Raw genomic sequence first — 142,308 nt, 5'->3', positions numbered from 1 at the left:
CGTGGGGGAGGGGGCTGGGAAATCTGAGGACCTTGGGGTGGCGCAGTTGGAAGTTTCCATTTGCTTGTCTGCATTCTGGGCCCCGCGGTGGCATCTCACGCCCTTGCTGTGTGGCGAGGAAGTGGGGCGTGAGCTCAGCGTTTGAGGGGAGACGACCAGGGCGAGATGCCCCTCTCTGCACCGTGGGCAAGGGTCATTTCAAGGACCGTGCTCTCTTTGCCCCAGGCCTTGCAAGGTGCAGCTGGTTCCGCTCTGCGTGTGTGTGAGGGGGGAGGGGGCTCCTGCTGTCTGGGGAGGACACGCAGCAGGCCCTTGCCCCCTGCATCTCTAGCTGCTTCTGAGCGCTGGAGCTGCTGGATATTTACAGGGAGGCTGCCTGCCTCTTGGGAGCCACCTGGGGGCTGAGATGTGGTGGTGGCCGGGCACCCTGGTTCCCTGCTTGGATCTGTGAGCCCCATCTGGTTCACCCTCCCCACTGCTGTCATTTTTCTCCCATCCTCTGGAGCAAGGGCAGGGCCCAGACGGCCACCAGGACATATAGAGTCAGGTTGGTATTCAGGGGAGCCTCAAAGAGGCAGTGATCTACTCTGCCCCTCAGGGGTCTTCCACCTGCCTCTGGACACAGTTTTGCCCAGTGCAGCCGAGCTTGGGTCCAGGCCCTTCCCTCCCCAGTAGGAGGCCTAGAGTGCAAAGCAGCAGCTCTTGTTATGAGTAGGGAGCTAGGGAGTCGGGAGGCCACAGGTCTTGACTTCTGAACTGAGGACAGACTGCGGGCCTCTCAGGGACTCAGCTTCCCCATCTGTAAATGGTTTCAGTGACTTTTAGGGATATTTCTGCCCTGACATCCAGGGACACTTTGTATTGGAACCTCAGGATCCCAGCCCAGAATAGGAGGAGGGCCTCCAGAGTGGGAGGAAGTGGAAGACCTTGGCTCTGGGCCCGTGGATGGGTTTTGTGCCCCTCTAGCTTTTATTTGTTGTTAGGGACATGAGTCATAGTGACCAGCAGCCTTCTGGGGGGTCATGGCTGGGTAAGGGGTGGCAGTAGAACCCTGAGAAGGGAAGGAGCGGTAGAGACCCACATGCTGACACCCTCCCAGGGCAGCTGTGTACTCTTGCACATGGCTCCTGGGTTTGGGAGCACAAGCAGGTGGCCCCAGGTATGCCATGGGGGCCTGAAAGCCAGCCAGCAAGTTTGTTTTTCTCTGGGAGGCATCCTTGAACTGCCAGCCTGATGGCTCCCTTCCACCTGGCAAATTGTGGAAATGGAACAGTTCACACAGAGCAGAGGGTTTTTTGGTGTAACTTAGCAACTGCAGGCGGAGGAGGAGGGTGGGGGAGAAATACCAGCGCCGCCTGCATTTGTGCTGGGCTGACCTGAGTGAGGCCGGGGGCTGGTGGGCCTGGCCAAGTGGGGAGGGCAGCCCAACACAAGGGGCCCCCTTAGGCTGACCGGGTGAGGAACAGATCCACTCGTCCATCCCCTGGGTCCTTCAGGGGAGAGTAGTGGGGGGCGGGGATGCTCAGGTATGGCCTGAGAACCCCCGAGTACACCTGTCTCCCCAGCTGCAGAATGATGGGCTGAATGGGCTGTATTGGAATAGCTCTAGTTGATTTTTGTTTTTTAACCACCGAACCCTGTTCTCTAGCCACATGTTTCACAGAAGCCAAATTTGTCAAATAGGCCAAGTGAGGTGCAGGGCTCAGGGCATCCAACCACAGTCCTCAGAAGTGGGGGCAGTGACATAGGTGCACCTCTGCATCACCCTACCCCAGAAGAGGGGCTCCGGACCTCCCCAACAGGGCCTGCTGGTCCCAGGGCCATGGTGGGAGAGAGGACTGGGGATGCAGATCAGGGCCTGTCCTGCTGATCATAGCAGTGTTTCTCTGGGTCCAGAGCACCCTGCCCCGGCTGCCCCCTGCTGGGACTCCTCCTCCCTCCCTCTTTCCCTCCTGAGGCCGTCTGCTTCAGCCCTGGTCTGCTCTGGCTGTTTTTCCCTCAGAGCTTCCAAATGTTGAGCAGAAATCTGCCTCCTATAACTCCCACCCACTCCAGGCTGCCTCTCAGTTCCTTTGCCCTCGCTTGCCCACCTCCCTCCTGTGGATGAGTGTTTACTTAGCAACTTGTCTTCCAGGCAGAATCTGAGGAGGAAGCAGGGTAGGAGGGAGGGAGGCCTGTGATCCTGGGGTGCTGAAGTGACATCAGGTGGGGAAGCTCCCAGGCCCATGGCCATGAGGGGAGGGCCTCTGACACCCACTGGTCACATGTCAGGCAGGGTGCCCTGACCTGCAGGGGTCTGGGGAGGATGCTCTGCCCTTTCTTCAGTATGTGCCCTTCTCACCTCTTCCTGGGCCCAGAGCCTGGGGCAGTGGGACTGTGTGTTTATGTGTCAGAGAGTGAACAGAGGGGGTGTCTGGCTGGCACAGAGAGGGGGGGCTATGATCCTTTCAGAATGTCCCTGGACTGGGGACACCAGGCAGTCCTAATCTGACAACCTTGGAGCAGGGTTTGGGAAGGTCAGCTGATGTCAGCTCGGCAGTGGCATGGCAGGAACCATGGAAGGGAAAACCTGAAAGCCCCATTATGTCCTGGCCTGTTCAGAGCTTGGGAGGGACAGGGACCAGGTACGGAGGAGCAGGGCTCATCCTGGGGAATGGAGGGCCTTGGGGATTCACCTCCTGGGACAGGCTTCAGAAAGGCTTGTGAGGGGTGTCTGGCCAAAGTATGAAAGTGTTAGGATCCACACGGATCCACCCCAAGGGGGTGGCGGGATGACTGCCGCCTGCTACCTGCCCACCCTGCCTGAGGGGGGGACCGTAGCATGGCCTCAGGTGTCTGAATAGTCTCGTCTGCAGAAGCATTTCCGAAGAACCATGTAGGTGCCTTTGAATATGGTTCAGAGCATCCCCCAGTGATCCTGTCTGGGGAAGCTTCTACCCTCCTCACTTATTTGCTAGGGAAACTTCTCAGGATCCATGAGTGGTGTCGGGATGTGGACATAGCGCAGGAGAAAAGAGCCTTTCACCCCACTTTCCCACCATGAGCGCCTATGCTGGGTCTGGGGGGACAGGCTGCGGGACTTTGCTGCCCTGCGTGGTGGGTGGTGGTGGGAGCTCGGAGCCTGCCATATCCCTTCTGAGCAGCTGTGGGGTTCTCTGTCATGCAGGGTGAGTTCAGGGAGCTGTGGGCAAGCACCAGCTCAAGGAGAGCCTTGGCGCTGGGCCTCACGGAGTCTCCCTGACTCTTTAGAGGAAAACACCCCATTTTGCCCGTGGACCACACACTGTGAGCCCCCTGAGTCAGGGAGACAGCCCCGGGGGCAAGACATTAGGCACTCAGGGGGCACTTCATTCCATTTGTCCAGCTCTTGTATCACTTCCTCACAGGGGAGGGGTTGCTGCCCTAGTTGACAGGTGATGTCATCAAAGGTGATATTACTTTCTTTTTAAAAAATTTTTTTAAAAATTTTAAAAGGTTTTATTTATTCATTTATTGAGTGAGAGAGAGAGCACACGAGCAGGGAGAGAGGCAGCGGGCGAGGGAGAGAGAGACTCTCCAGCAGCCTCCACGCTGAGTGTGGAGCCCTACCTGGGGCTCCATCCCACGACCCTGAGATCACAACCTGAGCTGAAATCAAGAGTCTGACACTCAACCGCTCAGCCAGCTGACTGAGCCACCCAGGCGCCCCTACTTTCATAAAGCTTCTTCAGCTTAAATACAACAACAAACTGCTCTCTGCCCTCTCCCCCTCCAGCTATTTTCCCCCTTCTCTCCTCCCCTGCAAGTAGGCTGACTCTGAAGCCGTGTTCTCTGCTTGCTCACTCCACATCCTCACTTCCCACTCGCTCCCAGCCCACTCCAATCTGGCGCGCCCTCGTCACTCCAGGGAAATGGTCTTCAGGTGCCTGTGGACATCGATGGCCCTCTTGGTGTTCACGCCTCCTGCTCCCAGGCATTTGTCCCCTGGGGCTCTGCAGCCCCCGCCCCCCGCCCCCGTGTGCCTCCAAGTCCTCTGGCCACCCTGCAGACCTCTCTGCAGGCTCCCCCTCCTCTCCTGGGCCCACTCACGATTCCTGTTCCTCAGGACCTGGACCTACGCCCTCTCCTCCCCAGCCACGGCTCCTGTTCCCTCCTCGGTGCTGATCCCATTCTAAGTCCTTTCAGCGTGGCCTGTTCTCTGGGCTCCGTCAGCGGTGCAGCCTGGGCCGGCTAGATGCCGTTCAGATGACCATGGGCGGCCTGTCTGCTGTGCCCCCGAACCTCACCTGCTCCAGGCTCCCCACTTGAGCAGTCGGTATGGCCAAGGCCTCCCTCTTGCCTCTGCCAGGTCTGCCCTCACAGTGACTGCGTGGTCAGCCTGTCACCCCAGGCCTCTCTTCCACTCCCTTCCCCTGCCCGCTGCTCTCTCCACAGGCCGGGCTGCCCCTCTGGCCTGCACACCTGCAGCGGCCTCCTTCCCCTGCAGTTCCTTCCCCACACCACAGCCAGGTGACCTTTTTAACCTTCTCTTTGTCAAAATGCTCGGAACCTCCTGTTCCCAGGCAGGACTCCCTATCCCCACCTAGTTGGCTCCCAGCCTTCCTGGGGGGTGCCTTCCCAGAGTGCCTGGGCCTCTGCAGCATGTCACCCCTACGTAACTGTGATTTCTTGGAGTCAGGTGTACACTTGGCCTGTTTTCCCCTCAGCTCAGACGGTGGCTGGGCTGGTAGACTCGGCAAGCCTTCCTGGAATATGTGCGAAAGCATGAGCCTGTGTGTGTGATGGGGCAGAGACATGCAGATCTGTGTGGAAACATGGGCCGGGGGCGCCTGGCCTGGACCGTGTTGCTGTCCCCGCTCAGGGAGAGGAGAGGGGAGCAGACCCAAAGCTCTGGGACCGGCAAGGGGCAGTCTCCGGGGAGCTGGAGTAGTTCAGGAAGGAGTAGTGGGGGTAGGGCTGGGAGGCCAGGCTCCTGCCTGTTGTCACCACCACTTCCGTTTCTCCAAGTGTCACCCTCAGACTCTACCTTGAAGAGAGAGTTCTCCCTGGATCTGGTTGCCATGGCAACACTGTTAACAAAGAGTAGCTTTCGTGGAGGAGGCTGGCTCACCCAGAAGCTGAGGGGGCTGGGAGAGGGTGTGCCCGTTCTGATGGGTTTGTTAGCTGAGCTGGTTTCCCCACCCCCAAGGCTGCCTGACCGGCAAGGACCCCTCCCCAGACCCTCTCTCCCTGTGGGGCTCTCTGGGCCTCTGGTACTCAGACCCTTCCCATGTGCATGTCATGAAGTCTCTGGATTCCGTCTGGGTGTGGCCTGAATCCCAGCCACTGCTGGGTCACTGGGGCAGACCCAGGGAGGCTTCTGACTTGGGACGTGGGGGGATGTGCCCAGCCCCAGCCCAGGCACTTCCTGGGGTGAGGAACCCTATTTTGTTGCTGTAGAAACCCAGGCTCAGAGGCCCAAACTTCTCCTGCCTAGGATTTCCTGAAGACTGGTTCTGTGTCCAAGCCCCTTCCAGCTGTGAACTGTGAACATTTGGGTTCCCTTCCTCCTCTGAGGCTATGGTCTTGATCGCATGAGGTAATGACATGCAGCGCTGGGTGGGAGCCTGGAGCTTCACAGCCCTGGCTGTGGTGACTGGGGAGGGTTGGTCCCCCTTGCTGGGACCCAGGTCTCTGCCTTCAGAGCTGAAGGAGAGGGATGCAGAGGGGAGGCTGGCCTGTGAACCAGCGGGGGGGGGGGGGGGGGGGCGGTGGTTAGAGTTGGATGGGGTTGGAAGCTCACATAGAAGGAGCTCATGGAGTTCCTAGGGGGAGCCTCTGCAGCTTTCATGAGTTAATCACTGAGAGCAAGCAGGAGGCTGTCAATTATTCATTTTATTATTGTTGGTATTAGTAGTGGGTGGCCCCTACTGGGTGGATGAGGCCAGGAGCAGAACATCAGGGCTGCCCTCGGGAGAGCCCACCTCATTTCCACCCTGCCCGTGGACACCACCCCATGAAGGGGCCTCCCATACCCAGCAACCCCTCCCTCCTCTGGCCTGGGAGCCCAGCTGACCTCCATCAAGGTGAGCGTGTCTGTGAGTGTTCCTGTGAGTGATCGCTGGAGTGGGTGACCTGGGAGCATCTGGTCCCCAGGTCCCCTACTGCTGGGTCAGCAAGTGAGGTTTCTCAAGGATTTAGGAGGGGGGATTGACAGTGAGCAGGGTTGGCCAGAGTCCAAGCTGTTGCTCTGACAAAGGCCAGCGCGGCCAGATCACTTCCAAGAATGTGGGGAAGGGGGCGTTTGGGGTAGGGCCTGGAGGGGAGCCACCCACAAGGCATGAGTCACCACCTGGACCACGCCCCCAGCGATGCAGTGGCTGGGGTGCTCACAGGTACTTGCCGAACCACGAGGTCAGCTATCTGCAAACTGGCTGTAAAAACACCTCAAGGATTACCAAAAAAACACTGTGATACAGGCAATGTTTTCTACCTACAATGCAATAATGATAGAAATTAATAACAAAACATAACTTTAAAAAGTCTAATATTTGGAAAATTTAAAACACGTGTAAATATGCAGTGGATCAAAGAAGAGATAATAGAAATTAGATTATAATGTATTAAATGATAAAAACATAAAGAGGGATACTTGTGGGACACAGCCATGGTGGCCCTGCAAATGTGTCACTTGCCACCACCAGCTGACCCTGTCTGGAAAGCCCTCGGTCTTTGAGAAATCCACACACAGTTGCCTCCTCCTTGGCCCCGGAGATGGGAAAGAGGCTAGGAAGCGGCGCCTAGGAGAGGGGTTGGAGGCAGGGTGCTGGTGACCAGAACCCCCGCGGACTGCAGGGGTCCCTGAGGGAGGTGCCAAATCTCCCAGCTTGTCCTTGTGGTGGGGCAGCCTGGGGCCAGGGGAGCTGCCCTGCCTGTGAGCCTGCAGAGACTGGGGGGGGGGCGTTTAAAGCCCACTGTCTGGCCGAGGTGGCCCCCAGAGTGCAGCTCCAGGTCACAGCAGGTCATATCCCTGGAGGGGGGATGCCAGGCATGTCTACAGTTGGGCTGAGATTTTGAAGAGCTGTTGTTTTGTGGGGTGACCGTGGCGCTGTGAGGGGAGGAAAAGGAAGTCGTAGTGCCAGAACAGCCCTGGGTTCCAAGTGCGGAGAGCAAAGGACAGCAGGCAGTGTGGTGGAGGTCGGGGAGTCAGTGGACCCCCTGTCTGTGCTCAGACCTTGGTACGCGGGGCGCGTGTGTGGGCTCTGTGTACGCGTGCATGCGTGTGCATGTGTGTATGTGTGTGTATGTATACATGCATTCACGTGCACACACCAGGAAGCGGTCCTTGACCAGCTCTCTGTCCCAAGGGCTCTGCTGTGTGTTTCACTAATAAGTGACTTAATTTAATGTCCTAAATATTTTTTTTATGCTGGCATCGTTATACCCATTTTGTGGATGAGCTTCCTCTCTGGAGAGAAGGGCAGAGGCAGAATTTGAACCCAGGTCTGTCCTCTGTGCCAAGGAGCACTTTGGAGAGTGGGTAATGTGCTCCTGCTTCTGCCCGTGGTGTCCTGTGGCCTGGCTCACAGCACTGGCCACCTTGCCATGAGGTCTCATCTTCCTGAGGTGTATCCTCATGTGTCTGAGTCTTCTGCCTTGTACTGCTTACTGCTGGGCCCCAGGACCCAGTGCTGTGCTGATGCATGCGGGGCGGGGGGAAGCTGTGTGCTCTGTCAGTTTGTCCAGGGAAGGACTGACAACATGGTCATCAGCCCTGGGCCTGATGCTAGGAGGCTGGGCAGGCCAGGGATGGGAGAACCTGAGACTGAGGGCTGTCCAGGGCCCACCAGACTTGAGAGGGGCACATCGGCCTGGGCCAGTAGGATAGTATGGGGTGAGGATCCCTGGCCTGGGGATGTGGGGCCTGCATTCCAGCTCCAGCCACTGTTTTCCTGCCTTGCTCCCAGCTGTCCTGCCTGGGGCTAGTTGGCTCCCTGGGGTCCCCACTCAGGCATGTCCTGCAGCAGGAGGGCCCATGAACCCTCCCAGGCTTCTTGCAGCCCAATTCAGGGGTGGGGGCACCTGGGACTGCCTGGAGAGAGGTGTGGAGAGGCTGAGCAAGTGGGCAGACAATGAGGGCCAGTGTGGGTGTGGTTGGCACAAGGATGGGCTATGGGCCTGGCCCATGAGACGCCCGGTGCAGCTGGCCTGCTAGCTTGGCAGCCCACCCCACACTGGCCGGGCCCCTCTGTGGCTCCCTGCCATCTAAACCACTTGGCCTGCCCTAACCACATATGGCATCACACACAGGGTAGCAGGTGGCTCCGTGGGCAGCGCCCTGAGGAGCTGAGGGCACCAGGCACCAGGTTGGCCATGAGGATGAGGCAGGGCAGGGGCAGGGAGAACTCTTTACCCTGCCCTTGCCTTTCACCTCAGGCCTCCTGACAGGGCGGGCTCATTTGGCAGTGCCAGCAGTGGGCACCTCCACCCATGAGTCTCCCACCGCAGAGTTAGACACCCCCATGCCCACCTACTCAGGTGATGCTGAGTTAAATTAAACTGACTTGCACCTCAGTTAACCCATCTTTCCGTGGCGGGTTGACTGGGGCCGGGTTTCTGGAGCCCCAGGGCCCTGGGTAGCTCAGGGGCAGGCAGGCCTCTATGAGAAGGCTTCCATGCACGCGTGCCCGCCTGTCCGCTGCGCACCCCCGGCAGCTCTGAGCTTACCTGTAATGCACGTGGCTTTTGCCTAGGGGCGTAAATGTTTTCCCACAGGGAACCACTGCGCCTCTACAGCTCTGATGTTGGAGGCTCTCGTGTCCTGGCCCTAGCCTGCCACCCTCACCAGGCTGTGGCCATGTGCCTTGGCCAGAAGTGCTGACTGCCCAGTTTGCCAGGCCCTGGACAGCGGGAGGAGGGCAGGCTGTCAGGCCTGACGGGGCACACCATTCCCCAGGCCCGCAGGGATGGCCAGAGCAAGGCCCCCGAGTTCCCCAAGGGAACCCAGTGAAGAGGAATCCCGGCTGCAAACAAGGCATTTTATTGCAGGGATAACAGTGATAAACACCGCCTAATGTGGCAGACGCCAGGCCCGGCATTGGAGAATGATAATGTGTCTCAGGCCTGCTTTAGAATGGGGAAGGTGCCCTGGCCTTGGGAACCTGTTGTGGCCCAGTGCTCTGTGCGCCCACAGCCAGGGCAAGGGAGGTGGTGGGGGGCTTGGCAGAAGACCGTCGCTTCATAGGACACTGGAGCTGGATGGGTCTGCAGGCCAAATAGGACGGAGGTGGAGACTGCGGCTGGGAGGGGGGGTGGGGCCCAGGTGCCAGGAGGCGAGGTGGGTGTGGAGGGGCGCTTAGACACAAGCGGGCCCAAGGAGAGCATGGACATTGTCATGGGTGTAGCAGCAAGACTCCGAGGGGCTAAGAACCCTGCCCGAGGCTGGATAGCCCAGGCCTGCCCCTCCTCACTACCTCACTGTGACTTCTGGGGCCGAGAGAAACCCATGCTCTGAGGTGCTGCCTGCCCTTCACCCCTCGCTTGAGAGGGACTTGGGGAAAGGTGGTGAAGAGCCAAAACAATGTGGGGAGATGTCTGATCTTCGTCCCATCCACCGAGCGCGTGTGGAGAAGCAGCGTGCCAGGCCCTGCTCAGGTTCTGGGAGTGCAGACAAAATCCAGAAATAGGGAGGGAATGAGCAGAACAGGTAATTAGAAGGTGCTTGGGGGAGGAGGGAGGGAGTGTGGGGAGCTTCCGTTTAGAACAGGGTGGTTAGAGCGGCCTCACTGGAAGGTAGAGCTTGAGCCCCTTGGACATCTGGAGGCAGGGAGCTCCTTGCAGAGGGAGCAGCTGGTCCCAGGCCCCAAGGTGGACATGGGTTGCCATGTCCAGGAAGCCAAGAAAGCCAGGGGACACAGTCCATGGCAGGTGGTGCCTGGGGGCCACTGATGACATGTCACTTTGGGGTGAGCCGTGGACTTGTGACTTTACTGGGGTCTCATGTCTCCTCTGCAGCTTAGCTGTGTGCACATGTGGATGGTTCCAACAGAGGGGCAACTGACCCGCCACACCAGCTGTGTCCTCAGCCCTGTGCTTCCCCCAGGAGAGAGCCTAGTTGGGGAGCCTGCTTGGGGGATGTTGTTACATCGAACTTGAGGTGCCCTGGGAAGCTGAGAGAGACATGGTCTGTGTGCGGCCATGTGGGCGGGGACTCTGGAAAGGTCACCCTGGGTTCCTGACCCGCAATGCCTCACCTTCTTTCTCCCCACTCTGCCTTTCCTCCTCTCCCACTCTTCCTTCCCTGGGATTCCCGCCTGCCTCCTCATAGGGCTGCCCTTCCCCCTCCTCAGTTTATAAAGTTTGGCATATTGTATTTATTTCACTAGGCATTCAACAAGTAAAAACGGTCCATGTGCAGCATGTCTCCTCCCTCATCCCTGCCAGCTCCTAAAGGCTGAGGGAGCCCTGATGCAGGGCTTGATTCCAGGACCCCAAGATCATGACCTGAGCTGAAGGCAGACACTTAACTGACTGAGCCACCCAGGCGCCCCCAATTTTATTCTTATTTATTTATTTTTAAAGATTTATTTATTTATTTGAGAGAGAGTGAGAGAGTGCACTTGAGCCCATGCACACAAACAGGGGGAGGGGCAGAGGGAGAGGGGGAGAGAATCTGAAGCAGACTCTGTGCTGAGCACGGATCCCGAGTTGTGGCTCCATCTCACGACCCTGAGATCGTGATCTGAGCCGAAATCAAGAGTCGGGCGCTTAACCAACTGAGCCACCCAGGCACCCCATGCATTGCTGGTTTTAACATCTGCGTGGCTTTCCGCCGGTGGATGCGTGGTAACTCATTCCTCCAGGCCCTGAAAAGTAGCCATTCAGATGGTGTCCACTCTCCTTTATAAGCAGTGACTGCAGCAAGCATCCTTGCCGAGATATCATTTTACTCCAGGTGTGAGCATATTTGTAGGATAAATCCCTCAGAATAGCACAGTAGGGTGAAATGGAGGTGCATTTGTAATTTTGATAGATTTTGCTAAGCTGTCCTCCTCAGCCATAGGAATTTATACTTCTGTTGGTGATAGATGTAAACACCTGTTTCTCCATCCCCTTATCTTTGCCGATCTAATAGGTGAAAAATGGTATCTCATTGCAATGTTAGCGTTTCTCTATGAATGAGATTTGAACATATTTTCATATGTATAAGATTTACCTGTATTCTCTCTAGTGAACTAATGTCGGAATTGGCTGATGGTATTTTTCTTTTTCTTATTGATTCATAGAAGCTTTCTATATATTAAGGAAACTGACTCTTGGAGAATGAGTTGCAAATCCTTTCCTCAACTTATTGTATTTTCATTTTGTTTGTTCTGGTTTTTGCCATGCAGAATCTAAAAAATTTATGTAGTCAGTATTGTACATATTACATTTGAACCTTGTGAAATTACTGTTTCTATAGGTCAAAAATTGTTGCCCATCAGTAATTTCATGAAGTTCAAACTAACAGAAAAACTTCTGTACCATGAAACTATAAAGAAATACTCTCTTGTGTTCCTCTTATAGGCGTATGGTTTTGTTTTTCAAATGTGAGTATTTGATTTATCTGGTAGGACTCCAATTTTATTTTTTTCCAGATGGCCACCCATTTGCCCAACACCACTTATTAAACAATTACCTTTCCTTCACTGACTTGAAATATCACCTTTATTCATATACTAAGCTGTTATATGTGTTTGGGGTTATTTCAAGACTTTCTTGTTTGTTTCATTGCTCTGACTCTATATTCATGTGCTGATACCATGTTTTAAGTTTAACTGTTATGAAATTTGCAAACACACCAAAAGGTAAAGAGAACAGAATAATGAACCTCCATATTCTCATTGCCCAGATTCAGCAGTTAAGATTTTACCAGCTTGCTTCACTTACTCATTTTTCCTGCTTCCTTCCTTCCTTCACTCCCTCCCTCCCTTTCTTTTCTTTTTCTCTTACTCGTTTTCCTTTGGGCTGAAGTATTTAAATCAAATCCCTGCCCTCCATAATTCGCCCCTATTTACTCCAGCGTGGATCTCAAAGGAGGCTATCTGCAAACAGAACCAGGCGGTCATTATCACACTTAACAGAATTAATAGCAATTTCTTGCTGTCATCCAATGCCCAGCACATCTTCAGTTTTCCTTAATTGTCTTAAAAATGCTCTTCTACAGTTGACTCTTAAAATTAGTAACCAAATTGACTCCACGTGTGGCGTGTGGCATGTGGCTTTTATTTGTCACAAGCCTCCGTAATGTGAAGCAGCCCTTCCTTTCCCAGTCACCTTTCTTTAAGCCATTGGCTTGTTGCAGAACCATGGTGAGTCTGTGTCCCTAGAATGTCCTGTTTTTGAGCCTTGTCTGTTTGCTTCCTCGCAGTGTCATTTCACGAGTTCCCCCGCTCCTAGTATTCTCTCCAAACCGGAGTTTACCTCAAACAACTTCGTTTTACGGGGCTCCACGTTATTTGGCAAGAATGCTTCGTGGCACAGGCCCGGACGCCGCAGGAGTCTGCCATGGCAGGTCTGGTGGCAGTGGGCGTGAGCGTGGGGCCGATGGGCCCTCATCCCCCTGCATCCGTTCCATCCTCTGGAGGTCTCAACTCTTGACAACCCCTGTCTGAGTCAAGTATCCCATCAAGGGCTGCAACGCGGCACCTTTCTAATTGTTCCTTCCCAGTGCATTCGGGATTCTTCTGTAAGGAACGTTCTCTCATCAACCAGGGCTATCTGGTTACCCCAAAATGATTTCAGTAAAAAAAAGGCAGGGTAAGTGCTAAATTCTCTCCTTTGCCAACAAATGGCTCCTTCTGATTTTGCAATCTGTGCTTGTCTCCATAACTCAGCAGCCTCAGCCCGCCACACCCTTTTTCATCAAATTGCTTTTGCCATGTTTTTCAGGCACAACCCTATATTCCCGCTAGTGCTTCTGTGTCTGGTAGGACTGAGTTTGCCCCGTTAACCGTGCTCGTGTTTCCCGCGGCCGGCACTGCAGCTGCCCGGTTGCCGCTTGTGACGTCACAGCCCGGGGGTGGTCGGCCCGACCTGGTTTTCCCATCTGTCCTGCTATGTGGAGGGGCAGCCTTCCAGCAGGTGAGGTTCCCCCCCCACCAAGATTGCTAGATCTTAGTGTAGCAGAGATGACTGCACGTCTGGGAGGCTGGTGAAGAGGATGTGTGGATGAGCCTCCCTGGATCGTGGGGAGAAGTGCCTCCTAGCTGTCTCGTCCTCTCTCCGTCCACTGACATGAGCCATCTCTGCGTCAGGAAGGAGGCTGAGAGGGAAAGCTGAAGGCCCTGACAGGCCCAGATCTATTGTAACCGAAGAGGTGCTTTTGCAGGGTTGAGAACATTCAGGAACATCAGACAAGTGGCACCCTCATGACATGGCAGAGGTCCCAGCTTGAGGAGATGCCGTACCCAGAGCCCTGGGGAGGCAGGGCACATGCAGAGTACAGAGGAGAGAGCTGGGTGATGAAGAAGGACCTCAGGAGCCGGTCCATAGCAGCCCCTTGAGGCATAGGCCTGGGCCCGCGGGAGAGCAGGGCCACCTGGAAGGGCCAGTCCTGCAAGTCCCTGGGCTCCCCTCTCTAGCTCAGTGCCCTGAGGCATCCTTGCTGACTTTTGGGGGTCTGAGCTCTGCTCCTGAGCTGCTGTGCTTGCATTTGGGGTCCGATAAGGGCCCCTGCAGGTGGGTTGATGCTGGGGTGGACCAGGGACAATAGGTAGAGGGTGTCTGACTTCACTGGCCAGAAGAACCCACTAGGAGCAGAATCCACTCCTCCTAAAGCCCTTCTTTGCCCTCTCTTGCCCAAGGCCCTTCCCAGCCTGGCCTTGCTGCCTGGCTACGCCTGGCTTAGAGCAGGGACTCCAGCAGCAAGGGTATAGTTGTGCATGGATTAAGGGGTCAGAGTGTTTAGGTGGCCTCCTCTCCCGTCCCCTCCCTGCAGAGCCAGTGCTCCCAGGTGGAGCCCCCCGCCCCCAGCTGATGTGGGCTGAATGAATGAACCCGCAGAAGCTGCCTCCCAAGGATGCAGAGCTGGTGCCACGGAGGTGGCCGCCCTGTCAGCGGCCTGGCCTGCTGCATGGACACTGTGGTGGGCATTAGGAGGTATGCCCCCCATAACAGTGGCTCTGCTCAGTTGAGGGCTAGAGAGTCCTCCCCCGTAGAAGTGATGAGGAATTCTGCAGGCCGTGAACAAGGGCTCAGAGGCAGGGGCAGAAACACTGGGAGGAAGCAAGTTTCTGGAAGCTCCTAGGACCCCCCTCGCGCCCCGGTGTGTGGGGCAGTGCTGGGCAAGGGTACGGCAAGCCTAGGGTGGCCTTCATCTTGAGCTACCTGCTTCTTGGCCCTGCCTCGCCTGGCCTGGGCTCCGGCTGATCCCGCAGGTGGGGCACCAGGCTCAGAGTGCCTTCTTGCTTCTGCTTCCCAGGCCCTCTCCCAGCTCTAATTTTAGATCATTGGTTCTCAAAGTGGGATCCTAGGACCAGCAGCATCAACATCCCCTTGGACTGGTTTTTAGAAATGCAGGTTCTCAAGCCCTATCCCAGACCTCCTGAATCAGATACTCTAGGGGAGGAGGCTGCAATGTGTGTTTTGATAAGCCTCTGGGGGATTCTGATGCCCACTAAAGCCTGAGAACCACTTCTTAATAGCGAACAGCTCAGCCCAAGGGGTTCAGGCCTGGACAAGAATAAGACCCTCCCTCTTGGTTCTGAAAACTTCCCAGGCTACAGCCTGTGGTTCTGAGCCCACTGAACCTTACTGAGTGCCAAGCCTGCTCCCAGATGCTGACCCACCAGGGTCAGCCCAGAATGTTCTGTCCACTTGGGCCCCAGATGCTCACCATGCTGGGTATGTATCTGACTACCAAAGGCACTACAGTGCAGGGAACTTTGAGTTCAACACAAAATGGGAGCTTTTCTGTTCATCATATTTGCTTTGGTCTCTAGAGAGCTGCCCATGGCATTCAGCTGACTCAGCCTCGGTCACAGCAGAAAGCTTCCCCAGCCCAGGCTGACTGGACTTTTGGGATGGCTCAGGGGCTGTGGTCCGTGCCTTGATCAAAAACCCTCTAGGGGAGGTTAGTGGCTGGCCCAGAGCCAGGACGTGGGGGAGCTCCCTTCCCGGGGCAGCCCTGCCTGTCACCCCCACACACATTCAGCTCAGACAATCACTCGGGAGTAACTGGACCCAGTTACTCAGAGCACAGATGAATCAGACTTCCCGTAATTGGCATTCAGGAACTTGGGAGCTTGGAAGGGTTTCCAGGACACTCGGGGTGCTGACGTCTCTTGGCATCTCTCTCCCAGCCCGGGACAAACAACATCCAGGTTAAAGAGCCACTGCCATTAGAGAGAGTTTGTACCTGGCGGAGCCCCTCTTTAAATGGATCATTTGACAAAGGATCCCTGACGTTGGGTGATGGAGGGGGTGGGACGGGAGGGAAGGGCATCATATCTGGGGACCCTTTCAGATGAGATCTTTTCACTCCCACAGAGCTCCAGGATAGCGGTTTGCCCCAGGTCTACAGAAGCACAAAATACAGTCAGAGAGGCTGAGAAACCCAACAAAAGTCACGCAGCAGGAAGGCTCAGAACTGGGACTCGGACCCTGCCTGGCTGTCCCCACAGCTCCAGGCCCTCCCATCGTGCAAAACCCAGGGTGTGGCCTCCAGGAGCAAGTGTCTGGCCTGGGCTTTCCTCCCCCTCCTTGCTTCTGCAGAAGGGCAGGGAAAAACGTTTAGTCATTAAATAAATCAAATTCAGGTCCTTAACCATGCGATTTGCTGGCACTGTAATGTGTTTGTACGGTTTCTGAAGCTTCTGGAGGAGAACAGAGTGGACAGAATCTGTACAGCCCCTGGGGGGCAGGGGAGAGACACCGTGCTCCGGGATGGTGTATGGGGGCCCCTGGGCAGGGCAGCCACAGAAGCAGCTATGGGCCACGGCTCCAGGAGTGGTGTCGGAGAGGCTGAGACCCCACCGGCAGTGTGGTCCTTCTGGTCTGCCTGCTGGGGAGCAGTCCGGGCCCAGGGTACTGGACATGTTTAGGGGAGGGGCAGGTTCCATGGTGGCCCATGTGGCCCCAGCGCCCACAGCCTGGCTGCCCTCCTTCTACTGGGCAGAGGGTCAAGGCTGCGTCAGACCTGGTGGATGGGGAGCCAGTTGTGAGGAGTGGACAGCACCCCATGAAGTCCAGGGAGGTCACTGGGGAGACCACGCATCCAGAGACTGTCTACCCATGAGGCCCAGGCTGCAGCACCTGCCTTTCCCTCAGCTGGTCCAGAGCACAGCGCCAGGGGCTAGTGAGTGGAAGAAGTGTCCCCAGGACGGGTGTCACCAAGAGAGCTCAGAGGGTGGATCTTAGCCGCCCAGCCCCTGCCCTCCCACCGGGCCTCCAAGCTCTCGGCCTCCCCAGGGTCCTGGGTAGATGTGGGCCAGGGAGACTGAACCCAGGGAGAGTGGGGGACATGAGCCTCTGACCCTTCATAATCCGGGGGGAGTCCCGGGTGGGGGAGGGTACAACCGATTCCGTGAAGCCCCGTTCCATTCATTCTCCCCTGTAGCTGGGCTCGCTGTCTCTGGAGCCCGCAGCCTGCTGCCCACCCGGCCTTTTCCCTTCACCACTCTCTCCTGTCACCCACAGTGCCCCTTCCAGTGCTTTCCACTCTACCACAAATGGTTTCCCCCTTCTCTACCTCTGCCCACCCTCAGCCTCACTCCTGTGGGCCTTTGTTTACCCACTGACCGATGGCAGGCCAATGCATGCCCTTCCCATCTCCAGCTAGGCTGTTGCCCTTCCTCTGTACATAAGCCCCCAGCTCCTCCTTGCCCTCTGGTCCACTCCCCAAGCCGAATTCCTGGGAGCCTGGGCCCGGGGCCACTGTGGGTCCTGGGCCTGGAGCTGATGTTCTGGCATGACTCTGTGTCTCTGGGCTAAGGCCCTCCTGGACCTCCCTGAGCCCCTGCCCAGGCCCTGCCCTGACTCTGGCTGGGGGTGGGGGGTAGCCTGTTTCTGCACTGCCTCCCTCCCACCCTGCAGCTGTGTCCTAGCCTGGCTCCTACCCCCTGCTGGTCCCCACACCCTGGACTGCCCCTGTCCTGACTTCCACCTTCTTCCTCTGCAGCTGAGACACCTGTCCCTGCCCCGTCCCCCTTGGGGCGGGGGGAACAGAACCCCAAGCCAAAGTTGAGGAAGCTCAAGCCCAGACCAGGGTGACCTCTAGGGCCTTTGTGAGACAGAGGAAGGAGGAGAGGGAGTGTCCACAGGGCCCCTGCAGCCACTCTCCCTCCCTCAGCCCTGCCTATAGCCCAGAGACCCCGGAGACATGCCTGCAGGCCCGCCCTCCCATTCTGGGGCTGCGGGCACAGGGGGCTCAGGTACACTCCGTGGGCACGGGCACTTGAGGGTGCAGGCGGGGGGCATTATGCTGGTGATGCCTGTCCCTCACGATGCTCTGTTAGGGGCTCTGTGGGCCTCTCACCTGCATCAACTCCTCTAGTCCCATCAACCCTGAGGAACAGGGCAGTTCCTGCCACCATCTTACAGGGGAGGGAACTGAGAGGTTAAGGGAGGTACGAGCTGGCTCCGGGCCGTGCTACTGCCCCAGAAAAGGGGTGCTGCAGGGGAGGGCAGGCCCAGGTGTGGGGCCTCGCATGGGAACTCACTTCAGGAGTCAGGGGGCCCCTTGGTGGGCCTTGGACCCTCGGTGCTGCATTCAGAGATGCCTGTGGTGACATTATTGCAGGTGGCAGAGGCCTGTCCTCCTCCTTCCTCCAGGGCCTGTGAGGCCCAGGGGCCAGAGGAGGGCAGGGGCCTTCCTGGTCAGATGCAGTGAGAGGGCCCAGGAAAGCTCCCTAAGGGGTGCCCATAGGTTCTCTGAAGGCTGGGGATCGTCAAATATCCAGGCTTGTTGCCAGGGCTGTTGGGTTCCATTGTGGTTTCCTGGCTTTGTTACCTGGCCTAGCAGATAGCAACTCTGTGTGCACGCTCCTGTGGTTCACAGGCCTATGGCCACGCCTGGCAGATTTGGCTTCTGAGTTTGCCCACAGCACCCCAGGAGAGCTGCCCTAGGAAGCAGCGTCTCAGGCACTTTCTCTGGCTGCCTCCGCTGGGTGGGGTAAGGCGGCCAGACGTTCCTTTCCTTTTCCTGTTCCCACAACGCAGTGGGACCCACACTCTAGGCTGCCAGGGTTAGCCCAGAGCCAAGGTCCCTAGCCTGGCTGGGCCCAGGACAAGCAGTGTGGCACCTCCAGCCTCAGTTTCCCCATCTGTGAGGCAGACAGCCAGGTCGAGGCTGTCCCAGCTCTCTCAAGGGTGAACAGAAGCTCAGCACACACTGCCTCGCTAGACCCCAAAGACTGTTTCCCTGAGTGCCCCATGCCGGTGGACTGGCTACCTTCCCTTGCTACCCTTTTCCCTTGGCCTGCTCAGCTCTGCTGCCTCTTGCTGACAAGGGGCCCCATGGGCCTTTGGTAGTTTGGGGGCCTCCTCAGGACACAGGTGGTGGGAGATGTTAGCGACGCCAGGTGGAGACCCTGTTCACAGATGCCTTGAAGTCAGAGATGCTTCCTGCCTGGGGGTTGTTGGGCTGTAGGTCTGGCCCTTATTACAGCTCTCCCCCAGATGCCCGTATGCCCGAGCCTGACTCCCCAGCACTGAGCACTTACTCAGGACTGGGCTCTCTTCCCTCTCCCTCATGTCCAAAGCTGAGAGGGGGGCCAGGAATCAGGGAGACCACCTTCCCCCATGACCCCCACAGCGGAGAGCAGGTGGTGAGGGTGCAGCTCTGTCACCCACCTCCCCCTTGCACACGTTGCTGCTCCCTCTGGGGCTCAGATGCCTTCTCTGCAAAAGGAGGTGACCCATAAGCTGTGTTCCAGGGCAAGGTGACGCTGCACATTGCTGGGGACCTGGGTGTTCTCTGGCCTGTCTCCGTCTCCAATTCTCCCACCTGGCAAGGGGCCCCCAGGGCTCCCAGCTCCAGGCCCACCTGGGCTCCACCCAACTCAATCTCTCGGGGTCCAGGTCCAGGAGTGGGGGAGCCCCGGCCACCACCCAGCACAGAGAGTCAGCAGCCCAGCCCTGAGCTCCCTGCGGTCAGGTGCACTGCGGGCCGCCTCTGGGCCCCTTTCTGCAGTGCTCCCCCCAGGCAGGAGACCAGCACACAGCCTCTACTGGAAATCTGATGGGGGAGGGCGGGGGTGAGGAAGGGGAGAGAGGGAGGGAAGGCCAGAAGGACCTCCCTAATTCACATTCATGAGGTAGCTTTTAGTGTTGCCTGGCAGCCAGAGGAGAAAGGAGGGTGTCCAGAGCCCAGACCATACCGATGCCCCAGCCCCACTCCGGGCTAACCTTCAGTGGACAGACAGAGCTGGGAATCAGGCCCCAGGTGGCTCCAGGTTCTCCCTCCAGGGCTGTCTTCCCAGAGGAGCTAAGGGTGATGGGGCTCCCAGGACTGGCCACACCCCTACCACCTGATGGTCCCGAGTCAGAAACTAGGTGTCCCCCTCCCCCAGCACTGGGCTCCAGGGCGCCCCTGATGTGAGGGTCTGGGCTTTGTTTCTACTTTGACCCTGACTAGTGTCTGTGTCCTTGGACAGACTTTCACATCTCTGACCTCAGTCTGCACTCCTGTAAAATGGGCCAGTAGCACTCATAGGAGTTACTGTGAGGAGTAAGTGACAAAGATGTGATGTTTAAATCCTAGGGGCCTTTCTGTCCTCAAGGGCACACTGAGCCCCCGTAAGTGGGGCTGCAGGACACAAGAGGTCCCACGAGGGGCCACCCCTGCCCCCAGGAGCTTGCAGGCTAAGAGAAGATGAGGGTGACAGGACCCCCCTAGACTCTCCCAGGCCTTTAGACAAATTGGACAAAAGTGCAGATGTGAGACTGGAATAGGACCGGGGTCAGCTTTGCACACCTCAGCCTGCACGACTGTCCAGGACATCCTTAGAGGGGTCCAGACCCAGAGTGGCCATCGAGGCAAGGGTGGTGGTAGTAGGTGGAGCGAGAAAGAGCAACACTGAGCAGGTGGCCAGCAGAGAAGTGAGGACATCAAAGTCAGCTGAGGCAGTGGGGAGCGGGGAGGGAGGGTGGCAGTGGATGTTGGCTCCTGGGAGAGGCCTGTGGCAGGACAGTGACTTTGGGAGGGTTTTCCTGCATCCCCATGCATTTCCCTCCCTGGCATTTCCACCTCAGCCAAGCCAGAGGGCCTGGGCTGAGCTGGGTGCGGCTCCAGTCTGCCGGGCAGTGACCAGGCGGTGGTGGAGGGGACTTCCCAGGAAGGTGCTGGAAACCCCAGAGCCTCCCGGTTTCCTCTCCAAATGCCTGGGAATTCAGTGGCCTCTGCCCAAGAGGAAAATCCCCAAATTTCCCTGCTGTGTTCTGTGGCCAGGGCTGCTGAGACACAGAAGCCTGCCGTGGGTGTGGGGTCCCATGTGGTCAGACCCCAACAGGACATGTCGAGTGTCACTCCTGTCATTGCTCGCATGCTATGAAGAGGCTGCCTCCTTTGGTCCCTCCTGTTAGCCATGACTCTGGGGACTCCAGGGAGAAGCGCTGCCTGAAGCTCACCCCACGGTGACCTTGAGCTACAGCAGTGGTTTCCGACTTGTTTTGGCAACACTCTGCTCAGTAAACACAGCCTTCTGGAGGGGCACTGCCAGAGCGACGGCTAGCAGGGTGCCCGCGGGACCTCCAGGCCCCCCGTCCTGCACCGTGGGGACCCTGTGAGGCGGTGGTGTGGTGTGCACGTGAACGTGTCAGTTCCAGGCCCTCCAGGCCAGTGGGACTGGACTGGACACACGAGAGAGGGAGGGAACCGGGGGCTGGGGTGGCGGCGGCAGCACGTGAGCCAGGAGCTGGAGAGGAGGGGGAGGAAGGCCCAGGCGGGAAGATCCGCAGACCACAGTGGGCACCGTGCAGGTCCAGAGAGGCAGCTGCGGGGCCGGGGGGTGGGCAGGAGGTCTTCGACTCCTTCTAGCTATTGTGGTACCATTGTCCCATTGAGGGGCTCGGGAGGCCCTGAGGGCTCCCTCCTCTGTCCCCCGCTGTGCTCTCCGTGTCCCCTCCAGCTCCTGGGCTTCCCACATCGGCTGTTTGGTCCAGCCAGGTTCCCCCTCTGCCCCTCACGCCGGGATCGCAGGAGGCGTTTCTGGATGGAGGCCTGTTTGCTAGATGCCAGTGTGTGACCACACGTGCCGGGCCCCGTGTGCCTGTCTCCCTCAGTCCTCACGGCAGCCTTGTGGCGTGGGGGAGAATGTGCCAGACCCAGGCCCCACTCCTGAGTGCATCAGGGGCAGGCAGAGCCGTCAGCTGGGTGTGGTGGCCTCCAGAGCCCCCGTCAGATGGCCTGGAGCCGTGGAGCCCAGGAGGTGGGCGAGGCCCCTTCCAGGGGCCACCCCAGCCACATTCCGGTGCTCTGAAGCAGAGATGGTTGCCATGGCCCTGGGGCCTGTGCAGAGTGGCTGCCCTAACAAATTGCCACCAACTTCGTGGTTTTGGGAACTCACACTTGCCATCTTACGGTTCCGTAGGTCAGAAGCCAGTGCAGTCTCAGGGGGCTAAGGCTAAGGTGTCCCCGCTGTTCTTCCTCCCTGGAGGCTCTGGAGGAGGGTCGGTTCCTGCTCCCCTGGGTGTTTGTTCTTTGTGCTGTAGAGCTGAGCTCCCCGTTCCCTGCTGGCTGGCGGCTGGGGGTCCCTCAGCCCCAAAGCCTTGCCCATGGCTCCCTGCGTCTCAGAGCCAGCAGTGGGGTGTTGGACCCAGCCCTCTGACCCTGCCCCATGGTTAAACCTCTTTCTCTCACCACAGCTGGGAAGGCCCCCCGATTTTACAGACTTGTGGGATTAGATGAGGCCCACCTGGATGATCCAGGATGAGCTCCCCAACTCAAGAGCCTTACTTTAATCACATCTGCAAAGTCAAGTTGTCAGTGTAGTCCCTTTGCCGGAAGTCCCTTTTTCATATTCACAGTTACAGGGATTAGGTTACGGGCATCTTTGGGGACCATACCCACTGTCGGGGCCTTACATGGGCATCAGAGAAGCCTCTCTAAGCGGGGCCTTCAGTAATCACAGCCCAGGGCAGACCCTGTTGGGGCTCCCCTGCAGCCCAGCCTCCCCCGTTTGGGAGTAACAGGTCCCAGCGCCCTCCCCAGGCCACACATAAGAGTGTGTGGGAACGACAGTCCACCATAGTGGGGCTTTCCCTGTCTAGGGGTGGACCCTAGAGAAGATGAGGTGGTCTTTCCCATGAGCCGGCTCCTGGTGAGCTCTTGAGGTCCTGGGGGAGGGGTGCATGCTCTGTGAGGGGAGTTTGGGGCCAGGCATTTGCCTGCACTGGGGAAGCTCTGGCAGGGTTTTGAGGATGAGTGGTCAGCGTGCAGAGGGAGCACCTGCTCAGAGCAGGGCACCTGTGATGGGGGCAGAAAGGGTCCCCAGGGCCTCTGTCAGGGTGCTGGCAGCCAGAGAGCCGCAACCCAGCCACCTCTGCCACAGGCAGGAAGGGCAGAGTCCCTGCCTCCGCTGGGAAGGCCAGCCCCAGTTGGGGGAGGGGGCAGGCCCGAGAGAGTGTGGCCACAGAGGTGCTCGCCAGCCACCTACTCGATTCTGGCAGCCCAGCCCAGCCCAGAAATGGCCTGCTCTAGTGCTACTGGAGGCCCCAAGCTTAGGATGGGAAAGGGGAGAACAGATCTAGAAAGAGCATGGTGGGTGCTCACCGTGTGCTGTGAGGGGTCTGAGTCCGGTGAACCCCTGTCTCCCTCCCACCCATCATTTGTTTGTCTGTGTGCACTTGCTGCCTCCCCAATGCCCCCCAATCCCACCCTCTGATGGATGTTCTGTCTGGCCCAGCACCCCTGCCTGGTGGCCTTCTAGCCACAGCCTGCATACGTTCCCTCCTACCCCGGCTAGAAAGGGCTGCTGGATGTTGAGCCCGAACCTGTGTCCAGGCCCAACCCACTCTACCCCACCCCACTGTCAAGACTCCCGGGGTTGAATTTCTCTGCCTTCACCAGGCCTGGCTTGGGGAGGGTCAGCTCTGCTCTATCTGGGGTGCCGGCTCCACCTGAGGACACCTTTTGATCTGGCTGGTGGGGAGAATGTGTGTGGGGGTTGGGCAGCACCATGCACATGTGTGGGAGGGATGCGCTGGTTGGCCTACCCAGGGCTCCAGGCCCTGTCTGTTCTTGGGGGTCTGACCTGGGCAGGTCTCCATCCTGGCTTCTCCCAGCATTGGTGGGGGGACAGGTGCCCCCTGTGTCCTCATTTAGAACTCTGGCACCACACCCCATGGCCGGGGTCAGGTGGGAGTTCGGTGCCACGCCTGTGTGTCCTCAGGGGTGCTGGCACCCCCCAAGGTAGGGGCTCCTTTCCTGCCTGTTCCCACATTACCAGTGATCACACATGTTGTGGGGACTCCTGGGGCGTAGCCCCTTCACTTTTCTTCCCGTGAACCTGGTGATAATAGAGCAAACGGTGCTCAGGAGGGTCGGGGGCCAGTCCAGGCCACCTGCCAGAGGCAGAGCTGAGCCACAGCACAGCTTGGGTCCTTGCCCAGCTGCGCCCTGCCCACCTTCCGGGTCTAGTCCTGGGGGAGCAGTCCGAGGTTAGGGGCAGCTCACGGGCGCCCGTGTGGCTGAGCGAGGCTGCGGAGCCTGGCATGCTGAGGCACCCACCCAGATTTCTGACAGTGCCGATGGGACGGCGGGCTCTCCAGCCACCATAGCCCGCACACCTCACGGTCTGGTCAGGGGCGGCGCAGGGAACAGGCCCCATTTGGAGGGGAGACGGCAGGGCCGTGCGCTCTGGGCTGACATCTCAGTTTTCACAGTGGCTCGTGCCTGTCACACACACCAAAGCCTCCCGCTCTGCTGCAAATGAGGAACAGCAAATCAATCGATGTGGCTTTTTCTTTTCTATTCAGTACCTGTGTGGGTATGTTCCTGCTCCAGCATTTGTGCCTCCTGGGGAGCTCCTAGTAAAGCTCCAAGTCACAGAATGGCGAGGGGGTGGCCTGGGGGGCAGGCAGGCGGCATGCAGCGCCACACGCTGGGGAGTGACCCTGCGGCCCGGCTCCCTGGGCTGCCGCTCACGAGCACGCGAGGTGGCTGCTCCCAGCTGATCTGCTGGGCCTGGGGTGGGAACGGAAACTGAGTCTCAGAAATGGGCTCACAGAACAAGTGAAGCCAGGCTCCAATCCCCAGAGTAGCCTCTTTCCACAGCCCTTCCTGTTGGATGTCTGGGTTTCTGGCACCTCCCCAGCCCTCGCCGTGTGGGTCAGGGGGGTTACTACTGCCTTCTGTGCCTTGTGGCCCTAGAGGTGCCCTCATTATGCAATTTGCACTGCCCCGTGTGATGGCCGAGCCCTGACAACTCTTATTTTGTGAATTGGGGCAGAGGCCTCCTCACACCAGTCCCTCCAGCTGCTCAGCAGGCTGCAGGAGCGCCTGCCTGGCCCAGGACAGATCCTGGTGGCAAGGACCCAGGTGTCTCAGTGCCTTGAGGACTGTCCTGCCTGAGCCTCTGGCTCTCTATCCCCTGCCCTATGGGAAGCTGCGCTTGGCCAGGGGGCAGGTAGGCAGACAGCTGAGTCATGATGCCCCTCAGGTGCCTTTAACATTTTGGGGGTTGGGTGAGAGGCAGACAGCAAAGGGACTGGCCTGGGGTATCTGGCCCACCTCCCCTGCTGCATGTACACCCACACCCAGTGGTTCTCAAACCTGGCTGCACATTAGAATCCCCCTCAAGCTGGCAAGAAGCATAAATTCCCAGGCCACATCCCCAGAGACTCGTTCAGTCAGTCTGGGGGTGGGGCCCAGGGATCCATTTTTAGCCCCATTGTTGGGTGAGGATGGGGGACACTTTTTGAGAGTGAATTATGTCAGACAACCGGCAGAAGCAGGACTGTCCTTTGTCCACTGGGGCAATTGTCTCCTGGTGGTTGGTGACAGAGTGCACTGAACTGGGAGCCAATCTCTGCATCACCCAGCATAGAGTCGGCAAAGTGGCTTGGTGCTGTGGTGCGCCCTCTGGCCCCAGGTCACCCCACCAGTGCCGGGAGAGGCTGCTGGGCTGGGAGCTGTGCCCTCCCTCCCCGGTGTACATCACAGGCTGCATTTCCTAGAAGAGGAGACTGAGGTTCAGAGCGGTGAAAGGCTTGTGCCAGCGCCCTCAGTGGGGGATGCAGAGCTGGGGACTCACCAGGCTGCCTGGCTCTGCTGTGCGTGCTGGGCCGCCTCCCTCGGGGGCTGTACCTGAAGAAGGCAGTGAATAATCTTGCTTTAAAAATAAACTTGAACCACACAAATTGAAACATCTGCAGGAGCATTGCCCTGATTAAGGAACTCTCAGACCCTGGAGCTGAATGCCTCAATAGCTTAGGACCCAGGCAAGGCCCCTCACTCGGGATGCAGTCTCTTGTCCCGTCTGCACCTGACCAGGGACCTCTGTCCAAGGTCCTTGGCCTCAGTGCTCACTTGGGAGTGTTGAGCCCAGATTCCTGGGGATGGAGAGTGAATTGTTAATGTGCCTTGTAAAGAAGGTTTATTCACAGCAAAAATCTGCAACAGTCTGAAGGAGGGCTGAGCCCACACCGGGAGCCTGCTACACTTCTGTTCTCAGGCCCTGTGTCCTTCCTTCCCGCTGAGAAGGGGTGCTTGCTGTCTCCTGCTCCACAGGGCGCCCCTAGGCCCCCACCCTGCCAGAGACAGGACTCAGGCCAGGGGCTCCCTGCAGGCTCAGCCTGTTGCTCTAAGGGCCCCTTCCACATTGGAGGTGACATGGTGTGTGGTAGGTGGTTTCAAACTTTCTTTAGCAGTGAAAGAAACTCAAGATAATGCAGAATAGATCCTAGGGAACCAGGCTGTATTTGAAAGGAGGTGGGGAAGATGACTGAGAGTCTGGTAGGGGAGACAGTCTTAGGGTGGTCCCAGGAAGAGCCAGGCAGCGGAGGCTCCTCCTCTGTGAGCCCCGGCAGGGAGGAGATGCGGGGGGCCAGGCAGGAAGAGCATTCTGAGCAGACCGAACAGCCTGTGCAGAGTTCTGTGGGGGAGGGAGCAGAGCCACCCAGCAGCCATGGGGATAGGGTCAAGGGGCATCTGCAGCTTGCCAGCCAAGTCACCAGGTTTTGTCTTTCTGGAAGCAGTGGGAAGCCATTGGAATGTTTTAAGAAGTTGGGGCAGGCCAAAGCCACACACGTGATCCTATCTGTGGAGTGGTTAGCAGCTGGGGAGGGGCTGGAATGGGGGGCTAGCAGTGACACAGGGACCCCTGGGCGGAGGTTCCCGGGGGGAGAGAGATGGCCACTTGGCCTAAGCTGCCAATGGGGATGGACAGAGAAACGCCGGACATGGGAAATACAGGGCAGGCAAAACTGCTGGGGCCGGGGATTGGATCTGTGGCAGGGGTGGGGGAGGGGTCTTTGTAGCTCTTTTGCAATTGCTTCTTTTAAGACTTGTTGGCCTAAAGTATGTGTTTCCTCTGGGATCAGTTCTTCCCTTGGCCCTTTGGCATTTTGCTTTCATGCTCTTCATCCTTCTCTTGTGCCTGTTTGTGCCTGCTGAACTTGGGGCTGTCTGTTTTAAGGCAGGGGTCTGGGGGCTGGCTGAGCACTTCCTCTGCTGTCTTGGGGTCAGACTGTATCCCACAGAGTCTCGTCTGCTGCGTGGAATCCCCAGGCAGACACTGAGCGGTGGGGCCGGGTGAGTCAGCACTTGGTTCTCAGGCCAGTTTGGGTGCTAGGGGCCGGCTGTCGGCAGCACCACCCCTCCCCTCGGTGCCTGAGCTGTGAGCGCTTCACTGGGGACACCTGGCTCCACACTGGACATCTACTTAGAAGACGGTTTTCTGGGGCGCCTGGCTGGCTCAGTCAGTGGAGCGTGCGACTCTTGATCTCAGGCTTGTAAGTTCAAGCCCCATGTTGGATGTAGAGTACTTAAAAAAATAAAATCTTTAAAAAAAAAAAAGAAGACAGTTTTCTATGTGGGGGTCTGCCCCTGCCCCTCAGCCTGGTAATGACCTGTCCCTGTCCTGTGGTGGGAGGGTGGGCAGAGCCCTCCCTGCGGCAGACCTCTGCATGGTCTCTTGTCTGTAGGCCCAACCTCTCCCCTGAAAGGTGGGGTTTCCTGTTCTGGCTTTTCTGTGACTTGGTTCATCCACCCACCCCCACCTGCCTTCCGTTTTCCGGAGGTGTGAGTCATTCTTGTCCACCAACGACCCACCCTCTTCCACCACTTTTCCTCTGTGTTCTTTTATCTCATGGAGGTTGGGAAGGGTGAAAAGCAAGTACATGTGCTCCGTTCACCGTCTTGAAGTCAGAAGAATTTCTTCCTGTAAAAAGTGCTCTTCCAAATCCATAGTTGTGTTACCATTTCTCAGGCCTAAAGTTGGGTTGGCATCTTTGTTTTCTCTTTCTCTCAGAACCCACATCTGATCGATGAGCAAATCCCATCCTTGATCAAGTTCACAATCTGCCACTTCCCATCCCCTGCTCTGCTACCTCCCCAGTGCAGGCCACCCTCCTACGTATGTAGACTTTGCAAGAGCTTCTACCTGATCTCTTACCTTGACCTTGCCCCTTTGTCTGGTCTCCATAAATCAACCAGAGTGGCTAAAAGAGATTGTGTCATTCTCCACTCAAAGCCTCCAGTGGGAAGTAAAGAGAGTATATGGGTGGGTGAAAGAGGCAGGGGACACCACAGAGAGGCATAGACTCCAGGGGTCTAAAGAGAAGCCCTCTACTGGGGTGAACAGTATCCATGTCCATCTGGAATCTGTGATGTGACGTTATTTGGAAATAGGGTCTTTGCAGTTGTAATCAAGTTTAAACGAGGCCAATGACTGGGTGTCCTTGTAAGGAGAGGGAGATATAGAGACATGGAGGGAAGAAGGCCGTATTATGATGAAAGCAAAGATTGAGGAGATGCATTTATAAGCCAAAGAATGCCGGGCCTTGCTGGCATCCACCAGAAGCCGGGAAGATGCAAGGAGGACTCTTCCTTGGAACCTCGGAGGGAATGCTGGGCTGCTGACACCTTGATTTCAGATTTCTAGCTTCCCAGACTGTGAGAGGATAAATTTCTGTTGTTTTAAGCCACCCAGTTTGTGGCAATTTGTATGGCAACCCTAGGAAACTAATCCAAGCCCTTTTCCTGGCCCACAGGGGTCAAGGTTCGAGGCCTAGCAGGATCTGTTCTTACCTCTTACCACCCTCACTCTACCCCCAGTAACACTGGCCTTGAACAGGCTGTGCCTTGAACAGGCCATGGATGCCCCTGCCCCAGGGCCTTTGTACTTGATGTCCCCTTAGATCCAGATGAATTACTTCATTCAGGTCTTGCTGAGAAGTCATCTTATCAGAAGGGCCTTCCCTGACTGCCTGATGGAAACAGCAAAGCCCCCAGCTCCCCGCTCCCCCCAACCTCCACGTACCCCGGGCCCTCCCTGCTTGCTCTGGTTCTCTCCACAGCACTTCCTGCCAGCTGGTCTGTGCTCACATGTTTACTCTTGGTGTCTTCCCTCTACCGTGCGAGCCTCACGAGGGCCAGGACTTTGTCGGTTGTATTTACGACTCTATCACCAGTACCTAGAACAGTGTAAGGCCTATGCTCGGTATGTAATCACCGAATGAATAAAAAAAAAAATCCAGGAGCCAGTTGAATAAAAGGGAACACCCCCAAACAGGCAGTTCAAGACAAAAATGCCTCAGTCTCACTCATAATTAAAGAAATACAAATTAAGTCTGCAATGGGCTCCTTCTCACCTATTACTAGATTGTAGTGAACGGAAGGGAATGGGGTGCTGTCCCAGTATTCCAGGGCAGTGAACTTGGACCAGCTCTTTCCTCCTTTTTTAAAAAGTTGAAATATATAATTCATATAAAATTCACCCCTTCAGAGTGAAAAATTCAGTGGTTTTTAGTATAGTCACAGGGTGTAGAACCATCCCCACTGCCTAGTTCCGCTACCTTTTCTTTATCCCAGAAAGCATCCCCCACCCCCATTAGCAGCTGCTTCCCATCCCCTACCTGGCAGCCCCCCGGGGCAGGCACTATCTATTGTGTGGCCTGGAACTGGCCTATTCTGGACATTTCACCCTTATCATATATGGTACGGCATACAAATATTTTCTCCCATTCTGGAGGCTGTCACTTTGGTATCTTTATAGTATCCTTTGAAGCACAAAAAAATTGAAATTGTGATGAAGTCTAGTTCATGTCTTTGTTATTTGGTTGCTTATGCTTTCAGTGTCATATCTAAGAAACTGTTGCCTAATTCGAGGTCACAAACTTTTCCCATCTGTGTTTTCTTCTAAGAGTTCTATGGTTTTAGCTCTTATAGTTAGTCTTGGATCCATTTGGAGGAGGTAGGGTAGGGGTTTAACTTCATTCTTTTGCAGAAGGTTATTCGGTTGTCTCAGCACCGTTTGTTGAAAAGACTATTCTCTCAGCCCAATGAATTGCCTTGCTACCCTTGTTGAAAATCAATTGAACATAGATAGATAGGTTTGTTTCTGGATTCTCAACCTGTTCCCTTGGTCTAGATGTCTGTCCTTGTGCCAATATCTCACAGACTTGATTACTATAGCTTTGTACTAGGTTTTTAAATGGGAGAAGTGTGAGTCTTCCAACCTTTTTCTTCTTTTTATTTTTATTTATTCTTTTTATTTTGTTGTTTATTTTTTTTAAAGTTTTTTTTTTATTCATTTGCAAGAGAGACAGAGAGAGAACAAGCAGGGGGAGAGGCAGAGGGAGAGGGAGAAGCAGACTCCCTGCTGAGCAAGGAGCCCGATGTGGGATTCCATCCCAGGACCCTGGGATCATGACCTGAGCCGAAGGCAGAGGCTTAACCATCTGAGCCACCCAGGCGCCCTTCTTTTTAAAGATTGCTTTAGCTGTTCTAGGTCCCTTACATTTCCATGTGAATTTTAAGAACAAGTTGTCAATTTCTTCAAAACCCTCCAAAAAACAACCCCTCTCAACACAGCGAAAATTGTGACACGGATCACATTGACTCTGAAGATCGATTTGGGGAGCATTGTCATCTTAACAATATTGTCTTCCAGTTCATGAACGTGGGATGTCCTTCCATTTATTTAAGACTAAATTAATTTTTTCCAAATATGTTTTGTAGTTTTCAGTGTATAAGCCTTACACTTCTTTTGTTAAATTTATTCCTAAGTATTTTATTCTTTTTGATGCTGTCATGAATGGAATTATTATCAGTATATAGAATTATAACTGATTTTTGTAAATTGATTTTGTATCCTGCAACCTTGTGGAACTTATTAGTTCTAATAATGTGTGTGCGTGTGTGTGTGTGTGTGTGTGTGTGTGTGTGTGTGTAGTCCTTAGGATTTTCTATCTACAAGATCATGTCACTTGCAAGTAGAGATCATTTTACTTTTTCCTTCCAGTGTGTATTTCTTTTATATGTATGTCCTTACCTAATTGCCCTCGTTAGAACTTCCGGTACAATATTGAAGAGAAATTGAGGTCTTCTTTTAAAATACAGACATTTATGGCTGTAAATTTTCATCTAAGCATTGTTTTAGCTGCATTCTGTGAGTTTTGATATGTTGTGTCTTCGTTTACATTTATCTCAAGGCATTTAAAAATTTTCCTTGTGATTTCTTCTTTTCCCTGTTGTTATTAGGAACATGTTGTGTAATTTCCACATATTTGTGAATTTCTCAGGGTTTTTTTTTTGTTATTGACTTCTACTATTCCATTATGGTTATAGAACATACTTTGTATGATTTTATTTCTCTTTTTTCAAAAAGACTTTTATTTATTTATTTGAAAGAGAGTGAGAATATGAGAGATCACAGAGGGAGAGGGAGAGGGAGAAGACTCACCACTGAGCAGGGAGCCTGACGCAGGGCTGGATCCCAAGATTCTGAGATCATGACCTGAGGTGAAGGTGGACACCTAACCGATTGAGGCACCCAGGCTCCCCAATTTTATTTCTTTTAAATTTATTAAGACTTGTTTTATGGCCTAACATAGGTTTGCTTGAGAGAATGTTCCATGTGTATTTGAGTAGAATATATATTCTTCTGTCTAGTTGGTGTACAGTATTGTTCAAGTCTATTTCCTTACTGATCTACTGTTTAGTTGTTTTATTCATTATTGAAAGTGGGCTTTGAGGTTTAATACTATTTTTGTTGAATTGTCTTTCTCCCCCCTCAGTTCTATTAGTTTTTGCTTCTTAAATTTTGGGGCTCTGTTTTTAGGTTCATATGTTTATAATTGTTAAACTCTTGTTGGATTACCCCTTGTTTCATCATTTTTTAGCAGTCTTAAAAACATCTATTTTTAAAAAAAAGATTATATTTATTTATTTGAGAAAGGGAGGGAGAGAGAGAGAGAGCATGAACAGAGGGAGGGGCAGAGAGAGAGGGATAAGCCGACTCCCCCCTGAGTGGGGAGCCCGACTTGGGGCTCAATCCCAGGACCCTAAGGTCATGACCTGAGCTGAAGTCAGATGCTTAACTGACTGAGCTACCCAGGCATCCCAGAAGCACCTATTTTTATATGTCTTCATACACAGCTGTACATTATTACAGAATTACTCTCACATCCAATAACTGACATAACACAGTTCAACATAATGAGTAAGTAGCAATCTTAGAAATAGCTTTTTTTTTTTTTTTTAAAGTAGACTCCCTGCCCAGCATGGAGCCCAACACAGGGCTTGCACTTAGAACCCTGAGATCAAGACCTGAGTTGAGATCAAGAGTTGGATGCTAAACTGACTGAGCCACCCAGGTGCCCCTTAGAAATAGGTTTTTAACATGAGTCTTTTTTTTTTTCACGAGTCTTTAAACAATGCTGTAATTGGTTAGAGATTGGAATCATATCCATATACCAAAATAACAGTTTTCTCAACCTTCTGAGTAAGTGGCACTCTAGAAACCTCTTTTATATTTGTCTCTTTTAACATGTCTCTACATGCATTATAGACGTTTAAGCACATCTGTTCACAGAAATAAAACTGTTCTCATCTTGACAAGCCTGGCGTGTACATAGAAATGTGTGGGTTTTTTTTTACATGTGTGTTTAGTCAGTTTTTCTGTATACAATACCAGTTGGTCAATACACACACCTAATTAAATTACACCTTTCTCAATTTTCTGAGAGGATGGCATTCTTAGAAACATTTTTTTGTATACGCATTTAAATACTTTTCTAACATGTATTACACAAACACATTTATTGAAATACTATTCTCAACCTGACAACCACAAAAGAATCATACAAACATCTTTTTTTCACATATCTAGTAACAATTTTTTTCTTAAGTCTATTTTGTCTGATAAATTCTATGTTGTCTGATATTAATGTCTATTTTGTCTGATATAAGCCATTCCAGCTTTCCTTTGGTTATTATTTACACAGAATATCTTTTCCTATTTCAACCTATTTGCCTTTGACTCTAAAGTGTGTCTCTTGTAGAAAACACATCATTGGATCATGTTCTTAAATCCATTTTGCCAATCTCTGACTTTTAATTGAAGTGTTTAATTCATTTGCATTTGATGTAATTACTGGTATGATAGAGTTTGCTATTTGTTTTTCATATGTCATGTCATTTTTGTTCTTCTGTTCCCCCCTTGTTGCCTTCTTTTGTGTTAAACAGATATTTTGTAGTACCATTTTAATTCCCTTGTCATTTCTTTTACTATATATTTTTGAGTTTTTACCTTAGTTGTTGCTTGGCAGATTGCCATTATCATCTTAATTTATAACAATGTCGTTCAGATTAATACTAACTTAATGTCGGTAACATACAAAAACTTTGCCCCTCTGCAGCTCTGTTACCTTTCTTCTCATTTGTGCTCTTGTCATCATAAAATTTACAGCCTTATACATTGTGTACTCATCAGTACATACTTATAATTAGTGATTTATGCAGTTGTCTTTTAATTCAGATAGGAGAAAAAAGTTATAAGCACCAAATACATTTGAACTGTCTTTTATATTTACCTACATAGTTACTTTTACTACATAGTGCTCTTTATTTTTGCGTGTGGATTTGAGTTTCTGGCTGAAGGACTCTCTGTAGTAGTTATCCTAGGTTAATTGTTCTCATGATGAGTTCTCTGTTTTATTTATCTGGGCAATTTCTCCTTCATTTTTGAAGGATAGTTTTTCTGCATAAAGATTTGTTGGTTGACATTTCTTTTTTTCTTTCTTTTTTTAAAAAAGATTTTATTTATTTGAGAGAGAGAGAGAGTGTGTGCAGGAGCAGGGGTCGGGACAGAGGGAGAGGGAGAAGCAAATGCCCTGGATGCTGAGTGGGAAACCTGACGTGGGGCTCAATCCCAGGACCCTTAGATCGTGGCTTTAGCCGAAGTCAGACGCTTAACCAACCGAGCCACCCAGGAGCCCTGACATCTCTTTTTTCTTTCAGTTTTTTGTATATGTTATCCCACTGCTTTCTGCCATCCGTGGTTTCTGATGGGAAATCTACTTGGAGTTTGTTGAGGCTTTTGGATGTGTAGATTAATTTTTTAAATCAAATTTGGGAAGTTTCAGCCATTGACACTTTGGTTATTCTTACTGCTCCTTCCCCCACCTTCCCTCTTTTTCTGAAATTCCCATTATACATATGTTGGCATGTATGATGGTATTTGAGGCTCTGTTTATTTTTCTTCATTATTTTTAGTTTCTCTTCCTCAGGCCGGTTGATAGCAGTTGACCTACCTTCAGGTTCACTGATTATTTTTTTTAATCTGTTCAAATCTGCCATTGAGCCCCTCTAGTTAAATTTTTTATTTAGTTATTAGTTATTATAGTTTCCAATACCAGAATTTCTCTCTCTCTCTCTATATATATTTGAACCCCTTTATTGATATTCTCCATTTGGTGAAACAGCTTCCATACTTTAATTATTGAGACATGATTTCCGTAATTTTTTAAGTCTTTTTCCCCCCAGTTTTATTGAGATATAATTGACATATAAAATTGTATAATTTTAAGGTGTACAACATAATGATTCGGTATATATATATATTTCAAAGTGATTATGCAATAAGTTAGTCAACATCTATCACTTCACATAATTAGAAATTATTTTCCTTGCGATAACTTTAAAGATTTACTCTCTTAGCAGCTTTCAAATATGCTATACAGTATTGTTAACTCTAGTCATCATGTTGTACAGTACATCCTCAGAACTTATTTATCTTACTGGGAATGTGTACCTTTTGACCACTTTCACCTAATTCCCCTACCCCTGCCCCCCACCTCCTGCCTCTGGCAACCCTAGATCTAATCTCTGTTTCTAGGAGTTTGGTTGTTTTAAATTTCACATAAAAGCAAGATCATACGCCATTTTTCTTTCTTTGTATGACTTATTTCACTTAGCATAATGCCCTTCAAATTCCACCCATGTTGTTGCAAATGTCCGGATTTCTTTCTTTTTTATGGCTGCATAGTATTCTATTCCCATTTTCTTTATTCATTCAGTGATGGACATTTAAGTTGTTTCCATGTCTTGGCTGTTGTAAATAATGCTGCAGTATGTACATGGGTACAGATGTCTCTTTGGCATAGTGTTTTTCTTTCCTTTGAATATCCAGAAGTGCAATTGCTGGATCATATGGTAGCTCTATTTTTAATTGCTTGAGGAACCTCCATACTGGCCGCACCAATTTACATTTCTACCAACAGTGCACAAGGGTCCTCTTTTCTCCACCTCTTCACCAACATTTGTGACTGCTTGTCTTTTTGATGATAACCCTTCTAACAGGTGGGAGGTGATCTCTCATTGTGAATTTGATTTGCATTTTCCTAATGATTAGTGATATTGAGTACCTTTTCACATACCTTTTGGCCATTCGAATATCTTCTTTGGGAAAATGTCTATTCTGGTCCTTTACCCATTTTAAATGGGATTATTTGTGTCCTATATCTATCTGTCTATCTAGCTAGCTAGCTAGCTCTTGAGTAGTATAAGTTTCTTATATATTTTGGATATTAACCCCTTGTCAGATGTATGCTTTGCAAATATAACTTACATTCTGTAAGTTGCCTTACTTAATTTCTTTGAATACATTTTAAAAGGCTGATTTAAACTTTTTGTTTAATAAGTCAAATGTCTGGAGCACCTGGCTGGCTCAGGTCTCATGGAAGAACATGAGACTCTTCATCTTGGGGTCATGAATTTGAGTCCCACATTGCGGGTAGAGATTACTTTAAAAAAATGTCAAATGTCTGGACTTCCCCAGGGACGGTTGTTAGTGGTTGCTTTTTTGCTCGTGGACCATATTTTCTTGCACGTCTTGTAATTTTGTGTTGAAAACTGGATATTCTAAATAATTGATGTGGCTACTGTGGAAGTCCGATTCTCACTCTTCAGGGTTTGTTGTTATTGCTGTTTGTTGAAGTCATTGTGGTTTCTTTGTATAGTGACTTTTCTGAATCATTCTGTGGAGTGGCCACTATAGTTTCTTTTTGGTTATCTTAGTTGTCATTTAGTAATTGGACAGAGATCTCCTTAAATGCCTGGAACCAGTAAGTCTCACGGTGTCTGCCCAGGGGCTCTGTGTGCATATGGGGGGGCACACCTTCAACTCTCAGCCAGGCAGTGGACAGTTCTGCCTTAGCCTTCACTTCCTGTGCACACGCCTGAGCATGCATGTGGCCTTCTGGATTCCCAGGAATACACTGCAACTTCTTTTTTTTTTTTTTTTAAAGATTTTATTTATTTATTTGACAGAGACAGAGACAGCGAGAGCAGGAACACAAGCAGGGGGAGTGGGAGAAGGAGAAGCAGGCTTCCCACGGAGCAGGGAGCCCGATGCGGGGCTCCAACCCCTACCCTGGGATCATGACCTGAGCCACCCAGGCTCCCTACATTGCAACTTCTTAAAGCCCCTGTGGACCTCTCATTACTGAGCTTTGTCTTTTAAGCTTTTTGGTTAGTCTACTCTTTGCTCCAACTATTATTCACTGCCTCAGGCAACTGTGAAGTTAAATGCCTGTAATTGTTTCTGCCAATCAACCCAGGGGAATAGGCTTTTCCTACTGGATGAGCTCTGAGTTAGGTCAAATACAGACATCCTTACAAATAGGATCTTCCAGGGAACCACCATTATTTGCACCACACATCAAATAATGAATTTTCTGAGAATGAGGCCTTGAAAGAGTTTCAGCCCTGTTCTGCACTCTGCAGTGGCTTCCAGGCTGCTGATTTTCATGACAAGTATGGGGTCTTGATTTTCAAGGCATGGGGAGCTAATGGGTGGAGGATGGGACTTCAGCAAGTTAAATGGCACAAAGCCTACAATTCTTAGTGAGACTCAGTTGGTTTTTTTTTTTTTTTTGAGACTAAATGCTTCCTGGTTTGCTCCAAGTCCCTAATTAATTTCTAAAGTTCTCAAAAAGTTGATTCTGATCATTTTTGCTAGTTTTCTTGGGGAGAAAGATTTTATGGGGAGAGGATTTTCAGAGGTGCTTCCTCTACCATTTCACTGACACCTGACCATCCTTTTTGGAGAGCACTTCTGTGATGTCTCTTTAAATTTATAATGCATTTGTAATCTTTGATCTGAACCATCCAATTTTAGGAGTTTATCCTTCAGATATGATCATGTTTGAATAAAAAGACCCTTGGCCAAGGATGTTAAGTGTAGGAATGTTTGTGGTGACCACATCCCACCTGAGTGCCTTTTGCTAAGGGATCTGTCATGCATGCGACACTCCAGCTACCTAGCAGAACGTCCTACAGCTATTATAGAACCTGAGGAGTTGCTCAGAAAAAAGAGCAAGTTGAAAATAGTGTGTGTGGTGGGAGCCCTTTAGTTCAGAAAAAGAACCATGTATGCCTATGTAAATAATTTCATGAACACAGAATGATTCTGGAAGGTTCCACACAAGGTACTGTTAATAGTGGGTCTCTGTCGGGGGGCTCGAGCCTGGGGTGAGAGGGGACTTACTTTTTCTCATATAATCTTTTGAACTGTTGGTGCTGGCTGGGGGAATGAAGAACACTTCTCTGCAGGCCATGCTCACCACTCTCCCTCCTACAGGGTCCTCAGGACAGGGGTGGGTCCCCAGAGGGGAAAGAGCATGTGCTCTGGTCTCAGCTCTGTGACTTCACTGGGTATCCTCCGGATAGCCCCGTCCAGTCCTGGCCCTGGGCTGCCACTCAGAGAGTGAGGACCAGGAACTGGGGGCACTGGCCCGGGGACCACAGCTGTCTGGGGCAAGAGAAGAGGGTACAGCAGCATCCTTCGAGAACCAGTGATCCTGAGAAAGAGAAAGAGCCCTACAAGGAATGTTTGTGTCTGCTCAGGACTAGACACGTGTACAGCACACAGGTTTGTGCACACAGAGGTCACCTCATGTCCAGTTGGCAACGAGCCCCCTTCCACCAGCCCCTTCCACTAGCCCCCTTCCACCAGCTCAAGATAGACTCTGGCTGTGCACAGACGCTCACGGCAGGCAGCTTCAGACCCTCCCCAGGGGCGAGGGCACAACTCTCAGAGGCCTGGTGCCTGCTCACACACCTGTCAGTCCGACAAGCCTCCCCTGTGATGCTCCTTCGGAGTCCTCCGGTGCTCCTCCCTTGCTCAGAGGCCCGAGGGGCTGGCAGGCCCTCCCTGTCCATCATAGGCAGCTTCTCCCCACTGGAAGGGAGAGGGCGAGGGGAGGGTGCACAGGACCCTTACGGTGACCCTGGGGCCTTTTCAGGGTTTCAGGACCTTTGAAGGATTACTTGTGACCATATCTGAAGGTGTGGGGGCAGAACAATCAACAAGGAAATCAGAGGAGGGACCCAAACTCTTCCTCAAACCTATAATAAAGTATAAGTACACTGTCAAGAAATGTAATGACTTCAAATGAAATGACTTCAAAATATTTGAAGTCAGTGAAGTAAATAGAGAAGCTCAAGCATAGGAGACCATATGTTCTTCTGTGGTTCAAAACTTTTCTGAAGGTGGAGCTCAGACGTACCTGTATCAGGCCCCGGCACCCTCTGCCCGTTCGGCCCCTTCTCCCCTGCTGGCTCAGGGACTGTACTAGGTCCCGATGGGCCCCACAACGTGCCTGTGCCCTTAGTTCAGTGCTGGGTGGGGGAGGGGTGGCGCGGTTTACTCCCTGGGCCACACAACCGCCTGTCCCGGGGTCTGTTGCTGGGCTGGCCCCCCGTCCCTTCATCTGTGCCAGGAGGAACTTTTTATGGATTCCGGCCTGTTTATTCTTCTTGAAAAAACATTTTTGAAATATTGAGATAACCGAAGTCCACAAGAGCCATGCTTGCATTTCCGAGGTGTTACTGCCAGCGTTTGAACTCAGTCCAAGAAGAAAATGCCAACAGCCAAGAGGCTAGCCCCTCTGGGTGCAGGAAGGGTCCAGGGGACACGCAGCCTCTGGCTTGGGGTCCAGAGGAAAGAGGCAAGGACCCTAGGTAATCTTGGGACATCGTTCTGGGAGGGGGGGATGACACGGACATGGGAAGACAGTGGTTCCCTTGATTCCAAGAGGAAGAGGGAATATGTATTCCCAAGCTCTCCTCCTGCCACTGTGGCTGTGGAGTTGGAGATGTGGGCAAGAAGCGAGGGTTCCCAACCCACCCTAATGGCTTCTGCCTCCTTTCCCCCTTTTAAGAAACAAAGGCTTGACCTGAAAAGTCAGCCGTCCACTGCAGGGAATCCTCATGAGCCCCAGAGGAGGGCAGGTGCCATGTCTGTCCTCAGCCCTGGAGGAGAGGCAGAGTGGGGTCTGGCCAGCCCAGTGACAAGCAGCCCTGAGGCCGCACACAGATGGCTAGCCTGGGTCTAAAACAGTGAAGCTTCCACCCACATCCTGCTGAAAAGTAGCCATTGCCAGGTCAGCCCCAAATGGGTTCATGCTGGCACCGCAGCTGTACTGGTGCTGCTCAGGGCCTCACGTGGGGGTGCCAGAACCCTGAAAGGCTTTCCATAACAGAAGAGATGAGAGCCTCCCAGGTAGTGCACCTCCCCTCCCACCCCCCAGCCCCAGCCCCAAACTCAGCCATTCTGCTGAGCTTCTGGGGAATTTCCAGGACAGCCATAAGTGGCCAGCTATCTCTCACTGCAGGCTCCCACATTGGTTTTTCTGTGCCTTGAAAGCACCCAGCTCTTTCCAGCTTTGGGGCTTTTGCACTTGCTGTGCCCTCTGCCTGGCATGCCCACTGGTGGCTTTACCGGATGGCTCCAACCCAGCAGGCCCATCTCTGCTCCAGGCCCATCTCCCAGGGAGGCCTCCTGTGACCCACAGCCTCGATGTTATTGCCTTTCTCATCACCAGCTCTATTTTGTTCACTGGCTTACTTGTTTGCCATGCCCTGCTCCCGTGATCCTGAGAGTAAACCCTGAGGGCAGTGACTGTGTCTTGGAGAACTTGGCACATTGTGAACATTCATTAACTTCTAAAAATGAGTAAGTGAATAGTCTCGTTAGGAATGCAAATTCCCAGCCAGTGGTTGAAGAACCCACCCATGAGGAGCTAGGGGAAAGGATGCAGATCCAGTGAGGTGCTCCCCTCCTAACCCTCACCTGAGGCAGACATCACGAATGTAGCCCAAGGCGTTTGATTCCTTGGAGCCCAGACATGAACTCTGATCCTCACAGCGACAGAGCCGCTGGCTGAGAGGGGGTGAGAGGAAGACTGGACTATAAGGTGCATGCTTTGAGCGGGCTGGCAGTCCATGGGCGAGGACCTTGAGGATGTCCCAAGTCAGGAAGGCTTTCTGGAGGAAGTGACAGGGTGGGCACTGGGGGCAGAGGGGGAAGGATGGTTTGGAGGTTCGGTAATACCACAAGTCTTAGAGGTAAGAATCCAGTGAGCACGTCCCGAAGACAGTCCAAAGCCCCCTGTGTGGAGACGGGGGCACTTGTTAGGCTGGCTCGGGGGCCCACTTGCCTGCCCCCAAGCAGCTCCCACAGCATGTCACTGCCTGCCATCGAGTAGAGCCTTCTGGTTGGCCAGCCGGAGGGAGAAGCTGGTGGGGTGTGTGGCGAGGGGTGACGACGACTGCTGAGCACATGCACCCATCACTGAGGCAGTGCGTCAGCCTCTCCCAGGTGCTTTATGACAGAGAGGAGAGACTGCCCCCCGAGGACACACGTGTCAGCCCTGTGCAGCTGTGCTCCCTGATGCAGCCTTTCCTGACACCCAGCCAGGATGGTTCCCAGCCTTTCTGACCTCCCATACTCCCTATTCCCGTCTGCCCTGGGCACCCTCCATGCGCTGGTTACACCTCGGCCAGTGGGAACAAGTCTCCCTTCGCCAGGAGTCTGTCAGCGAGCTCGAGCCTCAAGTCTTGGTTTTAGAAAAAGAACATACATTGTTTTAGGGCTGATGACAGAGCCATTCACGTTCTTTAGGGAAAATTTGGGAAGTGCTTGACAAGGATAAATGAAGGGCAAAGGAGGGTGTGAGGAGAGGCCATCCAGGGCCTGCACCCTGATTAACCTTTCAGTGTGTCTGTGCCGGTCAGTTTTCTGAGCACATGCACACACACGTGCACACAAATGCACACACAGGCACATGCATGCACACACACCCACACACCCACAGATGGGTGTGCACACAACAGAGCACACACATGCACTTACATGCACACACGTGTGCACACAAATGCACATGCACGCACACACACCCACACACCCACAGATGGGTGTGCACACAACAGAGCACACGTGTACTTACATGCACACACGCACACAAATGCACATGCATGCACACACAGACAGGTGTGCCCACAACACAACAGAGCACACAGTGCACTTACATGCACACACGCGTGCACACAAATACACATGCATGCACACACACCCACACACCCACAGACAGGTGTGCACACAACAGAGCACACAGTGCATTTACATGCACACACGCATGCACACAAATGCACATGCATGCACACACCCACAGATGGGTCTGCACACAATAGAGCACACACGTGCACTTACACTCATGCACACGTGCTCATGAAAAGTCACATGTGCACTTGTGCACACAAACACACACATGGATTGTTGTGCTTTAAACCAGGCCTGCCATCAAGAAGTGGCTTTTCTCCCGTGAGGTGCCTTGTGGGGACCCATCTCTGTCACCCACTTCTGGCCTTCTCCTACCCTGGCCTTCCCCGACGCGTACGCTAACACTCTGTATTACCTTGAACATTAATTTTGCAGATTTCACAGGGGAAAATTGATTACTCGGGGCTTTTTGTTGCCATGAAGCCATTTGCTCCTTGTTGATGGGTTTTCTGCTTCTTCATTTGCACAAGCCTGAGTTCCTCCCCCTCTTTTGGGCTCAGAGGTGGTAGCTCTGCAGGAGGCACAAGGACCTTCTTGCCGTGTCATTGTCTCCCTGGGTGTGGGCCTGTTCTCAAGGCTGTGCGGGTGAGGCGGTGGGTGTTGAGAGCTTTGGGGGGGAAGGGGCTCCCTCTATCTTCCCCTTGATACCCTGTGCCTTCACCACCCCCACAGAGACTTCATCGGGCCCCTTATGAGTGCCTAGTTTCTGTCATGACCTGTTTCATCTGGGGAAGTCACCTGCCCCAGCCCCTGCCTGGGTGGCCCTGGCCCCTCCTACTACACCTCCTCCACCCCAGCCCCCGCCCCCTGAGTTTCAAAGGGTCCCACTACTCTGTGCTCCTGCACCCCTCTCCCTGAATGGCTTCTGACCGTTCCCTCAGTCCCATGGCCCTGCTCTCCAATCTGGGTCCTGATGCCGCCTCCAGGAGCAACAAATCCCCACACACCCATGGAGGCAGGATCTCTGGGGACTGGGCCTGGCAGGTGCCTTTTCTGCAGGTTCTGGGAGGATTTGTTCAGCTTGAAGAGCCTCGTCTGGAGGAACCCCCCTAGCCCAGCATGCTGGCCTTTTCTCCCGCCCCTGTGCCTGTGGCCGCTGCACCTTGCCGCTGAGTCCTGGATGGGGGGCCTGGGGTGGACCCCCGGCCTGCAGAGCCGGCGGAGGGGCCAGCACACCACGCCGGGAGGAACTTCAGGAGAGGTCTCGTCCCCTTGGCCTCCAGGAGACAGAAGCAAATGGATGGATTCTTGGAAGCCTTGTGTGAAAAGACATCAGGAATCCTCTGTGGCCCTTTAAGGCATTTCCCAAAGGCGCGCATTTGTGCAGGTGGAGGGTCTCATTCTCCGATGACGGGGGAGACATGCATATTTACAGTTTCCTGCCAGGCAGGGGCCTCTGCGGGGCAGCCCTGAGCCTGGATGCTGGACTTGGGTGTGGCAGGGCCACGGGCAGGGCCAGGGCTGCAGACCCACAGTGGCCCTGGGGCCGGGTGACCCGCCAGCATGGGGGGACTGCAGAAGGGTCTTCCTCAGCTGCTGCAGGGTCTCCTGGAACGTTTGGGAGGAAGCAACTCTGGTCAAATACATTTGAAAAATGCTCTATCCAGCGCTCCCTCCAGTACACAGCTGTCACAGAAGGGCGACAGGCTAAGGGGTGAATGGGCTGAGAGCCAGCTTGCCTTCTGCTTGTGACCAGGCCCTCCTGGAGCGAGGGGGGCTTTTTTCTAATTCTCACAAAGGCAGGGCAAAGACTAGAATTTCCCACCCCCCTAGGATCTACAAGACACTGAGAAGCTCTGGGCAGAGAGAGCCCTGTGTCCGCCCAGCGTCTATCCCGAAACGCTGCCCCCTTGTAGCCCATCAGGGGGCGCTGGCCAGAGGCCACGAGAGAGTCTCGGGAGCCCGGCTGGCCCCATGTGTGCCCCACCCTGCTTTGCAGCCTCAAGCAGGTTCAAGCTCTGCCCTGGGCCCCATCTCCTCACCTAAGAGTCGCATCTTCTCACCTAAGAGTCGTGTGAGGTTGGGTCCAAGCTGCGTTGGTTTCTGGGCGGATGCAAACCCGGACAGCAGCTCCGCCAAGGGCCCCCCTGCTCGGTGCTTGTCATCACAGTGACCGACTTGTCATCATGGTGACCGACAGGCCTGCGGCCATGTGCGATGAGGTCAGATGAAGTGGGGGGGAATGACACTCTGTGACAGAAACAGAGGACAGTGGTCTGGGCTGTCCTCACTCCCCCTCCTGCCCTGGAACCAGGCCCATCTCTGGGCCTCTGCCCCATCCCTGTAGGATGGCATCAGGGGAAATGCTAGACCAAGCGGTCCTTCCCTCTGCCCTTGCACCCCCGCCCCAGGTCGGCCCTGATTTGGTGCTCGCCTCCCTGCCAGACAAGGCCAACTGTGTCGCCTCCCTGTCCTGCCGGGGTACTTGCTCAGCTCCCACTGCCCTCCTGGGGGCCCCCTTACAACCCTCTTTGCTGAAAGGCTGCATAAGAAGTGGGCCCACCCAAACAGGATTTGGCTCTCAGCACCATCTTGTGAGAAAGCCTGTCACGAGTGTCGTTTTCATTTGGGGTTGGGGAGGAGGGACTGAGGCTTACAGAAGCTGTGAACTGCTCCAGGGCTGTCTGCTGATGACATCACAGCCCACGTGCAGCTGACTTCCTACTTCCCCACCGCCCAGACACCAGCCACTCTCCTGGACGCTGTGGCCTGCTGTCCCCCAAGGCCGGAGGACTGCCCAGCCCGAGGTCATGCACTTCGGGGGGCCCAGCCTCAGGGTTTCTGTCCCTCCAGCCCTGGGACCCTGCAGAACCCAGAAGTCTCACCCCAGACCTGATGTCCCTGTGACCATTCCAGGGTCAGCTTCCTGGCAGCATGGCTTCCAAACCCAGAGGCTGTATTCCCTTGGCAAAGGAAATGTTCTCTGAAGACAACCACTGCTGATCATACAACCAGGCCCCTCAGTGCCCGGCCAGCCTTTCGGTGGGGCCAGCATCCATGTCAGAGGAATGGGAACTCTCGGGGTGCCGCGGCGGGTCGGGCCTTGCCGCTCTGGTCTGGTGGGAATCTGACAGCAGTGAGCAACCAGCGCTTCCTCTGCAATGTCCGTCCGTCCGTCCGTCACTGGCACTTGTCAGGGAGGCATGTCTGGACTTCCTTCTGGGTGCTTCTCTTCTCACCTTTCCTCAGTAGAGCGTTCTCTCTCCTTCTCTGTTCTCAGAAGATAAATGCTGGCTGCTGGTGTCACACAGAGGCCGGAAAACAACCTCACTCCATAAGCTGGCCCGGCCCAGGGCTGTCACCCAAAGGGAAGTCTCGCTTGTGAGAAAGTAATTTATTTCTTCATGAGCAGGAATCTTGAGTGTGGCCTCTCAGAGGCCTTTTGTGGGGCGGTGGAGAGGGCCAGAGTGTGGCCTCAAGCAGCCCTGGTGGTAGTCACTTGCCCACCCCACACTGGTTCCTGGGCCAGCTTGCCCACTGGTGGACACCAGGGCCGTGTCCTGTGGCAGGTCACCGCATCTCTGCCTGGCAGTCCAGCCTGTACAGCGCACGACGGTCCACGCTCTGCCCGCCTCTGCCAGCCAGGACGGGGGGAGACTCCGTGCGAAGGGGCAACAGGACCCAGGGGAGCACGCCCAGGTCGGGGGCCCTGCTAGGATCTGACCCCCCACAGGTGCTCACGGCCAGGCCTGGGTCTTTTCTTCGCTCCTTCCTCAGGTGGCCTGGGTCTCACGGAGGGACTTCACCGGGTTGGAGGAAGGACCCTCCTCCTACCTATGTTTCCTCCCTCCTCAGAAGCAGAGGCCAGGCTGGGCGCACGAATGTTCTCCTCACACACCCCCGAGTGTCTCTCTAACAGTCTGGCACCTGCTGGCACCCTTTACGGGAGCAGGGTACCCCTCCAGAGAACCGGAATCTCTGTGTCCTCCCAGCCTCCACCCGACGTACCCCCAGGCTCTTCCCCAGTACCCAGGGCCCCTGGGGAATTGGGCTCTCCTGGTGCAAACCCAGGATGCCTGCAGAGTGGACAGAGGGTGAGCCAGGGCCAGGCCAGGTGGAAGGGCCCCAGGACCTCTAGCCTTTGGGGACCTTTCGGTGGCAAGGGCTCTCCAGAGCATTCCAGGGAACATCCTGTTTTCCCAAAGTGGGTGTTGAGGTATAGAGGTGTACAGAGGTGAGGTAGCCTCCAGGGACCCCAGCACCAGCCCCGAGGGTGATGCCCATCCCTGGCATTGGGTCCCCACGTAGCCCACCTCCACCCCCCTGTACTCCTGCCACCCACGGATCCCTGTGCTCAGGGAGGAGGAGGGGAGGGGCAGGGGAGGGGTGCCCTTAGGCCGGTAATGGGGCAGTCTGTGCAGTTAGTTAGGATTAGTTACATGCTGCGTTACACCTGTGTGGTTAGTTACTCACCCTGGGGGCAGGTGAGCAGCTCTCTCTGAATCTGTTATCACGTCAGGACGAAGGGGAGGGCCTTGGTTCAAGGACAAGTGCAGGCTGTAGGGAGAGGCCTGGGAGGTTCCTGCCTCAGGGTGGTGGTGGGGTCATTTATTTAGGAAGAGCCAAGTTACCTCTGTGGTATGAGGAGGGAGGCATCAGAAGGTTAACTGTCCTCCCCAACTCTGCCCGCCCCACCCTTTCCTTCAGTGATGCCTAAAACCGTTAGTGATTTGTTTGCTTAGAATGTTCTTCAACAGAAGGGAGTGTTCATGGGACAGTTGTAGGGAGATGTGGAGGCCTGGGTGGCTTCCCCAGTGGACATTAAATAGTGCCTGCTTGGCCCTGGTCCCCTGGGGAGAGCATCAGCACCTGAGGAGAACTGGCACTCCTCGCCGCTCCCCGGGTCCGGCCACAGCTGCCGTGGAGCTCATGGGCGTGCTTGGGTATGAGCTCCACAGGGGACAGAGCCGCTCTGAGAGAGCTGACCGGCCCACAGACCGCGCTGTGTCACACGGCTTCCTAGTAAATGCTCTTAGCAAGGGCTTCTGAGTAGACTGTTGCTGAGTGTAGACAGCCCAAGCCATCTCCCAGGGGAGGCCATAGCCTCTGGACAGCGTGAACCCTTGGAACTAGAAGTTTCTAGAAGTGCTTGGTTTGTTTTGCTTCGTGTTTTGCCAGCCACCCTGACAGTTGTGTGTCATGAATCCTGCTTTCTACCCGGAAACAGTAAGTGAGAGAGTCCCAGGCTTGCCCGTGACGCTGAGGGGTTGGAGATGGAGCTCTGCCTGCACAGCTGCTCTGGGTGACGAAGGGCCCAGGGGGCAGGGAGTCAGTGCAGGAAGCAGAGCCCCACTGTCATCTGCTCCTCGCCCTCAGTGCCCCCTTCCTGTGCGGTCCCACAGGTGCCACACAGACTTTCAACCATGCCTCTGGGCAGCCGGGCCTCCCGCCTGCAGCTCAGGCCTCTGCGGTCTTAGCCTCTGCAAGGTCCTTGCTGTCCTTGTCAGCAGCCCCTGTGGGGGCACTTGGGTTCCTGCTTCCTCTGTTCTGTGAGGTCAGTCAACCCAATTTAGGCCACCTTCCATCTTCCAACCAACACCTTGCAGGCTGCACCTTTTAAAAGAAGGGAGCAGGTGTTTTCACCAGAGGGGCCTTTGGTCTTGGGCAGACGAGGAGAGGGAGGCCAAGGCCCCAGTGTCCCTGAAATGCTCCTTCTCCCGAGTCAGCTTCTCTCAGGTGTGGCCCACAGCAGACTCAGAAGGTCCCTGAGCTCAGGTGGCTTCTGCCTGACCTGCATCATTATCTTTTTCTTTCTCAACTTTTAAAACATAAACTGTTTTGAAGTGTGCTGTACATCCAGAAAAGTGCGTAAGTCATCAGTGTAAAGCCTTGGTGTTTTTTCATGGGATGAACACATGGGTGACGGGCACCAGCCCCAGCAGCCACCTCGGAGCTTGATGTGCATGAGGTCCTGATTAGATGTTCTTTTGCGCCTGGCTTTTTTAGCTGCACACGGTTTGGTGAGATGGGTCCTCGGGGGTGGTTGACTTCGTCCAGTCTCATGGCCGTGGGGCTCCCCTGGGTGGGTACACCGCAGGGCAGGTGGAGGGCAGCTGGCTGCTTCCCAGTTAGGAGCCGTGGAGAATATTGCTGCTATAAACGCTCCTGGGTGTGACTTTTGGGGTGAGTCTGTAAGCATGTCTGGGAGGGGCTGCACCCCAGGAGGAATTCCTGGGCGGGGGGCATGCTCCACTTTCCCATGCCTACGGGGACCCGCTTCCCATGTGGCTCACTGAGTCTCGCTGCCACTGCCCGCCGCTCGGAGTTTCCCCTGGGTCACAGCCTCACCGGCACTTGGCATTTTCTGCCTTTTCATTTTAGCCATTCTGGTAGGTGTTCGGCAGTGTCACACTGTGGTTTTAATTTCCCTTCCCCAATGACGAATGAAGTTGAGTGTTATTTCCTTTTTCTTACATTTATCACCATTTTGGAGATCCTTTTTTGTGAAATGCCTCTTCAACACTCTTGCCCATTTTTTCAAAATTGGGTCTTTTGACACTTTTGATTTGTAGGAGTTCTTTATATATTCTGGATATGAGGCCCGTGCTGGATACCTCCATCTATCTCTGTATCTGCACGTAACTGCACGCGCACACACACACACACACACACACACACACATTTATTCAACAGATCGGTGCCGAGTGCCCCCATGCACGAATGTCACAGTCACAGGGGGACAGGAGGGAGCCTGAATTCTCCCTAGAGGAGACTACCGAGGAGGTAGAGGGAGTGTGTGGATTGCAGAACAGTGAAGAGAAAAGTTCAGTGGGGGAGGAAGTGCCGCAGTGGAGGTTAAACACTGTAGATCTGTCACCGAGCAGGTGACAAGTCGGTCAGGACCTCCGGGGAGAGCAGAGTAGGCGGAGGGAGGACGGGCAGGCCTGCGGGGGCTGGCACAGAGTGAGCGAGCGCTGAGTGGAAGGTGGCAGGCCTCCGATGGGGGCAGGTGGCCAGGTCACTGGGACTCTGGCTGTCATTTCACTGGGGGTTCTGGGCAGGGGCGGATGGGGCGTGATTCAGGACTTGAACAAGGCCCTTGGCCCGGCCGCTGTCTTGAGCAGGCATGGGTGGAAGCAGGGACACTGGTTAGGAGCTTGTTGCAGTAGGTCCAGCCTCCTGTCCCAGGGTCCCATCTGTCCTAGGTGTACGCACTGGTGAGGATGTCCAGGGTCACCATCACCCCAGACTCAGGCTTCCCTGCTCTTTGCCATCCTCGGTGTGTCCTCTCAGGGTCATGGGATGGACACACTGTTCTTGGCCTCATGTGCAGCTCCCATCATCTGGGCATCTCTTCCTGTGTGCCTTGTCTTTCCAGGAGCCCCCAGTAGATGTCTACTGCCCACACCGCACCTGGCTCATTCTCCACTTTCTAAAGCCAAATCTGGCAAGGTAACAAGATTCTTCTGTCAGTCCCCACGAGTCCTCCCTACAAGCTCTTACTCCCTGCACCCAGCTCCCCCCACCCCCAGCTTCAAGCAAGGGAACAGCCCAGCAGGGATCAGCCCCGGCATGCCCATCTCCCTGCCTCTTCGGGCACTGGGAGGGGTATACACACACAAATGCTGCGGTCACACCTGTGAGCAAAGGAGAGCATGCTATCTGCATCTGCAAGGACATTCCCACTGTGGCGACAACGGGCAGAGAGGCCCTCCTTCCTCCTGGCGAAACACCTACCTTATTGCGGTCCTTGGGGACGCTGGTGAAATCTGTGGGTGAGCACCTAGGGAAAAGTCTCTGTGTCTGTACAGGAAGGTGCCGTGGGGCAGCTCAGCCACCTCCTCAGGGCTGGACCATCTAGAGCAGCAGAGGAGAAGGCTTGCTCTGGGCATAGGTGGCAGCAGGGGTGGTAACTGCCCACACGGACTCCCTGAGACCACACTGTGGCCACCTTAGGGCCCAGGTGTCATGCAGGGTTGTGGGCCAGAGCTGAGGACCACACAGAGCCTGGCAGGCTTCCCCAGGGCAAGAAGCCAGGCCTCACACTTCCTGGTACTCTGGGGCCATCTGAAGGGGTAGGGTGGACAGGCCCAGGACTCAAAAGCCAGGCTAGTCCCAGTGCCACAAGTCACCTGCCAAATCCACCATGAGCTTTGTATCCTCCAGCTGGCCTGAAACGAGACGCAGAAGCAGCAGGGGCAAAGGACAGTGCGAAAGCTTGGAAGGCTGATGCGCCAGTGGTCTGTGGCCCTGGCCATTTCTGCCTGATGCTCCTCCCTGCCCCCACTGCCCACCCACAGGAGCCGCCCGAGGCTGCAGTTAACGGTGCAGGTGCTGGAGCAGTGAGAGCTGGGCTCCAGTCCTAGCAGAGAGAGTGAGGGGTGGTGGACAGAGCTCCAAGAGAAAGACACCTGTTTCTAAACTCCTGCATCCTCTAGGGGGAGGCGGGTGAGTGGACCCTGCACAGCCCCTAATTACACAAGACAGGAATAACCGTCCACGGGACTCAGCCTGGTGGCCAATCTTGGGACAGTTAAGAGAGCAGGCAAACAAGAAGGGGTAGCTGGGAGGAGAGATGGCTGTCTCACCAGGCTGCTGGGCATAGGATGGGCATCCTGGGACTGGTGTAGACACAGAGTCACCTCTGCCCAATCTTGCCCCAGGGCTTGCTCATGAGCTCTCTTGGGCTTGTCTCAGCCTCTCTGGGCATCCCCTCCTCCTCTCTATTATGTGTAAGCTGAGAATGTCCCTAATCCTCTCTAGTGGTGACTTGCCCAGAGTCCCACCCCAGCTTGGTCTCCCAACTCAGCCTCTGGGCTCTCCAGTTCCAGATCTCCCAGGGAGGGTGCTCTTGGCTCAGTCCATCTTTTCTATCCAAATTCTCAGCGCCTGGGTTGGGGCCCACCGCAGGCACACGATGGAGGGGGTGACCTGTCACCTGACAGGATTCCTTCCGTGTGCTGGGGCTTCTGAGGGTGGAATATTGCCTCATTGTGCCATGTGTGCCAGGACAGCCCCACGCCATGTCTCAGATTAGTCCTCCCACAAAAGCAGCTGCCGTATCCCCAGTGTTCACTCAAGGAAATGGAAGAACAATGATCGGTGTGACGCTTGAGACCAGAGTGAGCTCCCCGTCAAGAGAAGCGTTCAAGCCAAATGCTGGCCAAGCACCTGCTCTGTAGTGGCTATCTACGATGAGGTGAGGTCGCAAAGGTGGAAGAGATGCTCAAAGGGAGGAGATGGGGTCACAGAGGGGCTCTCCGCGAGCGGGATCTCACCAACACATGTGCTGGCATCCCTCACTAAGTCCCGACCGACAGAGCACCCCTTCGCCCGGTGGCACATAGGCGCCCCCAGCATCGACGGCTGGTGCGGCCGCCCGACTGACGCCACGGCCCCCCCGCGCCCTGTACTCCCAGCGCTCCGAAACCCAGCACCAGGCCCGTGCGCCCTGCCCTCCCCGCGCCCCTCGCCGAGCCCCACCCCGTCCCTTCCCCACCGCCCTCCGAGCGGCGCCCCGCCCCTAGGGCCCCCCCCTGCCCCGCTCCGCCCCGCCCCGCCGCGGGATGCCCCACTCCGTCGCCCGCCCGCCCCCGCCCCCGCCCCCGCCCCCGGCCCCGCCCCGTTTCTGGCTTGACCCAGCGGTCCCTCGGCCCCACGCGACCCTGCGTTCCCCCGGCCTAGCCCCGCCCCGGGCCCCGCCCCGCCCCGCCCCGCCCCGCGAAAGGCTGTGAGCTAGCCGGAGGGCAGCGGGCATGGGGAAGCCCTCGGGCGGGGTCAGGGGGCGGGAGCTTCCACCGCGCTCGGGGAGAGGAGCGGCCGCACGCCGGGCGCCCGCAGCGCAGGGATACAGCGCGGGGAGCCGGCAGCCAGGATGTTTCTGGAGCCCCAGGTAGGGCTGCGGCACGAGGCAGGTGCAGGGGGACGGGTCGCGAGGCGGCGACGTGGGTGCGCACGCAGAGCAACCCCTCGGCTGCGGCAAGACAGCGGGCAGGGGGTTCTTGCACCGCGGAGATCTCGGGAAGAGGTGCTGGCCATCCGGAACATCTCTGGCCCCTCTCGGCTCCGAAGGAGCCTACCCTGGGGAACCACTCCCTCTGCGTGTCCCCACTCGGGCACCTGCTGCCAGGTGGGCGGCTCCAGGGCTCAGAATAGGTGGATGGCTCAGGCTGCCACTGCCCTCCCTGGCCTGGCTTGCTGATGCCAGTGATCATCTATGGCTGGAGGGCACCTGCAAACCTAGTAGGGGCCCCTGTGGGGTGAACGGGGCCAGGGAGGCAGGAGACAGCAGCCCCAACAGCAGGGCCAGGAGGAGGGTCGCTGCCCTGGGACTGGCGGTCAGGCTTGTTAGAGCCAGGACGACCCTGGATCCTTTCCGAGACTTGAGGGGCACAGAACCACCTGTTTGCCCGGAGGAGGTGGGGGAGAGGAGGAGGTCTGCGACGAAATGCCCGTGGGAGGTGTGTATGTGTGTGTGCCATGTGTGGGCGAGAGTGAGAGTATGTGAAAATGCAGGCATGTTTATATATGGGGTGTGTGTGTGTGTGAGGGAGAGAGGGAGAGAGTGAGGAAGAAGTGTGTGTGTGGGGGGGGCAGGGCTGTGCGTATGGGCCCACAAATGCCTGTGTATTTAAGGAGAGTGAGCTCCAGGGTGGGGCTTCAAGGAGTGTGGGCTCCAAGGTGAGGGGCAGCTTTCTTTCTGCAGGAAAGGAGACTGAGAACATGTCCTGGACTTAATCCGAAGCATGAGGCAGGGTGTTGCGTTTCCATGGCTGTTTATTAGAACCCATCCTTTTGGGACGGACTGGCAGTGTGATTCAGGGACAGGATGCTGTCCCTGTTCCCAGTCCCCTTAGCATGAAGCTGACCGCACAGACCTGAGAGCTCAGGCGCAGTGAGGGCGGGGGGCACAGAAGAGGCCTCGGCTGAGCTGGCTCGCGCTGGCTGTGCCGGAGACACAAGATGTGTTTGTTTCCTCATTCATCACTTATTCAGCACACATTTATTGAACACTTGTTGTGGGCAGGTACTGTGGCCTCAGTGGGGAACCAAACACCACAGCCCCTGTCCTCCTGGAGTTCACCTTCTAGCAAGTGAGACTGGGGGAAAAGCACGATCAATAGATGCAACATGAGGGGCACCTGGGTGGGTCAGTTGGACGAGTGTGCAACTCTTGATCTCGGGGTCATGGGTTTGAGGCCCCTGTTCGGTGTAGAGATTTCTTTAAAAAAAAAAAACTTAGAAAAAATTAAATACAACGTGGAATGTTGCATGGTGGTAAGTGCTAAAGAGAGAAAGTAAAGCAAGAAAGGGGAACAGGACATATGGAGGGTACGTTGGTCAGAATAGTTCAGGTTATCTGCAGAAACAGAACGACCCCGCCCCCCAAATCCAGTGGCTTTTAACAGCACAGTGCAATTTGGACCCTGCTCTTGGGGCGCCTGGGTGGCTCAATCGTTAAGTGTCTGCCTTCGGCTCAGGGTCCTGGGATCGAGCCCCGCATCGGGCTCCCTGCTCAGCAGGAAACCTGCTTCCCCCTCTCCCACTCCCCCTGCTTGTGTTCCCTCGCTGTGTCTCTCTCTGTCAAAAAAAAAAAAAAAAAAAAATCTTAAAAAAAAAAAAATTTGGACCCTGCTGCAAGCCTTCTTCACTCAAGCTCCCAGGCTGACAGGCTCCATGGCAGAGTGGAAGAGAGGTTCCTGCCCTAGAATGTTCATGTCCCACCTGTCACTTCTGCTTGCTGCTCTTGAGCCAGACGAGTCACATGGCCCCCTCAGTATCACAGTAACGACAATCCTGCTCAACCTGGTAAGTCGGGCCCAGTGTACTGACCACCACCGCGGGGGTGCTGTTGGTGCCTGGGATAGGCAGTTAGGGGAGACCTCAGCATGTGTGGCTGCACACGTGAGGAGCTGCCAGAGGCGGAAGGGAGGTAAGTGGCATGGGAGTGGAGGGGCACACCAGGAAAACGCTAGGCAGGCCTTTGAACAGGAAGCCACCTCTGTGTCCAGAGGCCAGACCGGAGGCTGGATGTCAGGAGCAGAGCGAGCAAGAGGGAGAGGAGGTGGGGCCAGCACCGGGGCCCGGGGGCTCGGATAGGGGAGGCAGCGGTGCAGGAGAGAAGGGCCGATCCAGACACGCTCTGAAGTAAAGCAAGAGACCTTGCTGGAGGCCAAGATGTGGTGCTGGGGACAGAGAGAGGCAGGCTGACTCCAGGAAGGAGGACATTGCCCTCAGTAAAAGGTGGGAAAGGATGCAGGTGGAACAGTGGGGGGTGGGCAGGAGGCAGAAACAGCTTGGCATCCCCTGGGGAGATGTCGCCCCGCAGTGGGTGGGCAGGCTGGAGCTTGGGGAGAGGTCTGGCATGGTGCTAACTTGGAGCCCCAGCTTGTCCTACCCTGTGGGCCCCTTGCTGCCTCCTGGCCCACTGCCTACACCTGTGTCTGCTGGTCCTGGGCCCAGCCTGCCCCAGGCCGCACACCACCATCTTGCTGGTTCTGCCCACTGGGGCAGGGGCCCTTTGTGTGAGCTTCGCCAGGGGCAGCGAGGTGGGCTTCGGGAGCTGCAGAATCTTGTGTTGACCTGGCTGCCCTGTGCATCTGGGACTGGCCAAGGGCAGGAGTACTGGCGACACAGCACTGGCTGCAGGTCCCGTACCTACTAAGCACAGGACCACAGTGGTGCAGTCTTTAAGGGCCAGGCAGTATGGAGGGCTGCTTGGGGGAGAGAGTCACATGTTGCTTTGGAAGAGGTAGGGTTTGAATCAGGAATGACGTGGCCTATGTTGGAGCTGGGGTACCTGTGGAAGCTGCCTGTACCTTCCATACCTCTGGGCTTCTGGGGCCTCATCCTCCAGAGTAGCCGCTGGTGAGTGACCTGGAGAGGGCTGGGTCTGTCAGGACTGCTGTGTCAGCCAGGAGACCAGTTCTGTCTCCTTGCTCTTCCTTCTCCTAATGTACTGGAAAACCCCTGGTCATCCTTGGAAGCCCACCTCAAAATTACCTCTTCCAGGAAGCCCTCCTTGACTTCTTCCTACAGAGTTAGTCCCCCACCCTTTGCTTCCTCAGTTTTCAGCACAGACTCTGGTCCTGAGCTGCTCACACTGTGCTGTGGTGTTATATCCGTCTGCCCTGGCAGATACCGAGGTCCGTGGTTCTTCCATCTCCAAGCGTGCAGCACAGATCCGTAAGGCCTCACGGATGTTGGTTGACTAAGTGAGGGAAGGAAGGAAGGAAGGAAGGAACAAATACAAGGCCTGAAATGGCCCGTGGAGATTGCTTAGTTCTACCTCCTTGTTTTACACATGGGGACACTGAGGCCCGCAGTAGCCTGGCTTACTTGAGTTCAGCTAGGAGCTCAGGGGCAGAACTGGCTCCCAGACCAGGATGCCTCCACTGTGCCAGGTTCTGGGCTGGCTGGGTCCCTGAGGGTTCCAGGACAAGGGGGATCCCAGAGGCGGACAGGTTGAGGGGCCCTGGGGTGAGTGGTCAGGTGGGAGCATATGCATGAAGGCATCAGGGTTTTGGGGTCTCAGGAGAAGGAGGGCAGCCAGGGACCTTTACTGGGGTTCTTTGGCCTCTCCCCTCAGAAGTCCTGCGGCTTGCAAGGGCTCTGGCCCTGTGGCCTCCTGTCACTGGTGGGGTTTCTCTGGCCAACCCACCGCCCTGCCCCTCAGCCTCCAGTGGAATAATCCCGCCCTGACTGTCCTGCTCTCACCCGCCTGCCTGACTGGGGCCAAGCCCACGGCATTTCCCAAATGTCAGTGTGGCTGCCCCACCAGCCGCCCCCTGCCTGAGGGGTGGGGCTGGCGAGTGTGAGTCAGAGGACCCCGAGGGCCAGCTTCTGGGTCTCCCTTAACCCTTAAGAGGTCGCTGTGCCAGTAAGACAAGTGGAAACCCAGTCTCCAAGGTCAAAGGCTGCGGAGCTGACCTTCATCCTGGAGCTAACTGATCCCAGAGCCTGGCCTTCCTGTGAGCCCCAGGGCCGTGAGCAACATCCTTAGAAGAGGCTGGCAGGTTCCCAGAGGAGGCTGGAAACTGGCAGTGCCCAGTCCAGAGGGCGCAGATGGGGTCACAGATGTGTGGTCAGCAAAGCGTGCTGTGGGCCAGGTGGCTGGCCGGGGTGGCTGACCTGCGTGGACACTGTGTCCCTGGCCAAAGGCTGGGACACCTGCAGAGCTGGGAGGTCCCAGGGCACCGGCTCACACACACCTCTCCCTATTGCTGCCGCTGGAGTGAGCAATCACAGCCTCTGCTCCACATAGACTGAGTGGGGATATCTTTGGGGACAGGGACACCTGTACCTAGGGGAGGTAGATAGGTAACCTATTCATTTTTTTTAAATGTATGTTAAATTAATTGATAAGTGGACTCTCTCTTACTAGTTTGAACAGATTTTTCAGTTTGGCTTCCTAGAAAGCCTAAGAAATTAATCAGATTATCTGCATATAAGGAACATTCTAGCTCTTCATTTCTAATGTATCTTTTATTTATTTTCTTATCTTACCGTGTTTTCTGAAAGGGGCAAAACAACATTAAATAATGGCAGTTGTCCTTGGCTTGATCTTCATTTTAATGAGAAGGCCTGAAATGTTTTACTAAGTCTGAAATTGGCTCTGAATTTCAATAGATATTCTTTATCATGAACAGGATGCTCTTCTCTTTCATTAATTGCCAAGAGTGTACACCGAGAATGGATATTAAATTTCATTGAAAGCCTCCCTATATCTAGCAAGATCATCAAATTCCTTTCCTCCTTGGACCTATTAATGTGTTGACTTATTAGCTTCCCTGAGCTTAATCATCCTCATGTTTCTGGAATAAATCCCACTGGGTCAGACTCAATTGTGCTTTAAAATGCTTCTGGGTTCATTCTACTGATAAGTTGCTTAGGGTATTTTTCATCTATATTCATAAGTAAGAATTTATCTGTACTTTTTATTAGGGGACAGATTTGTCACATTTATAAATCATAGTTATGTCAGCTTCGTAAAACAAGTAGGAAGGGTTTTCAATATGAATTGTGTGGTTGAAATAGTTTAAATATATAAAATTATCTTATTCTCCAAGGCTTGAAATAATTCATTTTAGAAACTGTCTCAGCCAAGAGTTGGTTTAATTTTTCCCTACGGTTTGGTTGGCTGTCAACTTACTTTAATTTGCACTATGGTATTGGTCTTTTGGGGTTTTAAGCATTTTTCATCTATTTTGGTTATTTATATTTTCTAAATAATATCCCAGTTCAAAATGCTTTCGGATCTTTTAGCACAGATTTATGTAGTCGATTCTTTTAAAGTTTCTCCTCCATATCTGAGGCTAGATTCCCTTTTTCATTCCTAGTAGCTGTATTTTTGCATTTCCTCCCTCCCACCATCTCCCCCCCCCCTTTGTTCCCTCCTTCCCTTTCTTCCACCATTTTGTTGATTAGAACTGCCAGAGGTTTCTCTTTCTATTTTGTGTTTTGAAAAAAAAAAAATCAGCCCTTGAATTCAGTCAGCAAGTTCTACTCTCTATTTCATTAAATACACTAATTTATCTTTCAGTAATTACTTCTTGTAGTTTGCTTTGCTGCAGGTCTGTTTTGTTTGGAAGCTCTTTTTAGCTTTTTGAGTCAAGTGCTGAGTTCATTTCCATTTTTTTTTTTTTTTTGTTTACTTAAAATATATTGAAGTCTATGAATATTTCTCTGAGAACAGCTTTGGCCATATCATATTTTATGAGGAGTTTTCTTATAAGGGTTATTTCTCTGATGTGTCTGTAATTGGAATTTTGATTGTCTCTTTAACACAGACATGATTTAGGGAAGTTTTTTAATCAAGTGGGTAGACTTTTTTAGTTCATCATTTAGTAATATCTAGCTGTTGTGTTAAGTTGTGTCCACAATGTTCGGTCACCCATACATTTCAGTTTGGGGACTCCTTTGGGGTTTCATTGGTGATAGGATGTGTGAACAATGCAGGTGAATACTCTGGATGGAAGAATATGGCTTTCTGTTTTGATAGCACGGTTTCCATGTACTGTCTCCTCATGCTTCCATGCCCCTGGTTCAAGGGAATGCACTGCCCTCTCTTTCTTTCTTTCTACCCCTTGTCTCTGGGTATCCACCACTTGTCAGAAATTGTAAAAGGTTCTAGTTGTTGTTCTGCTGTCTATCTGGTCCATGAAGGGGAGCTCACTGCATTGTGCTTGGACTTAGACCGCTGACCCATTTCCTGGGCTCAGCAGGGCAGGTAGAGTCTCCTGTTTGCTTTTCACTTTCAGCCCTTGGCAGAAAGAACCAGCCTGCAAGAGGTGACATGGCTGGACCCCCAGCTCTGCCTTGTCAGACTGCATGGCCTTGGGCTGTCCTTAGCCTCCTGGTCTGCATCTCATCTGGAAAGTGCACAGTATGCCTTGGAGGGTGCTGTGGGGAGGTGCAGGATGGCCCAGCAGGGGGGAAGCTCTCTGTGAATGTCACTCATTGGCAGTGAGGTTGCTGGGCCGTTTCAGGGAGGTCCTGAATCCCTCCCAGCATGGGATTTCTTGGGGGCACATGCACGGCTGGTCCTGGGACCCTGGCCCGACCACTTCCCCCCACAACCGCAGCTGCAGTGCTGCCCTCCCCGGCCCCTCTCTGCACACTCCAAGCAGGTGGCTCCATCTGGGCCAGGCTGAGGCCATCTGACAGAGCCCTGGCTGGCTCCCACCTGCCTTCCTCTCACACCTGCTCTTCCTTCTCCTGGGTCCGTGCTGATGGTTCTAGGCTTTATGTCAGATTGCGGTGGTCACACTCACCAGGCTTCAAATCTCAGCCCCCCACTTTGGAGCTGTAAGATCTGGGCTGATGCTGTAAGCCCTTTCAGTCTGTGTTCCTTCCTCTGGAAAATGGGATGACAGTATGTGTGGTGCCTTGTGTGGGGAAGTGCGTTGCCCTGGGGAGGGATGGACGCCTCTGTGCCCTTGGTATTCCTGGGGGCTGGCCAGGTTCTGGGCCAGGAGACGTAGGGGGTGTGTGCAAGGGAGTGTCCACAGGAAGTGACACAGGGAGTGGGAAACTTTTTGTTGGAGAATGAAGACATGTGTCTTGGTCCTTCCAAGAGGCTGTGGCCACCGGACAAGGCCATGGCTCTCTGGGCTCAGCAGGGAGCCAGGAGCCCCCTGCCCTCCACCCCAAGGCCGGTACACAGAACCCTTCGGCTCCCACAGCACAGCGGGGTCCCAGGGGCACCACTCGGGGCGTCTGCCAGGAGGATGACAATTCAAGTAAAGGAAATTGATTTTTATTTGTTTTTTAAACACAAGGAAAATCGTTGCTCAGCCTAATTAGATGTCATTTAAAAATAAAGGAACTGTGTGTTCTTATTTTTCTAGAACCCAGCAACGCCAGGCAGCCTCGGAGGTGGAGGTTGACTATCACTCCTAGAAAGGTCTGGGCCGCAGCCGGTCCCCCACCCCACCCATCCACGCTGAGCGCCCAGCCTCCCTGCCTCTCAAGGACCCTCAGCTCTGGTGTAGTCCCCTCACTGTCGCCTCCTGGAACCTGGGCTCTTCCTACCTGACAGGCGGAGCCCTAGTGACGGGCCAGGCTCTGAGTGCCAGCCTCTTGGGTGGCTGCTCCGCGGGGAAAGGGGACCCTAGAGGAGTGGGTGCAGTAGAGGTGGGCATCTGTGCCCACGGGGCACCTTGAGAGGACTTTCCAGAAATGACAGGCCTGGCTCCCAAGTAGATCTCAGTTTGCGCATCCTCCTGTCCCAGCCTGCGCCTGGCTCAGCCTCGGGAGTCCAAGCCGCCCACGTGCAGGAGTGCTGGGGTGACCCCTGCGGAATCCAGTGGAATGGGCCAAGGGGGAAGGAGGCCAGAGGAGAAGGGGCGGGGGAAGGGGAGGCCCCAGGCCCCCGCCTCCGGCCGAGGACCCCGAGTGGCCCGGGTGGGAGGCCAGCGTGCCAGCCGGCCGCCCTGCGGGAAAGGGCAGTGATTCTCTGAAATCCTACCTGCTCTGTCCCTGGGCCTCTCAAGGCTCAATAATGGGATGGTTATTGGTGGACAATGACATTTTGTCTCCCGAGCAGCCACCAGAAGAAGCTGACTAGACAGAAAGGGAGGAAAGAAGGAGGGGGAAAAAAAAACAAGGAAAAAAGCCGGGCTCGGCGGAATTTGTATTTAGGAGTGTGAAGACGAGATGGCAAGATTCCTTCACTCAATTCAAATAGTATTTGGTGCTAGGAAGGAATTCAGAAGGAAAAACAATGAATCCTGCGTCTGTAACAAAGCTTTAATTATCAGCATCGCCCCCTAGGCCGGGCCTTTGTCGAGGCGGCGCCCTGTGAGGTGCTGCCTGGCTCTGGTTCCCATGGCAGCCGCCTCCTGGCTGGAGTCCGGGCCCGCAGCCCTCCTCCAGGCCCGCAGGGGACGCAAAGGTAAATATGGCCCTTCCTCATGGCTTTCGTGGTGTGATTTCTTGAAGCTTGGCTGATGTAAAAAATTGTCACTCCTTGCCCTCCAGGAGCTCCTGCTGCGGGCCTGGCGGGGCCAACAGACTGGTGGGAGCGGTAGGGTGCTCCCGTGGCCCGACCTGCAAGGGTGGGACCAGCCAGGTCCTCCCAAGGACTTCCCTGCTGGAAAGTCCATGGGGGTGCAGAGGGAGGAGGGCTGAGGACCTGTGCACAGGGGTGTGTCACCCCCTCCACTCCCCCAACCTGGGGCAGGGGCCAAGCAGCCATCCCGAGGCCAGACGCAGCTCTGAGCCCCACTTGCCAGGTCAACGGATGTGTCTGCCTGGAAGCAGGAGGTAGCTTCTGTCCACTTTCCTCCTGTGGGCAGGAGGGGCCCGCTGCTGTCCTGGGCATGGGGTGGCGACAGGGACCCCAGAGGTGGGGTCAGGAAGACGCCAGCACCAGCCCCCATAATCTGTGTCTAGGAAGGCAACAGGTAACTGTGATGACAAGTCCACCCAAATCAGCAGGTACAGAGCATGTCCTGAGCCTGTGGCCTCGTGCATGCTTACTGTCCCCGCTGTGGATTTTTGCAGAGGAGGGTGTGGCTCCAGCTGGTGGGGTGGTCAGACCTCACTGCCAGTCTGCTGGATGCCCAGCTCAGGCTTGCAGCCAAACCCCGTATATTTGCGGCATGTGGCCCCAGCAGACAGGACCGGGCTCCCTGGTGCTTAAGGGAGACCCACTGCGGTTCAAAGTTAGGAAGATCTGAGAGCTGGGGCTTGGGGAGGGGGAGGACAGCCCCCCGCCCCGAGCGGGAGGTTCCTGCCTTAGGAGTGTCTGAATTCAGGCTGGGGCTGCTTGTGCCCTGCTGCTGTTGGGGGCCGTCCTCCGTTCCTGGGGGTGGAGGAGCCGGAGGATGGGCAGCAGGTCTGGAGGAAGCTGCTCCCCAGTGGCCCGGGATCCAGCCCCTGAGCCAGAGGGCAGGCCTGGGGCCACATGTGGCTTGCAGGGTCTTGGCTCCTGGAAGCTCTCATACCCACCAGAATCTATGGGAATGACTGAGCTAAGCAGGCAGACTCTCAAGCAGGTGTTACCTGTGCCCTTTGCAGATGACGCCCCCAGGGCTTGGCCACTGGCAGGTCACCGGGGGTCTGCCCGAAGAGCTGCCAGCACCACCTGGCCCCAGGAGGGGAGGGAGGCCGCTCGAGAGTGTTCCAAGGCCCAGCGCAGGGATGCAGCCCCAGCTCTAAGGGACTGGAGTAGGAAGAGGAGGCGAGGGAGGGAGGGACTCTGAGCTTGTCATGAATAACAGGTGTTTTAGGGAGGGGGGAGAGGCGGGAGGACCGGAGAGGGGAGGTGGTTGCCCTTGGGGGGGTACTCCTCCTCCCCCTGTCTCCCTTCAGCCTGCCCCACCCCTGCCTCTCCCCACTCCCTGGCTGCAGGCACTGTGCCCCCCACCCCGCCAGCCCAAGGGTCTAGCACACAGCTGCCCCTGCTAGTCTGGGCTCTTGGGCTTGGGTTTTCTGCCAGTTAGTGGGATCCGGGCACCCTCCGGATCTCTCCCCATCCCCTGGCACCCTGCAATGAGCGTAGGACTGTGGAGGCCATGGTGAAGTGACCTGTCTGTCCCCTGCAGGCTCTCTGGCTTTGTTGCCATTTTCTGGTCTGTGACACGATTTGGGAAACAGCAGGATCACAGGATAGGGGAGATTAAGTGGGATGGTGGGGGGACTCACGAGGCCCCGTCTTCCCCACCTAGCCTGTCTTGCCTGGGGCTGAGGTCTCAGTCTGGCCCTGTGCTTCCCAGCTGGAGGGAGGGAGGAAGCCCCAGGATGCTGGCCACAGCCTCCAGGCACAGAAAACACAATGTGTATGATTGCCTGAGCTTCTGTCCAAACCAGGAGGACTCTGAGACTGCCCCCTCCCCCTCTCCCAGGGGTGGCAGAGCCGGGAGGTGAGTTGGGCCCCTTGGCTCACCTGCTGAACATGCAGCTTTCTGCTCCTCCCCCACCCTAGGGGGCAGATTCTTAGTTATAATTTAGAGTCATAACATTCCGGAGAATCGAGGCCACCTTCACCATCCTGATAGCCTTCTCCTGGCAGGGGAAGCCCCCTCCCACTGCTGGCCCCCCTCAGGTGGTGTGACTTGAGGGGGTCCAAAGAGTAGGCAAAAATCTTCCTTGCTGCAAAGGATCCACTAAAGGTTTACCGAAAGATTTTGCATATGCGCAAGAAATCCCATAAAAATGTTGGGGGGGGGCATGCATTAAAACAAGCATTTTATTTACAAATTTGTTTTGTCTTGCAACCTCCTGCTTACAGTTCCTTGCTGTGTAAAGTGAGGGTCGCCTCAGCCATTCCTCTTCCCAGTCTGCACCCCAAGGGGGTCAGCTTCAGATCCCAGGAGAGCCTCCTGGAAGGGGTGCTTCATCCTGGACAAATGCCAGAAGAGTCTCCCCGGAGCCCCATGTAGGCAGTGGAGGAAGGCGGGGAGGGCGCCCTGCCCACTGCAGCCCTGCATAGAGCCGCATTTAGCGTGGCTGAAAGACAGATAATCAGGAAATATTTGTTTGGAAGTGAGCAAGCAAGACATGCTCCAGGGAAGATTTCCAGGGAGCCAGTGGGATGGAAGACTCATAGGTCTTGGGGCCTGGAGGCCTTGGCACCAGCCCTTCCCTCTGCTCACCGTGCTCTTCCTTTTCTAGAAGTCTCCTTTAGGGAGGCCAGTCTCTCTACCTGAGAGTTACCATCTGCTCTGTCCCCACACTCCTGATCCTCTCCCCTTCCTCTGCCAGAGCACCGATCTCCTTCAGACCTCTAATAGCACACCTGTAGGTACGGATCGTTGTGCATGGCAGCCACGGTCTGCTCCAGTGGGGGCCCTATGGGCACCCCCGTGGGCACAGAGAGCCTTGTTTCCTTCAATGGTGGATCCCCAGTGTCTAGGCAAGTCTTTGGTAACATTTGTGGATGGATGGATGGATGGATGGATGAATGGGCAAGGAGTAAGGGTTCTGTGGGACACCCCACCTCCTACCGCACCCCAGTGCAAATGATTTTAGAGAAGCAGACAGCCTAGAAGGGTGATGAGGGCCATGGTGCTCCTGCCCAACCTTGGCTGCCCCAGAGTCCCCAGCAGGGCTGGGCTCTGTGTGTCGCTGGCCCTGGTCCAAGTAGCCAGCATGATTTTCTCCCCAGTTGCAGCCTCTGAGTGCCAGTGGGGCTCCTGCCTGCTCCCACCAAGGCTGGATTTTTCTAGAGCCAGGATGAAACCCAAGATAGCTCCCTGAATGCACTCATTCTGAAATATCTGCCAAAGGCTGCCCTCTTGGTTAAGCTGTCCACCAGGGTGGCCCACAGGGCTGGTACCCAGCTCTCTCTAGGAGCACGTTCTCTCTCTCTCCCGCTCCCCCTCCCCTCCTCTGTCTCTCTGTCTCTCTTTCTCCTCCAGCCAAAAGAGGGGAGACTGGCAAGATGTGTAATTTTCAGTTGCTAATTGTGATGCCCTGCAGCTTGCAGAGCTAAAAATAGTCTTCGTTTTTGTTGAGTAGGTTAAAAAATAGAAGCCCACGTGCTGCCTCCAAAAGAAGCATCCCTTGCGAAGCCTGGCGAGGCGAGGCCAGCGGGGGCCCCTCTTCCACCTCCTGGCACGTCCCTGGGCACTCATGCGGGATGGGCCCGGAAGGCCATTTTTGTTCCCCGTTTTCCAAGAAGCTGGGATTCTTAACTTCACATCCGTAGGTGAACTTCTGGGAACCCATCAGTTCCTGGAATTACATGCAGAATGCCGTGGAGTGTGCATTTATCCATGTGACCAGGGCGAGGGCCTCAGCCTTCCTCCAACGCTCAGAGGGTCAGGTCCCAGCCAGGGACATTGTTGAGCAGGAACGACAGTCCTGAGAAGGAGCAGGGATGTGGGACTGACAGAGTCACCACCATCTACCTGAGCAACGTTATACAAGTGCTGTGATGAACCGTGGGGGGTCTCTGTGCAGCCCCCTGGCTTAGGGGGCGTTGCATCATGTGACATGTGTGATGCCCAGCCTCTGGCTCGGCTCCAGCTCCTCATGACAAATATTGGAAGGTTAGTCAAAAGAAAGCTTATCCCCGCTTCTGTGTTTCTCAGAAATTGCCAGAATTGCAGACTCCACGATTTGGAAGGGGTTCTAAAATTCTGACTGTCCTGGGAACCTACCCCCATTCTCCCCTTCGGAGTCAAATGGAGGCCTGACACCGTTCCTGTCCTGCTGTGCAGGGGACTGTCCCCTCCAAGGGCTCTTGTCCCCACTAACAGCGGGGGCAGAGTTGGCTCTGTCTGAGGTTAGCCAGGTATCTTCTGTGTTCCTCCCTTAGTCCCTCTGGAGCTGAAGGAAGTGCTTGCTTCCTGCAGATGCCCTGGGTCAGGTGGAGTCCTGCCTCCCGTTGCCCAGGACAGGCCTTCGGGGGCAGAGCTGGTGTGGGGAGCCCAGCAGTGGGGCAGGCCACTACCCCTCCTGGGATGAGGCTCCTGCCGCATCTGGCGGCTCTGAGTGAAGCCCCTGGGGAGTGCAGCCATGAACTGGAGGCTCCCTCCATGGCTGGGAGGCCGAGGATGAGGGCCCGTTCATGGGAGAGCAGGCTGGGCATGCGGACATCTCCGGGAAGGGGGCCGGGGCTGCCCGGACAGCCGGGAACGCGGACGGCTCGGCACACAGCGCAGTAATTGGATGTTTCTCCAGAGTCAGTGTCTTTTATACTCCCTCCCGGGGTATGTTCAAGTAAACTGTGAGGACGTCAGCTCGTCCGCGGGGGGAATGTTTTACGAGACCGCTGGGCAGTGTCAGGCTCCCCTGGGCCTCGCAGGGTGGCTCAGCACAGGGAGCAGGAAAAGCCCTCGGGAAGGAGGGTGACCCTTACCCAGGCCTGGGCGGACATGGGTGTATGGGACACGCAGTGATGGGGCGCATTTGGGTGCTCACAGCAGGCTCTGGCTGTTGCAGTGAGGCCTTGGCCTAGAAGGATCTGGACCTCCGCCAGAGCTGCAGCTCCCAGGAGTCTGGGGGGCTCTGGGGGAGACGGCAGTGGGGTGCAGGGTCTGTGAAGGCCGTCTTGGGCATCGCTGGGGTTTGTGAGTTGAAGGACTGTGCCCCAGGTTACAGAAGGTGCACACAGGAACGGGGCATGGCTGTCCCTCCCAGGGCGAGTCTGGCTTTTGCACACATGTGGCCCTCTGTGTTTTGCTGCCCGAGGGAGGGGCACGGACCCTGCAGGGCCCCAGTTTGCTGGCGCCACGTCAGGAAACACTGTGGCAGTGGGTGGCACTCACATCTCTAGCTGAGGTCTCTTAAAGAGGCTGCATGAGGGAACTTGATTCATAATCTTCTACAGAAAACTCCTAAAACCCCTCCTTCCCCATCTCCGCCAGGTCTCTCGGGCCACCGGGGCTGCCTGTGTTCTCACCCCTTAGCCTTTCCAAGTCTCTGAGACCGGCTGGCACCCCCCCCACCCCACCCCACGCTGTGCTGCCCTCTCCTCCTCCTGGGCTCTCCGTGCACACTCTGATGCTTTTGTCCTTTTGTCTGTGCGCGGGGAGGGGAAGTGTGTGGAGAGGCGGGGCAGCTGCAGATACTCAGAAGCAAAGTACTTTGGCTGGGTCCCCAAAAGGGGCCTTTGATCTGAGTTGCGTGGATGCAGAGCTCCAGACTGCCCCCCACGGGAAGGCCCCCAGGCGTCCAGGACCACGTGCAGGCAGTCGGTGGCCCGGCGAGCAGAACCCGGAGACCGGGGTTACCTTCTGTACTGTGACGGCCTGGCCTGCGAGCCCTTGTCCTGGGCCGGAGCAGTCCTCCGGGCGTTCTCCCTCTGCACTCCCCAGCCCTGCTGTGAAGTTCTGGGGCCAGTGCCCTGTCCCGTAAGCTGGGCCATCAGCATGTGCCTATTGTGGGTGTGGCACGGGGGACAGGAACAAGACAAATGGATGCTCTTCTCCGAGCCCAGCTTCCCCAGAGATTGGAGCGTGAGTCAAAGCTTACGTGCCTGCACCTACTGGGGAGTGTGGTCCCCGGGAAGCAGGCAGGAGGGGATGGATGCGTGGGATGACTTCCTATAGGAGTCCCTCTCACTGGATGTCTTTGGAGAGGCTCTGTAAAACTTTTCTATCTCGAACAGTCCATCTGGGGTGAGGAAGGGGAATTTACCTCTGCCTCCCATGTCCCATTGATCCGAGCTCACCCCTGGGGTGTACCCTGGCCCCCCTGACCTCTGGGATGCACAGAACGTGGCCTCAGCGAGAACCCACAGCTGAGGGCAGGAGGCATGTGGCCTGCTCAGGGGTGACGCCCTGGGCCAGGGGCTGGAGGTCAGAAGTGGTGGCCCCCAGTGCTGGCCACTCAGGTGTCACTGAGGTCAGGCACAGGGGTGGCGGGCCATGGTGGCATCTAGCACCACTCCCGGGGCTGCTGGCTTCCATTTTCTCATCTAGCCCACACCGCCACCCTGCCAGGGAAGTGAGGCAAGAAACTATATACCCAGTTGCGAGAAGAAACTGAGGCTCAGAGCAGCTCAGAGCCTTCCCCGTTGTCCTTGAGACAGTGTGTGTCTCCTAACTCCATTCTGGACTCTCCCACTGAAGTCCCAGACCTGAACCCCCATGAAAGGACCTGGGCGGGTGTGGGTGGGTGGTCACGGGGTGGGGTGCAGACGAGGAGCATTCAAGGAATGGAGTTGCAGAAGGCTGGAGGTTTCCCAAGGTCATGTCCCTTGTTGGGCCATGGAGGGGGAGCAGGAGTGAGCACTGAAGCAGGGGTAGCTGCAGGACCCCACTGTAGCCACTTCCTGTTCTGGGGAATAACGGCAGATATGCCAGATGGAGTGGAGTGGTGTGGGGAGCCCCGGGAAGGAGCCCAAAGATGGATAGGTCGACGGTGCAGCTCGTTGCTTGGCCCACCTGGCCTGCCTCACCTACGGCCAGCCTCCTGGACACGGCTGGTGGCAGGTAGCGGAGAGTCCCTGGGACCAGCCCTCCCTGCCTGCCCCCATCCCACGCCAGCCGCCACGGTGCCACTCTGCCAGGGCAGGAGCAGTGGGCGTGGCCTCCCCCCCCCCCGCCGGCCCCCGGTCCCCTGGCTGCCTTTGAGACTTGGGGCCCAGGTGCAGGCAGGACTCCTCCGTAGGCGCTCCCGGAGAGCAAGTAACACCAGGCGCGAGCCGGGCCCGCACTGGCCCGTGGCTGCTGCCTCTACACTCGGGGCCGGGTATCTCCCGCCCGCGCCTGGGTACTGGGGCCCCGGACCTGCCCTTGTGCTCACCTGGCCCTGTGAGGACGGTGGGAAGCTCGCGAGGCCCAGCTGCCAGGAGGCGGTCAATCACTTTCACCTGCCTCGCTGTGAGCCGAGTCTATAATTGGCAGGTGCTTGCCTTCCTGCCCGAAGAGGAGGAGCCGCAAGGAGCGGAGGAGGTGGGGTGTGAGTCCGTCTCCCACTCCCCGCAACAGGCTGCTGCTCTGTCCGGGTGGGCCCCAGTCTCGGGCCCTGGGGAAGTCGGTGTGGAAGGCTGGCCCACTCCAGCTCCATCCTCCCCCGTCCTGGGCCTGGCCTCAGGAGGCTTCCAGAGCTCTTCTCCGAGTGTCCACAGCCTCCGGTCGTGTCTGGGTGTAGCGAAGGGCAGCAGAGGTGAGTGAGAGGCCCCCTGTACCCCCTGCTCCCATTTTCCCCCAGAAAACCCTGAATACCGCCCTGGCCAAGTCCAGTTAAGTCAGGATTGCTGGGGGCGGGGTGGGCAGAGTGTTTTCTTAAACACCCCGGGTGCTTCTGGAGTCCGGCGGCAGCACTGCCCCCGGGGAGGCAGGCTCTCCTCACCTGCAGGCGAACGCTCTCCAAGGCCCAAGCCTGTCCCACAAAAGCGCCGTCTTGACGCGGCAGGCAGGCCGGGGCTGGAACCCGTCCTGCATTTTTGTGAGGCGGCTGGTGGAGGTGCTGCTGGTTGGGCCTCGCCTGGAGCAGAGCCGCTTTCCGAGAGGATCGAAAACTCCCGAGGACCGGTGAGTTCCGACCGGGGCCGAGGCACCCCGCGCACAAGTCCCCTGGTGGTGCTGCTGCCGTAGCTCGGGCACCGCACTGGCTTGAGGGCATCCGTGCGGGGTCGGGCTCTCTGAGGCCCCTGGGGGCCTGTGCGTCCTGGGCAACCCGCATGGCCCGTGCGGGGTGCTGAGCGGGCACGTCTGTGGAGTTGGCTCCTCCGGGATGGGGAGGTGAGAGAATGTCTCGCGTGCCACACTTTACACAAGTGCCCATTTCATCCTCCCAGCAAGCCTCAGACATAGCCCACCCTGTGCCCATTCCCCAGATGAGGAAGTGAAGGCTCCGAGAGGTCGAGGACCCTGACAGAGCTCCAGGTGGCCGGGCCACGCGCAGGTTCAGGTCCCCCGACTGCCTTCGCGGCCATCCTGGCACTGCCGCGATCTAGCTGTGTGACCCGGGCCAGTTCCCTAGTCTCTCTGTGCCTTGTCCTCATCTGCAGAGTATGGAGAATAACAGGTTTTGTGCGGGTTCTTGTGGGGTCCGTGAGGAATAGCGAGACAACTCGGTGCTCACATTGGTGTCACTGATGGCTCGTGTGATGGACTCAGTCTGAGCTTGCTTTCTTATTATGATGACACTTGCTGTGTCTCCCCCACCCAAGATAGGAGCCACTTTGAGTGGCCCTTCCTCGAGAAGGGGGCCAGTCAGGGACAGTGGTCACACAGGAGTGTGGCCAGTGATGGCAGTTTCTGCTCTTGCTGGGATGGGAGGGGAGGATGCCACATGCAAGAATAGAGGGGACCATGGAGCCAGGTGTGGTGGCCCGTGGAAATGCCAGGCAGGTAGAGGGCTCCACAGGGCTTGTCCCCAGCCCCACTTAATGGCTGCAGAAGTGGAGGCTGGTTAGATTTGGCCAGGGGCAAGGAGCTGGCTGTTGCAGAGTGGGCTTCAAGCCCGAGGGTGCTCTCAATCTTTGCCCACTTGGCATTGTACCTGGAGACCCCTCAGTGCTCATGGCTGGGGGTGGGGGCTCTCTTAGGGACTGAGAGGCCCCCAGGACCCGTGAGCTCAGTGCACAGAGGAGGCAAGAGAGGAGGACATGTGGGCAGGCAGCATCCCTTGGGGGGGTCCCCGGGCAGGGTAGATTCGGGGGTGGTCCCGTACAGCCCCCGTGGGCCCTCCCTGTTCTCTGAGTGGGTTCCAGACCCCTACCTCGAAGCCTGCCTTTCTCTGGGGACCCGAGGTGGTGGCTGTGCCTTCATCCACAGGCCCAGCCTCGGACCTCAGCCTCTCTAAAATGCCTTTATAAAAAGTGCTGGTTTCAAAACTCAGCCTCTTTGCACTAAAAAACAAAGTTATTTTAAAAATGACAAAATGGATATGCCATTTAGAAAAGTTACCAAATAGCTTGCAAATGTATAGAATGGAAAGTGAAAGTCTCCTTCTTCTCCAGCTCCCTTGTAGTAAACTCTGTAACGGGTGTGGGGGTGGATGGCCACGTGGTTCCGGGCATTTATGTAAACTTATATTGATGTCTTTGAAAAAATGGGCAATATGGGATCTTGTGCAGTTGGGGAGTCCAGTTATGGGGTCCTCAGCCCAGATGCTCCCCGAGCCGAAGGGATGGGCCTCTCCTGGCAGCTTCTCCCTGTGGCCCGCTGGGCTGGGCAGAGTGTGGGTGGGGTGCACTGGAGGACTGAGACCCCCATGAGGGTGAGGAGCCTTGGGGGAGGAGCAGGGTGATGACTTCTGGGCTGGCCACGGGCAGGTGGCTGCCAAAGACACAGGGACTTGAGCAGCCTCAGACGCCACCCCCCCTCCACCCCTGACAGCTTGCTAAGGCACAGATCACGGGCCGCGCCTGAGTTTCTGACTTGGCAGGTCTGGGGCAGGGCCTGAGAATGTGCATTCTGCCATGTGTTGAGGGGTGTGTTCTGGGAGTCTGAAGCCCCATCCCAAGTGGGGCAGCTGAGCCTGGGGACCAAGGGCATGTCAATCCCTCGGGCTTTCCTTGAGCTCTTACTCTCCTTACAGAGGATTTTTTTGAGAATCCTAAGGCAACCTTCAGGTGTCTGGCACGTTAAGCCTGCGTTATTTGGGCCAAGGGCCCTTTTCCCCTCATGCGAGGCTCAGCTGATATGCTGTGGGGTGGGAGTCGGATCTGCTTGTGTAGACCTTGGAGCGCACTGGTCCTGGGCCCTCTCATGACTAAAATAATCATGACTACTGTTTGCTTGCACAGTGGGAAAACTGAGGCCACACGGGCTCAGAAGCTTGTGCCAGCTTGGGTCTTCTGGGCTGGGAGCAGCCACGGCAAGGGTGTACATGGGGCGATCTCCACCTCTGGGGATGCAGGGCCTCACGGCTGCCTGGGGAGGCTGGTGCGGGGTGGTGGTGCCTGCTGGCCGGTGCTGGCCGGAGCACAGGAAGGCCCCGCTCTTCCACTCTGACCTAGACCTGCCTGCCCTCTAAGCGGGCAGACGGTGCGACTGGTCAAGCCAGCAGCTTGGGCCACTCTGGCTGCAGGAGGAAGAGCACGCACGTGGGCACTAGAGGCCTCGGGCTGCAAATGTGCCTCACTTGTCCCCACGCGGCACCTCCCAGGCTCTCCCAGCTGCCGCGGGCAATGGGAAACTGAGGCACAGGAGGGCTGCAGACTCCCCTAGACCTCAGGAGGACTTCCAGGAGGCTCTGCTGCTGTGTGAGGCCAGGCCAGGCCCCTGTGGGCGGCCCCAGCTCTGGGAGCACTGAGCACCCCCCAGACTGCTGTCTGACATGTCAGTCTAATAGGCATTTCAAATTCAGCATGTCCAAAAGCAAGTTCCAGATCTTGCCCCAAACCCCGCCCTCATGTTCTTCCCCATGCTAGTCAATCACTCAGGCCCAAGAGCATCCTTCACAGCATCCGGAGTCGACCCTGCTCCCCTCCTCTGCTACCACCTGACCTGAGCAGTCTCTTCCTGGGTTATGACAAAATCCACCAATTGGTTTTCAGATCCTCCCTTGCTGGGTCTCCACACAGTAGAAATAGTGACCATCACCCTGAGTCAGGTCATTCTTGTGCTCGGAGTCCCCCTGCCTCCTGTCTCACTCAGAGGAAGAGCACATGGCTCCCTAGCCCCCAGGTGTGCATAGTCTGGTTTGTTACTCCTCAGTTCTCTCTGCTTCTTCCCTCCAGTATACACTGGCCTTAGGACCTTGGCACCTGCTATCCCTTATGCCTAGAATGTTCCTTTCTCATTCCAGGATGCTCCATGACTAACACCATCAGTCTATTCCAATGGTATCTTAGCTGAGGCTGCCTTGACCACCCCTACATTGCTTCGTGTTCTCCTCCTCCATAGGTTCTCTTCCACTGGAATGTAACCCCAGGGGCAGGGTTTTGTGTGTCTAGGCTCCAGGAATGAGGCCTCGTATGCACAGAGCATGTTTTGAAGAAACATTTATCAGACACCGGTGGCTGCAGGCCAAGGAGTCTGCCTGCCCACCCGAGCTGAGCCCTAATGCCCACCCTTGGGTGGGGTGCCCCTTCTGGCCCTGCTGGGGCTCGCACTGTACACCTGGACACACTCAGGATGCAGGCTGGCCTGGGAGGAGGAGGGCCTGGGAGGGGGGCCTGGCGGCTGGGCCTCTGATGCCTTTTTCTTCTTCCCAGGAAACTATGCCCCAGACGTCCATTGTCTTCTCCAGCGTACTCGGGTCCAGCTGTAGTGGACAGGTGCAGCCCGGCATGGGGGAGCGAGGAAGCGTGGCTGGCAGCTCAGGGGACCTCATCTTCCAAGAGGGACGCCTCATCTCTGGGTCCCTGGAGGCCTTGATGGAGCACCTGGTCCCCACAGTGGACTATTACCCGGATGTGAGTCTCTAGGGCCTAGAGATGGGTGGGACTGGTGGGGGCCACCCAGGTTCCAGGGGAGGTTGCTTCTGGGATGGGAAGGGGCAGGCCATCAGGGAGCCTCAGCCCTACTTCCTGCCCTGCCCCTTGCCCCCAGCCTAGGGGAGAGGAGCCTGCAGTGACTTCCCTGCTGACCGCGGGCAGCTGGGAGAGGGCCTTGATGGCACAAGGAAGCAGATACACAAGGGGGTGGAACAGGGACCTGAGCTCTGGACAGGGTCTTCAGGGAGGATGAGGAGTCTAAGGGGTAAGACTGGCGCCTTGGGGTCCTGGCGAGGGTCCACCCAGCATGTGTCCTGTCCCTGAGCTGGGAAGTTTGTTTTGTGCATGAACTGCGATAGTCCAGAAAAAGGGGAGACAGCGCCACCATGCCTGGCCAGCATGCAGACCCCAAGGCACGTGGCTGCGTGGGCAGAACTGGCCTTCGGCAGCAATTCAAATCCTCCCTCTTCATTTCAAGATGCCACGGGCACGTTCTTAGAAAGATTCCCTTGTCACGTGTGGCTTCCCTTTTGCCTCCGATAAGGGGCATCCTGTAGCAGCAGTGGTGTTGGGCCTGCCCGCTCCGTTCGGAGAGTCAAGCTGCGAAGGCTTGTATCTAATGGTGCTGGAGCCAACTCAGTTTCTGGGTATTCCTGCCCCACCCCCCCGAACATGTCAGGCCTCCTCCCTCCTACCTGGGGTTCTGTCTACTCCATCCTACTTGAAAACCCTCCCAGAGCTGGGCCGGGGCTGCTATTGGTGGTGCAGACCTGGCAGCTGGGGACCAGTGGCAGAGCTGGGGAGAGGGGCCCTGAGGCCCTGAAGAAGCTTAGGGCAGGGCATTGGCGCCCAGGGGCTGGCACCTCCAACTCCAGCACTGCTCTGTGGCCTTGTGGGAGGAGCTACTCCTCTTTCAGGTCTGTCCCAGCGGAACCTCTTCAGCCGTTACCCAGTATTATCGCCCAGACACTGTGCCCTGGTATCACAGCCGGCCTGCCAGGAGAGTGTAAAGGGGTGGTAGAGCAGAAGGGTACGGCTGGCAAACCCAGCCGGGCACCAGCTCCTGCAGCCTTCCTTCCCCCACTGCCCCTGCGCCATGTCTGTGGGCAGCTGGGGATGCGTGCGCACCATTGAATCTCTGTGCTCCTTGCAAGTGCAGGGCTGCTCCCTGTGTGCTCTTGCCTTGGCTGAGAACTCCAAGGTGTGATGCCTGGGTGACTGTCATCACACTTCTGAGCCATCTGCTTAGAAGAGGGCCACCGACCAGCTGAGATCTCTGAGCACGCGTGCTGCACAGCCTGGGGACCAGACATAGGAAATGTGTGTGTATGTGGCAGCGGGTGGGTGGGGGTTAAGAGGAACCCCTTCTGTTCCCAGGAGAGTTTTCTCCAGTGGCCTCTGAAGCCTGCGTGAGGGCAGTGAGGGCCTGAGGCCCTGAGTCCCTGAGTCCTGTTCCACAGGCCTGTGCTCTCAGAAACATGGCCCAGCTTGCCCAGACTTGCCCCTTTGGGCCCAGAGTGGAGGCAGAGGGTCCTAGGCAACCCCCCCGGCCTGCAGCAGCCATGTAGGGGTAGAATATCCAGGAGAGCCCCAAACAGCTTCCCCCACTCCCAAGTCCACCCTGTCTGTAGGCGGGGGCCAGTGTGGAGAGCTCACAGGCGCTGACCCATGTCAGACAAAGTGCTCCAGAGCAGGCCCAGGGCCCTGCTCCCTTTTAGTTCAGATCATGAGGACCCCTCAGAACCTGGACCAGACAGCCCAGTGACAAGGGCATAAGGCTGTGGGAAAGAGGGGCCCTGGTGTGCCGGGGGGTGGGGTGGGGGGAGATAAGGCCCACAGCTGGCTGGTGACTGCTTGCAGCGGTCCCCTATTGTTGGGTGCTGGCTCCAAGAACGCCCCACCCTGCCCCCGACTGGCCTCCCCAGGCAAGGCCAGGGGCGACCTGGAGAAGCACGCTTGGAGCCTGGCCCTGGGGGCACTGTAGACTAGGCGATAGGCTCACACAGGTCGGGAGAATCCCACCAACATCCAGGCTTGGGTGTTCTCTCCCCTCGTGGGGAAGGACAGAGGGTGGGGGAGAATCCCAGCAGAGCAAGACTTCTGGGAGCTGAGCTTGTCAGGGGACGCCCCCCGGAGCTGCCGGGAAGTGGGATCTGATCTGTGCCTTGCGGCGGGGGGGAAGGGGGGCAGGACTTGGGTAGCAGTGAGAGAAAAGGGCGTTCGAGGTGCAGCAAGCCGCGCAGGAGAAGGCACGGCCGCTGGATGGTGCTGTTGGGCCTGGGAGGTGGCTAGCCAGGGTCTGAGCAGACCTGGGGTGGGGGGTGGGGGCCACACCGGCTATGACCTACTCTTCCTCCTCTCTCCTGGTCTCTTTTCTTCAGAGGACATACATCTTTACATTTCTCTTGAGCTCCCGGGTCTTCATCCCCCCTCATGACCTGCTGGCCCGCGTGGGGCAGATCTGCCTGGAGCGGAGGCAGCAGCTGGAGACGGGGTCTGAGAAGGTAAAGGTGCTGACGGGGGCTACCTGTCTCTGCGTCCCCGCTCCCCCCAGCTCACACTGGGGAGAGAAGCAGGCTCTGAGTACGCCCGCACGACAGCTCTGGCTGACTGGGCAAGGCTGGCTTGTCTCTGGCCCGCTTGGCACCCCTGGGGCATGGCTCCCGTGGGGCATGGAGTACACACAGAGCCAAGCAGTCTTCATGGGATGCTGAAAGTAGCTGGTCTCAGTGGGCACTCACGCCTCTTCTCAGGAGCGGCCCGCAGCAGACAGCCAGCGCCAGGCCCCCTGCTGGCAGAACAGCCATGACTCTGCGGGTGGGGGTGGGGGTGGGGGGCAGCCCTTGCAGGCTGACTCCTGCTCAGAGTGGCTTGCAGTGACTTCAGTAGGGCTCTTTGTCCCTGTTATCTCTTCTGATTGAGCCAGGCTCTGGGTGGCCAGGATGGCTGGGGGCGTGTGCTTCGGATGAGGCTTTTAGAAGCCCAGTCTGGTGAAGATGGGGCGGTAGGTGTGCGGCCCGAGAACTGGCAGGGCCGAGTCTGGGCTGCGGCAGAGCATGTCCCGCCCCTGTTTGCCGATGACTTTGTCCTCTACCTTCCCTCTCCTGTCCCTGCGGGTTTGCAGTTCAGGCCTCTGGACTAAGTTTCCTTGTCAGAGGAGGCCGTCCCAGGGTGCAAGGAGACAGGCATTGACCACAGAGGATTAGGAAAGGCTCCTGAAGAGACAGGTGGAAATAAGGCCAAGTGGGGTGGGCAGGGAGATGAAATTATAGGTGGAAGGTCAGCGTGGGGACAGTAGAAGCCTGAGAGGAGCCTGGGGTGAGCCCGCCAGGCTGTGTCCATGGTGACATACATTGCAGGGCCTCTGAGTTCAAGGCTCTAGCTCCTGCTGAGTGTGGGGTGCTGTGGTCATCTGGGGGGAGTGCCATCAGGGCCTCCTGGATGCTGCAGGCACTGGACCCTGGCAAGGAGGAATAGCTACAGGGAGTGAGGCGGCCAGCTGGGAGAGGCCCTGTAGGGCACGAGAAGCCATCGCTAGGGAACCAGCTGGGTACGTGGCCAGGATCAGGCCTGCTGGAGGCAGCTCAGCAGGGGTAGGGCAGATGTGGGCAAAAAGATGTGGGGATGAGTGGCTAGAGGCCCCCAGGGCAGCAAGAACAGTCTGGATTGGGCAAGTACAGGCAGGCAGGGAGCTGGTCAGTGCTGAGGAGCCGTGGTGGGCACAGGAGGGGTGTGGGCACGTGTGGTCATTTCAGTGGGACAGTGTGGGGTTGGGCAATGAGGACCAGTGGGACGCTGTGGCCAAGGCTTCGGCACACCTTCCTCAGACCTTACATGTGTGTGGACCCAGGGCAACAGCAGGGGTGCCCGCCCATCTCTAAGGACATGAAGCCGGCAGAGGGATGCCTGCACTAAGGGGAATAGGAAATGAAACGGGTACAAGAAAACCACAGGTGGACAGGGTGGGGGATGTCCCTACCTAGCACCCTCACCCCAATGGGGGGGAGGGTAGGTCCTGCAGGTGGTAATGGGTGTGGGGGAGATGGGGAAGCTTGTACCACTTATCTTGTTGTCAGCTCTGGAGGGTGACTTTACTCTATGCCCTGCTGCCCCAGGCTAAGCTGAAGTCCTTCTCAGCCAAGATTGTACAGCTGTTAAAGGAATGGACGGAGGCCTTCCCCTACGACTTCCAGGATGAGAAGGCCATGGCCGAACTGAAGGTCATCACCCATCGGGTCACACAGTGTGATGAGGTGAGGTCTTCCTTGGACCCTGGCAGAGCTCCTTGGGTATATGTTGGGGGGAGGGGGTCGACTCTCACAGGAGGGTGGGTCTTCTATGCTGTCACCCTTCCAAGATGAATGCTCGGTGGCTCCATTTGTGTCCCTCCCCACAAGACTCCTCAGCTGTCCAGCCATGGGCCAGGCTTGCCCTCAGCACCCTCTGCATATGGGAGACCCTGTGGCCTGAGTGGTGGGCCGGAATGAGCCCAGGCCCCACCCTTTCCTGGGTTTAGGGTGAGTCGAGTGGGAACCTAGTAAGAGGTTGTAAGAACCTGTTTGCATTTCTGGCCCCCAGCACACTCCTGGTCTTTTGTGGATACAGGAAACCTGGGAATTGCTGTGAGCTCAGCAGCTTGTCTGGCTGGAGGGCTCGGAAAGCCCAGGGAGAGCTCTGGGCAGGGCCAGGGCTGCTCCCACCCAGGGAGTGAAGGTTCCTGGTCCTGGAGGAAGCCCTTCCAGATGCTCTCTTCCCTACTGTGACAGCCCCCCCCCCCCGCCACCCCTGCTGTGGGAAGGCCAAAAGTAGTAGCTCAGCTGGACACCCCTGGGGAAAGCCATGGTTTTCAGACCCAGAGGCCTACCCCTGGCTTTGGCCTGGCCCTCAGCTCCCATCCCCACAGGATAGTCAGCTAAGCCACCCTCAGCTGTGCTCAGAGGAGCTCACACTGTATTTCATTGTCTTCAAAGGCCCAAATGCTCATCGCAGGTTTGAGTAGGGATGTGGGTTCAAAGTTAGGCATATCCTTAGGAGATAGGTTCCTTGGGAGAGGTGGTGGTCTTGTCAGCCCACACCAGCACCTTCACTGTCCCCTGCCCCCACAGGAGAACGGCACAGTGAAGAAGGCCATTGCCCAAATGACACAGAGCCTGCTGCTGTCCCTAGCTGCCCGAAACCAGCTTCAGGAGCTGCGGGAGAAGCTCCGCTCACCAGCCATGGACAAAGGGTCTGTCCTCAAGGCTAAGCCGCCAGCCACTCAGAAGGACATCCTGGGCGTGTGCTGCGACCCCTTGGTGCTGGCTCAGCAGCTGACGCATATTGAGCTGGTCAGTGCTGCCATGTGCCCTGCCTCGGGTGGGGGTGTATTCACCAATGCTCATTCAAGGCCACTGGACTCCCCCCGCCGCCAGCATCTTTTTCAACACAGTGCTGCAGGGCCTCCCCAGCTGGTCAGACTGGGGTGTCAGGTGAAGCTCACTTGCCAGCTCCAACCACCGCTTCTGGGTCCCTGGATCACAGCAGCCCTGTGTACATGGGAGGGGCTGGGGTGATGGGGACTGCAGTGGCCCCTGGAAGGAGGACTGGCCCAGGAGGTGAAGGGCTTGGAGGGGGACAGCCAGTTCCCCCCACCCTGTCACCTCATCTTGCCTGTGGCATGGGCTGGGAAGGTACCCTGCACCTAGCAGCCACTGCCCCAAGGCTTCCGCCTCAGTCCCATGAAGCGCCATTTCCTCCCTTCCCAGGGGAGGGTCTTTCAGACCCCTGGGGGGGGTTACACTTGTGGGGGGGGGGGCAGGCAGGGCCTGCCCACTGGGTGGGTGCTCTGATCAAGGCGGGGCTATGGTACTCACCTGCAAGGTCTTGACTGCTACTCTGAATGTGGCCTAGACCTTGAGTGTGGGGCCTGCCCAAAAATGGCAGGCTTGTCACCCTCCTGTGCTATCTCCTTGCCCATCCTAGGAGAGGGTCAGCAGCATTCACCCTGAGGACCTGATGCAGATCGTCAGCCACATGGACTCTCGGGACAAGCACAGGGTGAGGGCCTGCTGTGTGCTCTGGGGTGGCCTTAGGGTGGGCCTGGTACCTATATATACCCCATGGGGGGTGGGGGCCTCAACCAAATGGATATGGGTCTGGCCTGGTGCCTACTTCAGAGGGTCAGCAGACAGCGATGCAGGGTGATACATACTGAAAGGGAGCGCCTGGGGAGGGGGCGTCCTGGGAGACCTGGACCTGTCTAGCTGCCCACACCCCATCTTCAGTCTCTTTTGGCCATGGCTCCCGCTCATTTCTGGGGGTAGGACTGGGGTAGCACCTGCTGGCAGGGTCCTCAGACTCCCTGTGACCTGTCGTGTTCCACCAGTGCCGAGGGGACCTGACCAAGACCTATAGCCTGGAGGCCTATGACAACTGGTTCAACTGCCTTAGCATGTTAGTGGCCACCGAGGTGTGCCGGGTAAGCGCTGCGTGGCCCATATGGGTGGGGTGGCACTGTCACTTCTCTGAACCCACAGGGCTGCCCGAGGCTCTGACTTCTGTACCCCTTAGATGATGAAACTTTGAAAGTGGAGACAGAAACCTTCATTGCCAGGCCCACCAACATCCCTGTTACCCCTAACCCCGCCCAATCCACAGTGATTTTGAGACCCCCATCCGTGGAGCACACCAGCATGGTCCGGGAGTTCATCTGGGGCTCCCTTAGTACTCTCAGACTGCTCTCCTGCCCCTCTGCCCAGCATCGAAAATGCCACAGCTGCATTCCTGCCTCTGCAGCCCTTGAGCATCTCCCCAGCCCTGGGTTGGACGGCTCAGGGCCCAGAGTAGCTCCTGTCCAGGCTGTCCTGCAGGGACAGGTGGTGGAGGGGATGCTCCTGTGGTGGGCTCACCCTGAGGCTGTCTGGCTGCTCTCAAGGTGGTGAAGAAGAAGCACCGGACCCGCATGCTAGAGTTCTTTATTGATGTGGCCCGGGAGTGCTTCAACATCGGGAATTTCAACTCCATGATGGCCATCATCTGTGAGTGTCCAGGCCCCAGGGGCTTCCTGTCCAGCTTCTGCATGGCTTGCCTACCCCTGCCCTGACCCTACCTGCTGTTCCCTGCAGCTGGCATGAACCTCAGTCCTGTGGCGAGGCTGAAGAAAACGTGGTCCAAAGTCAAGACGGCCAAGTTTGACGTCTTGGAGGTAGGCACCTCAGCCTTGTCCTACATTGGCCTGAGGAGGGATGGGCCTCCCATCGTGCTCTGCCCCCTTGCTCAGAACCCACTGCACACAGTGCCATCTGGTATAGGGCACGTTGAGCTGGCCTGGCTGCTCTAGGTGGGTAGCTGAAGCCCTCTTCAGCCTTTGGAACTTTAGTCAGAACTGGCATTGCCTAAAGCAAGTTCTGGAGAGTGCTTAGGAAACAGTTTGACAAAAGTGGGCCTGTGAGCCCTGTGCTGGGTGATGCTGACTAAGCCAACCGGCCTTTTCCTGGCTTGAATTCTTGTGGTCCTGGATCATCTGGGTGGCCCAGGAGTGGACAGGCAGGTTCACTTGCAGCCTTCCCCGATGTATTTGATCCCAGAATCCACTTTCTGCAAAGGTCTCATGGAGCCTGTCAGGTTTGGGAGGTGTTGGTCCAAGTAGAGGGGCAAGGAAGGTTTTGAAAGGAAAAAGGTGAGACCCAGGCTCAGCAGGGCAGGGGAAGGGTGTGTGTGTGAGCTGTGAGACTTCTCTTTAACTCTCCTGATGATGCTTGGACCCAAACCCTGTACTGAGCCAGGTGCTCACTCCTAGAAAGGAGGCCTCTTCTGAGGACAGTCCAGGGCTGCCCAGTGGGGAAGGGCCTTCCCCCATCACTGTTTCCACTCTGCAAAGGGGCATTCTGAGCAAGTCACAGGTGCAGGGAGAACACTGCCCACCGAGTCCTCCTCTCTGCCCACAGCACCACATGGACCCATCCAGCAACTTCTGCAACTACCGCACCGCCCTGCAGGGGGCCACACAAAGGTCCCAGATGGCCAACAGCAGCCGAGAGAAGATTGTTATCCCTGTATTCAACCTTTTCGTTAAGGACATTTACTTCTTGCACAAAATCCATACCAACCACCTGCCCAATGGGCATGTTAACTTCAAGGTGAGCTCAGCCCCCTTGTGGTCTGAGGGGAAGGGGGCCAGACTGTCCCCATCCAAGGCAGAACAGACCCTCAGCCTTATCCTAGGGCAGGCAGAATCTGTCTGTGCCACTAGAGCTACAAGGCAGTGGCCCTGTTACAGAAAGCCTTTAGGACTGAAAGCTCCAGGGTGGGTTACGTGTGCTGTTTGTGAAGTATAAGGGTGGCCTCAATCCTTCTGGGTGGATGATCTGGTTATAGGGCTTGGAGCCACAGGAAATTTATATTTACCCAGGACCCTGGTCCCAACACTGACCCTAATAGGGAGACAGAGAAGGGGCTACTCCTGGGGCCTTGGGAATGAGGAAAGCATTAGGCAAGAAGGGACCTGAGCGGGGAGGAGGAGGCAGCAGATTTCCAGATGGAAGCTAAGGGTAGCAGGCAAAGGGTAGAAAGTAGGACAAAAGTGATTGGGGAGGTGTAGAGGAAGTGGGGTTGTCCAGTGTTTACCTCACACAAGTAAGGGGTAGGAAGGAGTTAGGGACCCTTACACAGGCCCCGAACAGAGATCATGGCATGTTCTGCTGGGTGTGGCTGGCATACCTGCCTCAGCCTGGAATCCCAGACGGGGCCTTCTTGGGTCTTGCCTAGGGGAGGCACAGACCCTGCTGCGGCCTGATGGCCTAGGCAGAGGGCAGGACAGAGTGGTCTTAGGGACACTTACTGGCTCTGATGTTGCATCAGGTGCTGCCGTGGCCAAAGTCAGCTGAGTAGGGTCACTGTCCCATCTTGCTGGGATGCAGAATGAAATTAGAACCTATATCCCTTGCCCTAACCAAGGATTTCAAGCTTAAGGTGACAAATGAACAGCCAGTTGGTCTTCTGTTATCTTCAGAAATTTTGGGAGATCTCCAGACAGATCCATGAGTTCATGACATGGACTCAGGTAGAGTGTCCCTTCGAGAAGGAAAAGAAGATTCAGAATTACCTGCTCACGGCACCCATCTACAGCGAGGAAGGTAAGGCCCAGCTCTCCATGGCAGCACACCCACCTCCCTACACCATACATGTCACCCTGACTCCCCCACATCCAGGGTCTCTGCCCTCAGGGCATTGCCCTGGGAGGCAGGCCTGATCACTGTCCCCATGCTACACAGGGGAAGCTCAGCCCCCAGGGGTGAGTACATGAGGGTGGGCTATGGGTAGATGACAGGATGAGCACGAGAGATGGGGCTCTGGGAGGGAGCCAGAACAGGGTTGGGTTCGTGCTGTAGAACCAGGAAATTTCTCAGTCCCTAAGCGGGAAGCTGGGAGCTCTAGACCTCATGGGCCCTGGAACCTCAGGCAACAGAGACCTGTGGAAAAGCTCAGACCAGAGGTCACTGTCTTTGCCCGGGCCCAGCTGCTCCCCTAGAAAGGAAGGGATAACTGGTGTGGTAGGCAGACTGTACGAGGACATGGGTTCTGAGGGGCTTTTCATCTCTCAGCTCTCTTCATCGCCTCCTTTGAAAGTGAAGGTCCTGAAAACCACATGGAAAAAGATAGCTGGAAGACTCTCAGGTAAGAAAACCCCAGGGATAGGCCTGTGAGCTCTGAGACCAGTCCCATGCCTGGGCCTAAAGGAAGGGAGAGGACTGGGGAGCATGATGGATCTGCCCTTCTGAAAGGCAGCCAGGGGTAACTCCACACAGGCTGCCAGTTAGTGGGAGGCTGAGGACTTGGGTCTGAGTGTCCCTGACCCTTCCCCTGATGGCTGGTTCTTAGAATCCAGGTCCCCCCAAATAGCGTGGCCTGCCCTCTGCCTGCTCAGGGAAAGGGCCTGCCAACCACCTCACCATTTCCTTGTGCCCTGCCTACCTCTAGGACCACTCTCCTTAACAGAGCCTGAAGGCACGGATGCAGCCTGCCGACGCTGGATGAAGCACACACATGCACTGAGTTTTAATCTTGATTGATAAGGGTTGAGATGAGGAGGCCTCACTGGTTGGGGTCCATTTTGTATATAACTTTTATGAAAAAAAAAAATTATTTCATGCATCAACCTTTGGCACTTAACAAAGTTTTTTTTTTTTTTTTTTTTTTGGTTGTTTATTTTAAATAACAGGGCAGGGCCCTGCTTCGGGGAGGGGTGGGGAAAGAGTATCATGGGAGATGGCATCCATGATAACATCTTATTCTAATGAAATGTAGATTTTTATTTTCTACTTTTGATTATTAACATCTTATGAAAAAATATTAAAAAAAAAAAAACCCAACCAAAACCAATGTGAGCCCTGCCTGCTTGGACGCCCTTCTAGCCAGTGTCTCTGATGTCGGGGTTAGTGCCTTAGAGAGTACTGGAGGGCCGGTCTCCCACTCCGTTCTTTTAGCCCTCAGGCAGCCAGTGCCGCCGGGGAAATGCCAGGAAAGCTCTGCCCTGGGCCACAAGGCACCTGCCCTCAAAGCCTAGGCCAGAGAGGTTCCAGTAAGAAGGGCTTGGCTGGCCAGGGGGCCTCATTTGCATACTTCTAGAAGCAAACCTTGAGTACAGGCTTTCCAACGTTTACATTTTCATTTTCCTTTATCAGGGATTTAGGGGATTGGGAAAGGGCAGGGGGATACCGGGCAGCATATTTTCTGTTGGACTATGTCTGGCAAATTGTTCAACTACATTTTAGGAAAAGAGAAAATCTAAAATAATATAGGGGGAAGGTGATGGAATTGTCTGTTTTCCAGGCTGTAACAGGTACACTGAGCTGTAATGAGCATACGAGGATGGGGACATTTAACGCAGTTCTTCAAACTCCACTACAAAGTGAAAAGAAGCAACTCACAAATTGGTATTCTAGTGGACAGCCTCCTCTGTTCCTCTAGGTTGGGGGGCTCCCCTAAGGGAATCTGAAACAGAAAATTAGCCAGACCAGACTGCTGGAGCCCACTCACATAAAACTGCCCAGCATTTGGAGGTATTTTTCACACCCAAACTTGAGGAGTACACTCCCATTTTCTGTCTTTCTGGCTGTGGGATGGCAAGTCCTGGTCCCTCAAAAGCCAGAGGTGGGCCATCGCTCTGACTCTCTCTCCCTCACAGTGGGGCTTTCATTCTGCACAAGCAGATTTGGAGTTACGCACCCTTGTTGCTCTCTGCACGCCTGGCTTCCTCCCACAGGAGCCTGCAGTTAGTTGCTAATTCCCAAAGCTCCTAGGAGAGCCTGGAGATGTGGAGGTGAGGCCTCAGGAAGGGGTGGCTCCAGGATCCACTGCTGACGGTGCCCTCAGCCCTGGGTGGAGCAAGAATATTTACACTGTATTGTCACAGTGTTTTCGCACTTTTCAGACATTCTAGATAGTACATATTGTATCTTGATAGGACATATTGCTTTGTTTATGTATTTGAGACAAAGAAAGGCTAAAAACTTGAGAATATATATTTGGAATACAATGTTAGAACACTTTCCGTCTTGCGTTAAGGAGCTTTCATGTCAGTGTGCATTTCACTGGATCATCAGTTCTAGTACCTACGGGATACAGTATCTATGTTTGCTACTTTATTTTCCCAATTTGATACACACCCTATGATGTTTTGGTATTTTGAGATGAACTCTGAGTACAAAGCTGTACCATAATGCAGGATGTCAGTTGTTGGTGTTACTGGACCTACTTGCATCAATAAAAGAACATGTTGCTCCCCTTGCCTGCCTGCTCTCTGTGCGTAGCTGGCGAGGCCTGATGGCTTGGCTGCTGGCAGGAGGTGTGGGGATGTCTAGGTCCTCCACGGCCTTTCAAATGAGCAAGGAACTCTCATCTACACAACACATTCTGACAAACGGTTTTTCAAATAAATAATGCAAAACAAGACAAAGTGTACAAGAGGCATGTTCTAGTCTGCTTTCCTCAAACTAAGATCCAAAAGTGTATCACAAGTTGATTGTATCACATGGCCCTGTAAGTTGGGGAAACCTAACCTAAATAAGATTGTAAAGGCTCCTTTACTGCAGGACTGATCAGAACCGTCAGTGTCCATGGGCACTGTGGGTCTCTCCTGGGGCAGGGGAAGTTGGGGACACCTCCTGACATCTTTCTGCAGAACAGTTTGTAGAATGCAGTTCTAGATGGTGCTCTTTCATTGTGATGAGTCACATTCAAGAACAATAAAGGGATTTGTTGAAAGGCACACATGAGTTTGTGGAATCGAAGGAAAAGAACTGAGACACTAGAATGGAAGGCAAACTCCTACCTGTTCCTCTCCAGCCTGTTCCACTACCACTCTGTCAACAACGCTCAGGCTGCATGAGATCTACTCTACAGCTCAACGACCCTCACCCTGCTCCCTTAGAGCTAACTCAGTGCATTTTTAAATGCCCATTGGACCAGCACTGCCCAACTGAAAACTTTCTGTGCTGGAGTGCTCTGTATCTGTCTGCCCTGCTGCTATTTACATATAGGTACTGAGCACTCAAATGTGGCCAACGCAACTTGGGAATGGAGTTTCTAATTTTATTTAGGTTTAAATAGCTAGTGGCCACTGTATTAGACAGAAGGCTAGGCCGGTGGAGCTTTGTCACCTGCTGCCCTTCCAGTGGCTTGTGGAGTGGGTGGCACACAATAGGTGCTTAGGTGTTTGTGGAGCAAATGAGACATCTGTGAGGAGGCCTAAGTGAGTTTTGGGTAAATGACAACATTTTTTAGGTCTTTATAATTCAATGGAATTCTTAATTTCCTGGTAAAGTTATTTTTGGAAGTTTCTACCTAGCTCAGCTGAAGAAGGAGCAGCCCATCATTTGGTGTGGGCCTCGGCCATGGAGCTGGGGCTGGGAGTGGGTGCTGAGCTCACCTGGCTAGCTGTGGTGCTCTCCTTCACCCACGGGGTAGTCCCTCCAAGGCAGTGCTTCTCAAGTTGTGGCTCTTGGACAGCGGTGTCAGCAGCGTTGGAAACTTGCTCAAACTGTTCTCAGGTCCGCACTGCAGGCTCGCTGAAGGGGAAACATGGGGGTGGGGAGTCTAGCACGTTTGGGAAGCTCTCCTGCCAACCCTCACAGACCGCTGCCCCAGGTACAGCCAGTTCTCCCAGGTGCAGTCTGCTTCACAGGCACACTGAACCTCCAGCTCCACTGGGCACCTCCTCTAATACACTGTGCTCCCGTCCGCATGCACGTTCTTCCAGAATCTCCTTACAGCTTCCCTGGTGAATGGTGCTCCATGTTCCTCTGGGCCCTACCTGTTCTCTCTCAACACATCACTGGCATCTGTCTCACCCATTACTCTTGGCTTTCTGTGTAGGAGCCACTAGCCAGCGACTAGCATGGTGTGCAGCTCCTACCACCACCATATGATGACTGAATGCTACCTGTCACTTCACACAGACATTTCAGGAACAAAAATCTATGTTACAGTATCAGCTGTGACAGGAAATAAGCTAAGGATCTCTCCTAAGGCCATAGAGACTTCCGTGACAAAACTAAGATTATTTGTGAAATATATACCCACTACACCTGTACATAAAGTATATGTCATGTTCCCCAGGGAGGCAAGACAAGAGAAGCATAAGAGCAAGGAATCAGAAGTTAAACTGTTTGGATTTGAGTCCTAGTTTCCTGTTCCTAGCTGGGTATCCTGGGAAAAGTTGCTTATTCTTTAAAGCCTCCATTTTCTCATGATTAAGAGGAAATTATAATACTTTCTGACTCATGGGGTTGTTGTAATGATACTTGGCCGAAAGTGCAGTACCTGGTTCATCAGAAGCAGTGTTAGCTGGGTACTAGCAGTGGCACCCCTGATGAAACCGAACCCCACTTCTCTTGCAGAAAGCAGAATCTCCTGGAAAAAGTGAAACAAAGAATTATAACTGATCTTCTCGAAGGAACAACTGAAGTCCTGGTCAATACAAATATATTCTAACATTACTAAAGTCACTTAAGTGTTAAATTTAATCAGTATATAAACATATATGGGAAAAAATTCCCTCAAATTTGGGATTCAAAACTACTTTCTAAATGAAAAACCTACTACCCACATATAGGCTAGTAACTTTAGATCATACCAACGCAATTTCTATTTTTATTCCCAAAAAGGAAGTCATGATACTGTGAGGAGGGTGAAGGGCTGCCATCCCTCCTCCACCAAATATCTATTATAACATACCTTAAACTCGGTATGGATCTTCAGCAACAATGTTGAGGAAATAGTGTTGTCAAGAATATAAGAAAATTGGGCACCTGGCTGGCTCAGCTGGTGGAGCATGTGACTCTTGGTCTTTGAATTTTGAGTTTGAGCCCCACCGTGGGCATAGAGATTATTTAAAAAATAAAATCTTAGGGAAAAAAAAGAATATAAGAAAGTTGTGCACCTATTTCTGGCAGCATTAGACTAAGTATTTGCCTGCTGAAATCAGCTGCTAAAGTTACACAAAATGTAAATATCCAAGCAAAAACCCAGAGAGGTAAAGAAAACTCTGAAGCCAGCTTTTGTCCTGAGGGCAAGGATTATGAGCTTCCATTTTCAAGTCCACATGGGGATAGAGAAAAAAGTGCAGGGCCTGTTCAAGAAGAGGGGTCAAATAGGAGGCCCCAGCCCATAAAGCTGACATCCCAAAGAACCACCCCTCACCATAACAGTGAACTTGAAATTTGCAGCAAACATCACTCTGGTCAAAAAAACGTTAAGCTGAAAATCTAGTTTAACATGGCTCTGAACTACGGGTACCATCCCTAAGTTAGCCAGCAGAAGCAAACATTCTGAGATTCTAGTTTAAAAAGTCTCTCCTTAGCTGTCTTTTTAATCCACGTGTTGGGATTTTTAAAATTCATTTTCATTTCTTGAAGAACCAAATAGAGGTTCTTCCTCAAATTCGTTTGGTTGTAATTCTGAAGAAATTATCAGAATGTAACACAGAGAGAAAAGACTGGAAACTATGAAATGGGTTAAGAAACATAAAGGGCATGGTGGACACAACAACAGGTCTGACATGTTATCAGAGCTTTTGAAAGAAAGAGCGAATGATAGAGACAATCAAAATATAATAGCTGAAAATCTTTCAGAATTGATAAAAGATAATTCAAGGAACCCAAAGAATCTCAAGCAGGACCAGAAAAAAAAAAACAAAAAAAAAACAACCCAGCACACAGACATATCATAGTGACACAGAACAGAAAGAGGAGATCCTGAAGGCAATCAGGGAAAAAGGTTGATTACTTTCAAAGGAGTATCAACTGTTAAGCTGATAGCTTACTTTACAAGGGAAGTAATTGAAGCCTGAAGACAGTAGAATCTAAACATCAAAGTGCTAAAAAAAAGAAAAAATTCCCAACCTAGAATTCTATACCCTTCAAAAAATATTTTTTAAATGAGATAAAGATATTTACAAACCAAATGGAGTTTGCTATCAGCAGACCTTCATTAAAAGAAATTCTAAAGGTTGAATCATATACTATATACAAAAATTATTTCTAGATGCATCATAGATCTAAGGACGAAAGGCTCAACAAAGATGAGAAAGGGAAGTTATAGGCAATCTTACTCAATAAAGTGTCTAAAAGAAAATATGAAAATTTCTTCTTTACTTTGGACAAAGTTTTGTCAAAGTTACTTTAGACAAAGGTTTCTTAAACTGGGATACCAAAATCACTAGCCATATAAGAAAATAAAATGGACATTATTAAAATTAAGAGTTTTGTTTATTAACACATCCATTAAGAGAATGAATAGTCCCCTGACTAGGAGAAGATATTTGCAATACATAAATCTGACAAAAGACTCACATCCAGAATACTGAAGTAACTCCTACCAGTCAAATTTAAAAAAGGCAATTAAGGGGTACCTGGGTGGCTCAGTCAGTTAAGTGTCTGCCTTCGGCTCAGATCATGATCCCAGGGTCCTGGGATCGAGCCCCCATCAGGCTCTCTGCTCAGCAGGGAGCCTGTTTCTCCCTCTCCCTGCCGCTCTGCCTGCTTGTGCTCACTCTCAAATAAATAAATAAAATCTTGAAAAAAAGGTAATTTAAAAAAGGCAAAATTACTAGGCATTTCACAAAAGAAGATACTCAAATGGCCAATAATTATATGAAAAGATATCATTTCCTTAGTGATAAACTAATAAAACCAAAATGAGATAACTGTACACACTCAACAGGATTAAAAAGTCTAAATTGAAAACACTGAAAATACTGTGTTGGGACAATGTGACAAAACTGGATCCCTCATATGTGGCTGGTAGGAATCAGTTATTTGAAAGGACTGAAAAAACTGGCCAGTCTCTGACAAGGTTAATCAAGGAAAAGCAAAAGGCACAAATAAACAATACCAGGAATGAAAGAAAGGCTATTACTATAGATCCTGTACATATTACAGACATAATAAGAGGATATTGTAAACAACTTTGTGTATTTCATCTAAATTTTCAAATTTATTACTATAAATTCCTAGAAGATTGCCACCTTACCTAAAATAACTCAATCAAAAATGACTTTCCAAAAAAAGATTTAAAATGATGAAACCAGAGAGGGAGACAAACCATAAAATACTCTTAATCTCAGGAAACAAACTGAGTGTTGCTGGAGTGGAGGGGGGTGGGAGGGATGGGGTGGCTGGGTGATGGACATTGCCCAATGCTGGGCTCGATCTCATGACCCTGAGATCATGACCTGAGCCGAAACCAAGAGTCAGACGCTTACCAACTGTGAAAGCCAGGCGCCCCAAAACTGACTTTAAAAGAAACAGAAAATCTGAATAGTTCTACAATCATTAAATAAATTGAACCAGTGATCAGAAATCTTCCCATATAGAAAACTTCATGGTCAGGTGGCTTTCAGGTAGTTCTGCCAAATACTTAAGAAGTAATTTGTCTTACAAAACTTCTTTAGAACAGAGTAAGAAAGAACACCTGTAACTTAACTTTACAGGCTAGCATAACCTTAATAAAAAAAAGCCCAACAAGCATGAGAAGGGGCATTCTTACTCATGAACACAGATGAAAAACACCTGAAATATATATACATATACACACCGACCCACACGAATATATATAGATATGCAAATGAAGTGTGTGTGCGCGCATATGCCCAAACACCTCGAATCCAGCAATGTATAATAAGGATAATACATCATGAAACATTGGAGTTTACCATATGAATGCAAGGGTACTTCAGAAAACTAACTCAATTTAACATATCAAAGATGGAAAAAAATAATATGATCATCTCAACAGATACAGGAAAAGTATTTGATAAATGCTCTCAAGCATGATAAAAACTCACCAGGTAGTAATATCAAATAACCCTGTTAACTTGATAAAGGGTATTTATAAAAACACCTCCAGCAAATATCATACTTACTGATGAAACACTGAGAGTGTTCCCCTTGAAATCAGAAACATGGGCAGGAAGTCCACTATTATCACTTCCAGTCAACACTGCACAATAAATCCCAATAAGCACAGTAAGACAAGAAAAAGATATAAAATTTGAAAAGAAACAAAATTTTCACTAATATGATTGCATAACAGAAAAAATACAAAAGAAACTAGAAATACATTACTAGAATTAAGCATTTTGGCAAGGTTGCTGAACACAAAAGCAATTGGACTTCTAAATACCAGCAACAGACAATATAAAAAAATAAAAGTTACAATGGCATATAAAATGCAAAGTATCTGGGAAAAAATCTATAAAATAATAAATGTAAAACCACTGTGTGGAAAAGCATAAAATTTAATTGAAAGACAATAAAGACCTAAATAGACATGTCATGTTCAAGGATTAGAAGACTCTATCATAGATGTAAATTTTCCCCAAAGTTATCTTATAGATTCGATGAGATTCCAATCAAATTCATGAAAGTTTTGTGAAACTTAACTAGCTTATTCAAAAATTTATGTCAAAGTACCAGGGCTACAAAGAACCATAACAATCTTTAAGAATAAGGCAAGTGGACTAGCTCTCAGAGATACTGACTTGTACAAAGTTATAGTAATTTAGACCATGATGTAATGGTATGGTGATGGACAGAAAGCCTGATTGAACAGATGAGAGCCCAGAACCAGACCTGTGCATTTGGACATCTGATGGGTGAGAGTGGTTCTGCAGGTAAAATATGGACTATGTTGTAAGGTGATGATGGAAAAAAGTATAATGCAATCCTTACCTCATGTCATACACAAAAAGTTCTTCCAGTTGGGTTAAAGACCTAACTAGGAAAAGCAAAGCTATATATGAGGTATTCAGAAGACAATATAGAACAATAGCTTTATCTTTCCTTAATATGAGATCATAAGTCAATAATAAAAAGTAGAATACATAAAAGAAAAAAATCAGTCACATTAGAGTTAATGTTTGTTAATGAAAAAGTACCATCAAGAATGGGAAAAGACAAGCCACATCCTGGGAAAAGATACTTAACCAACAAAAATTGGTATCCAGAATATGTGAAGAATTCCTAAGAACTGATAATAATGGGCAAGAGGACTGAAATGCAAACTGTAACTACAATTCATGCCTAAGGTCTATTAGATTAGCAAGAATTAATAAACCTGACAAAATTAAGTGTTGCCAAGGATGCAAAATGAACCTCTCATAGTGCTGGAGATGGTCCACTTTGGAAAGGAAGCTGAACATACACACAATCGATCTCCCAGCATCATTACTCTTAGAGAAATTCTTGTACACTTACAAGAGACATGTAAAGCAGTATTCATGACAATACTGCTTCTGATAGCAAAAGTAAACAACAAAAAACTATGAACACCACAAATATCTATAAAAAAAGAATTACTGAATATTCAGTATATTCATACAGTGGAATACTAGTCAGTAAAAAAAATGAATTTTGAGACTAACATGAATGAACATCAAAAATATAATACTGAATGAAGTTAGAAAATATATAATGAAATAATGTGTATATAAATTCAGAAACAGGCAAAACAGTCTTTTGAGTAGAGGTACACACACAGTTGGGAAAACTAAGAAAAACAAATGAAAAACTATCACAGAAATCAGAATGGTTACTATTATGGAGAGTGAGGGTGTGTGATCAGGAAGGGGCATGCAAAGGCCTTTCACTGATAATGTTATCTTAATCTTGATAGCTGGTGCACTTAATCTGCATAGCTGTTTGCTTTATTCTTTTTTTTTTTTTAAAGATTTTATTTATTTTTTAACAGAGAGAGAGACAGCGAGAGAGGAAACACAAGCAGGGACAGTGGGAGAGGGAGAAGCAGGCTTCCCACCGAGCAGGGAGCCCGATGTGGGACTCGATCCCAGGATCCTGGGATCATGACCTGAGCCAAAGGCAGACACTTAATGACTGAGCCACCCAGGCGCCCTGCTTTATTATTCTTTAAAGTACACAATTACATGTTATATACTTTTTTGTATTTATGGTATTTTGCAACAGAAATTAATTTATCACATTTTCATTTAACTTTTGGTAATAAAATACTTTATTGGTACCGTTTAATGTCAAAAACACAGTATATACTGTTTCCATTGCTTAGCTTCCATCTTTAAATTAAAAGCTCATTAAGGTAAAGTCATTTGATTCTGTCAAAAAACAAGCTGCAACTTACCTTTGCAAATAATTAGGTTCTCTCACTTTAAATACCTAAACTCACTGGTCTTCATAATAAATAACTGTATATAAAAGGAGATATTGGCCTGAATAATTCTGCAGAGACTATTTTACACATCTTAAAAAAGCCTAAATGCTACCCAACTTAAAACTTGTAAGAATAATTCATTAAGAGTTACTGTAAAATGAATTCATGTAGCACCAAGAAATTTGGGACTTATATTTCAGATGATATGATCTACTGAGTAAAAAGAGTGATTTTTCTTCTGTCAATTTTCAGGGGTTTATATACAAACAGAAAGGATACAATATAGGTCCTTTTTAAAAGCCAAAGGTTCAAAATCTGTGCATGCCTTTCACCATATCTCCAATTTCTGGATCTAGCAATGGACCTACTAAGATCCATGTGTGATAAACAACATAGTACAGTCCTATCTGAATATAACTTCTTATTCATCTTGTCTCATTAACATAATTTATACCTCAATTAAAATTTTATTCTATCTGCAAACAATATATTTCTTTAAAATATTTTGCAATTCAGATTTCTATTCAGACCACCTCTCATCCACCTCTTTTCTCAAATCAGTGTAATTTTATGGTATACCTTATTAAATTGTTTTTTCTCCCTTCAGTGAAACTCTGTCAACTCAAAGTATCACAGTATTACAAACACAGATGTAGCATATATTAACATATTAGAAAAAAAGGATTAATAAATACATATGGATCCATGCTAAATAAGACAATGCAAAGCAAAAAACACGAAACACCATGCTATGTTGATCTATTCTGAATCACTATAAGGAGGCCCCGACAGCACCCTGGCTCATGTAAACTGATGTTCCCAGATATCACTAGTGCCCTGTACTCCAACATAATTAAATTTTCTATTAAAGACATTTCCATGTTTATTTGCTTAAAACAATCTACAGAAACTTTGACTACTAATTCTGATAACAGTAACAAAACATTATAGTTTTAATCAAGTCATAGATTCTAAGCTAAGTATTTTCTACTATCATCCATTTATTTAAAAACACATTCAGGGAGCTAAGCAACATTCAGTTTAAAGGGGTTTTTATTTCTGATTTCTTTTGATTGTGAACTTCAGATGTGTTAGTCATCCTCTGCTTCAGTGAAAAAGAATTCTTCAAGCAACTGACTAAAGATCTTAATTTAAAAGCAGGATGACTCAGTGGTCAGCAGGTGAAGAACCCATATCTACACACTGCATCCATAACCCTTTCCTCTCTGCAGCAACTGGATGCTCCTGACCTACCATGAGCAGAACACATTCCATCCTCAACCCAGATGCAACCAGGGCACATTAGAACATGGGTGCAGGGTAGAAACTAAAAACTACTTTTGGGGCAAATACCAGATTTCGATTTGTCAGTGATTCCATAGTACGGTATTCCCACAAAACAGGCTTTGCATTGAAACACTTGATTTTTCTTCTCATATCAAGTTAAACTGCTGAAGTAAAACAATGTCAGAAAGAACACAAAAGATAAGCATGTCTTCTCTGAAAGAGGCACTGCATCTGGAATTGGAATTAAGGCTAAATAAATAGTGCTGGTTTGTGGTTCAGACTAATGTGCCAATGATTACGTTAACCAACAGCTTCGCTATTTGTCCTGTATGCCTGTTTGTGAAGATGCGTCTCTATCTCCTCCCTGAAGACCAGCATTCCCAGGTGCGAGTGAGAGGCCTCGTTCATGGCTTTGGACTGGATGCACATACGGTACTGCTCAGGAGTCAACTCATCAGCACAGCGTTTCTCGTGCCAGAGGTGGAAAAGACCAGGAACTGGAGTCCGAATCACAATCAGGTCACCATGTAAGTATTTTCGATAAAGATGAACATCTTCTCCACCCCAACCTTTTACTTCCATGTCAAATCCACCTGCAGGATGAAAATTGACACTATAGGTAAATGCCTGACAGCCAGAGCACAGTCAACCCTGATAGAATTAAGATGTTCTGCTTCAGATAAGATGGCACAGTACAGCCTAAAGACACCTGATATAGAGGACTGACGTCCGGGTTTGGAAGTCCAGTTAGGAGCTGACATCTAGGAGCTCAAGCCTGTTATTCAGAGTATCAAAATGAGATTAAATACTTGAGACTGCTTTGTAAATGTCTAAGTTACATAGAAAATCTAGAAAATCAAAGGAGAAGGAAATATAATTTCACCACTATTAATATTATAATTAATGTAGTTATCCTTTGAGATACAAGTTTTTCTGGGTCACAGACAACTTTCCAGAGGAGAAAACAGAAGAAATGGCTAGGCTGAACATCTATATTTGAGAATGGGCACACAGGTGATTTAAAGCCACAGGAATGGATGAAATTACTGAAGGAGTTTATAAAGAAAATAGGGCCCAGATCTAAATGCTAAGCAATACCAATATCTACAGGTTAAACATGCAGAGAAAGATAAATTAGCAAGACTGAAAAATAGCCCCAGAGGATGGAGAAAATTTTGGAGAATGAGCTATCAGAGTAGTCAAGTGAAAAAAGTGTCTTCAGGAAGAAATGGTCAAGTGTATGCTGCTCAATAAAGAACTTAAAAACAAAAAAACAAAACCAAAAACAAACAGACCTGGCAAAATAAATGTTATAACCTTACCTACTAGAACAATTCTGATGGAGTGATGGGGCAAATGGCTTACTAGACTGGGTGAACACATGAAATGGGAGATAAAGTTGAGACTATTTTCAAATTGGCTTAAGCTGAACAACAAACTTTCTTTTTTTAAATTTTTTTAATTAACATATAATGTATTATTTGTTTCAGGGGTACAGGTCTGTGATTCATCAGTCTTACACAATTCACAGCACTCGCCATAGCACATACCCTCCCCAATGTCCATCACCCAGCCACCCCATCCCCCCACCCCCCTCCACTCCAGCAAACCTCAGTTTGTTTCCTGAGATCAAGAGTCTCTTATGGTTTGTCTCCCTCTCTGGTTTCGTCTTGTTTCATTTTTCCCTCCCTTCCCCTATGATCCTGTCTTGTTTCTCAAATTCCTCATATCAGTGAGATCATATACTTGTCTTTCTCTGACTTATTTCGCTTAGCATAATACCCTCTAGTTCCATCCACATCATTGCAAATGGCAAGATTTCATTTTTTGATGGCTGCATAATATTCCATTGTGTGTGTGTGTGTGTGTGTGTGTGTGTGTGTGTGTGTGTGTACACACCACATCTTCTTTAACCATTCATCTAACAACAAACTTTCTAAAGAAGCATAGAGAACACAAACCATTTGGAATTTTTTGAAGAATCAGCAAGATTCTTAAAAACTGAGAACAAATTAATTCTTCAATGAAGAGCTAGGTTTCCAAATTATGTCTTCTAGCTAATAATTATATGCCACTTAGTTTCATACTCACAGGATGACAACAATCCTGAGATCTCTGAAAAGTATTACCTTAAATAGTCACAGCTTTACTAAACGCTATGTCTAATACATATTGGTTTTTTTTCTTTGTAGACATAAGCTCTTCAAATATTAAAGATGGTGTAGATACTTAAAATAAATGGGGGACTTCCAGTTTCTGGTCCAGCATATACAGAGCTTAGAAGTCATATCATCCTAACAACAAGTAAAAAACCAAACTGAAAAATAAACAGATCCCTGAGAGAAATAAGGTCACAGAGCAAACTGCCACCTCCAAATTGGAGAGAACACAGAATCACAACTATCAGAGCAGAAACCCACCACTAGAAATCTCTAGGGGAACCAGGACTGGGGTAGGAAAAAAAAATCTGAACTATAGATGATGAATGGCTAGAGGTTTAGTGGACCAAGTCTGAGAGTTGAAAACTCTGGGGGAGGGGCAGTCATGGGAGGGTCCCTACAATTGTGTGAGTTTTACCTTTAGGAGCTCTAGCAGGTTCTCACTGTAAAGACTGGAGCAAAATCCCCTAGTGCTTTCAGCAGGGGCAGTGGGAACGTAATCATTCTGAAATATGCTGGGACACTTTCTTCTTCTTCTTCTTTTTTAAAGATTCAATTTATTCATTTGACAGAGTTAGAGAGAGAGCATAAGCAGGGGGAGTGGCAGGCAGAGAGAGAGGGAGAAACAGGCTCCCCGCCGAGCAGGGAGCCTGATGCGGGACTTGATCCCAATGACCTGAGCCAAAGGCAGCCGCTTAACCAACTGAGCCACCCAGGTGTCCGCACTTTATTCTTCTTAAGAAGGCCTGCCCTCAGGAGAAACTATTTTACTAGAGTCAAACCTACCTGGGGGAAGGACATACCCAACTCCAGCCTACTCTAGCCATCCTGTCCCACCTAAGGTTGGGGGCAGTGTCTGAGAAACACTTGTGAAGTTAACAGTCCAGATACATAATCTCACTAAAGGACTGAGACCTAATCACAGGACTATAGAATGCTTCCTCTTTCCCCACACCTCACCACCGATTACTAAAGGCTTATTTATTGCAGTTTCCTTTGCCCAATACATCATATTTAGCTATGAAGAAAAAAATGAGGCATACTAAAAGACAAAAAACAGATTGAAGACACAGAGCGAGCATCAGAACCAGATTCAGATATGGCAGGGGTACTGAAATTATCAGCCTGGGAATTTAAAACGACTATAATTGATATGCTAAGGGCTCTAACAGAAAAAGTAGACAAGAACAGATGGGTAATGTAAGCAGAAAGTGACAGATTCTAAGAAAGAATAAAAAAGAAATGCTAAAGATAAACAATGTAACAAAGGAAGAATGTCTTTGTATTGGCTGAGGAAAGAAATCTCTGAGCTTGAGGACATGTCAATAGAAACTTCCAAAACTGAAAAGGCAAAAACAAAGAGGACTTGGGTGGGGGGAGCCAGATCAGAACAGAATTCCTAAGACCTGTATACAAGAGGTGTAACATATGTGTAATGGGAATATCAGAAGGAGAGGAAAGAAAGGAACAGAAGCTCCAAAATGAAAGAGGCCAAATTCCAAACAAGTGCTGCTGAGAGGCCAGGGGCTCCCTTTCTCATCCAGCCCATTGTCATAAGGTAGAGAATACACCCCAAAAGGGAGTGGGACCCCTGACCCTCCACTCCATGTCCTACTCATAACGCAGGGGTGTCACTCTGAGAGAAGTGTGCCACTGTCTCCATCCCCAGCTCCAGAGAAGGCTCAGCGAATCGCAGGGGAGGAGCCAGTACAGAAGAACAAACTGCTTCAAAGCTCTTCCCAAAGGAACTGACTTTATTTGAAACAGTCTGCAGAAGTTTAAGCCTAAGGGGGCTCTTGAAAATAATGGAGATTTTGGTGATAAGCAATTAAGAGAAGGCTGATAGCTCCATTAGAGCAATAAGCTAAAATGTAGGCCGGCTAGTTCAACTGGAGAGAAACAGGGAAAGAGACAGATAAGAACCTTACTGAGGTCTGAACAAAACTCAAAGATGTGCCTCAAAAACTACCTTGCAATAGGGTTCAATTTAATTAGGTCAGACTGTGGAGCAGTTTATACCCCAGAGCACTGTCAAAAACAAGAGAGCAATGAGTGGAGCCTAACAGGTGGGAGTGTTACCAACAGAGGCACAGAGACAGTAAAGACAGCCCTACTAGGGGCACGTGGGTGGCTCAGTCGGTTGAGCACCTGACTTTGGCTCAGGTTGTGATCTTGGGGTCCTGGGATCCATCCCTGTGCTGGGCTCCGTGCTCAGCGGGGAGTCTGCTTCTTTCTCTCCCTCTGCCCCTCCCCCTGCTCCTACTCTCTTTCTCTCAAATAATTTTTTTTTTTAAAAGAGAGCCCTACTAAATCCATGTCATCCCAGGGTGACTGTGCACATGCCCTAAGGAGTGACATATTGCTGGGGAATGGGGAGATAAAATTCACTAAAATAGTAAAGCCAAGTTAATAAACAAGCAAGCAAAAACAGAAAACAAGCCCAAGAGTCAGGGGGTAATCAATATCCAGACTTGCCACAATATATTACCTAAAATGTCCAGTTTTCAAGAAGGAAATTATGAGCCATGTAAAGAAACAGAAAAGTGTGACCCAAATACCAGAAAAAATAGGCCACAGAAACTGTCTGTGAGAGGACCCAGATGTCAGTTTTTACAAATTTTTCAAAGCCATTATAAATGTTTAAAGAATTAAAAGGAATCATGCTTAAAGAAGTAACAGAAGGCAAGATGACAATGTCTCATCAAACAGAGAATATTAATGAAGAGACCGAAATTATATACATAAAAAGAACCAAATGGAAATTCTGGAGTTAAAAAGGACAATGCAAATGAAAAATTGATTAGAGCAGCTCAATAGTAGATCTGAACTAACAAAGAATCAGCAAACTTGAAGACAGATCAATTGAAATTATGCAATCCAAAGAATGGAGAGAAAAAAAATAACAAAAAATGAACAGTCTCAGAGAAATGTGGGACACCATTAGCTATATCGACACATACCAAATAGGAGTATGAGGAGAAAATCACGAGAAAGGAGCAGTGAGAAATACACAGATTAGAAGGCAGTGATGTATCCTTGCTGTTTTATTAAGCCAGAAATCAGGGAAAAGGGCATTAGTTTCACTTAATAGTCCTTTTATTGCTATTTGCTGTTTCCATGATTCAAATGTTACAATGATAAAGAGACAAGGTGAAGGAATTTCCAAAATAAATGGCTGATTATAAAAATGAATGTAAGATGGACCTAAAAAGTACACAAAATGTTTTTTTTTTTTAAAGATTATTTATTTATTTGAAAGAGAGAGCACGAGCACAAGCATGGGGAGTGGCAGGCAGAGGGAGAAGCAGGCTCCCCGCTGAGCAGAGAGCCTGATGCAGGGCTCCATCCCAGGACCCTGGGATCATGACCTGAGCCGAAGGCAGACGCCTAACCGAATGAGCCTCCCAGGCGTCCCCACAAAATATATTCTATTATAAAATGTAAAAAATATATACAAATATGTGCACGTGTATATATAGATATGTATGTGTATATATGTGTGTACATATATATATACATACACATGCATAAATATATAAAATATATTCTTATTTACTGTGGAAATGTAGCCACTGACTGATCAGGAGACATGGAATCAGGTTTCAGCCTTTTTTTTTTTTAAAGATTTTATTTATTTATTTAAAAGAGAGAGAGAACAAGCGGGGAGGAGGGGCAGAGGGAGAGGGAGAAGCAGGCTCCCCGCTGAGCAGGGAGCCCAACACGGGCTCCATCCCAGGACCCTGGGATCATGACCTGAGCCGAAGGCAGCCGCTTAACCAACTGAGCCACCCAGGCGCCCCTCAGCCTGCTTTCTTAAACTGTACTCTGACAATGTATTTTTTGCTAGGTAAGGCTGAAGCTAGAGTGGGGCAGGAGGCTTAGACCGGATTCTTCAGGGTCATTCTGGCTTCAAGGAGTAGATGACTAAGCCAGTGACACCAAGTCCCCCACTCCAACTTCAACCAGAGCTGGAAGGATCAGCTGTCATTTCATTTGTTTTAAATACTAGGATTTTCTTAACAGTTCAATAGAAAATTAAAGGGGGTTTCATCTCTAAATAAGAAAATGCAAAAGCCCTTGGACTAGATAATCTAACATTATTTCCAGATGTAACAATCCATGAGCACAACACCAAAGTTATGTAGAGATCTTTCCTAAGAGTATTCAAAACAACTGCAAATAATTGGTAACAAGCCAAACAGATGTTTTTAAAAACTAGTGTTTCGATTTTAAAGAAACAAGTAAATAGTCTATTTTACCTTAATTTTTTCTTTATGATCTCATTTTTGCTACTTAGAGACATTAATTATAAACTTACTTTGCCTTTCACACCTCCAGATACCTCTTTTTAGCTAATTTCATTCATAATTTAATAGGAAAACACTTGATTCTGAGACCTTTGAGAAAAATGCCATTAGGCACTACAGTAAATATGTACAGCCCTATCCTTAAATGTAAGGTATACTTACTTACCAATGGTCAGGAAATCTGATCGATACTGACAAGTCATTCCAAAGCCAAAATCTCGCCAAAAGCCAGAATCTTTTTTGTGAACCTTTGGTTAAAAAAAAAAAAAAATTTCAATTTAATCCCTCAAGAACTAGAAGTTTCAATCAACAATGAAAAAATTTAAAATACTTTTCAAATAATAATTTTTCCTGTCATTTATTATGACTGACAATGGATCACAAGTATTCACATGATTAAATCCTTACAAACCAACAAAAATACAGTACTCTCCATCAGCAAAGGGTTCTAGCCACATTCAATTTAACTTAATTTAAGGCCTGTACAAGGTGCAAGCTGAGGTTACTAATAAACAGTATGGTGCCTGAGCTCAAGGAGCTTACATTCCATTCTGGGAGGATAACTGTTGCACAAACTCATACTATAATACACCATAATTACTTCTACATAGACCTTATAAGGTGCCTACCCTTGGCCCTTACCTGACTGTATACAGTTTTGCTCTGGTAATTACCCAGCCCCATGTAGCCCATGAGCTTCAGAGAAGCTCCTCCCACCTGTAGCTTTAGATTGGACCATGATTACTCTATACCAGTGGCACAGTGTCACCCACTTATTGTAGGAATTGATTCACTAATGGGAATTAGACAAAATTCAGGCCAACATGGTAAAAGGGGAGGGTCGTTGGGAACTCTGGAAAACAAAGCCCCTTCATTCCTCTGAGAGAGCTACTAGAAAAGACACTTGCTTTTTTTTGGATGGTGTAGGGCAGGAGTCAGCAAACTACAGCCTCCAGGCTAAATCTGGCCTGCCGCCTGTTTTTGAAAATAATTTTATTGGAATATAGCCACACTCATTTGTTTATAACCTGTCTATGTATATTTCATGGTACAGTGGCATAGCTGAGTAGTTGCTATAGGGATTTAACTATATGGCCCACAAAGCCAAAATATTTTCTATGCGGCTCTTTACAGAATAAATTTGCCAACTCCTGGTGTAGGGTGTAGATGTGAAGCTTGGAACTGCTACAGTCTTTTTCTACTACAAGGGAAACAAGCTTTAAAATGAAACTGTCACCACTTAAGTCCAAACAGAGAAAGAAAAAGAAAATCAGGGCTTTGATGATATACAGCCCCAGAATCAAGTAAAAGTTGAAGTCTGATAAACCTTCTTTATTTTATTCATGCATTTAGCAAGTGTTTTAATCCATCAGACATAGTACTGAGAACTGGGACACAGCAGTGGATAGAGATGACAAAGTCTCTGCCATCACAGAGCCTCTGTTTTGATGAAAAAATAGCAAATAAATAAATATATATATCAGGTGGTAATACATGCTAGGAAGAAAAATGTAGTAGGACAAGGGGAGAGCATGAGAGAAAGAAAGCATATTTTGGATATAATGGCCACATGGGGTCTCTCTGAGGAGATAATGTTTGAGCAGGGACCCTAATGAAATATTGAAGTGAGCTGTGAAGTATCTAAAGGAGATCATTCCAGGCAAAGAGGGTAGCATGTATGATGGCTATGAGGCAGGAAGGGAATGAGTGGGTCAAAAGCAGAAAAAACAAGGGCAAGAGCAGAGGAATGAGGTCCTGCGGACAAGAAAGGGCTATTAATATTTTTTAAAAGATAATTGTTACTACAGAATTTTTGTATGCATATGGTAATGATCTAGAAGAAGCATAATGTTAGGATAGGAGAGCATGATGGTTGGCTGGAGGGGAGTCCTTGTTTAGGCACGAGGGATGAGCTCTAGTTCAAGAGAAAAGAACAGGCTGGCCTTACAAAAGGACGTGCGCAGTTCCTCCACTGGGAATGGAGAGGCTGATGGGTCTCATGATAGAATAAGGAAGTGAAATGTCTGAATACTTCTCTATTCTAAGTGAAATACGAAGCAAGGTTTGTGGAGAGTGAGGAGCAGTGAGGGGTGCTGGGTTGGAGGACAGTGTGGCTGGCTTGCAGGATGGACAGCAGGTAGACTACGGTCAGGTGCAGATGTCAGGGCAGCTGCGGAACCTGAGGTCTGTGGTCATGTTTTTAAAGCAGTGGCCCTATACTGGGGCTGTGTATTTCTTACCCTCCCTGTTCCACTGCTCAGGGGCCTGGGTAAGAGTTGCCCTTAACCAGGCTGGGGTTCTAAGAGAAAACACTGGACGGGGTGAGGGATGCAGGTGAGTATAGCAAGGAGGCTGTGGATAATGACTACAGAGTTGGAGTTGGGTAAGGAGAGACATGAGGATGCGGACATGAGGGAGATGACAGAAAGGAGGGAGTTACCTCATCCAAAGTGCAAGGTTCTAAGACAGCCTCCTCTGAGAGATAAGCAGGAGTTAGTCAAGTGAAAGATGTGCTGGGGAAAGTTCTAGACAAGAGAACAGGCTGTGCAAAGACGAGATTAGAGAGAGCACCGTGGGTAAAGGATGGTGGGACCACATTAGAGACAGAAGTAGAGGTGCCCACAAATGTAGGCCAGAGCTCAGCAAACTTCTGCAAAAGAATAGGCAGTAAATATTTTAGGCTCTGCAGAACATAGAGTCTGTCACAACTATTTAACTTAGCCACTGTAGTGTGAAAGCTGTCATAGACAACAGGTAATCAAATGAGCATGCTGTGTTCCATAAACTTTATTTATGGCTGCTGAAATTTGTATTTCATATAATTTCCATATGCCATGAAAATTATTTTGAAAATCTTTTTCAACCATTCTTCATTCATGGGCCGTAGAAAACTAGGCAGTAGGCTGTTTTGGCCAGCAGGTCATAGACTGATGACCCCTGGTCTAAGAGACCCATGAGGCCACATCAAAGAGAACGGGATACCTGGTCTCTTGGGTCTATCCTAATAGCAATGGAAATTCTCTGAAGAGTCAAGGCAGAAGGAGCAATGTGATCAGGTGACATTTTTGAAAGATCACTCTGGCTAGAGTATAAAGGAGATATAAGAGGGGACAAGAAGGGATGCTGATAGGCTGGTTAAGAGGCAACAGTTATAATCTGGGAATGGGAAGCCGGTGGTTTAGACCTATTTTGGGTCTATCCTAATAGCAATGGAAATTCTCTGAAGAGTCAAGGCAGAAGGAGCAATGTGATCAGGTGACATTTTTGAAAGATCACTCTGGCTAGAGTATAAAGGAGATATAAGAGGGGACAAGAAGGGATGCTGATAGGCTGGTTAAGAGGCAACAGTTATAATCTGGGAATGGGAAGCCGGTGGTTTAGACTATCATGATATATTCAGAAAGAAAAAATTGCATGGGGGTAAAAAAAAAGATTGAGGACAAAGAATTGATAGAAGTCAGGAAGTGATTGAATGGGCAGGAGTTGGGGTGAGAGGAAAGGATCAACCAAGAGTGACAGCAGGCTGCTGTCCTAATGGGTATGTGATAGTGCCATCCCCCAAGAGTGGGGGCACTGAGGAAAGGGCCCAGAGCTGAATGATGCAAAGCTGGGTGCTGAGCATAATGAATGTGAGTGATCTGTAAGGCAGCTACATGGAAATCACTGCAGAGAGCAGGAACGAAGGGAATATACAGGTCTGTAGAGGAGGCAAATCTTGAGAAGAGTGGGAAGAGTCTGAAAAAGCTGCAGTAGGTAATGGGAGAATTGGCTGAAAAATAGAAGAACAAGGCAGCACTGAGGACTCAGCTTAAGTTGGAGCTAATAAATGAGGTATGCATTTTTTTTTTTTTTTGCAGGGGAGGGCTTTTTCCCCTTCTAGAATGTAAAGCTCCTGGAGGGCAGGATTTTTTGTTGATTTTGATCACTGCTATATCCGGAGCACCAGAACAATGCAAGGCACATAGTAAGCTTTCAATAAACATTTGTCAAATGAAATAAATAAATTTATAGAGGCATAATTTCTGTGCCAAACCAGGTTCCAATATTCTTATCTTCTTAGTCAAAACATAATCCCTCCTCACCCCCCACCCCCGTGCGCAAATAAAATAAAACACTCACTCTGATATTTCTACCCCCATGACAATTCTGATTTTACAAATATCAAGACTTCCTTTATAACTTAGTTTCTTTAAAAAAAAAAATCTCCAAATATTATCACACTTGGGGAAAGGAGTCATTAGTTTTGATTTTTAAAGCCATTTCCACTGTCTATAATCCCTAATTGTTAATATTTTATCACATTTTTATCTGTCCCTCTCTTAAGCATCTGGGGGATGCAGCCACACATAACCTACACCTCCAGCCCCCAGCCGCTCACAGGCTGCCAGGTTCACAAATCCATGTGGCAACTTGACACCTTCCCTTGGAGATCTAATACACAACATATACAACCATGCTCAGGTTGAATCCCTGATCTCTCTTTCTGCCCTTCCTGTCTTTCGCTCCTCACATCTAATCCACCAGCAAGTTCTGTCAGACAAATCATATCCTAAACTTTCTCCACAATTACCATCCTTAACCAAGCCACGGTCACCTCCTTGGTGCACTGCAAAAGCCTAACTAGCTATTTGCAGCTGGAGCCACACACCATCCATTCTCCACAAAATCAAAACCCTCCCAGGGTTTCCTATCACATGTAGCCTAAATCTAAACTCCTTATAACTCTACATGACTGGCCCAGCTTTGTGCCCTGTTGCCCACTGTGTTCTAGCCACCTTAGGAAACCCATTAGCTGTTCCTTCTGCCTGGAACTGCCTTTCCCCAGTCACTAGGTAGCAGGTTCTTTCCTGTTAGTTGGATGGCCTCTCCAACAGCCTCATCTCAGAAAGGCCTTTCTGACTAAACACACCACAGAAACACCTAATCACTTTTCACAACTCAGCCTGTTTTAATGATTTGCATGGTATTTATTAATTGACTTTATCTTCTGTCTCTACCTACCAGAATAAAGATTCTTGTGAACAATAACCATGTCTATACGGTTCTAGGTGCTGGGAATTCCAGCTGTGAATAGTGGCTGGCATAGAATGAACCCTATTGGATGAATTAAGGTAACAGAGGCAGTTTGTGCAGTGGATAAGCGTGGAGACACACTGCTCTGGCTCCTGGCCCCATCCTTGCCAGCTGTGCGTCTGGGCAGGCACTCAACCACCATATGGCTGTGTCCTCATCTATAAAATAGGGGTAATAATAGCATATACCTCAGAGGTGTAAGGAGGATTAAATGAGTTAACATGTATGAAAACCAGAACAGTATCTTACACAAGAAAAGGGTAGATAAAAAATTAGCTATTATTAGCATTAAAATATCATCGAAAATACACATATATAATTTCCCCCTTTTTAAACATTACATTTTCCTCTATATTTACACTGCTGTATATATTTACATTTCATGAACATTTTCCTCCTGCTACATATTCACCATCATATGTACTATAATTCATTATTTTATTATTAGAGTTTTACTTGCTTCCAATGTTGTCAATAGTATTATATGTATTGCTGCTCTACGGTTCTGTTTCCTCAGGAGAGATTCCTGGGAGTGGAGATTACTGGATTAGAGGGATGAACCTGTTTGAAAACTCCAGACTCAGAAAGCCTGCCTGCATTCCTACACAACCAGCATGGATGGAAGAGCCCCCACCCCACCAGCCGCACTTGCATGGCTGTTTTTAAAACTGATTTTACAGCAGCAAAAAAGTATTGCACTGTTGTTTTAATTTATTCTTAGTAAGGCTGGTTATTTAAATGTTTATCGTGAATTATTACCAACTGTCTTTTAGCCTTTTTTTTCTATTGGTGTATTTCCCATTTACTTTTAATATCAAGGAGATAATATTACACATTAAGGAGAGCAAGCTTTTGTGTTGTTTTAAGTGGGGTGATTGAAGTTTAGAAAGGGTAACCTGCAAAGGTTACAAAGTAGTGAAACTACAACTTGAAGTGGAAGTATTTAAACTTTTGTGTGTAACATCTAGAATGAACGAACATTCAAATCATTCTTTTCCCACATTCTTCCAAACCAGACAAGAATATTAGCTGCTTTTACATTCCTCTTCACCCTCACATATTGATTCCATTTAGCACTTTGTTTACCAAGTAATTTTTTTTATAAATAAACTTTATTTTGGAGTAATTTTAGATTCACAGAAAAGTTGCAAAGTAGTAAAGAGAGTTCCCATATACTTCTCACCTAGTTTTAACTTTCCCTAAATGTTTTTCTTTTTAAGATTTTATTTATTTATTTGAGAGAGAGAGAGAATGAGAGATAGAAAGCACGAGAGGGAAGAGGGTCAGAGGGAGAAGCAGACTCCCTGCTGAGCAGGAAGCCCAATGATGTGGGACTCAATCCCGGGACTCCAGGATCATGACCTGAGCTGAAGGCAGTCGCTTAACCAACTGAGCCACCCAGATGCCCTCCCTAAATGTTATTATCTTACATTGTTGTGGTACATTTATAAAAACTAAGAAACCAACTATTAACTATATTTTATTCATTTATTTTTAAAGATTTTATTTATTTGAGAGAGAGAGAACGTGCATGAGGGAGAGGCAGAGGGAGAAGGAGACTCTTTGCTGAGCAAGGAGCCCGATGCAGGACTCAATCCCAGTACCCTGGGATCATGACCTGAGCTGAAGGCAGAGGCTTAACTGACTGAGCCACCCAGGTGCCCCCACCCAGGTGTTACTATTAACTAAATTTTAGACTTTATTTGGATGCAGTTTTTCCTTTAATGTTCTTTTTTCTGTTCCAGGATCCAGTCCAAGGCACCACATTGCATTTATTTGTTATGTCTCCTTGGTCTCCTGAGAAACTGTCATAATTTCTCAGTCTTCCTTGTTTTTGATGATCTTGACACTTTTTATTATTTTTTTAGTAATACCTACACCCACCGTGAGGCTCAAACTCACGACCTTGAGATCAAGAGTCCTGTGCTCTTCCAACTGAGCCAGCTAGGCACCTCTGATCTTGACACTTTTGAGTATTGGTGGGGTATTTTGTGGAATACCCCTCAATTTGGGTTTGTCTAAAGTGTTTCTCATGATTAGGTTTTTGGAAGGAAGGCCACAGAAGTGAAATGCCCTTTTTACTACATCAAATCAGGGGTGCATAATAACTCTGGTAATGTTAACCTTCATTATTTGGCTTAAGGTGGTGTCTGCCAGGTTTCTTGAAAAGTTCTCTTTCCATACTCAATTCTTTAGAAGTGAGTCACCTAGCTCCACCTACTGGAAAAGAAAGTATCAACATAAGTTATTTGGAATTCTGTAGCAAAGATTTAGCTCTTCTCCCTTGTCTACTCTTATCTAATCAGTTTATTATTATTATTTATTCACTCACTAATTTATTTATATCAGTATGGACTCATGGATATTTATTTTATGCTTGGGGTTGCAATCCAGTACTATGTTATTTTGTTGCTCAAATTGTTCCAACTTTGCCATTGGGAGGGAGTTCTTGCAGGCTCCTGTGTCCCTTTGACACACCCTCATCTTTTTTTTTGAGTACTGCCTTCCTTTCTGGAGCTTCAGGCTCCTTGATTTCCTGTCCCTGCACCAACATCTGGGAGCTGCGTATGCTTGTTACTCTTACCGTATTACTGCTTCTAGGTCCTCTCGGGACAGAGCTAGGTAATACACATTTGTGTGTACCCTTTGAATTTTAAATCCCCAATTGCTATTCATTTCTTTTTTATTATGTTTCATCAACAACTATTTAAACAAAAGTTTTACTGGGGTTTTGGTGGTGGTGACTACTGTTTTATTTGCAGGTCTTCTTTCAATTCATTTCTCATTCTGCTGAAGAGGTCTGTAAGAAGTAAACTTTGAGTCCTTAAATATTCAACAGTATCTATTTTGCCCTCAAACAGGTCAAATATTACAGAATTAAAGTTATTTCTCTCACATTCAAGGTATTGTTTTATTGTCTCCTAGCACCAATATCATCAAAAAGAAGGCCAATGCCAATCTGATTCATACTCCTTTGTAGACAAATTCTCAAATGCCAGACTTGTCTTTCCTTAGCTCTTTGAAGTTTTCGTCTATTTCCTCCACTGTCTGTTCTCTCTCTTCTGGAACTCCTATTAACAATTTTGGGAGCTTCTTGAGTGGTTCCTCATGACTCATTTTTTCACTCACATTATCTCTTGGTCTTTGTGTGCCCAGATGTCTTGTCTTCTAGTTTACAAGTTTGTTTCAACTGAGACCATTCCACTATTCAGCCCATTTAGTGAGTTTCAGATTTTCACAATTTCCAAGTTGAACTTTTTTAGCAACAAATCTGGTCATATGAATTTAATGTTTTCTCTCTCTAAAGACATATTTATCTTAAAGTTGTTTTCATTCTGTATTCATATTCTCATGTGTTATCTTTTCTGTTTATTAAAATTTGGTGCCTCTCTTTCGTAGTGTTGGTTTGGCTACTCTCAGTTAACTGCTGATTTTTGTTTCAAAAATCATTGTTCAGGGGCGCCTGGGTGGCTCAGTCAGTTAAGCGTCCAACTCTTGATCTCAGAGTCTTGAGTTCAAGTCCTATGTTGTGTTCCAAACTGGGCGTGGAGCATGCTTAAAAAAAAAAAAAATCATTGTTCAAAAACCCTTGGCTGTTAGGTATGATTACAGGGGCCTATCTCCAGTAATAGTGGAAGAGGGGCCGAATGTGGTCTTGGGCACAATGTGCCAATAGCAGCTCCTTTTCAGAGCCCAGGGCTCCCTATCCATCCTACAACTCAATATTCCCAAAACCCTACACTGCCTTTCTTGTTCCAGGAACCACACACACTGCCACAGCCTGCAGTCCAATCCCTGTGATGCCTGTTGCTTAGCACATGCCCAGAAAATATGTACTCCACCACTCTCTGTCTTCTATGAGCTCAGAGGATACAGAGCAGCCCCATCTTGTGTTCTTCTGAACATGTTCCAGGTTCTTCTTTCCTCTCTCAATCCTATGCTAACTACTGCCATCTTACATAAATTTCTCAAAATTTTCTACCAATGGTACTTCTCTCATTTTCCAATGCTAATACACTTTTTTATTTTTAGTAATTCACTTTTACAAAGGATTTAGAGTGTTAGATAAGGCAAATGTGCGTACTTGGTTCTCCATTTTGATCCCATTTGTGTCTATACTCCTAAATAATACCGGCCTACAGATAAGGTAGAGGGGTGTGTGTATATAGACACTTTGCCAGGTGTTAGTCTGAAGATAATGTTGGCTTCATAAAATTTATTAAGTAGATCATGTGGTACTAATTTAACCTGTTCTTCGAAAGTTTGGAAAAACTCACCAGTAAAACATCATATCTATGCACCTGCAGGGTAATTTTTTTGATAACTGTTCTAATTTTTTAAGTGGTTCTTAGTCTTTTCAGAGCTTCCATCTCTCCTATTTATAAAATGCTACCACAAACGTTGCTTGTGTTAATAGTTTATAAATTCTCAAATCTTTTATTTAGAATTTTTAAAATGTACCATATAAAATTGATTTCTCTCAGTTGTATTTTCCTTTTTACTCCAAATCTGCCCACTTTGGTTAAAAAATTTTTTTGCACATAAAGAATAAGCTCCTATATATTCATAAAACTATTATTTTTGGTTCATTAATTTCTGCCTTTATTTCTTTCCTCAGAGTTATTCATTTTTTTAACATCTTAAATTGACTTCTTAGTTGTTTCCATTTTTATTTAATATTAACAATAAAAGACTAAGACTTTTAGCCTTAGACTAAGTGCAATATAGTATTCTGGACTGGAACCTGAAACAGGAAAAGGACATTAGTAGAAAAACTGGTGAAATCCTAATCTATAGTGTAGTTAGCAGTAACTTGCCAATGTTAATTTCTAATTTTGACAAATCATTATGTAAGATATTAATCTGAGGGAAAACTGGGAGAAGTACAGGAACGCTCTATACTATCTTTCCAACTTTTCTGTAAATCTAAATTATTCCAACATAATGTTTATTTAAAATAAAAAAACTTATAACTATCAATAACTGTAAGTTCTGTTACATGGCATTCCCACTCCAAGACTTTTTAAGTAATTTCCCACAGAATATTATTCCTTTTTATTTTGTAGTTTTAATTTCTAGTTAATAAGGTTTTTAAAATTAAAATTTATTTTTAGTATTACTGAAAATACATTGGCAGAAGTGACTGTAAAATCTTCATAGTCTAGAACTTTAAGTTTTCTCTGTGGCCTTAACTTTTCTTTTCCCCTCTAGAATGATATTTAATTCTAAAACAGTAAGTGGGAAAGCATCTTATGGGATACTATGATACTATGAAAATGTGTTTACAATAACTACAGGTTTTTGGGGCTCCTGGGTGGCTCAGTCAGTTAAATGTCTGCCTTTGCCTCAGGTCATGACCCTGGGGTCCTGGGATTGAACCCCGAATCAGGCTCCCTGCTCAGCGGGGAGCCTGCTTCTTCCGATTTCTCTGCTGCTCCCCTTGCTTGTACTCGCTCTCTAATAAATAAGTAAATAAATAAAATCTTAAAAAAAAAACTACACTTTTTTATTGAAACTTTCTTTTCTACTTGTGAAACAAACTTAAAGGAACGTAACAAGGAGCTTTGTGGCCTTCCGTAACTGACAATGAGTCTTACCAGCTGTTGCTCCACAGGTGGTGGCACATCCTGACTGGCATAAACAATGGCAGGGTTGTAAAGACTGAACACCACAGGGTAAAACACCTTTTTACCTATAAATTAAAATATATGGTTATATCACGCAATGAAGTAATAAAACGAAAGGCTGATCAGTACTGCGTTATCAATATTTAATACTGGTATTTCTTTGGTCATATATGATGACTTTATCAATACTGTATTTTGTCCATTTTCAGGCTACCAAACATCATGCTGATTTGATGAACATAATGATGATTTTATAACATATCAGTAGACCAAGCTACAAAGTTATAACCTAAAATAGACTAAAAAACAGACTAAAGGGTGTAACACACATTTACTCCCTTTGACTTTGGAGAGATACACAAAGGTATTTGCTCAGTTATTCAATAGGTGAGCTATTTATTACTCATCATTTCATCAAATTAGCAGTGACAGATGTAGGTTAACCTCTGACAATCACCAAGAACTTAGAAACATCTGTTAAATCCACCCTTCGAAATGAATCATAGAAACAGTAAATCCAAAGAATACATACAATGAACAGATTTGTACAGAATAATTAAAATACAGAACTGCAGATAGATTTGGTAAGATTTGGAAAAGTTGGGAAGAGTTAAAAATACCTGATCTAACAGCCTCTGCAGAAAATCTTGTCATTAGTATTCAAATTGAAGCAGTGAAGGGACCTGTAAAGACTCAGGAGCCCATCTCCCCTCCACAGAGAACTCCTTGCTAAGACTGGCCTCAGTCAGACGTGATAATATGAAGTGCTCAGTAACTGTCAAGTACCTGTGGCAATGTGGCAGCCTTTCTATTACAAGATCCCTACTGGATGCTCATCTCACCTTTGTTAAAACTCACTTAGGGATGGAAGTTCAATTCTCAGTGACAAATCTATTTCTAGACATTAAAGTATTTCTTTTACATTGAGCAAATGTTTCCCTCAACTTCCACATTGTGAACTTCATACTGTCTGGTGCAACAAAAGTAAACCTAACCCTCATTTATTCACTAGGTGCTCAAAGAGTTCCTGACAATTATCCCTCATGAAAATAATAGGGTAATAATTTGCATGGTATGAATAGTTCTACACAAAAAAACATTTACTAGGGGATTATTTTTGGCACAGAAAACTTCCTTTCACATTTAAAATAAGATTTGAGTTATAAAAATGTCAGTTGCTCATACATTTTCAAAAAATACCTACAACATAAAGCAAAGTATAGTAAATGATCCCCAAATACATAGTATGGATGCCAAGCACCGTCTGTATCTAGGTTTCTTCATGTGTGTGTGCCTCTGTGCTGGCACCACCTGCCTGAGGTAGAGTGCTTCTCTCACACATCTCCACGTTGTCTGCTTGGCTCTTTTTCTGATAAGTGCTGCTTCCTCCTTATCAATTTTAAGACATTTTCTTTGCTTTTGTTTATTTGGATTCAAATTTTGGCAACAGAATTTGGCCACAAGAGAACAGGGGTATGAACTGCAGAGGGGCAAAGTTTCACTTTTCTACTTAATATTCCAGTTAAAGTATGCTTAATATAACTTTAAGAAAACATAATTAACTTGATTCAAAATATGGGATGTGCTGGCACTGTTTGTTCTAAATTTCTACACTCAGCTCATCTACCAACATTTTACGCACCTGGCTCAGCATTTAACCGGCAGCTGTTAAGGAATTCGGCTGAGAAATATATATCAACATCACAGAAAAACATCAAGACCTCTCCCTTGTCCCAAGCTCGGGCACCGACATTTAGTCCTCGTCCACGATTAAATTCTTCATTCAATGAGACCAAAGTGTAATTGTGAAAGTTAGACTCACTAGGAGGAAAGCATATACAGCAAAGGGTAAGTCCCACTTAAAGTTTAACAACTCTCTTCTTTCAACAAGACTTACAAAATATGTTTTATACTTCAAGTATTTTATTTTGGTTCTAAAGTCATACAGGGAAAGGAAATCATCAGATTCACATGTATGATCATCATCAGGAACAGATATTACTAAATGCCCATATCTGAGGCAACATGCTGGTGGTGTGAGTTTAAAAAGTGTTAAGGGGTCACCGCCCTTCAGGATCTTAAAAACTTATTGGGGAGATAAGAAATATAAACATGGAAAAATGGCCATAATGTTTGGTAATAAACAATGCATTCCATATGAATGGTACATTCAGAGTGCTCTTGTGTTTTTCTGATCTTTGCTTACATGTCCCCTTATCAGAGGGATCCCCCTCGTGCCATTTGTGAAGTTGCCCTGACCTCCTTCTCTTTAATCTTTATCCCCCTGCCCAGCTTTGCTTTCCTCAGCACCACCAGACATGTTTGTTCGAGTGTCTCCCCCCATTGGAACGTAAACTCCATGAGAGCAGGGATTATGTTTTGTTCATTACTATGGATACAGTGCACCTCCTCAAAGAGTAGGAGTTCAATAAATATTTGCTGAATGAATGAATGAACAGCAGTTCTGAGAAAAAGATTGCTTTTGTCTGAGAGTAGAGACTAGAGATGTTAGAAGCAGAATTTAAGTTATGCTTTGATTAAATTCCTGAATTCAGTAGTGAGTTTAAAGGTTATTTCAATTAATTATTCTCAAAGGCAAAGAGGTAAGAAAGTAGAAACATTTTAGAGAACAGGGATTAGACAAACTGGATTAGAACAAAGGGATCCTAAAATGGGAACAATGAGAGAAGACCAGAAAAGGGTCAGACTGAGGAGTGCCTTCTGTGAGAAGTTAAAGAAGTTGGTCAGTGTCCTCAAGGCAAGGAGGAGTTTTTCTGCCAGGGCAGTGGTTCTCATAGTGAAGTCCCTACACCCACAGCATCAGCCTCCCCTGGAAAAGCATTAGAAATGCAAATTCTTGGGCCCCACCCCAGACCCCTGAATCAGATACTAGGGGTGATGCTGAGCATCTGTGTCTCTCTTGGGATAAGTCACTCCAGGTGACTCTGATTGTTAAAGTTGGAGAACTGCTGCGCTAGGGTATGGCCAGGTCAAAAAGGGACATTTTAGGAAGATTACTCTTTATAACTGTAGAATGGGGAATGGAGAGATGGAAGCAAAGGCTCAAATAGTTTATAGAGTGGACTCCACATGCTCTGAATGGCCACACTGCCCTTCTCATGGGATATACATCTCTCCCTTCTTTTGGGAAAACTGCTGATTACCACCTCACACTCCCAGCACCCGGTGGAGGAACTAATAGAATACCCCAACCACAGTAATTTCCTAGGGGCGGGAACCAGACTCAAGCTGGGCCAATCACAATACCCCCACCCCACCTGGCCATAGTGACCGGCTCAAGATTGGGCAAAACTCCTTCCCTGGGCTTTTCTCAACTGGATCTGGGAGAAAGCTCTTTCCTCTCTGATGGCAAAGCTGAGAAGATGTGAGCCCAAAGCCGCCAACAGCCATATACCTCACATGTGGAAGAAGCCAATCTGCAACAGGAGAATGAAGTCAACATGCAGAGAAAAACAGACAAGAAGACAACAAGAGAATTTTCACGGTATTCAAGTCTCTGGTTCCAGTCCCTAAGATATCAAAGCTGTATTGGTTTTCTTCCCCAAATTTGGCTGTAATAATCCCTTTAGTTTGGGAGCTATCCAAGATTCTTCCATAACACTCCAGTTTCCTTAAGCAAGTTCAAGATGGGTTTCCGTCATGTGCCACAGAGGAGTCTTGATTAATGCAGGGACAGCTTCAGTAATACCAATATAAGTGCCTGGCACTTAGGGGTGACCTGAAAATGGTAAAAGAGGGAAGAGAAGGAAAGAAATGAAGGGAGGGGGAACCTGGGTTAGGGTGGTGGCAGCAGCGAGAAGACAGGGAAGAGGTCCTGTGCAGTAAGCAAGAACTGACTAGAGGTAAAGAATGAAAGATGCTAGCTCTCAGACATTAAGCCCAGGGGATCATGAGAATGGTCTTAGTCTGAACTGAAAGAGGGCCACCAGGAGAAGCAGCTAGTGTGTAGGGGGAAGAAAAGACAATATTTGTTTTTTATACATTTACTGTGAGAGTCCCTTCAGGGTGGGGACTGTAACACCCTCTTCTGTGCCCATCTATTCCAACCACCCCAGTCAGACTCCCGAGCAGTGTACCTGGAACATAGTTGGTGGGACTCAAGGAATGTTAGTTGAATGATTCGAGAAGAATGGCCAGCCAAATCTGGACTCTTAGGGAATGGCCACAACTAGCAGAAAGGTAAAGAAGCAGGTAAAGGATACAGAGTTGGCTTGGTCGGAAAAGACAACCTAATATCTTACATTGTAACATATTTACATTTACAAAATATATACATTTTACAAACATCAGAGGAACGTGTCAAGAAGGAAGTACTGGTTAGGCATCAAATGTAAAAAAGCGATCAAAGACGATGACAGAGAAAAGGTTGAATTTGGCAGTTAGGTCATAACTTTGGGCCCATAACTTAGAGAGGAAAAGGCTGAAAAGCTATAGAATTAATAACGGAGTATTAAGGAATTACTAATTCATTCATTCAAACCTCTGAGTACCTACTATGTGCCAGGTACTATATGAGTTGCCCGATTAGAGAACTATTGCTCTCTGAGGTGTAGCTATGAGAGGACAGAAACCTACCAGTAGCTACTGGGTACCACAGAGTCATGTGGTGGTGGCTTAAGGACAGGAGAGACCTAAGCATCATTTGCAGGGCAAGAAGAAGGAACTTGGGAAAATGGAAAGGTGACAAGTGAGAGAAAAGCTCAGGAGATGGTATCAAAGTGAAGGGATTAGATTTAGAGAAAGGGGAAGAGTCCAACAGAAGGGAATGAAGAAGTAATAAACAGAGGCAAATAAATAGAAGGTGGGTGGGCCACAGAGTGAGAAGGCCCAGATCATGCCAGGCTGTCTGCCAAGAGAACAGGGAAGATGAATCATTTAGAGTTGCATGAGTGAACTGAGGGGTGAAATGAGGAACTTATTAGCACCACCACTCATGTGCTCAGCCAACTTTTAAATAGCAGCTATTAAAAATTAACTCATTTAATATGTGAAATTCTCGTTCTTCTAATGTTATATATCAAGGACTTCAATTTGGACATGGCTCACCAACCTTGTGACAGATTCTAGGATAGACTTGACTTTAGATAGTCCTTCTTTACCAAAATATACCACTGTGAGATGAATTCTCTTGTCCTGATGAATACACACATCCCTAACAGAATTGAAAAATAAAGTTCATTCAAAAAAATATATAAGGCACTACTCATTCAGAAAGCAATCACATGGAGCTTTAACAAAACAAATGAGGCATTACTCATACAGAATGATACTTCATGAAGCTTTAAGTAAATATAAAAGTGGTAATATTGCTGAATTATTAAAGGCATCAGAGCAAACGCATAACAACATAAGCACATGAATATAGCCCTTGGAGGTCCATGGAAGTTGCCATATTTCAAAATATTTTTGGAACTTTTGCTTTGGTATTGCCTTCAGAAGCAAATTACAAGTTACTCAAGGAAAGAAGTCTAATCAGTTCAAAACCAAATAAATATTCAAGTTGTTGGTCAAGAGTTATTTTGTCTTAAAACTGGCTAATTCCGGAAATTATACCTATCATCAAGGAATAAATATTTGCCATGGCTGAGATTATTTACTGTAAAGAATAATGTAGCATCTGAAAGCAATTCCAAGAAAAGCAGTAAAAAATGCTTTAGAAAATCAGATCTCAAGTGAGCTATTTCAAACAGGCAAAACTCATTGGGAAGCATGATTTCTAGATATTCTGCTACAGAACAGGATTAACTTTTAAATCCAATGATTTCAATATGAGAATAAAGACTGGGATTATAAAGAATCAAAACTAGTATATTAAAAACATGGCATTGTTAAATTAAAACAAAAAGGTAAAACTTTCCTCAAATAGCTACCCTAATACATACTTTTTTAACACTTCAGCATTTTAAAATATCCAAATTTAATGACAAAAAAAGGAAAAAATTCTTTTAAAAATTGTTATAATCTCTGCTTCTCAAGATGGAGTAACTTTCTCATTTTTAGTAATGTTTATATTTCTAAAATTTATTTCCATTTTAAAATTCCAATTGTTCTCAAGGGAATTTTCTGGAGAAATAGCAATGTCCTATATGTTGATTGGGAAAGCAATTATGAGTGTACAGGTTTGTCAAAAGTCATGAAACCTGTATCCTTAAAATATGTGGGCTTTATTATATGTAAATTATGCCTCAATAAAGTTATTTTTTAAAAATTCAATTCATCCTAAAATGAACTCACACACAATTATAAAGATCATCAAATATAGTTTCTAATAGTTGTCACTCTCAATTTACTTCAAAGTTTAAATTGTCAATAACACAATATATTATACACGCTTTAAAAAAAAGAGAATATCAAAAACTAAGATTACCCAAAGTCTATAAAATTACTCTGTAATTCTAAGTAATCACACTCAGTGAAGATAAATTAAGTAAATCTGCATGAAATGTAATTTTTTTTAGGAGTGCTTAGCCAAATCATTAAGCCCTGAGAGTTACCTGAAGTTCTGCATGAACTGCACAAATGCTTCAGTTCTTTCAGCAAGTGGCACAATGATATTAATAATTGATCTAGTAATATCAATCATCTCGCTCTTCACTTTCATGAGAGGTCCAAAAGGGCGGAAGAGGGTCACATGTCTATATTCCATAAGGTCTGCTTTCTTAAAAAAGAGTTCATACTGTGTGCCCTTATCTCTCTCGGTGCGATAATAACCTAAAGGAAAGAGTTAGGGACAAAGATGTCTCCATGTCAAAGTTTATAAATTCAATGTGAATACTGATTTTACTCAAAGATCAAAAGTACAAAACCAGACATGTAGTGTTTTTAATCATTTTGTGAAAATAATTATCTCCATTGTACAGTTGTAAACAATAATTTCTTTAAAAGGAGAGGTTAAAAAAAAATGTTCACTGCTCTATTATTAGTCAATCCATAAATATGCTCCAAATCACAATTATTCCTTTTTACATATGACTTTTTTAGTAGTAGAGCCTATCAACACAATAATCATACGATAAAAATAAATTACTTCTACCAATATTAAATTCTAGACTTGAGCATCAAAACTTCTATTGTTTGGTTCAGTTCCATTAAATGAATGGAGTGCCTTTGTGTCACTCATTGGTGGTATAAAGAGGGCTATACAGTCCTGGTTTTGAGGAACGGTTAGTCTAGTGAGGGAGACAGAAAAATAAGGAAATAAAAACAATACAGTGATATATCTTTCACTCTACAAACACACACACACTTACTCTCTCTCTCTGAAGAGAGTGAAGTCAAAGAAAAATCAGTATAGACTTAAATATGGTGACCTGAGATACCTCCAGGAGAAAAGTTTGGAAGTCTACTGGGCAATCTGATTTTTAAGTGTGACATTCAGGAAAGAGGGAAGACCTATAGAAGTGTGAGTCAGTCAATATCTGGGAATAAAACAATGAACAAGATAGACCAATCCACTCTCTCCTGAGGCTTACAGCCTAAGAGGAACTACAAATCAGGAAATGGGCAACACCATATACTACAAGTGCTATGAGAGGGGACACAAGGTAGAAGTTACAAAAGAACACAGGAAATACTGTTATCTTAAGACTTGCAAGTTAGAGATGACTTCTAAATGAAGCGACATCTAAGCTAAAGTCTGGAAAAGGAATAGGAGTTACTGAATAATGAGTAATTATTTTTTATTTTTTATTTTTGCCAGGGGGGTAGGAGAGTGGAAGAAAAGTGGGGGACAAAATATGTTCCATGCAGAGAAAAATCCTGTCAGTGAAAGAATCCAAAGAGAGTTATGAGATAAGCAGAAGCTATAGAATATAAAACTGACATGGCTTCTTTTTTTTTAAGGCAGATGTGAAGATGTTTTATACTTTAGTGAGTTATTTCCTCAGCAGCTTTCAATTCTGCCATAAGCTACAAATATGGTAAAAAGACAAAAAGCTGAGCTTGCAGAAAAATTATAAGAGTTTTGAGAGAAACAACCCATCCAAAATTGTAGGAAGTGGCTACAATGCAAAGACAGCTGAAGTATCATGGAAAAGCACAATGCTCTCCCTGATGGCCTCCAAAGGTCTCAAGGTACTACTATCTTGTAGTATAGCAAGTACTATCCACGATGATTCAAGGCCAAAGAAACTATATGTGGTATACTGTTCACAGAATCAAGCAAAGAGAACTTTCAAGAGAGATTTATATCGAAAATGGTCTTGTCATTAAATATCGAGCAGGAGGTATTAAGATGGAGATGGGTGGGGATCTGTATTTCTATCAATCAGCAAATATCTTAAGTTTACAGAAGTGTTCCTCAACTTTTGAGTCATACTCCATCCTGATATGTATACATCCCATGCCCTTTCTGCAGGGCATTTCTGTATTAGGAAAACAGGTAATTTCTTTACTTTTCCAAATACCAAATATGCTTTTCAAAACTATATATGCCCCCTAGACGTTCTGACATGTGCTTCTCCTCCCCTTAAAATATAGAACAACCATCAATCTACTAAATTAAGGTTTTTTTCTTTCCTTTATCAAATGGTTTTCAAATCATGAACCTTAGTTCATACATTTTGAAAAATACAAAAAAGGAACATCAAGACCAGATAAGAGAGGAATGCAAAAACATACATGTACAAATACATACATAGCCCTAAGAGCCCTTCCACTTGAGCCCTATATAGTATTCTTCTATATAAACTTAGATTTATTCTATTTCCCTGGTCCTCTATTTTATTACCATCACATTATAACTTTTTTTAAAAAGCCACTTCAAATTCTTGGTGGAATGAAGTGGGTAAAAACTCAAATATTTCAATACTGTAAATAATGACTGACTTTACCAGCATAGAATAAAAGCATTGTCATACTAACGTAACTATGGACCAACATATTTTTCACATTACCTTCTATGAAGTCATTTTCATTAAATATCATTTTCTCTCCAAGGGGACCATCCTCATCTTCCTGTTCATCATCTTCATCAGGATTATTAATGACCTCCAAGCCAGCTTCAATAACTTCTACCAATTCATCTCGCTTGTCTTTTCTAACTGGCTTTTCCTCAGGATGGCGAGTGAGACCCATTTCCAACTGGAATACTTTCATTAAGGTAAAACTTTCAAAGGGAATGACTCCATACTCACTAGGTAATTTGGCTCCTATGCTAACTTCAGCTTTGTCAATTTGGGAATGAAGAAATTCTAAAAGATCACTAGGTGTTTGTTCTTTGTTGCCTTGATAGCCTATGCCATTAGCCCCTATATTTTTTCTCTCTTGCAATGATCTCATCTTCTCACTCATTTCTTGCAATTCTTGTTTTAGTTGGGCAATTTGACGTTTTAGACTGGTAGCCCTGGTTTGGTAATGTTCTTCTTGCTCCTGTAGGAGGGCTTGATAATACTCTTTACCATAATTTTCCCCAATAATACCAGGAAGAGGTGCATTTCCATCAGTCTGGGGGGCACATTCCAGAAGGTACAAAAATAATACCAAACTGCAGAGTAAAGCGAGACCCAACAGTAGCCAGTGGGTCCGGGTCTGAAGAATCAATCCTCTTCTAGGCATTCTTATTAATATGGACTTGCCTAACAAGATAAGTTCTTTGGTTGTTCATACCTTTCGCAAAAGGTTATCAAAAATTAAAAACAAAATCAGAATTTCCATTAAAGGTACCAAGATGAACTCTGCTATAGCTTAAAAAATTTCTTCCTTCAGCAGTGAAGACTAGTTGCAGAAATGAGAAATAGTGCATACTTCCTGTATTGTTATCATGATATCCAGAATAAAGAAATCTGATCTACAGAATCAGATAAAATTCCATTATATGGGTGGTGATTTTTCTGAAAGAAACAGATAGAATCAATCAGAATCTTGTTTCCTTAGGCAGATCAAATTGTTGGTAGTTTCAGTAAACTTAGCAATGTGACTTTTATATGTAGAACACCAAGAGAAGTGCTAATACAATGTAGAATATGCAGTAAATGCTGGGAGAAAGTATTAAGAGAAATATCTTACAAAACACTAAAATGCCACAGGTAATACTTTTAACCAGAATGTCTACACAACCATAACCTCCTGAATGAAACAAAGAAACATTAAAATTATGTTTAGCATACTCTGTGTTATAGAGATACTATGGTTTCTAATTATTTGAAAACCTTAACACTCGTAACTCTTTATTAACATAATACTTAGATTAATATGCCATCTCCCACCTAGAGCATATCACCATTTGGGAACTGAGTTTCCATAAATTGTTTTTGTTACATTGATAATGGCTTACTAGGGAGAGAGATTTTCTTCCAGTTTATTTAATTCAAGCATTCTACTTCATTAATTTCTATGGCTGAACCCAACCAATATAAGAGCCGTACAATTAAGTGTGTATGTGAGGGGAGGGACAATTCCAAAAGGTCACAGACATCTGGAAAACACATTAAGAAACACTTTTACATCCCAAGTCCTCCCATAGATTATTTGAGCATTAGATCACATAATTCTTTCCACCGTATTACACAGCAACAGATTTCCTACAAGTCTGGAAAGGTTTAAAGTCTGTTTGAAGAAAAATCATGACCATTTTAATATTTATCTACTGGGAAAAAAAATTCAAAAACCATTTATAATGTAAAATCACACACTACTAGTTCATACCATAACCAGTTGTGTGAGCTCTTTCATATTTCTTTTAAAACTAAGGATCCTTAATTCTCTAAATAGAGGGCATTAAATTTAGGAGACAGGAGGCAAAGGAGGCCTCCGCTGCAGAGAGCTTTCATTCTAACTAAGTATTTGTCAAGAAGGATATGTGATACTCTAGCAGGTTTTTTTTTTTTTTAAGATTTTATTTATTTATTTGTCACAGAGACACAACGAGAGAGGTAACACAAGCACAGGGAGTGGGAGAGGGAGAAGCAGGCTTCCCGCTGAGCAGGGAGTCCGACGTGGGGCTCGATCCCAAGACCCTGGGATCATGACCTGAGCCTAAGGAAGATGCTTAACGACTGAGCCACCCAAGCGCCCCCCAGCAGGCTTTATTAATAGAGATGGTTTCTACCAGTGCAGCAGAACCTATGGAAGATCACTGGGGAACATCAGTCCTAGTCACCTTCTTAGTGATTAGGAAAGCCTGAATGCCTTTTTTTTTTTTCTTGTGGCACATCTCTGTATAAAAATGTAGGATAGATTCAAACTTCTTATAGCTAGTAGACTAAAAATGATGGACTTGACTACCCTTAGCCATTTATTACTTTCATTAACCAAATGATAACCAAGTATCATGAAAATTTTAATTCACTACAAGGAAGTTTTGATATGATGGCATGTTTTATTGATTGTAAAGCTTGTTTCAAGTGATGTACGAAAAAGATAGGAAAAAATTTCAGTTTAAAGAGAAGTATCTAATTAAAAAATAAGGATGCAAAGTTAATATTAGTCCTAGGACTTTACCATGTCTCAAAACCATAATTCTTAGGATAAGAAATGACTGGAATGTCATTATTTGAAAGATAAAACTCAGAGGTATCTCTTTTAACTATTCATAAGTTATTACTAGCCTGCTTATTAGGGAAAAGAAAGACTAAAACTGAAAATGTAGTCATAATTTTGTATTAGTTATTAATAAAGTAATACATATTTAACTAGGTTCCAGGTAGTTTTGTTGTAAGCATCTTTGCCACAAGCATTTTCACTGCATAGCTAATAGGCCATAAGGCAATTCTGCTGTAAAAGATTAAAAAATAACAGGCTGACAGTTTGGTTTGACAGTTTCTTTGTCTCATCGACTGGATGACAGTTTGGTTTCACTTCTCCATTGACGCAGTACTCCCGTTTTTATATCATATAAATCTTAGCCCTCATAATGATCTATACAGTGGCAGAGTTTTGAACCCACATTTCCCATAGAACTTTGGAATGTCTATCAATGGACACCTGACAATATGCCAAGAATAAACAACAGTGTAGAAGGCTCTCACAATACAACAGAGAGCTCAGTTACAAATATGTATCCTAGTATTTGGAAATTGATGCCTCTTTAATGAAGGAAAAAATTTTTGGGAAAAAAGAAAGTGCAATGCTGAACAAGGGCATGAATCAACAAGCAAAAAAAAAAAGTGTAACACTATGAACAAAAGACTTTGGGGGCGCCTGGGTGGCTCAGTCATTAGGCGTCTGCCTTCAGCTCAGGTCATGATCCCAGGGTCCTGGGATCGAGCCCCACATCGGGCTCCCTGCTCAGCGGGAAGCCTGCTTCTCCCTCTGCCTGCCGCTGCCCCTGCTTGTGTTCCCTCTCTCGTTGTGTCTCTCTCTGTCAAATAAATAAATAAAATTTTAAAAAAGAAAAAAAAAAGCCTTTGAAGACAAGTGCTTTGGTACAATCCACAAAATAAAATCAGTTATTTGTGTAATACTACCTTGAATCTACACACATTTTAAAATAAATATTTTGTATTTTACAGCAGCCTTTTAAATTTTGTTCTTCATTTTTCATGTTTCACTATGTCCTTTTTAATAAATGTCCTTTTGTCCCCCCATGATTTTGCTTTACAGCCAATTAGCTATACAGCAAAAATGCTTATGGCAAAGATGCTAATGGTGAAAATAGTGGAGACATGATTTAACTATACTATACTCAAACTATTTTGAAATCAAACTTGATAACAGAACTAACAGTACGTAATCTAAGTACCTCTACCTTTTATTAATATAGTACTTCATAGATTTTTTCTTTATATAGACAATATATTTTAAACTGTGAACTGTGACCCATTTAATGGGTCATTACTAAATAAAGGATTACTGGGACGCCTGGGTGGCTCAGTCAGTTGAGCATCTGCCTTCGGCTCAGGTCATGATTCCAGGGTCCTGGGATTCAGTCCCACATCGGGCTCCCTGCTCGGCGGGGAGCCTGCTTCTCCCTCTGTCTGCTGCTCCCCCTGCTTCTGCTCTCTCTCTCCCCGACAAATAAATAAATATCTTAAAAAAAAATAAAGGATTACTTTTCAATTAAAGAGAACAGGAAATACCAGTGTATACCACAAATAGTGAGTTTTGTATTGCAATTATATATATGTATATGTATGAGATCTCTATATAATATGTATTTATAAGAGGGCTGCAGTCCAAAAATCCTGAAGAATACTGGTTTATAAAGTATTTTTATACATTTCCTATGTCATCCTTTTAAAATGGTGTGGATATTATCTTCATTTTGGATAGGAACAATAAGCTCAAAAATGAAAGGTTTAAGTAAGGTTCTATAAATATTAAGTGGTATTATTAAAGTCAAGTTCTTCATTTTCCCCTCCCTTATGCAAAACACAGGTTTTGAGATACCTTACGTGCTTATCTTTCAGTTAAATCTTTTACAATTGAATATTACCACTGAAATGAAAGAAAAGTTGCTGTAATTACTTTAGAATATAAGTTTTATTTGCATACCTCTGTGGTTGTTACAAATAAAAGATATCAATTAAAGTCTTATTTGCCTAGTTCCTGAATGGAACTCTTTAGCCAAATCATAGAAGACTAGATTATAACAGTTCTAAATACATTATGTTGGAGAAAACATCCATTTTTCAGCTGTTACACCTTGATTGCTATCATTCTATGTAATGTGTTTATATCATAAATAAGGTTCATTCATAACACAGAGTTGATCCCAAGCAACTTTCTATGCACAAACTATTTCTTTTTTTTTTTTTTTAAGACTTTATTTATTTATTTGACAGAGAGAGGCACAGCGAGAGAGGGAACACAACCAGGGGGCGTGGGAGAGGGAGAAGCAGGCCTCCCGCAGAGCAGGAAGCCCGATGCGGGGCTGGATCCTAAGACCCTGGGATCATGACCTGAGTCGAAGGCAGACACTTAACGACTGAGCCACCAAGGCGCCCCTGCACAAATGATTTCTAAGCAAACAGTTAAGTGCTGTGAGGAGAGAATGAGATAACTGGGAAAATGAGCTGTTAAAGATATAATACAAAATCAAAGATCTCAGAGTTGAAAGAAACCTTAGAAGCCATGCCATCAATTTTCTTACTCTTTAAGACAGACTAAAGAGACTTCCTCTATAGCCTAGAGAACAACAGGGACCAGATTTACTCTTGCACGTGAAAGAATAAAAAACCAACCAATAAAATCCAGAATCCGCCCCTCCCAATATAAAACAATGGTTTTCAAGATACTGAACATTAGGTAATAAAGGACAGTGATCCTTAGGAGAAACAAAAAACAAACAATTGCCCAGCTTACTGACTTAGGTTCCAGGCCATAACACAGGGAGTCCCCTCCTAAGCAGAGCCCAGCTGACTTGCTGAGTTGAAGAGATGGAGCTGACAGTCCGAGGGGACCAAGGCAGCTAGGTTGAAAGGATACAGTACCAGAGGAGAGAGCTGCCCAGAGAGAGAACTCCAGAGATCTGAAGAGCACACCCTTTAGGTATTGAGCAGAGCGCTGACCAGTACAGGCATATAAAGAAACTAACTGAAGCTAAAAAAAAGAGAGGACACAGAACTCAGCATTCATACAGGGCCAGGAATAATGTGCATGTTCCCACTAGACAGGCTGGAAAACCTCAAATTCATGGGGCACTGGGTAGAGTATTCAACAAGGTCTTGCCTCAGTAATGGGAAAAAATTAACTCTAGACTAAACATGGCTCTGGTCTTGCCTAACAAATCTTAAAAGCAAGACCTGAAAGGATCAAATTGTTTTCAAGTAACTGCACAACAAGCCTCAAAATATTTACAAGAATATAAAAATATCTAGCACCCAGCAAAATAAAATTCCACAATGTCTGACATCCAAACAAAAATGATCACACATACAAAGAAAAATAAAAATACAACCCATAATGAGAATAATCAATGACTGAAACTGATCTAGAGCTGACACAGATGCTAGAATTCATAGAAAAGGACATTAAAATGGTTACAAGTGTATTTAAAAAGATATTCGTGTTCAAAAAACTAAGCAGAGACACAGATGACATAAAAAAACTGAACTTCTGGAGATGAAAATGTCAATGTCTGAGATGAAAAATACATTGAATGGGATTAACAGTAGATAAGATATTTCAGAATAAAATATTAATGAATTGAAGACATTGCAATAGAAATTATGCAAAATACAGAAGGAAAAAAGAATGAAAAACATTAATAGAGCACCTAGAAAGCTGTCTCACAGATTCAAGCAGTCTAGCACATACGTAATTAGAGTCTCTAAAGAAGGGAGAGGGGACAAGGAGAAATATTTAAAGAAATAAGTCTGAAACTCCAAATTTGATGAAAAGTACTAACAACGATCCAAGAAGCTCAATGTTTACCAAATACAAATGCCATAAAGAAAACTAAAACCAGGCACATGATAATCAACTTGCTCAAATCCCATGATAAATAGAAAATCTTGAAAGTGGCCAGAAGAAAAACACATATCACATATAAAGAACAGAGTGGAGCATCTTTAAAGAACTGAAAAGGAAAAATATGTCAACCTAGAATTCTATATGCAAAAAAGTATGTCAAGAACAAAGGCAAAATAATTCTTGGGGCACTGGGTGGCTTGGTCAGTTAAGTGTCAAGACTCTTGATTTGGTTCAGGTCATGATCTCGGGGTTGTGGGATGGAGTCTGCTTGAGATTTTCTCTCTCCCTTTCCCTTTGACTGCCCTCCCCCTTCACCCGCACACAGGCAGTGTGCTCTTTCTCAAATAAATAAATCTTAGAAAGAAAATAATTCTTTAGACATTAAGAAGCTAAAAGAATTCATTGCCATCAGACCTGCACTACAAATTCCTTAGGCAGAAGTAAAATGATACCAGGGGCGCCTGGGTGGCTCGGTTGTTAAGTGTCCGCCTTAGGCTCAGGTCATGGTCCCAGGGTCCTGGGATGGAGCCCCGCAGCGGGCTACCTGCTCAGCAGGAAGCCTGCTTCTCCCTCTCCCATTCCCCCTGCTTGTGTTTCCTCTCTCTGTGTGTCTCTGTCAAATAAATAAAATCTTAAAAAAAAAAAAAAAGTAAAAAGATACCAAATGGAAAACACAAAGCAATGAAGAAATCAGAAATGTTAATAATATGGATAATGATGTTTTCAAATTATTTATCCCTTTAAAATGTAGACACAACCACTGAAAGTGACTCAAGAAGAAACAGTAAATATGAATAGGCTTATGTTGAGACTAAATTAATAATCAAAAACTACGCACAAAGAAAAATCCAGGCCCAGATGTCTTCACTAGTGGATTCTACCAAGCATTTATAAGAATTAATATCAATTCTTCACAAACTCTTTCAAAAATGGAACACACTTCCCAACTCATTCTATGAGGCCAGTATTACTTTGATACCAAAATCAGATAAAGATATTGAAACTACAGACCAATATTCCTTAATGATACAGACACAAAATCCTCAACAAAATATTAGTACACTGAATCCATCAACACATAAAAAGTAGCATACAACATGACCAAGTGAGCTTTATCCGAGAAATGCAAGACTGGTTTAGCATCTAAAAATCAGTTAATTTGGGGTGCCTGGGTGGTTCAGTTGGTTAAGCATCTGACTCCAGCTTAGGCTGAAATTTCAGTCTTGGGCTAGAGCCCCAAGTTGGGATTCCCGCTCACTGGGGAGTCTGCCCCTCCCTCCACAAGTGCCCCCCAATAAATAAATAAGAAAGTGTGGTACTAGCATAGGAATAGACATATAGATCAATGGAATTTAGGGTCCAGAAATAAGCCTTCACGGGTGCCTGGGTGGCTCAGTTGGTTAAGTGACTGCCTTCGGATCAGGTCATGATCCCAGAGTCCTAGGATCGGGCTCCCTGCTCAGCAGAGTCTGCTTCTCTCTCTGACCCTACCCCATCTTGTGCTCTCTTGCTCTCTCTCAAATAAATAAAATTAAATTAAAAAAAAAAAGAGAAAAAGAAATAAGCCTTCACATTAACTCAACTGATTTCCACAAGGTGGAAAGGTAATCCACTGGAGAATGAATATCTTTTCAATAAATGATGCTAGGACAACCAGGTATTTACATGCAAAAGAATGAAACTGGATTCCTACCTCACCCTGTATTAAAAAATTAACTCAAGGGGCGCCTGGGTGGCTCAGTTGTTAAGCATCTGCCTTCGGCTCAGGTCATGATCCCAGGGTCCTGGGATCAGGCCCCACATCGGGCTCCCTGCTCAGCGGGAAGCCTGCTTCTCCCTCTCCCACTCCCCCTGCTTGTGTTCCCTCTCTTGCTGTGTCTCTCTCTGTCAAATAAATAAAATCTTAAAAAAAAAAATTAACTCAAAGTGGGTCAAAGATCTAAATATAAGAATTAAAAATATAAAGCTCTTAGAAAACATAAGTCTAAATCTCTGTGGTTTTCAATTAGACAATTATTTGTTAGATATGACACCAAAAGACCAAAGACAAAATAAATAAATTGGACTTCATTAAAATTAAAAACTTTTGTCCTGCAAAAGATATCCTCAATAAAGTGAAAAGACAACTACATAATGGGGGAAAATATTTGTAAATCATGTATCTGATAGGGATGTGTGTCTAGAATATATAAAGAACTTTTACAACTCAATATTAAAAGGATAAATAACCCAATGGGCAAGAGATCTGATTAGACATTTCTCTAAAAAGATTAAGAATGGCCTATAAGCACATGCGAAGATGGCTCAACATCGTTAGCCAACAGGAAAATGCAAATCAAAACTACAATGAGATACTACATCACATTCACTAGGATATAATTCAAAACGAATCACAGATCTAAATGAAAAACCTAAAACTATAAAAGTAGAAGCAAGCACAGGAGAAAATCTTTGTGACCTTAAGTTAGGCAAAGGCTTCTGTGATCTAACAGTAACAGCATAACTGATAAACTGGGCTTCATCAAAATGTTAACTTGTGGTCTTTGAAATACACTGTTAAGAGAATGAATAGACAAGTTACAGACCTGTAGAAAATAGGTGCAAAGCATATATCCGATAAAGGACTTGTATCAGAATATATACTTAAAAATTATCGAAATGCACTAATAACAGAACACAACTCAATTAAAGCTTGGCAAAATGTTTGAGTAAACACTTCAAATATGCACATGAAAAAATGTTCAACACTGTCAAACCACAATGAGATACCATTACATAGAATGGCTAATTTTAGAATGGTTAAAATTAAAAAGTGGTGTGTTGGTGACAATGTGGAAGAACTAGAACTTTCATATACTGCTGGTGGGAATGTAAAATGGTTTTACAGTTTCCTAACAAGTTAAACATAAGCCTATCATGATTGAATCATCTCATTCCTGGATATTTATCTGAGAGACATGAAAGCATATGTCCATACAAAGACTTGTACACAAATGCTCATAGCAGCTTTAGATGTAACAGCCAAAACTACAAACAATTCAAATGTTTATCAACAAGTGAATGGATAAATAAACTGTGGTACAGCCATACCGATACATGCATCATCATGGGTGAATCTCAGTAATTATTCTCAGTGACAGAAGTTCAAAAACAGAAGAGTATGTATTGTATGATTCCATTTATATAAAATTCTAGAAAATGTAAGGTAATGTGTAGCGACAGAAAGCAGATGAGTCAGTGGTTGCCTGGGACCAGGTGGGGGTCCAGGGAAGTGGTAACAGGAAGCAATTATAAAAGGGCACAAGGAAACTTTTGGGAGTGATAGATATGGTCTATCTATTTTGACTGTGGTGATTTCACAGGTGTATACATATGTTCAAATTACCAAATTATATGCTTTATGTACAGCTTATTGTATATCACTTATACCTCAATGAAACTATTTAAAAAATAAAACCAAATCAGATTTAGTTTTAGCAGTAGCACCAAAGAAGCATTTTAAAGAAAACTCCATTTTGTTCATTAAGAAGATGAGCATGAAGATTTGTTGACTCCAAGTTTGAATTTATTTATTTATTTTTTTAAAGATTTTATTTTTTTATTTGAGAGAGAGAATGAGAGAGAGCATGAGAAGGGGGAGGGTCAGCGGGAGAAGCAGACTCCCTGCTGACAGCAGGGAGCCTGATGGGGGACTTGATCCTGGGACTCCAGGATCATGACCTGAGCCGAAGGCAGTCGCTTAACCAACTGAGCCACCCAGGCGCCCCCAAGTTTGAATTTAAAAAACAAAAATAAGAGGGGCACCTGGCTGGCTAAGTTGGTGGAGCATACGACTCTTGGTCTTGGGGTTCAGTTTGAGCTCTACACTAGGTGTAGAGATTACTTAAAAATAAAAAACAAAAACAAAATTAAGCAACACCTGCTCTCTTAAAAAAGTAGAACACATATTACTCTGAAGGTCTTATTATATCTTTTCTATTTGCCTTGTGATTTTGAGACAACAGAAGAGTGCTAAAGATAGTTCATTCTATGACATTGATCCCTACATAACAACATGACCTTCAAGCAGTTTCTACTCAATCTTTTGATTCTATAATTTCATAGTACTACTCATACATATTTCATACATCATTTCCATGATACTTACACCACAGTGTGCCAAAATAACTTCTGCAGTAAGAGTAATCTACTGCCTTTTGCAAAATACAAACAATCCATTTGAATCTATTTACTTTAAAAGTTCTATTCTGTATAGTCTTCCTAAATTTCTGTACAATTTCTTACTAAAGTTTTAAAAAACTAAATTTATAACTTTTAGTTCATTTTTTACACAACAAAAACAAAGTCACAAAATTATTTGGAAAACACAAGCACTGTCAGAAAAACAAAACTGAAACATTATGAAGTATCAATATTTATAAGGGAAAGAATTAGAACCTTTTATTTCTTGAGCAACTGATGAGTTACAATGATACATGGATTTTCTTAACATGTTATTGAACAAATGGTTTGTAAGTATTTAGAAATAAAAGTACTGATCACCAGAAGGTAGTACTCATTAAAAAATATTAGAGTACCTAGTGTGTGTTAGGCACTGCAACGGACTGAACGTTTCTCTCCCCAATCATATGTTGAAATCCTAACCCTCCAATGTGATAATATTAGGGGATGAGGCTTTTGGGAGGTTAACTAGGTCATGAGGGTGCAGCCCTCCTTAACGGGATTAGTGCTCTTATGAAAGAGATCCCAGAGAGCAACACAGTCCTCTTTCTGCCATGTGAAGATACAGTAAGTTGACAGTCTATAACCCAGAAGAGGGCCCTCACCAGAACTCAACTATGCTGGCACCCTGATCTCAGACTAAGAGAAATAAGTTTCTATTGTTCATAAGCCAGTCTATGGTACTTTGTTATAGCTGTCCAAATTGACTAAGAGATACACTGTGTTGGGTGCTAAGAACAAGTAATACAAGATAGATCATTTTGAGACGTGTTTCTGGATTAAACTATATTCAAGGTTCCCAGATTTCAGCAAAACAAATGACAGTAATATTCATGCTACCATTACAGGTAAAACAGAAAAATGTGTCAAAAGCAGCCTGTGGCACAGGAAAAACAACTAAAAAACTCAACTGTAAAAGCGGTGTAATCTTGGGCATAATACTTAACCTATCTGGCCCTCATCTATAAAATGAGGTAATTTGTCTGGATGGCCAAGATTCCTTCCAAGATGTTTCAATTCCTTTGATTAAAGATAAACTAAAAATAGACACACACACACACACACACACACACACACACACACACACACCTTATTTTTTGGAGGACAAATCTGATTTAATGCACATGCTTTTTAATCCAGCAATTCACAATTCCATTTTTAAGATTTTAAGACTCTATACTGTGGAAATACTCATACTAGTATATGGTCACATGCATAAGATATTTACTACTGCTACATGTAACTGCAAAATAAAAGCAATTTAAAGTCTATCAAAAGAAAGATTAAGTAAACTGCAGACATTTATACAATACTCAAAAAGAATGAGGTAGACCCAGATGTGTTGACATAGATAATACCTATAAAATGGTATTAACAGATTATAAACATTTCTCTTAGTTTGTCTTGTCCATATAATTGGCTTAGGAGCCAGATGGCCTAAAATCATATATCTGCTCTACCACTTTCTAATCTTCATTATAGATAAGTTTTTTAATCTCTATAAGCTTTAGTTTTCTCATCTGTTAAACGGGAATAATTATAGAACCAACCTTTCAGTGTTATTGTAACAATTAGTCAAGTAAAACATGACAAGCATTAAATGCTCAATAAGCGTTAGGTGTTATTTCACTTATGTAAAGTTTTGTTTTGTTGCTGTTGTTAATGGAGTCAAATGGTCTCCTCCTGAATGACTTCTCCATTTTAGTTTCCCTACTGGAAATAATCCTAATATAAAACTTATTTTCTCAAATAGCCAATTCTTACCATTTATTTAATAATCCACGTTCTTGTCACTAATTTGAAATCCCACTTTTATCATAAGCAAAATTCCTATACATATGGAGGTCTATTTCTGGCTCTAAACCAGGGATTAACAAACATTTCAAGTAAAGGGCCATGTACTAAATATCACAACCAGTCAACCCTGCCTTGAAGCACAAAAACAGCCACAGGAAATGTGTACTCCAATGGATACTGAAATTTGAACTACCTATAATTAATGTCACAGTACTATTCTTTTGTTTTGTTTTGAAGTACTTAAAAATATAAAAGCCACTCCTAGGTCACAGGTTATACTGAAATAGGTGACCAGCCACATTTGGCAACTTGTGCTCTGAATCTTTACATTTTCGTACACTCTTAAAATTTTTTTACATTTCTAAAATTCCATGAAATAAATACATGTGAGAAAAAAAGTTAAACATGATATAAGGGTATGCAGTGAAACCTCTCCCGTCTATCCCAGAGGCCCAGTTCTCTTCACCAGTTTTTGTGTATCCTTCCAAACCTACTGCCACTATTAAACAACCCAGCATAACATGTGGAAACATGTTATTTCACCTACAGGATAAATCTCTGAAAATGTAACTGCTAAGTAAAAATTCCTTAAAGTATTCATTCCAGCATGTAATTGGTCAGTATCTATAGCTTTTCCCTTGCTCAGGGAAGCCTTCCAACATGGCTTTACCTATTTCCTAGCTTGACAACCAACATTTAAAATCATGTTAAGGGACGCCTGGGTGGTTCAGTCGGTTGGGTGGCTGCCTTCGGCTCAGGTCATGATCCCAGTGCCCTGGGATCGAGTCCTGTATCGGGTTCCTTGCTCAGCAGGGAGCCTGCTTCTCCCTCTGCCTGCAGCTCCCCCTGCTTGTCCTCTCGCTCACTCTCTCTCGCCCATGCTCCAACCAAAAAAAAAAAAAAAATCTTTAAAATCATGTTAAGTATTTGTTCCAGATTACAGATTTTAAACTATAATTACTCTGGTCTGTGAATCCTTCCTTAGCATTGCATTACATGTCTTAGCTATGGTTATTAATGCCTTGGAGTTAAGAAATAAGTTATACTATTTTCTTTGGTCACTGTTTCTTGAATTCCACATCTATTTTTCTTGGATTAATTTTGGCTTGATACAGTACGTCCTCTGGTATTCTTAGTGGGTGCAAATGACTTTATTTTGCCCCTACCCCCCCCTTTTTTAAGATTTATTTATTTTAGAGAGAATGAGAGAGTGAACAAGCACGGGGAGGGGCAGAGGGAGAGAGAAACTCCAGCAGATCCTCACTGAGCTCGGAGCCCAACACGGGGCTTGATCTCACAACCCCAAGATCGTGACCTGAACTGAAACCAAGAGTCAGATGCTTAACTGACTGTGCCATCCAGGGGCCCCTATTTTGCCCCCACTTTGAATGACAGGGTGATTAGGTATAAGTTTCTTAGTTCAGAGATAAGCACTTTTTAAATACTGTTCCACTGTTATCTAACATTCCATGTTCCAGATTAGAAGTCTAAGTGCACATCTGATTTTCACTCCTTTATAGGTAACCATATGTTTCTCTTTGGAAGTTTATGAGACTATATTAATTTACCCATGAAGTTCATAAATTTCATTGGAATCTAGGTGTGTCTATCGATACTCTTTAATGACTCTCGGTCTGGGGGTGCCTGAGTGGCTCAGTCGTTAAGCGTCTGCCTTAGGCTCAGGTCATGATCCCAAGATCCTGGGATTACGCCCCCATTTGGGCTCCCTGCTCAGCGGGAAGCCTGCTTCTCCCTCTCCCACTTCCCCTGCCTGTGTTCCCTCTCTCGCTGTCTCTCTGTCAAATATATAAATAAAATCTTTAAAAAAAAATAGACTCTCGGTATGAATGGACTAGCCCATTCATAAACTCAGATACTTAGAGAAATTTCCTTGTTTCCTTCCTTTCTTCTGACATTCTACCATAAGTTAAGAATGGGAAATCTGGCCTCTATTGTGAGTTGCGAGGGGAGAAGAATGGGAAATAGAAGCTGTTAGCATAGCCAGAAACCCTTAACCAGTGCCACATCTTTCTATAAGCTTGCTGGAAAGGTGTAATTATTGATCACCCCCACTACACAGATGAAATGGAGAACAGAGAGGGAAGGGCTGATTTACATTTGCCAGTACTTTGTCTCCTGATACATCTTTCTGTTTGGCTCTGGATGCCCAAGATTCGGCCTGAATACTCCTACCCTCATGATCTCTGTGGTTATCTCTCCTAATTTCTGTTCCTTCCTGGAACTGCTATTAGATGTTCACTGACTCTTCTGGATCTATTTTCCATGTCATAGCTATTTTTTCCTATATCTACTTTTTAATATTCAAGAACTGATTTTCAGGGCAGCCTGTATATGTTCATTGGCATGATGCCCTCCCAAATCTGAGCATACTAATATTAATTTTAAAGTTTTCTTCTATTCCTTACATCAACTCCATTGCTTCAGCTCTAGTTCTATGTATCTATCTCTCACATGCTACTGATTTCTGTTGTCTGTCCCCATTATTATCAGTATCTCGGTATACATGGAAATCACTGTATTCCCGCAGTAAACTCACATTTGTAACTAACCCTATAATTCAATTTTACATTTACACCTAGCACTTGTATAGTATGACAACAACAAGATAAGTTCTTTGACTTGCAATCCCATGATTCTTCAATCCATTTTTTAGTCATATCCTTTTGATGTTTCATTTCCCCTAACAACCACCAACTTGAGTAACAAAATTCTTACCTAAGTGTTATGCAATAAGCTTCAGGAACAGATCATCACCAGCTCTAACAGACTTACCTAACAGTTAAAAGTAATGACAGTCTGGTAGAAGACTGTCATAGGTGTGCAACCCAAGAAATAAATAATAATACAGTAATGAATCACTTAAGTCTTGAACTCAAAATAGTTATGCTTTTTACCAATCTTTACAGAAGTTAAAATAACAAATTCTACTGAAAAAGAGAGACTCCATGTTGGTTAAAACAATTTTCTAATTTATGATAGTTATTCCATAGCTGACAGAAATGTACACAGGTGTTCACCAAGAACATTTATAAGAATGTTCATAGCATTCTTCAAAATATGTCAAAACAAATTGAAAACATAAATATCCATCAAGAGAATAGTCATAAAGTCATACCAATGGAATATTAAACAGCAATAAAAAAAGAACAAACTTGGGGCGCCTGGGTGGCTCAGTTGGTTAAGCGACTGCCTTCGACTCAGGTCATGATCCTGGAGTCCCAGGATCGAGTCCCGCATCGGGCTCCCTGCTCAGCAGGGAGTCTGCTTCTCCCTCTGACCCTCTTCCCTCTTGTGCTCTCTATCTCTCATCCTCTCTCTCTCTCAAATAAATAAATAAAATCTTTAAAAAAAAAAACGAACTACTGAAACATGAAACACCATGGGTAACTCTCATAAGCAATGTGCTGAGCATTCTGCATGACTCCATTAACATCAAGCCCAAAATAGACAAAACTAAGAGATGATGACAGAAATCAGAACACTGATTGGAGGCAGGAGTAAAACTTGGAAGAAGCAGAGGGAAACTCCTGGGATGATGGAAATGTTCTGTAAGTATAATCTGGTCTAGCTTGTGGTTACACAAGTTAATAAATATATAAAAATCCACTCAGCTGTACAATTAAATTTATGTACCTGATGACTTCATATGTATTTTATACCTCAATAAAAGTTAAAAAAATGTAATTTCCAAACTGTCAATATTCAATAAATATTGGAATAGTTAACCATATTTAGCCATAAATATTGGAAAACCAACATCCTTTTTACATTCTTTTAGTCGTAAAACAATTTTAAACAAATGGTATCAGAATAATAATACAAAATGAAGGTTAACATTTGGAGTCATACAATACTTGGTTTCCCACCTCCAAGTTTGGAAACACTGTTTTAATACAACATTTAAAGACAACATTAATTCCACCAGAAATGAAGACCCAGCTCCTGAGAACCTTCAATGAGGTTAAATGTCCAGACACTGCATATAAATCTCAAGAACAGGCTGAAGGACAAAAAATTCAGATTTGTAATTAAATTTTCATTCTGCCAATAATGTCATCACAAATAAAAGCATCACTATTGCGTTTACAGATTATTCCTCCGCAAGCTGTTCAGGAATAGCGCAATTTTCCAGATGGAGACTGAAAATGCAAGAGGCTCCCTGTCGTGTAGTCTCCTCGGCCCCACTAATTCCTACACAAATGTGCATCTTTAAAGGCGCCTGGTGTCTGGCAGATACAGCGAGGGACTGCTGTCAAGAGACTACTACTTTAACATCATAAAGTGGTAACAGCTGACTACAAAGTTTATGCACTGAGAGATGCAGAGGGTGGTGAGTTAGATTAAAAAAAAAAAAAGTGATAAAAATAAAACACACCCAAACCAACGGTCCTCTGACAGCATCGTTCTCAAAAGGGAACTCAAACCGCTCCGAAAAACTGTGACTTTTCCTGACACCGCAGCGGCCTCCCGGGGGCTTGTCCAGGAGGCGACCCCAGCCGGACAGGGCCCCCCGGCGGGCTCGTCCGTGAAGTGATCCGACCCGGACAGGGACCCACAGCCCTCCGCCCGCGCCCCGGCGCCCGCACTGCCCCGGCCCGAGCCGCGAGAGCCGCGGGCAGGCGAGGCCGGGTGGGGCCGGGTACTCACCGCACTCACCAGTCCGCGCAAGGCCACCTCCGCCCCGCCGCCCCGCCGCCCCGCCGCCCCGCCGCCTCCTCCCCGGCCGCGGGCATACCCGGCGGCGCCTCGCGCACAGGTGTTACCACCGCCTCACAGCCCACCACAAGCTACCGCGCCGACAACCGCCACTTCCGGCGCGCGTGAGGAAATGAGGCTGCTGCCGCGGCGCGCGCCTGCCCCGCCCCGCCCCGCCCACACCCAACCCCGACAGCCCCGCCCTAGCTCCGCCCACTTCGCCGCCCGCGCCCAGTGCCAGGTTTGAGAAGCTCAGTAACTGGCATACAGTAGTGATTAATCGATTATCTGTTTACAAGATGTGTGTGTAGCTCCAAAAACGACTTGTGGAGACTGGGAGAGTGCCCCAGGCAGAAAACCGTTCTTACCGGAACAAGAGTCTGCAGCGACAGGAGTACCAGCTCCAGCGGACCGCTGACTTTGCGAGAGGGAGGGACTTAGCCGAAGATGGCAGCGCAGTTCTGCCCGGAACCCCCGTCCTGGGAGCCCGAAGGGGCGAAGAGTGCCTTCATGGGCACTGAGCTAAGGACTGACAGGTCGCCAGAGGTGTTCCAGCATCCTCGAGTGTGCTGGGCTGCGCGTGAGGCCCCCAGTGAGGAAGTCCCGGCTGTCATTGGCCCTCCCCTCCCGGGCTGCCACTGGCCATTCCATTACTTTGTATCTGGGTTTCCTTATATGTGAAACGAGGTAGACATTGTGGAAGACGGCTTGAGATCTGACATTGCATGATTTTAGTGAGTGGAAAAAAAGAAAGCCCTCCTCAACATCCCTTCCACTCAACGGCTTATTTCAGAACATCTCCCAAGGCACTTTGTCCTGCCCTGGGGAGTGATGGCCTGAGCAGGGAAGGGGATGTCAGGCAGCACCAGCTCCTGCCTGTGTCCGGGCAGGACACGGAGGTGGTAAGAGCGGCTCTGGGGTCTGCCTCCCACCAGGCTCTTCTTTCCTTAGTGGCTACCTTGGCAGGTTACCACACTTAGCCTCTCTTAGCCTGTTTCCTCAGCTGTGTTGTAGGGACAGTAACAACAGCATATGCTTCCTAAGGTTGTTGTGAGGGTTAAATGCTATTAATATTTGTGTCTGAAGTGTTTGGCACTCTGCCTGGCAGGTGGCAGGCAGTTGGAGCTCACGGTCATCATTAAGTACATTAGTTAGAGCAAAAGACTGGGGTGACTATGGGATGCATCCTGTAGAAGTGGCATTCCTAGAAGGATTTGCTCCTAATCACAGCTGTCTTCATTGGATGATGGTTATTGGGACGTCTTTAACACACATATTCTCCTCAGATATGTCTTGTGGGAAATCCCACTGGTAAGAGAATGGATAGCCTACTTCTAAACCAGGCTTGCTGGATGTCCAGCCTCTTCCTAATATCAAGGTGTCATTCTTCTCTCATGTCATTTCTGAGCAACTGTAAATGTTTACAGTTTTAACACTCCTTCCCTCAACCTGGCCCAAGAGAAAATAATTCATCTAGTCATAGATTCCATGGGTCTGTGACCTTGTGAATATAAGGACCATGTCTTCTTCATCTACCACTACTTTGCACATAGGAAGTATTCAATAAATGTGAATTGAATTGATTAAAATAAGAACACACAAGGATTATGTGTTCATAATCCAGAATCTCTCCCTTATCCAGAACCTCCTTTATCCAGAATCTCATGCCCCTCAAGCAGATGGCATGAATGATTAAGTTTACTGTCTGACATAATAAAGCTTTCTGTCTGGATGCCTCGTTATGCTCTAGTATGGCGATCAGCCTGGTGTGAGTCTATTTAGTGTAAATTAGTTATCTAGTGTTTAAGCCTGCCATGGGTGTTTTTGTCCTGTAGGCCTGAGGACCCAACTTGGGAGTGTAAATGCAAATGTAAATTCTCATGGGAGAATTAGGGAGTGGGTACAGAGCACAGCATTGGTGGATTTAAGAGGATAAGACAGAAGTTCTTTAAATACTTAAGGCGTTACTGCGAGTAAATGTAAATGGCAGGCCACTGAACCGTCAGGGGATTATGTTCCTAGGCTGGCAGCTTTGAAGCCCTCAATCCAAGTCTAAGTCCACTACATATTGTTAGTTAAGACGTTATAATCAGTCTGTACCTGACATTCCTGCTGATGGCCCTTAGGAAGTCTACATAAAAAGGAGTATCTGGACCTTGTCCTCTAGTCTCATATCCAATAATGGCAAATGCTTAGGCTGTTCTCTCTTTCTGCTGTCCCTAGACACTTTAAATTGGATGAGACTATCTGTTCCCCTAGGGCAGGGACATGGCCTCTCCTTTTCTCTCAGGTACCCCTAAGCCAGGCACAGGGCCTGACCCATTATACATGCTCACTGCATATCCACAGATGTGTGAATGAATGAAGACTGGTGAATTCTACAGCTCTAACTTTCCTCTAGTGGGGGCCAAAGTAATAGCAAGATAAGTCTCTACTTCCACTAACCAGATGCAAAACAGTCTCACCTCCCATTGTGCTGCAATGCACAGAACCATTCCCCTCCACATTAAACATTCTATTGTCTACCTTCACTAGCCTTTTAAGTGTTGGGTTTTCTTTTTATTTATAACGTTTGTTTTTCTTACTTTATCCTACACTTCCCTTACTGATCATGCTGTGTAGCCACGTCTGGCACAAGCAGCAGGTGCTTCTCCCAGTGCTCCCTCTGTTTTAACCCCTCTAAACCTCTTGACATCCCTATGGAGTAGGTTATGGTCCTCATTTTACAGTGGAGAAAACAGAAACTCAGAGAGAAAACTGCAGAGCTCTCCCAGGACAGGAACTGACATGAAACTGACAGCGGGGTTAGGGTTAGGGTCACTTCTTGTAAACTGCTACTTGAATCCTTCATTAGCATTGTTGTTTTTAAAATAATTGAGGATTTACACTAAATTTACACTAATTTACACTAAATCCATCAGTGGATTTACATTGTTAGCTTTTTATTATTTTTTGAATTGCTAAATCAAATACTAAATGTATGTAATTTAAATTTGGAGAGGCAATAATGCATAATTCAAGTTCTGTGGCAGATAATGGGTGATATGCATAAAATAAGTAGTTCATTGAGAAAAATACTTAAGTACTGTTGTGGTATATTAATATCAGAAGAATGTAGTTTTTTCCTCCAATAATCTCCACTCTGAGGCTTCATTTTTTTTTTTTTTTAACTATAAAGCTTTCCCACTCCCCTAGCCTGCTTTTGAGCTCCTGCCAAATGAAAGTGATGGGGACTGACTCCCTTGCTATAGCAAGCTCTGAATAGCCTTTGCCCATTCTCATTTGGGCCATCTTTGTTTCCACAGTTTTCCTAGTGGCATCACCAAGATATGGTCTTCACTGCTTTATTGCCTCAGACCACAGCCTTCAATCAGGCATGGTATTCACAGAGGCCCCTTATGCCTTGCTGTTCTTGGTTTATCAAGTCTATAAGGATATGGTAAATTGGCCCTGGGCCTGATCTCTGCTTGCTTTGCATTGGGTTCCTTGGCTGTTTAGTCTCAGTTTGGGAATCTGGTTTTGTTATTGATTCCCATTTGTTCAGCATCTTTGATGGAGTCAGTCCATTCCTTTCATCTCCTTTTGCTGTCTTTTATGTTACTATTTGTGTGCTTTCTAAAAGTGTTGTTTAACATACAGAGAATCATAGGCCAGAACACTGGCATAGGCCCTAGAACCCTGTTGCTCAAGCTGGTTCACAGACCTGAGCTTGGGGTTCTCTCCAGACCAGCGTCCATCTGCATATGGTATTCTCCCCTGTGTCTTCCTTGTGTCCAAATTTCCCTCTTCTTATAAGGGTACCAATCATTGGATTAGGGGCCACCATAATGCAGTATGACTTCATCTTAACTTGATTGCATCCACAAAGACGCTTATAAGGTCAAATTCACAGGCTGTGGAAGTACAAACTTGAACATATCTTTTGGGAGGTCAATTCTACCCACTCTAGATGGCAACCTCATCAATTTCTGGTAGGTTCAGGTGCTACTCTTTCTGCATTAAACCCTGCCACTTTTGCTCAATCTTTTCCCAGGAGTAACCATATGGCAGATGGTAAGCATTTCAAATAACCCACAGATTTTCTCTATTTCCTAGACCGTAACTGTAAGCATTGAGCCCTTGATTGACAAACATTACTTCCTGCTCTGTGACATTGTCTCTGCAAATGTAATAGGGAGAAACTTATTCTGCAATATTAAATGCACACCAGAGTACTTGGGACTATTTGTGAGATTCCATAGGATCCTTTTATTCAGAAGCAAGTTGATTCTCCTCTGGATATACCTTTTGTCTTCTCCATTAAATTTGATACATATGCTCAGATAATTTTCTTGACACTGTACCTGACACTTTATGGGCTAAAAATTCTACTGTAATGGAAAAAAATAATTGGAGCAGAACCTATTGAAGTTTAGAGAAAACCTACCAAACCATTACCCAAACTTTCCCAATATCCCTTGAAGTCAGAAGCAAAGGAAGGGATCAAACCTATAGTTGAAAGCCTTATATCCAAAGGTCTTCTCATACCCTGCCCTTATAATATGCCAATCCTGGCAGTAAAGAATGGCCTCAGGGCCATTAACAAAATTGTTATTTTTCACTTTCTAACCCTAATATCATCCTGTGAGTCACTTGCTGAAGCCACTGGCTGTAGTGAATCTCTGCTCAGCTTTTTACAGTGTGATTCTAGAACAGGACAGTTAATAACTTTTTGTACATATTAAGAGCAAATCTCTGTAACATAAAACCTATAATTTTAACCATTTTAAGTATGCAGTTTGGTGGCATGAGGTACACTCACATTGTTGTATAGCGAACTCCACTATCCAGCTCCAGAACTTTCTCATCATCCCACACTGAAACTCTTCCCCTGTAAACACTAACTTCCCACTTTTCCTTCTCTCAGCCCCTGGCAACCACCATTCTACTTTCTGTCTCTATGAATTTGACTGCTCTATGTACCTCATGTGAATGGAATCACAAGAATATTTGTCTTTTGAATATGTGTTTGAATGATGACAGTACCTTTCTTGCCTTCACCTGGGGAGGACAACTGTCCTGAAGGACAGTCATGCCCCCAGGGTTCGCTGAAGTGCCCCGCTATTTTTCCCGGGTTGTTAATCAAGATTTAAATGATCTACATTTCCCTTGTGATTGTTATGACATGCTATGTAGATGATCTCTTATTCTGCTCAGAGAAAAAGGAGTCCATTTACTTATCCTCAGCCTTAGAAGAGGGTCATAAAATTTCAAAAGATAAATTACCATTTTGCCAGAATGCAGTCTATTATTTTTTAGGGCATGATCCAACTAGAAGGGGGAAAACATTGTCTTCTGATAGATTAAAAACAACTCAAATCTATGGTAGATCCCTCACAAAATGACATTTGAGAGGATTTAAAGGTTTAACTAGATTTTGCAGATAATGGGTGCTAAATTTTTCTGTGATTTTGATACCGGTTTATGAACTAAGTTCTTAGTAAGAGAGTCTTTCCTCTGGGAGCTCAAATATGAACAGGCTTTCTGGAACCTGCAGGTGGCTCCTCAATGGCCTCCTTCCCTAGACATGTGAAACAAGAGAAAGCTCATTTGCCTATTTGTAAAAGAGCAAGCTGGACAAGCCCTTGGAGTTTCATAGGAATTATCCAAAACCCATCATTTACTATAGCTTCCCTTGACAAGCTGTAAAGAGTTACCCTCTAGTGTTAGGGTAAGTGCTCTGCTACAAAATTTGTTGATGCTTCTGTTGAGCTAGTTCCAGGCTCCTTGCTTGACCTCATGATTCTTCCTGAAGTGGAGACATTACTATTGACTGGAAACACAGCACTTCTCAGCCAGCTGATTAACCTCTTATGAAATTCTATTACTCTCTCCCTCTCAGGTACTACTTACTGCTACAACACCCTGAATCCAGGCACTCTCCTTCCTCTATCAGAAGAAGGGAAGCCTAGTGATGATTTTAACTCAGATAATTTGGGAACTCTTTACCTTACTCACATGTATTATAGTCTCATATTGAGAACCCCAAGCTAATCCTGTTCGCTGATGGGTCATTCTTGAAGCTAGAAGTTATCAAGCAGCATATACTATCATTAATTGAAGATCTCCTTTAGAATATAGTCCTCTCCTGAGGTAAAATCCGTCCAAATAGCAGAATGTATTGCATTTACTAGAGCTTGTTAACTAGCCAAAAACTAGAGATAAACATATACATAGATAGGAAATATGCTTTTGGAGTACTACATGACTTTGGGATGCTAGAATCCCCACAAAAATGGACAGCAATTTAAGCAGTTTTTATACGCACTCTATTTACTACAAAGGTGGCTATTATGAAGTTCGAGAACCATGCAAAAAGAGACAATGTTGAAGCTAAAGCAAACACTCTGCAGATTATCAGGCCAAACAGCTAATTTTCTCCCTGAAACTACTCATAGAGCACAAATTGATTACTACCTTAAATCAACACTGGAGAAGCTGTAAAGAGACAGTTATGTTGTTCTAAATTTCATGTGGGTTAGTCATGGCGTGTGCCATTCCTAATATTGTACTTGGATCAGGGACACAGGGAAGGTGGGGCAGGCTATACAGTGCCTTAACAGCAAAAGCTACTTGCTCTGTTAGGTTGACCCTCATAACCTATATGGAATTTATTCTTGGCCTGGGTTAGGGTTCTGGGTTCAAAGCATCTTACAGAGGTTATTAATTGTTCTTGTTCTTATTTTTGTTATAGTGGTCGTGATACTGGTCCACTGCATTCTATCCAGGGTCTGAAATGCTTCTGCACAGCTACCTCCTCATCAGATGATCCCCATGATGATATAACAGAAAGGTTGAGAAGACCTCATGATACAGTTGGCCATGGAGATGACCGGACAATCGATCTCACCACAAAGCGGTAAAGATCTGGATTTCTAGACTTCCCTAAATTCTCCAACTTCTCACAAGCAAGAAAACAATTAGAAAGGAGGACTGAGAGACTGAACATGCAAACAGACAATGATGAGACCACATGTGAACTGAGAAACTCTGACCCACACCTCTGCAGGAACCAGCCCAGAAATGGTCAGGGCTTGG

The 142,308-nt window shown here is 48.5% G+C and overlaps 2 protein-coding genes across 9 annotated transcripts; one reads left to right on the top strand and one right to left on the bottom strand.

The window, feature by feature from the left end:
• The first annotated feature begins 50,487 nt into the window (after positions 1 to 50,487).
• Positions 50,488 to 81,158, top strand: RASGEF1A (RasGEF domain family member 1A). Of its 2 annotated transcripts, XM_028098615.2 has the most exons (13): positions 50,488 to 50,616; positions 70,789 to 70,989; positions 73,392 to 73,514; positions 75,126 to 75,263; positions 76,116 to 76,337; positions 76,972 to 77,046; positions 77,375 to 77,467; positions 77,924 to 78,026; positions 78,114 to 78,193; positions 78,936 to 79,127; positions 80,000 to 80,123; positions 80,592 to 80,664; positions 80,968 to 81,158. In XM_028098615.2, the coding sequence occupies exons 1-13, from the start codon at positions 50,599 to 50,601 to the stop codon at positions 80,990 to 80,992; spliced, it is 1,467 nt and encodes a 488-aa protein (XP_027954416.1). In that variant the 5' UTR covers positions 50,488 to 50,598; the 3' UTR covers positions 80,993 to 81,158. The 2 variants fall into 2 exon arrangements, with proteins under 2 accessions (XP_027954416.1, XP_027954415.1); XM_028098614.2 differs by lacking the exon at positions 50,488 to 50,616 and having other exon boundaries at positions 66,319 to 70,989.
• On the bottom strand, positions 77,947 to 135,361 carry CSGALNACT2 (chondroitin sulfate N-acetylgalactosaminyltransferase 2). Of its 7 annotated transcripts, none has more exons than XM_088020068.1 (14): positions 135,272 to 135,361; positions 118,041 to 118,976; positions 115,641 to 115,857; positions 114,197 to 114,298; positions 110,768 to 110,946; positions 109,096 to 109,190; positions 98,592 to 98,673; positions 88,412 to 92,552; positions 84,811 to 84,900; positions 83,918 to 84,056; positions 82,216 to 82,364; positions 80,962 to 81,110; positions 79,829 to 80,061; positions 77,947 to 78,605 (listed from the first exon to the last, which is right to left on the bottom strand). In XM_088020068.1, the coding sequence occupies exons 2-8, from the start codon at positions 118,699 to 118,701 to the stop codon at positions 92,260 to 92,262; spliced, it is 1,629 nt and encodes a 542-aa protein (XP_087876194.1). In that variant the 5' UTR covers positions 118,702 to 118,976; positions 135,272 to 135,361; the 3' UTR covers positions 77,947 to 78,605; positions 79,829 to 80,061; positions 80,962 to 81,110; positions 82,216 to 82,364; positions 83,918 to 84,056; positions 84,811 to 84,900; positions 88,412 to 92,259. The 7 variants fall into 7 exon arrangements, with proteins under 7 accessions (XP_087876194.1, XP_087876193.1, XP_087876192.1 ...); XM_088020067.1 differs by having other exon boundaries at positions 77,947 to 80,061; positions 88,412 to 88,488; positions 89,220 to 92,552; XM_088020066.1 differs by having other exon boundaries at positions 77,947 to 80,061.
• Positions 135,362 to 142,308: the final 6,947 nt, after the last annotated feature.

This window comes from Eumetopias jubatus, unplaced genomic scaffold (genome assembly GCF_037043125.1).
Source record: "Eumetopias jubatus isolate StellerSeaLion01/CBP00866 unplaced genomic scaffold, mEumJub1_p1.0 scaffold_17, whole genome shotgun sequence".
NCBI lineage: Eukaryota > Metazoa > Chordata > Mammalia > Carnivora > Otariidae > Eumetopias > Eumetopias jubatus.
The sequence above is the reverse complement of the archived record's forward strand: the minus strand, read 5'-3'. Positions and strand labels throughout refer to the sequence as shown.

Excerpts from the sequence above, each read along its gene's own strand:
- CSGALNACT2 (XM_088020066.1), bottom strand. The coding sequence starts at position 118,701 with ATGCCTAGAAGAGGATTGATTCTTCAGACCCGGACCCACTGGCTACTG. Across the intron at positions 115,858-118,040 it reads TGAAAATGACTTCATAGAAG|GTTATTATCGCACCGAGAGA; the intron begins GTAATGTGAAAA and ends TCTTTCCTTTAG. Across the intron at positions 114,299-115,640 it reads CAGTTCATGCAGAACTTCAG|GGATGTGTGTATTCATCAGG; the intron begins GTAACTCTCAGG and ends CAATTCTGTTAG.
- RASGEF1A (XM_028098614.2), top strand. The coding sequence starts at position 70,537 with ATGAGGCCTCGTATGCACAGAGCATGTTTTGAAGAAACATTTATCAGA. Across the intron at positions 75,264-76,115 it reads GGGTCACACAGTGTGATGAG|GAGAACGGCACAGTGAAGAA; the intron begins GTGAGGTCTTCC and ends CTGCCCCCACAG. Across the intron at positions 78,027-78,113 it reads CTCCATGATGGCCATCATCT|CTGGCATGAACCTCAGTCCT; the intron begins GTGAGTGTCCAG and ends TGTTCCCTGCAG.